The sequence below is a fragment of the Salmo salar genome, chromosome ssa01 (assembly GCF_905237065.1).
Source record: "Salmo salar chromosome ssa01, Ssal_v3.1, whole genome shotgun sequence".
Lineage (NCBI taxonomy): Eukaryota > Metazoa > Chordata > Actinopteri > Salmoniformes > Salmonidae > Salmo > Salmo salar.
The window spans coordinates 172,658,788-172,802,966 of record NC_059442.1 but is presented as its reverse complement, the minus strand read 5'-3'; the positions used below and the strand labels follow the sequence as shown (position 1 = coordinate 172,802,966).

The 144,179-nt window shown below is 44.3% G+C and overlaps 2 protein-coding genes across 4 annotated transcripts in view; one reads left to right on the top strand and one right to left on the bottom strand.

The window, feature by feature from the left end:
- LOC106572540 (muscle, skeletal, receptor tyrosine kinase) overlaps positions 1–9,597 on the top strand; it is a 71,644-nt gene extending 62,047 nt beyond the window's left edge. Inside the window, exons 16-19 of one of the 2 annotated variants that reach the window (XM_045694217.1) lie at positions 3,418–3,566; positions 4,342–4,601; positions 5,759–5,845; positions 6,637–9,597. In XM_045694217.1, the coding sequence (XP_045550173.1) occupies positions 3,418–3,566; positions 4,342–4,601; positions 5,759–5,845; positions 6,637–7,227 (1,087 nt within the window). In that variant the 3' untranslated portion in view covers positions 7,228–9,597. Of the gene's footprint in view, positions 1–3,417; positions 3,567–4,341; positions 4,602–5,758; positions 6,276–6,636 lie in introns of both variants that reach the window. The other variant, XM_045694218.1, reaches the window with a different exon arrangement.
- Positions 9,598–29,879: 20,282 nt separating this feature from the next.
- LOC106572527 (lysophosphatidic acid receptor 1) lies at positions 29,880–116,471 on the bottom strand. 2 transcript variants are annotated; one of them, XM_014146779.2, is made up of 3 exons: positions 116,054–116,471; positions 78,368–79,127; positions 29,880–30,288 (listed from the first exon to the last, which is right to left on the bottom strand). In XM_014146779.2, exons 2-3 carry the CDS (start codon positions 79,104–79,106, stop codon positions 29,981–29,983), a joined length of 1,047 nt encoding a protein of 348 aa, XP_014002254.1. In that variant the 5' UTR covers positions 79,107–79,127; positions 116,054–116,471; the 3' UTR covers positions 29,880–29,980. The 2 variants fall into 2 exon arrangements, with proteins under 2 accessions (XP_014002254.1, XP_014002246.1); XM_014146771.2 differs by having other exon boundaries at positions 29,881–30,288; positions 116,199–116,471.
- Positions 116,472–144,179: the final 27,708 nt, after the last annotated feature.

The window sequence follows — 144,179 nt, the reverse complement described above, 5'->3', positions numbered from 1 at the left end:
GGCTTCAGGGCAGCAGAATGTGGTCTTTGGGTGGTTTCAGGGCAGCAGAATGTGGCCTTTGGGTGGTTTCAGGGCAGCAGAATGTGGTCTTTGGGTGGTTTCAGGGCAGCAGAATGTGGTCTTTGGGTGGTTTCAGGGCAGCAGAATGTGGTCTTTGGGTGGTTTCAGGGCAGCAGAATGTGGTCTTTGGGTGGTTTCAGGGCAGCAGAATGTGGTCTTTGGTGGCTTCAGGGCAGCAGAATGTGGTCTTTGGGTGGTTTCAGACTGTGTGCCCTCAGGCCCCTAGTCCACCACTACCACATATATATGCTGTACAAAATCATAACCGCCATCAATAAAAGACAGTACAGTGCAGCCGTCTTCATCGACCTGGCCAAGGCTTTCAACTCTGTCAATCACCGTATTCTTATCGGTAGACTCATCAGCCTTGGTTTCTCAAATGACTGCCTCGCCTGGTTCACCAACTACTTCTCAGATAGAGTTCAGTGTGTCAAATCGGAGGGCCTGTTGTCCGGGCCTCTGTTAGTCTCTATGGGGGTGCCACAGGGTTCAATTCTCAGGCCGACTCTTTTCTCTGTATATATCAACGATGTCGCTCTTGCTGCGGGTGATTCCTTGATCCACCTCTACGCAGACGACACGATTCTGTATACATCTGGCCCTTCTTTGGACACTGTGTTAACAATCCTCCAAATGAGCTTCAATGCCATACAACACTCCTTCCGTGGCCTACAACTGCTCTTAAACGCTAGTAAAACTAAATGCATGCTCTTCAACCGATCGCTGCGCGCAATTGCCTGCCTGAATAGCATCTCTACTCTGGACGGTTCTGACTTAGAATATGTGGACAACTACAAATACCTAGGTGTCTGGCTAGACTGTAAACTCTCCTTCCAGACTCATATTAAACATCTCCAATCCAAAATTAAATCCAGAATCGGCTTCCTATTTTGCAACAGAGCCTCCTTCACTCACGCTGCCAAACATACCCTCGTAAAACTGACTATCCTACCGATCTTTGACTTCAGCGATGTCATTTACAAAATAGCCTCCAACACTCTACTCAGCAAACTGAATGCAGTCTATCACAGTGCCATCCGTTTTGTCACCAAAGCCCCATATACCGTCCACCACTGCAACCTGTATGCTCTCGTCAGCTGGCCCTCGCTACATATTTGTCGCCAGAACCACTGGCTCCAGGTCATCAGTAGAATGAGTTCTTTAGAGGTTCCAGGGTTCCAGAGCACCTTTAGCTTGAGAGGATCTACAGTCTTAGAAAAAAGGGTTCCAAAAGGGTTCTTTGACTGTCCCCATAGAATAACCGTTTTTGGTTCCAGATAGAATACCTATTTTGAGTTCCATGGAGAACCCTCTGTGGAAAGGGTTCTACATGGAACCCAAAATTGTTATACATGGAACCAAAAAGGGTTCTTCAAAGGGTTCTCCTATGGGGACACCAAATAACCCCTTTTGGTTCTAGATAGCTCCTTTTTTCCCAAGAGGGTAGCTACTTATCTCATGTAATCCCCTGGGCAGCATATAACATTCCTCCTGTACATGGAGACTCCTGGGAACAACAGCTAGCCAACAACTAGCCTAGTGTAGCGTGGGACAGAAGTATAAATAAATATATAAGCCCACATCACACCCTCATGATGACACCTCCTTCCAAAACCCCTTTACAATCCCCAGACCCTCCCTCTTCTCTCCTCTCCCCTCCTAACCCAGCCCAAAATAGAGCAGACAGGGACTGGATATCAGCTGCATCAGATCATGGGTCTGATGTGACACTTCCCTCCCTTTAGCCTCCTCAGTGGGTCAGCAGAGACTGTCAGCAGAGAGAGACTGGTAAAACAGATATTCGTAACCCCTTCAAAGAGATGCTGCTTCACAAATGACAACCTATTTCTATAGGGCACTACTTTTGACCAGAGTCCTATGGGTTCCATTTGGGACACAGACAGAGAGAGCGCTGTTGACTGTATCCAGGAACACTCAGGAGACAACAGAGGAAGTGGGGCTGAAATGAAATGGCACGAAAACTAACTATGGCCAAGCTGATTTCTTTGGTCTAGCTTCCTGAACGGCTGCCATTACGGGTCAACTGTACACATGCACACATACTATAAAGTCATTCCCATAACGGATCCATCATGGCAGGCTGATTAGGCCGACTCCCATGTTAAACCATGCTACTGAATCCCAGGTCAGCACCCCAGAGGATCCATCATGGCAGGCTGATTAGGCTGACTCCCATGTTAAACCATGCTACTGAATCCCAGGTCAGCACCCCAGAGGATCCATCATGGCAGGCTGATTAGGCCGACTCCCATGTTAAACCATGCTACTGAATCCCAGGTCAGCACCCCAGAGGATCCATCATGGCAGGCTGATTAGGCCGACTCCCATGTTAAACCATGCTACTGTATCCCAGGTCAGCACCCCAGACCCCCAGAGGATCCATCATGGCAGGCTGATTAGGCCGACTCCCATGTTAAACCATGCTACTGTATCCCAGGTCAGCACCCCAGAGGATCCATCATGGCAGGCTGATTAGGCTGACTCCCATGTTAAACCATGCTACTGAATCCCAGGTCAGCACCTGGGTGGTTCAGTATCCCAGACACCCAGAGCATCACGAGTCCTTCAGCACGTAGCAGTGATGGATTAGGAGTCCTTCAGCACGTAGCCGTGATGGATTAGGAGTCCTTCAGCATGTAGCCGTGATGGATTAGGTTCAGGAGTCCTCCAGCACGTAGCAGTGATGGATTAGGAGTCCTTCAGCACGTAGCAGTGATGGATTAGGAGTCCTTCAGCACGTAGCAGTGATGGATTAGGTTCAGGAGTCCTTCAGCACGTAGCCGTGATGGATTAGGTTCAGGAGTCCTTCAACATGTAGCAGTGATGGATTAGGCTCAGGAGTCCTTCAACATGTAGCCGTGATGGATTAGGTTCAGGAGTCCTTCAGCACGTAGCCGTGATGGATTAGGTTCAGGAGTCCTTCAGCACGTAGCCGTGATGGATTAGGTTCAGGAGTCCTTCAGCACGTAGCCGTGATGGATTAGGTTCAGGAGTCCTCCAGCACGTAGCCGTGATGGATTAGGTTCAGGAGTCCTTCAGCATGTAGCCATGATGGATTAGGTTCAGGAGTCCTTCAGCACGTAGCCGTGATGGATTAGGAGTCCTTCAGCACGTAGCCGTGATGGATTAGGAGTCCTTCAGCACGTAGCCGTGATGGATTAGGTTCAGGAGTCCTTCAACACGTAGCCATGATGGATTAGGTTCAGGAGTCCTTCAGCACGTAGCCGTGATGGATTAGGTTCAGGAGTCCTTCAGCACGTAGCCGTGATGGATTAGGATTAGTATCTATATGAGGTGATTACTTTGTATATCTGTTATTATTGTGTTGTTCCTCAGAGCCCCAGGTCTCCAGCCCATTAAGCCCTTCACCATGGTGGCAGTGAAGATGCTGAAGGAAGAAGCATCTGCTGACATGCAGAACGACTTCCAGAGAGAAGCCGCTCTGATGGCTGAGTTTGACCACCCCAACATAGTGAGGCTACTAGGTGAGTTAGTTTGACCACCCCAACATAGTCAGGCTGCTAGGTGAGTTAGTTAGTTAGTTAGTTAGTTTGACCACCCCAACATAGTCAGGTTACTAGGTGAGTTAGTTAGGTTCACCACCCCAACATAGTCAGGCTACTAGGTGAGTTAGTTAGTTAGTTAGACCACCCCAACATAGTCAGGTTACTAGGTGAGTTAGTTAGTTTGACCACCCCAACATAGTCAGGCTGCTAGGTGAGTTAGTTAGTTTGACCACCCCAACATAGTCAGGCTACTAGGTGAGTTAGTTAGTTTGACCACCCCAACATAGTCAGGCTACTAGGTGAGTTAGTTAGTTTGACCACCCCAACATAGTCAGGCTACTAGGTGAGTTAGTTAGTTTGACCACCCCAACATAGTCAGGCTACTAGGTGAGTTAGTTAGTTTGACCACCCCAACATAGTCAGGCTACTAGGTTAGTTAGTTTGGCCACCCCAACATAGTCAGGCTGCTAGGTGAGTTAGTTAGTTTGACCACCCCAACATAGTGAGGCTACTAGGTGAGTTAGTTAGTTTGGGGGTGACCCTTTATGTGCGCTGTAGGATAGGGACAAGTCATGCATGTCATCCCGGTCCCCAGAAACCAGTGTCACCAGATTAATTCCATAGTCGCAGTGACGCTGTAGTTATTCTGCTAACACACTATGTTTACATCAGAAAGGACAGAGGTCGCAAAGTATTTGGTTTGTATGCTATGAGGCAACACTAGCGTATGCGTGAGCATGTTCTCTCCTCCCAGGTGTGTGTGCGGTGGGGAAGCCCATGTGTCTGATGTTTGAGTACATGTCTTACGGAGACCTGAACGAGTACCTGCGTCGCCGTAGCCCCACCCAGCAACACAGCCTGAGCCAGGCCAGCCTATCAGGACGCAGCTTCTCCTCCGAACTGGAGTTGGGGCCACTGTGCTGCGAAGAACAGCTGTTCATATCCAAGCAGGTGCAACGAAATGTGGTACATACAGTACCAGTCAAAAGTTTGGACACACCTACTCATTCAAAGGTTTTTCACTATTTTTTATTTTCTACATTGTGGAATAGTAGTGAAGACATCACAACTATGAAATAACATATGAAATCATGTAGTAACCAAAAAAGTTTTAAACAAATCAAAATAGATTTTAGATTCTAAGTAGCCACCCTTTGCACAATCTTGGCATTCTCTCAACCAGCGAATTTGGGCTGTTACTTGAATTTGGGCTGCAATCTGAAGTGTACTTAAATCTAATGAACGCATCCTCTGCAGCAGAGGTAACTCTGGGTCTTCCTTTCCTGTGGCGATCCTCATGAGAGACAGATTCATCATAGCGCTTGATGGTTTTTGCGACTGCACTTGAAGAAACTTCATGTGATAATGATGGACTGTCGTTTCTCTTTGCTTATTTGAGCTGTTCTTGTCATAATATGGACTTGGTCTTTTACCAAATTGGGCTGTCTTCTGAATACCACCTCTACCTTGTCACAACACACCTGATTGGCTCAAACACATTAAGAAGGAAAGATATACCACAAATTAACAAGGCACACCTGTTAATTGAAATGCATTCCAGGTGACTACCTCATGAAGCTGGTTGAGAGAATGCCAAGCGTGTGCAAAGCTGTCATCAAGGCACAGGGTGGCTACTTTGAAGAATCTCAAGAATAAAATATATTTTGATTTGTTTAACACTTTTTCTGTTACTACATGTGTTATTTCATAGTTCTGATGTCTTCACTGAAATTCTACAATGTAGAAAATAGTAAAAATAAAGAAAAACCCTTGAATGAGTAGGTGTCCAAACTTTTTACTGGTACTGAAAATATTACATTTTTTCTTTTAATTCAACATTACAATACAGACAATAGAAATGTTAATATTGTTAGCATTTCCCATAGAAAAACATGACACACTTAGCTGCCATGCTAACAGACAGTGTTAGGCTAATAGTAGGGAACTGTTAGCATTTCCCATATAAAAACATGTCAAACTTAGCCGCGATGCTTATACTAGATTACCAACAAAAACAGTTATTACTAAGACAGGAAACTTTTAGGATTTCCCATAGGATAACAAGAGACATTTAGCCGTCAAGCTAACACTAGCTGGGCATGTACAGTTATATATTTTCATGATGGCTAACGCTACCAAGCTAACTCTTGGTTTCCCATCCTCTTCGCCAGGTGGCGGCGGGCATGGCGTACCTGTCAGAACGGAAGTTCGTCCACCGCGACCTGGCCACCCGGAACTGCCTCGTAGGAGAGGAGATGGTGGTTAAGATCGCCGACTTCGGTTTATCCAGAAACATTTACTCTGCTGACTACTACAAGGCCAATGAGAACGATGCTATCCCCATCCGTTGGATGCCCCCAGAGTCCATATTCTACAACCGTTACACCACAGAGTCGGACGTGTGGGCCTACGGGGTCCTTCTCTGGGAGATCTTCTCCCACGGCATGCAACCGTACTACGGCATGGCCCATGAAGAGGTTATCTACTACGTTAGAGACGGCCACATCTTGGCCTGCCCTGAGAACTGTCCTGTAGAGCTGTTCAATCTGATGAGACTGTGTTGGAGCGGGCACCCTACGGACAGACCAGGCTTCAGTAGTATCCACCGCATCCTGGAAAGGATTCATGAGCAGACGCTGAGACCGGCCATGCCGACGCCGGAGTTAAAACCATCTTCATCCACTCTACCAACCCCAGAGTTATCCACCCTGCCATACCTGGAGTTAAGACCCACTTTATCCATCCTGCCAACCTTGCCTGCCCTACCTAACCTATCTCCCTTTTCCCCCCACCCTGCCCTGTGCCCTGTGCCCGGGGCCGGAGCCGGAGCCAATTGATTGATACGACAAGCTGCCAGGCATTTACTCAAATGTACAGTCATTAGTGATTTTAATAGATCCTGTCCCTCCCCAGAGGTAAGATCTCTGGATCCTGTCTCGTCTCAGACTCACATAATGTTTGTCAGGACAGGGGGCATCATTGTTCATATCCACGGAAGTTCGTCCACCGCGACCTGGCCACCCGGAACTGCCTCGTAGGAGAGGAGATGGTGGTTAAGATCGCCGACTTCGGTTTATCCAGAAACATTTACTCTGCTGACTACTACAAGGCCAATGAGAACGATGCTATCCCCATCCGTTGGATGCCCCCAGAGTCCATATTCTACAACCGTTACACCACAGAGTCGGACGTGTGGGCCTACGGGGTCCTTCTCTGGGAGATCTTCTCCCACGGCATGCAACCGTACTACGGCATGGCCCATGAAGAGGTTATCTACTACGTTAGAGACGGCCACATCTTGGCCTGCCCTGAGAACTGTCCTGTAGAGCTGTTCAATCTGATGAGACTGTGTTGGAGCGGGCACCCTACGGACAGACCAGGCTTCAGTAGTATCCACCGCATCCTGGAAAGGATTCATGAGCAGACGCTGAGACCGGCCATGCCGACGCCGGAGTTAAAACCATCTTCATCCACTCTACCAACCCCAGAGTTAAGACCCACTCTATCCACCCTGCCATACCTGGAGTTAAGACCCACTTTATCCATCCTGCCAACCTTGCCTGCCCTACCTAACCTATCTCCCTTTTCCCCCCACCCTGCCCTGTGCCCTGTGCCCGGGGCCGGAGCCGGAGCCAATTGATTGATACGACAAGCTGCCAGGCATTTACTCAAATGTACAGTCATTAGTGATTTTAATAGATCCTGTCCCTCCCCAGAGGTAAGATCTCTGGATCCTGTCTCGTCTCAGACTCACATAATGTTTGTCAGGACAGGGGGCATCATTGTTCATATCCACTGATTCATGGTGAAGAAGATCAGCGATGGTAGACGGTAATGTTGTTGGTCAGGACAGGGGCAGCAGACTGATGAAATGACATGAACTAAGTGTACTGCCAAGACAACTGGATATTTAGGAGAGGCTGATATCGGAGTGGACGTCGTGATTACGAGCTGTTAATCCTCCACTGCTATCCCTCAAACTGACATCTGCTTCACTGCTTCAAACTGGTTCACTTCTGTTTCAAAACTAATTCACTGGTTCACCTCTCCCATGCCTGGAAACAATATTTTAGAAACAACCACCTGATAAAGTCCAAGAGACGGAGCTGCAGCTGAACCGAGAACGTGTAATTAATCCACATGGAACAAGAGACAGAGCTGCAGCTGAACCGAGAACGTGTTATTAATCCACATGGAACAAGAGACAGAGCTTCAGCTGAACAGAGAACGTGTTATTAATCCACATGGAACAAGAGACAGAGCTGCAGCTGAACCGAGAACGTGTTAATCCACATGTAACTCATTGCCCATACTCTATATAAACGTGAATGTTTCTAGTGTGAAGCAAGCCATGGGAATATTCACCCATTCATCTGCCACATCTGCGAGCTGAAAGATGACTAGAAGGGAATAATTAGAGGCAGATTACAGAGGTTAGAGAGCTAATGTACAGTCAATTCATTCAGTACTTAACTAGTTCAGTCAATTCATTAAGTACTTAACTAGTACAGTCAATTCATTCAGTACTTAACTAGTACAGTCAATTCATTCAGTACTTAACTAGTACAGTCAATTCATTCAGTACTTAACTAGTACAGTCAATTCATTCAGTACTTAACTAGTACATCATTGAAACATACTGACAATATGCCATCAAATAGGCTCAGCATATTCCAACACCAACACATATTTACTGTAGTTTTAGCTTGTTGTTTTTTGCTATTCCACTTTCGGGCATTCTCATTATGTTGTACTATTGGTCCTTTTTTTAATCTTGTATACTTTATCGACATAGCACCTTTAGATAGAATGATTCTTATAGACTTGAGCACAGCTTTCTGTGGGAGACTGTTGACTGGGTAGTGATCATTCTAGGTTAACAACGGTCCGTTTGAAATGCATTGCAACAAATGTCTTCTAATAAGCTGTTTGAATTCTAAATGTGAATTTCTGGAGATTTGTTGGGTGTTGTGGTGTTGAGTTGGATATTGATTTGTGAAGAGTGTCAATTATTATTTTAAGATAAATTAAACGTGTGTGATCATCAGCACAACATGGATTTATATGATCAATTAACTAAAATGTTTTAAACCACTTGTGAACTTTTTCAAAATGTGTGGTTTGATACTGATGGTTTAAATAGAAACGTTTTTTTTTTGCTCATCTCACATAAATAACGACCTGTAAGCTCATGTAGTGTAGACCCATCAACCCTTTACTAGCAGCATAAAGAACCCTTATTTCTGTGACTGTATGTCCCAAATGGTATGTTATTCCCTACATTAGTGCACTGAATAGGGAATGAGGTGTAATTTGATTCCCTACATTAGTGCACTGAATAGGGAATGAGGTGTAATTTGATTCCCTACATTAGTGCACTGAATAGGGAATGAGGTGTAATTTGATTCCCTACATTAGTGCACTGAATAGGGAATGAGGTGTAATTTGATTCCCTACATTAGTGCACTGAATAGGGAATGAGGTGTAATTTGATTCCCTACATTAGTGCACTGAATAGGGAATGAGGTGTAATTTGATTCCCTACATTAGTGCACTGAATATGGAATGAGGTGTAATTTCATTCCCTACATTAGTGCACTGAATAGGGAATGAGGTGTAATTTGATTCCCTACATTAGTGCACTGAATAGGGAATGAGGTGTAATTTGATTCCCTACATTAGTGCACTGAATAGGGAATGAGGTGTAATTTGATTCCCTACATTAGTGCACTGAATAGGGAATGAGGTGTAATTTGATTCCCTACATTAGTGCACTGAATAGGGAATGAGGTGTAATTTGATTCCCTACATTAGTGCACTGAATAGGGAATGAGGTGTAATTTGATTCCCTACATTAGTGCACTGAATAGGGAATGAGGTGTAATTTGATTCCCTAGTAAATCATAATTGTTGTATTGGTCAACATGTTTGTTACAGATCTTGTAAGATAGATGGCACTGTTTCACCACAATCACCCTCAGTTCAATAAACGTTTGGTCCATAAAGAAAAGTCGAGGGCACATAATTGTTCCAGCATGTGCTCTTTCTCTGAAGTGAACATAGACAACGTCGACACGATAGAGCACTTTACCAAACCGACACACAGGATTCACCACCTCCACCACACAAACCAACATAAATGTTTCTCTAATGATTTTGTCAGTTTGCATAAAAACTGGCTTCAGAAAGTGAAGAAAAAGGCAACATGCTCAACCATAAGGATTCACTAATTTACTGGTCCTCCCTTCCACTGTTCCCAGCCTTCCTCCACCCCTCCTACCCTCCCCTCTACCCAATTAGTACATTTCAATTCAAGGGGCTTTATTGACATGGGAAACATACGCTAACATTGCCAAAGCAAGTGAAGGAGAAAATAAACAAAAGTGAAATAAAACAATAAACATTACACTTCCAAAAGTTCCAAAAGAATAAAGACATTACAAATGTCATTATGTGCAAATAGTTAAAGTACTAGATAAAGTACACCCCCCCCCCAGCCCCCCCTCCAGCCCCCCCCTCCAGCCCCCCTTCTCAAATCAAATCAAATGTATTGGTCACATACACATGGTTAGCAGATGTTATTGGTCCATACATATGGTTAGCAGATGTTATTGGTCCATACACATGGTTAGCAGATGTTAATGCGAGTGTAGCGAAATGCTTGTGCTTCTAGTTCCGACCGTGCAGTAATATCTAACAAGTAATCTAACCATTTCACAACAACTACCTTGTACACACAAGTGTAAAGGAATGAATATGTACATAAAAATATATAAATGAGTGATGGCCGAACGGCGTAGGCAAGATGCAGTAGACCCCCCCATGTAGTAGATGTAGTAGACCCCCCATGTAGTAGACCCCCATGTAGTAATGTAGTAGACCCCCCCATGTAGTAGACCCCCATGTAGTAATGTAGTAGACCCCCATGTAGTAGATGTAGTAGACCCCCATGTAGTAGACCCCCCCATGTAGTAGACCCCCCATGTAGTAGACCCCCATGTAGTAGATGTAGTAGACCCCCCATGTAGTATACCCCCATGTAGTAATGTAGTAGACCCCCCCATGTAGTAGACCCCCATGTAGTAGATGTAGTAGACCTCCCCATGTAGTAGACCCCCATGTAGTAGATGTAGTAGACCCCCCATGTAGTAGACCCCCATGTAGTAATGTAGTAGACCCCCCATGTAGTAGACCCCCATGTAGTAATGTAGTAGACCCCCCATGTAGTAGACCCCCATGTAGTAATGTAGTAGACCCCCATGTAGTAGACCCCCATGTAGTAGATGTAGTAGACCCCCCATGTAGTAGACCCCCATGTAGTAGATGTAGTAGACCCCCCCATGTAGTAGACCCCCATGTAGTAATGTAGTAGACCCCCCCATGTAGTAGACCCCCATGTAGTAATGTAGTAGACCCCCCATGTAGTAGACCCCCATGTAGTAGATGTAGTAGACCCCCATGTAGTAGATGTAGTAGACCCCCCATGTAGTAGACCCCCATGTAGTAGATGTAGTAGACCCCCCATGTAGTAGACCCCCATGTAGTAGACCCCCATGTAGTAGATGTAGTAGACCCCCATGTAGTAGACCCCCCCATGTAGTAGACCCCCCCATGTAGTAGACCCCCATGTAGTAGACCCCCATGTAGTAGACCCCCACATGTAGTAGACCCCCCCATGTTCTCAGCCTTCCTCCACCCCAGTCTACCCCTCTTCCCTTTCCCACTTCCTTCCCTCCACTCTTCTGCTAACTTCAGATTCACTTTACAGAGTGAAGTTACCTCAGTTAGCTTATTAGCAGCGGTTTTTGTCGTCGGCTAGCTGCAGTACACTTGTTGCCTGGCCTACACACAATTGGCGTTGTTAGCTAGCTCCACTGCTTTAGCATCCCGCTAATAGCAGGTTCCCACACATTTTAGCTACTTCTACCCGGAGTTTCTAGCTCTCCGTCGGTTCCCACCGCTTGGAGTTAGCTAGCTGAACTTTCGAGTGTCTTGACTAGTTAGTGGACTAACAGTACCACTGGCGTTTTAGTTAGTAACCTCTTGGCTAAACCCCCATCCGGTTTGTTTGGCTAGCACGAGCAGTGCTGTTTCTTCAGCGTGTTACCCCACCATTGAAACACCTTTTACCTCGAGTTACTTGGTTTACACACCAAGTCTGCACTTGGTATCTCATGCTACGGCTCGACTAGCTGGCTATCATCACTCAGGCTAATTATCTAGCATCCCTGTTGGCTCTACTGTAATAATACCGCCGCCCTGGTAAATAAAGCTTTCTGTTTCTGCTTCCCTGGCTCCTGGGGTACACTCCATTCTGGATTTATGTCACCTCAACAAGCATCTGAGAGTCTACACATTTCAAATGCCAAAGCATTGCATGCTGTCAGATTGGAACACGTGGTTCACCACAGTAAAGCTTAAGAAGTTTATCCTGCAGGAGATATCTAACGTTTCCCTTCAGGGGCATAGCCTACGAATATCTCACCTTACCATTCGGTCTGCCCCTTGACCCACGGACATTCACCAAGTGTGCCAAAGCAACCCTAGCCCCTCTACAGGAGAGAGGCTTAAGAGTCCTGACGTACATCGACGACTGGTTGATCTGCGCGGACACTTGGGCTCAGGCAACGGAGCACACAGCCCAGCTGTTGTCGCACCTGCTTGCTCTAGGCTTCAGGATAAATTGTGCCAAAAGCTTGCTCTTACCGACCAAGCAGAAAATTATTAGGGGATCGTCTCTGGACTCCATAGCCTGTCGGGCAGCCCTCACCATGGAGAGAGCCACGGCTTTTCGCTACTTCCTCTGTGTTTTGCCTGGAAACATCAGTCACGTACTGGATGTGTCTTTTCAGGCAATCGGTGTGTTTTACAAGTGTCCCATAGTAAGATGTCGAACCGGGTGGACTGAAAGAGAACTTTGGGTTATGGTGTGTGACCCCTGGTTTTCTGAAGGAGTTGAGGGAGACATCTCTTGTAAGACTCATGTTCTTAGAATGAGGAAACCAGAGCAGGGTGTTATATAGACAAGAGGGGCCACACCCACAAAACTCTGATTGGCCTGTTAAAACATTCCCTTTCCTTGTTGATTAACTTTGAAAACACCAGTCAAGTTTGGACGCTACTGATTCAAGTTTTTCTTTTTCTTTGTACTATTTTCTACATTGTAGAATAATAGTGAAGACATCAAAACTATGAAATAACACATATGGAATCATGTAGTAACTTAAAAAAGTAACTAATTAAAATGTATGTTATATTCTTCAAAGTAGCCAGCCTTTGCCTTGATGACAGCTTTGCACACGCTTGGCATTCTCTAAACCAGCTTCATGAGGTCATCACCTGGAATGCATTTCAATTAACAGGTGTGCCTTGATAAAAGTTAATTTGTGGAATTGCTTTCCTTCTTAATGCGTTTGAGACAATCAGTTGTGTTGTGACAAGGTAGGGGTGGTATACAGACAATAGCCCTATTTCGTAAAAGACCAAGTCCATATTATGGCAAGAACAGCTCAAATAAGCAAATAAGCAAAGAGAAACGATAGTCCATCATTACTTTAAGACATGAAGGTCAGTCAATGCGGAACATTTCAAGAAAGTTTCTTAAAGTGCAGTCGTAAAACCCATCAAGCGCTATGATGAAACTGGCTCTCATGAGGACCACAACAGGAGTGGAAGACCCAGAGTTACCTCTGCTGGTGAGGATAAGTTCATTAGAGTTACCAGCCTCAAATTTCAGCCCAAATAAATGCTTCACAGAGTTCAAGTAACAGACCCATTTCCACATCAACTGTTCAGAGGTCAAATTGCTGCAAAGAAACCACTACTTAAGGACACCAATAAGAAGAGACTTGCTTGGGCAAAGAAACACAAGCGATGGACATCAAACTGGTGGAAATTTGTCCTTTGCTCTGATGAGTCCAAATTTGAGATGTATTTTGTTCCAAACTGTACATACAATGCATTCGGAAAGTATTCCGACCCCTTGACTTTTCCACATTTTGTTACGTTACAGACAAATCCTAAAATTGTTTTTCCCCCTCATCAATCGACGTATAATACCCCATAATGACAGAGCAAAAAAAAACGCTTTTAAACATTTTAGCAAATGAAATATAATATTTACATAAATATTCAGACCCTTTACTCAGTACTTTGTTGAAGCACCTTTGGCGTTGATTATAGCCTCAAGTCTTCTTGGGTACAAAGCTACAAGCTTGGCACACCTGTATTTGGAGAGTTTCTCCCATTCTTCTCTTCAGATCCTGTCAAGCTCTGTCAGGTTGGATGGGGAGCGTCGCTGCACAGCTATTTTCAGGTCTCTCCAGAGATGTTCGATCGGGTTCAAGTCCAGGCTCTGGCTGGGCCACTCAAGGACATTCAGAGACTTGTCCCGAAGCCACTCCTGCGTTGTCTTGGCTGTGTGCTTAGGGTCGTTGTCCTGTTGAAAGGTGATTCTTCGACCCAGTCTGAAATCCTGTGTGCTCCGGAGATTTCCTCAAGGATCTCTCTGTACTTTGCTCCATTCATCTTTCCCTCAATCCTGACTAGTTTCACAATCCCTGCAGCTGAAAAACATCCCCACATTATGATGCTTCCACCACCATGCTTCACTGTATTTGTATGTATTATGGATCCCCATTAGTTCCTGCCAAAGCAGCAGCTACTCTTTCTGGGGTCCAGCAAAATTAAGGCAGTTTATACTTTTTAAAAACATTACAATACATTCACGTTTCACAAAACACTGTGTGCCCTCAGGCCTCTACTCCACCACTACCACATATCTACAGTACTAAATCCATGTGTACAGTGAGGGAAAAAAGTATTTAATCCCCTGCTGATTTTGTACGTTTGCCCACTGACAAAGAAATGATCAGTCTATAATTTTAATGGTAGGTTTATTTGAACAGTGAGAGACAGAATAACAACAAAAAAATCCAGAAAAACGCATGTAAAAAATGTTATAAATTGATTTGCATTTTAATGAGGGAAATTTTTGTTGTTGTTATTCTGTCTCTCACTGTTCAAATAAACCTACTATTACAATTATAGACTGATCATTTCTTTGTCAGTGGGCAAATGTACAAAATCAGCAGGGGATCAAATACTTTTTTCCCTCACTGTATGTACAGTGCATATGTTATCGTGTGTGTGTGTGTATGTGTCAATGTTTGTGCTGCTTCACAGTCCCCGCTGTTCCATAAGGTGTTTTTTAATCTGTTTTTTTAATCAAATTTTAATGCTTGCGTCAGTTACTTGATGTGGAATAGAGTTCCATGTAGTCATGACTCTATGTAGTACTGTGTGCCTCCCATAGTCTGCTCTGGACTTGGGGACTGTGAAGAGACCTCTTGTGGAAAGTCTTGTGGGGTATGCATGGGTGTCCTATCTGTGTGCCAGTCTTTTAGACAGACAGCTCGGTGCATTCAACACATTAATACCTCTCATAAATAAAAGTAGTGATGAAGTCAATCTCCTCCACTTTCAGCCAGGAGAGATTGACATGCATATTATTAATATTAGCTCTCCATGTACGTCCAAGGGCCAGCCGTGCTGCCCTGTTCTGAGCCAATTGCAATTTTCCTAAGTCCTTTTTTGTGGCACCTGACCACATGACTGAACAGTAGTCCAGGTGTGACAAAACTAGGGCCTGTAGGACCTGCCTTGTTGATAGTGTTGATTAGAAGGCAGAGCATAGCTTTATTATAGACAGACAGACTTATGCCCATCTTAGCTACTACTGCATCAATATGTTTTCACCATGACAGTTTATAATCCAGGGTTACTCCAAGCAGTTTAGTCATATCAACTTGCTCAATTTCCACATGATTTATTACAAGATTTAGTTGAGGTTTAGTGAGTGTTTTGTTCCAAATACAATGCTTTTAGTTATAGAAATATTTAGGACTAACTTATTCCTTGCCACCCACTCTGAAACTAACTGCATCTCTTTGTTGAGTGTTGCAGTCATTTCAGTCGCTGTAGTAGCTGACATGTATAGTGTTGAGTCATCCTCATACATAGACACTCTGGCTTTACTCAAAGTCAGTGGCATGTTGTTAGTAGAAATTGAAAAAAGCAAGGGGCCTAAACAGCTGCCCTGCAGAATTCCTGATTCTAACTGGATTATATTTGAAAGGCTTCCATTAAAAAACACCCTCTGTGTTCTGTTAGACAAGTAACTCTTTATCCACAACACCTACGTTTTTCCAGCAGCAGACTATGATCGATAATGTCAAAAGCTGCACTGAAGTCTAACAAAACAGCCCCCACAATCATTTTAGCATCAATTTCTCTCAGCCAGTCAGTCAGTCATTTGTGTAAGTGCTGTGCTTGTTGAATGTCCTTTCCTATAAGCATGCTGAAAGTCTGTTGTCAATTTGTTTACTGTAAAATAGCATTGTATCTGGTCAAACACATTTTTTTCCAGAAGTTTACTAAGGGTTGGGTACAGGCTGATTGGTCGGCTATTTGAGCCAGTAAAGGGGGCTTTACTATTCTTGGGTAGCGGAATGACTTTAGCTTCCCTCCAGGCCTGAGGGCACACGCTGTCTAGTAGGTTTAAATTGAAGATGTGGCAGATAGGAGTGGCAATATCGTCCACTATTATCCTCAGTAATTTTCCATCCGTATTGTCAGACCCCGGTGGCTTGTCATTGTTGATAGACAACAATAATTTTTTTCCCTCTTCCACACTGACTTTACGGAATTCAAAAGTACAATTCTTGTCTTTCATAATTTGGTCTGATATACTTGGATGTGTAGTGTCAGCGTTTGTTGCTGGCATGTCATCCCAAAGTTTGCTTGTCTTGCCAATAAAAAAGTAATTAAAGTAGTTTACAATATCAGTGGGTTTTGTGATGAATGAGCATCTGATTCAATGAATGAAGGAGCCAAGTTGGCTTTTATTTCCCAAAATATCATTTAAGCTTTTTATTATCATTCTTAATATACTTTATCTTTGGTTCATAGTGTAGTTTCTTTTTCTTTTAATTTAGTCACATGATTTCTTAATTTGCAGTACGTTTGCCAATCAGTTGGGCTGCCATACCTTTTGCCTCGTCCCTCTCAACCATACAATTTTTAAATTCCTCATCAATCCACAGAGATTTAACAGTTTTTACAGTCATGTTCTTAATGGGTGCTTATTAGTAACTGGAATAAGTAGTTTCATAAATGTGTCAAGCACTGCGTCTGGTTGCTCCTCATTACACACCACAGACCAGCAAATATTCTTCACATCATCAAAATATGAATCACTACAAAACTTCTTGTATGACCTCTTATACACTATATTAGGCCCAGCATTTGGAACGTTGGTTTTCCTAGATATGGCTGCTATATTGTGATCACTACATCCGATGGATTTGTATACCGTTTTAGAGCAGATTTCTGCAGCATTAGTAAAGATGTGACCAACACATGTTGATGATTTAATTCCTGTGCTGTTTGTAACTACCCTGGTAGGTTGACTGATAACCTGAACCAGGTTGCAGGCACTGGTTACAGTTTGAAGCTTTCTCTTGAGTGGGCAGCTTGATGAAAGCCAGTCAATATTTAAATCACTTAGAAAATATTCCTCTCTGTTGATATCACATACATTATCAAGCATTTCACACATTAACCAGATACTGACTGTTAGCACTTGGTGGTCTATAGCAGCTTCCCACAAAAAATGGGCTTTAGGTGAGGCAGATGTTTCTCACCATAGAGCTGCCTATGATGACAGCTGGTGATGTTGAACGGGCCGGTCTCTCAGGCAGCCTCACGGAGCTCCGAGGATCTGAACCCGAGGTAGAAGCCACCGGAGAGGGAGACAGAGCCGAGGACGAACACACAGGTACCTCCGGATCCGATCTTGATTGGGAAGCCACCAAGGATGAAGGCACTGGAACCTCTGGATCCAGGGAGGCAAAACAGTTTCTGGTCTGTGCCAGTTCCGGGCTCAACATCTCCATGGAGACCCCCGTTGCCAGAGGACGCCTTCTTCGACTTCCGCTGCGAGTGACGTATCTCCATGGCTGGTTGGTTGGGTCGAGATCAGCTCCGTTCTCCAGGGAAGGGGGAGACCCCTTCGGGGATGGAACCCTGCCAAGCACCGGCCAGTCGGCTGTGGAGAGCCAACACGGACGCCTAAACTTCCTCCAGACCAGAGCGGCGTACGGCTACTGGAGTGGAAGAAAAATTTAAAGTAGGTGGGTGTGGGTTCTCCAGTAGCTTGTGAAGGTTTTCTACCTGCTTGCTAAGAGTAGCCACTTCGCTCCTGTAGTCCTCCGCAAGCAAGCAGTTGCTACATTGAAAATCAGCGTGGCCCACATTGTCCCGGAACAAAGCAAACACAGCTCCTGCAGTGCTGGAAAAGTTGAATAGCGGCCTCATTTTGAGACCGCCGAGCCAGCTAGTCTAGCTGGGCTTTCGCGTCTTTCCCCCTATACAGAATCTGTCAGGATCCAGGGACAGATAGCAGCACTCACAGCAATATGACCTGGTCAAAGGACAAAACAGTTGAGTTTTGTCCCAATTCACCTTCATAACATAGCCTGGTGGAACCAGCCTGATGGCTGCGTTTACCATTCTATTTCACAACACATGTCATGATATCTGAACGAAAGTGAAAGCAGCGATCAGGTTGGTTCCATCATGCTAATCATAACCACCATTCATCAGGTCATCAGTGCTGTGTGTGTGTGTGACCGACCAGTATATTTGATGAGGGTCCAACTGATCTGTGCTGCTGTGCCCATCAATAACCTTACCTCCAGTCTCACCTCTTGCCTGCTCACCAACGGTCTTCAATGGGGAGACCAGATTCTGACCTGTTCAAACTTCAACATAGTACCCATTTCTGCGTCAGATATTACCTATCCTAACTGCCATTGGTAATAGAACAGTGACTATGTGTGTCTATGTGTTAACAGAAGCATGTATGGAGCCAGGACATGGAGACTAGCAAGATGATGTGATGAAGTCCAGACCAGCAGATGGGCTTGATACGTATGTCTCTGAACGGACAGAGACCTCGCACTCTGCAATAACATTTTACTAGACACAACTTTTACTTGTATTGTCTTTTTTTTATGATTGAATTGAATGTTATCAGTCAATATGGGGAGGGAGAAACCCTGTGTATTCTGGACCAGGATCAGGTATCAGTCAATATGGGGAGAGAGAAACCCTGTGTATTCTGGACCAGGATCAGTCAATATGAGGAGGGAGAAACCCTGTGTATTCTGGACCAGGATCAGTCAATATGGGGAGAGAGAAACCCTGTGTATTCTGGACCAGGATCAGGTATCAGTCAATATGGGGAGAGAGAAACCCTGTGTATTCTGGACCAGGATCAGTCAATATGGGGAGGGGGAAACCCTGTGTATTCTGGACCAGGATCAGGTATCAGTCAATATGGGGAGGGGGAAACCCTGTGTATTCTGGACCAGGATCAGTCAATATGGGGAGAGAGAAACCCTGTGTATTCTGGACCAGGATCAGTCAATATGAGGAGAGAGAAACCCTGTGTATTCTGGACCAGGATCAGTCAATATGAGGAGAGAGAAACCCTGTGTATTCTGGACCAGGATCAGGTATCAGTCAATATGAGGGAGAAACCCTGTGTATTCTGGACCAGGATCAGTCAATATGGGGAGGGGGAAACCCTGTGTATTCTGGACCAGGATCAGTCAATATGGGGAGGGAGAAACCCTGTGTATTCTGGACCAGGATCAGTCAATATGAGGAGGGAGAAACCCTGTGTATTCTGGACCAGGATCAGTCAATATGGGGAGGGGGAAACCCTGTGTATTCTGGACCAGGATCAGTCAATATGAGGAGGGAGAAACCCTGTGTATTCTGGACCAGGATCAGTCAATATGGGGAGGGAGAAACCCTGTGTATTCTGGACCAGGATCAGTCAATATGGGGAGGGAGAAACCCTGTGTATTCTGGACCAGGATCAGTCAATATGAGGAGAGAGAAACCCTGTGTATTCTGGACCAGGATCAGTCAATATGAGGAGGGAGAAACCCTGTGTATTCTGGACCAGGATCAGGTATCAGTCAATATCGGGAGAGAGAAACCCTGTGTATTCTGGACCAGGATCAGGTATCAGTCAATATGGGGAGAGAGAAACCCTGTGTATTCTGGACCAGGATCAGTCAATATGGGGAGGGAGAAACCCTGTGTATTCTGGACCAGGATCAGGTATCAGTCAATATGGGGAGAGAGAAACCCTGTGTATTCTGGACCAGGATCAGGTCATCAATATGGGGAGAGAGAAACCCTGTGTATTCTGGACCAGGATCAGTCAATATGAGGAGGGGGAAACCCTGTGTATTCTGGACCAGGATCAGTCAATATGGGGAGGGAGAAACCCTGTGTATTCTGGACCAGGATCAGTCAATATGAGGAGGGAGAAACCCTGTGTATTCTGGACCAGGATCAGTCAATATGGGGAGGGGGGAAACCCTGTGTATTCTGGACCAGGATCAGTCAATATGAGGAGGGAGAAACCCTGTGTATTCTGGACCAGGATCAGTCAATATGGGGAGGGAGAAACCCTGTGTATTCTGGACCAGGATCAGTCAATATGGGGAGGGAGAAACCCTGTGTATTCTGGACCAGGATCAGTCAATATGAGGAGAGAGAAACCCTGTGTATTCTGGACCAGGATCAGTCAATATGAGGAGGGAGAAACCCTGTGTATTCTGGACCAGGATCAGTCAATATGAGGAGGGAGAAACCCTGTGTATTCTGGACCAGGATCAGTCATCAATATGGGGAGAGAGAAACCCTGTGTATTCTGGACCAGGATCAGGTATCAGTCAATATGGGGAGAGAGAAACCCTGTGTATTCTGGACCAGGATCAGTCAATATGGGGAGGGAGAAACCCTGTGTATTCTGGACCAGGATCAGTCAATATGAGGAGGGAGAAACCCTGTGTATTCTGGACCAGGATCAGTCAATATGGGGAGAGAGAAACCCTGTGTATTCTGGACCAGGATCAGTCAATATGAGGAGAGAGAAACCCTGTGTATTCTGGACCAGGATCAGTCAATATGGGGAGAGAGAAACCCTGTGTATTCTGGACCAGGATCAGTCAATATGGGGAGGGAGAAACCCTGTGTATTCTGGACCAGGATCAGTCAATATGGGGAGGGAGAAACCCTGTGTATTCTGAACCAGGATCAGTCAATATGGGGAGAGAGAAACCCTGTGTATTCTGGACCAGGATCAGTCAATATGAGGAGGGAGAAACCCTGTGTATTCTGGACCAGGATCAGTCAATAAGGGGAGAGAGAAACCCTGTGTATTCTGGACCAGGATCAGTCAATATGGGGAGGGAGGGCTGAACACTCTGACTTGTTACCATGGTAACCCCATTACCAGCAGACAGGAAGGTCTGAACACTGACATGTTACCATGGTAACCCCATTACCAGCAGACAGGAAGCAGTATCTGTATCGATTGGGAATGACAATGAAAAGGTACACATTGTTATATTAGCAGAACACTTATTCTATGGTATTATGTAAAGGGTTGTTTATTCTACATGGACCTGTTACTACATTTGAAAGTTATCAAAAACACTGAGTTTAGAATATCTACATATATTCTACAATTGCATTCTTCTCATATTACTCTGTAGACTACTGACCTTAGTCAAAGCTCTCTCTGGCATCTCACCATACATCTGCCTGTAGTTATTGCACTGAACCTGCAGGAGGTTTGTTTGTTGTGAATGAGTGGGAGGAAACAGCTGCAGGCAAGGTTCTGACAGATGGGTGTGTCTTGGTGTTGGCAAGGACATCAAACCACACATTACATTACAGACGTTTTAGTCATTTAGCAGACGCTCTTATCCAGAGCGACTTACAGTAGTGAATGCACACAGACCTTATTTGAAGTGTTTCTAAAATACCCAATGGGAAGAATGAATGGTGGAAAATGAACTGTAACCATTTCCCTGTTTCACCACTAGGTTGTATAGGTACACGCCTCCACTGTGGGGCTCTATACACAGCATATACAGTTGAAGTCAGAAGTTTGCATACACTTAAGTTGGAGTCAATAAAAATTGTTTTTTCAACCACTCCACAAATTTCATGTTAACAAACTATAGTTTTGGTAAGTCGGTTAGGACATCTACTTTGTGCATGACACAAGTAATTTTTCCAACAATTGTTTACAGGCAGATTATTTCACTTATAATTCACTGTATCACAATTCCAGTGGGTCAAAAGTTTACATGCACTAAGTTGACTGTGCCTTTAAACAACTTGGAAAATTCCAGAAAATTATGTCATGGCTTTAGAAGCTTCTGATAGGCTAATTGACATAATTTGAGTCAATTGGAGGTGTACCTGTGGATGTATTTCAAGGCCTACCTTCAAACTCAGTGCCTCTTTGCTTGACATCATGGGAAAATCAAAAGAAATCAGCATAGACCTCAGAAAAAAATTGTACACCTCAACAAGTCTGGTTCATCCTTGGGAGCAATTTCCAAATGCCTGAAGGTACCACGTTCATCTGTACAAACAATAGTACGCAAGTATAAACACCATAGGACCACGGAGCCGTCATACCGCTCAGGAAGGAGACGCATTCTGTCTCCTAGAGATGAACGTACGTTGGTGCGAAAAGTGCAAATCTATCCCAGAACAACAGCAAAGGACCTTGTGAAGATGCTGGAGGATACAGGTACAACAGTATTTATATCCACAGTAAAACGAGTCCAATATCGACATAACCTGAAAGGTCGCTCAGCAAGGAAGAAGCCACTGCTCCAAAACCGCCCAAAAAAAGCCAGACTTCGTTTTGCAACTGCAGATGGGGACAAAGATAACTCTTTTTGGAGAAATGTCCTCTGGTCTGATGAAACAAAAATAGAACTGTTTGGCCATAATGACCATCGTTATGTTTGGAGGAAAAAGGGGGAGGATTGCAAGCTGAAGAACACCATCCAACCGTGAAGCACGGGGGTGGCAGCATCATGTGGTGGGGGAGCTTTGCTGCAGGAAGGACTGGTGCACTTCACAAAATAGATGGCATCATGAGGATGGAAAATTATGTGGATATATTGAAGCAACATCTCAAGACATCAGTCAGGAAGTTAAAGCTTGGTTGCAAATGGGTCTTCCAAATGGACAATGACCCCAAGCATACTTCCAAAGTTATGGCAAAATGGCCTAAGGGCAACACTGTCAAGGTATTGGAGTGTCCATCACAAAGCCTTGACCTCAATCCTATAGAACATTTGTGGGCAGAACTGAAAAAGCGTGTGCGAGCAAGGAGGCCTACAAACCTGACTCAGTTACACCAGCTCTGTCAGGAGGAATGGGTCAAAATTCTCCCAACTTATTGTGGGAAGCTTGTGGAAGGCTACCCGAAACATTTGACCCAAGTTAAACATTTTAAAGGCAATGCTATCAAATACTAATTGAGTGTATGTAAACTTCTGACCCACTGGGAATGTGATGAAATAAATAAAAGCTGAAATAAATCATTCTCTCTACTATCATTCTGACAGTGGTGATTCTAACTGACCTAAGACAGGGATTTTTTACTAGGATTAAATGTCATTAAATGTCAGGTATTGTGAAAAACTGAGTTTAAGTGTGTAGTCATGGCCAAAAGTTTTGAGAATGACACAAATATTAATTTTCACAAAGTCTGCTGCCTCAGTTTGTATGATGGAAATTTGCATATACTCCAGAATGTTATGAAGAGTGATCAGATGAATTGCAATTAATTGCAAAGTGTGTTGACGAGGACAAGGCTGGAGATCATTCTGTCATGCTGATTGAGTTCGAATAACAGACTGGAATCTTCAAAAGGAGGGTGGTGCTTGGAATCATTGTTCTTCCTCTGTCAACCATGGTTACCTGGTTACCGTCATCATTGCTTTGCACAAAAAGGGCTTCACAGGAAAGGATATTGCTGCCAGTAAGATTGCACCTAAATCAACCATTTATCAGATCATCAAGAATTTCAAGGAGAGCAGTTCAATTGGTGTGAAGAAGGCTTCAGGGCGCCCAAGAAAGTCCAGCAAGCGCCAGGACCGTCTCCTAAAGTTGATTCAGCTGCGGAATCGGGGCACCACCAGTACAGAGCTTGCTCAGGAATTGCAGCAGGCAGGTGTGAGTGCATCTGCACGCACAGTGAGGCGAAGACTTCTGGAGGATGGCCTGGTGTCAAGAAGGGCAGCAAAGAAGCCACTTCTCTCCAGGAAAAACATCAGGGACAGACTGATATTCTGCAAAAGGTACAGGGATTGAAACTGCTGAGGACTGGGGTAAAGACATTTTCTCTGATGAATCCCCTTTCCGATTGTTTGGGGCATCTGGAAAAAAGCTTGTCCGGAGAAGACAAGGTGAGCGCTACCATCAGTCCTGTGTCATGCCAACAGTAAAGCATCCTGAGATCATTCATGTGTGGGGTTGCTTCTCAGCCAAGGGAGTGGGCTCACTCACAATTTTGCCTAAGAACACAGCCATGAATAAAGAATGGTACCAACACATCCTCTGAGACCAACTTCTCCCAACCATCCAGGAACAGTTTGGTGACAAACAATGCCTTTTCCAGCATGATGGAGCACCTTGCCATAAGGCAAAAGTGATAACTAAGTGGCTCGGGGAACAAAACATCAATATTTTGGGTCCATGGCCAGGAAACTCCCCAGACCTTAATCCCATTGAGAACTTGTGGTCAATCCTCAAGAGGCGGGTGAACAAATCAAAACCCACAAATTCTGACAAACTCCAAGCATTGATTATGCCAGAATGGGCTGCCATCAGTCAGGATGTGGCCCAGAAGTTAATTGACAGCATGCCCGGGCGGATTGCAGAGGTCTTGAAAAAGAAGGGTCAACACTGCAAATTTTGACTCTTTGCATCAACTTCAATGTCATTGTCAATAAAAGCCTTTGACACTTATGAAATGCTTGTAATTATACTGCAGTATCCATAGTAACATCTGACAAAAATATCTAAAGACACTGAAGCAGCAAACTTTGTGGAAATTAATATTTGTCATTCTCAAAACTTTTTGGCCACGTCTGTATTTGGCTAAGGTGTATGTAAACTTCGTTTTAGTAACGTGCTGAGCTGATGGAGGCATTTAGTAACATACTGAGCTGATGGAGGAATTTAGTAACGTACTGAGCTGATGGAGGAATTTAGTAATGTGCTGAGCTGATGGAGGAATTTAGTAACGTGCTGAGCTGATGGAGGAATTTAGTAACGTGCTGAGCTGATGGAGGAATTTAGTAACGTGCTGAGCTGATGGAGGAATTTAGTAACGTGCTGAGCTGATGGAGGAATTTAGTAACGTGCTGAGCTGATGGAGGAATTTAGTAACGTACTGGAGGATGGAGGAATTTAGTAACGTACTGGAGGATGAAAGATAACACCTGGGCTCTTCTATGCGACAGATTTAAATGATGCACATAAAAGAGGAGAGGGACACAAATCAGATGAAGGCTGCTGGAAAAACTTCAAAGCGAAAAGCCAAAAAGAATTCAGCAGACGAGAGGCGGAAGCTATTTCAGACCAGATTCTCTCTCACAGAACACATGTGTTGATACCCGAACAGTTAACCCTATGATGACGACGGACAACTCATCCCACAAATAACTGGTTAACATCAATGACTACAATGCACGTTAAAAAATAAACAGTGGTGTAAAGTACTAAAGTTAAAATACATTAAAGTACCACAAGTCGTTTTTTGGGGGGGGGTATCTTGTACTTTACTATTTATATATTGGACAACTTTTATTTTTACTTCACTACATTCCTAAAGAAAATGCATTTAAAAAAAAAAAAATACGTTTTACTCCACACATTTTCCCTGACACGCAAAAGTACTCGTTACTTTTTGAATGCTTAGCAGGACAGGAAACTGGTCCAAATCCAGGCACTTATCGAGATAATCCCCACTGCATCTGATCTGGCGGACTCACTAAAACACAAATGTTTCATTTGTAAATGTCGTCTGTGTGTTGGAGTTTGACCCTGGCTAACTGTCAATGTAAAAAAAACAAGAAAATGGTGCCACCTGGGCTTAATACAAGGAATATAAAATGATTTATACTTTTACTTTTGATACTTAAGAATATTTAAAACCAAATACTTTTACTCAAGTAGTATCTTACTGGCTGACTTTTACTTGAGTTATTTTCTATTAAGATATCTTTACTTTTACTACAGTGTGACAATTACTTTTTCCACCACTGAAAACGAACACTAATGCTATTTCACTAGAATGTTACCGTTCTCAGTCCAGTTACAGCATGTTGTATAACGTCATCATTCTACCAAGGTGTATCCTAAGCTCTAATTAAATTACAAAAAAATGGGAAGTTCTAATATTGAGTTGATTCTCTTTCCTTTAGTTGAGCTGACACCCTGTTGCCGTGGAGAAACAGCAACGCCTGGCCAAGCAAACGCCCCAGAACCCGAGACAAACCAGTTCATATTGATGTTTTGGAGCTGGAGAAGAGAGAAAAATATTCCTCAGACTGAGATCCTGAGTTTACAAAAAAGAGCTACTGCAAATTCAGAAACAGAAACTCCTTCAGGGAAACAAATGTGGAGAGAATAATCCTCTTGTTATTTATTAAAACAATTCCCAAGTAATGTGGTGTCCCTACTCATGTTCTGGTGCTTCCAGTTCCGCTATTGAGAATAACAAGGATTTAATAATACATTTTAATACAGATAATCTAATTAAGAATTGCACTTGTCTATCAAAATATAATATTGCTTTTTACATGTTACAAAATACACACACGTTAGGCTGCCCACAATTGTTCTCAATCAAGGTTCTCCTCAACGCATCCACATCTACAGCATGTTGCACCTGGCCATCTTCTCCAATCTCATCAGGTAGGTCCTCCTCAGGTAGATCGTCTCCTTGTCTCTTGCTAAAGTTATACAGAACTGCCACTGCAATAGTGATTGTCAGTGTAGCGTCCATCTTCATGCAGAGCACCACCTGGATTCTAGGGGAGGGAATCTTTTCCTCCACACTACAAAAACTCTCTCTATGAGATCTCTTGTCAGGATATGAGAGGTGGTGTATTGTTTCTCTTCAGGTGTCTGGGGGTTTAAAAGGGGAGTCATAAGGTACCCACGACAGGCATATCCACTGTCACCTAGTAGGGGGCCTTCATATGCCCTCCTTTCCAGCATTGCACACAGACGACTATTGTCAAAGATTCTGCTGTCATGGCTGGATCCTGGCCGTCTAGCTAGGATGTTGGTGAGTTGACCTTTGACATCACAGACAGCCTACACGTTGATGAAGCAGTAACCTTTCCGATTACGGAATAGTTCTCCATTCTCACCACCAGGGTTGGGAATAGGAATTTGTGAACAGTCTATTGCCCTTAGTACACCTGGGAATCTCGCTTTCCTGTAAAAATCCATCTGCTGTTTCCTCTGTAGGACTGAACCTGATGTACTGATTCTTCAGACCGGGCAATAGCACTGGACACTCTGACTTACAATCCTGCAGACGGGTTGACTTGTGGAGTCCAGAAAGGTCCACATCCATCCACCATCTGGAAACATCCAGTTACGTAGACCCGTAGAAACCACCGGGAGCTGAAGAAGTGGGGGTACAGCCGCGAACCTTTCTTTCCAGTTTCATTACAGAGAGTCCTTGGAGAAGCGACATCTCCTTGAAAACTCATCATTATCATCATAAAACACATCCTGTCTCTTCATGTTCTCTGAGGATGTTGTTCTGGTCTCTCCACAGTAGATATTCTGTCATTTTAGCAGTTCAACCACCTCAAGTGGCAGTTCAGAATTCATCTCCAATCTAAGTTTAAATACAAGCTTAAAATTACTCTAAGTTTTAAAGTGAAAACTAAACTTAGATTAGAGGAAGGATTCATTTTAACTAGGATTTGTTTAAAAATAGGTTTAAAGTTTGGTGCAACAAGATGAATAGATAAACTGGGTTAAATTAAAGTTTAAGAGTTCCTCCATGTTGGTCCAACCCACCCTGTATGCTGGGTTTTTCTAGATTTTGGCAGATCCCTGTATTTGGCATGACAATGAGTGAAAGGTAGTTGCATGACAGCACCAACAAACTGGCACTCAGGTTCGCTGTATTAGAGGTGATATCACTCAGGTTAGCTGTATTAGAGGTGATATCACTCAGGTTAGCTGTATTAGAGGTGATATCACTCAGGATAGCTGTATTAGAGGTGATATCACTCAGGTTAGCTGTATTAGAGGTGATATCACTCAGGTTAGCTGTATTAGAGGTGATATCACTCAGGTTAGCTGTATTAGAGGTGATATCACTCAGGATAGCTGTATTAGAGGTGATATCACTCAGGTTAGCTGTATTAGAGGTGATATCACTCAGGATAGCTGTATTAGAGGTGATATCACTCAGGTTAGCTGTATTAGAGGTGATATCACTCAGGTTAGCTGTATTAGAGGTGATATCACTCAGGTTAGCTGTATTAGAGGTGATATCACTCAGGTTAGCTGTATTAGAGGTGATATCACTCAGGATAGCTGTATTAGAGGCACCCATTCAGATCAATTGCATTAATGCCATCAATACACCTCCTGTAAGCACTGCAGGCCATCTATAGACCCTAAATGTAGATAGATCTAGAGAGAATTTAACAGAGAGACACATCCTTGCCTCTGGTCATTGTCCAGGACAGAGTGTGTTTACCTGAATGTCTGACATTAAAACATCTGGAATGTGCACGCTTTATGATCAGTCGTGTTTGATAACGACAGACTTTGGGATGGAATCTGGCCAGAGCCATAGGTAGACGAGAGTTGGGGTAAAACAGGTCACCAAGCTTTCAGTCAATGGATCAACATACTTGGCAACAGAAAGTTAAAATGCTGAATAGGTCTATGTCCCCAATGGAACTCTATTCCCTTTGTAGTGCACTACTTTAGACCAGGGCCAATTTGGGACACATCCCAGGTCTTGGCAGACTAACTACTTGGTCTTGACAGACTTACTTGGTTGGCCCAACAACAGAATACAGACAGTAACAACTATCTAAATTGTGTGGTCACAATGAAGGCCCAAAAGACCTGGGTAAAAGCTGTTCAGACCCTTATTCCTATTGTGATGGTAATATGTTTATAATGATAGTTATGAAGTTTAGTCAGACCCTTCTTCGTATTGTGATGGTAATATGTTTATAATGATAGTTATGAAGTTTAGTCAGACCCTTCTTCGTATTGTGATGGTAATATGTTTATAATGATAGTTATGAAGTTTAGTCAGACCCTTCTTCGTATTGTGATGGTAATATGTTTATAATGATAGTTAGGAGGTTTAGTAAGAGAGATGGGGGATATAGAGAGCTTCTACAGGTAAATACTTCACATCATCATAGATTAAAGTCTTTAAATAGTTCATGTGGCGTCAACAACACTTTAAAAAAATAGAAAACAAATAACTGACGACCAATAAGAGTCTTGCAATGAATCTACCCTCTGCTCCGACCCGTCTCCATGGCAACACCCTGGTCAATTATAGTAGGTCCAACTGTCCATCTCCTGGCCACCCACCTCCCTGGCCCCAGCATGCCCTCGTCCCCCCCACCCATCTCCTGGCCACCGCTGGGCTGCGCTCCACACTGCAGCCCCCTTTCCTCTCCTCTGGTCTCTAGCCCCAGTCCCTCCCGTCTCCAGCCCCAGTCCTTCTCCTCTTCTCTCAGCTCCAATCCCTCTCCTCTCCTCCTGTCTCCAGCCCCTCTCCTCTCCTCTCAGCTCCAGTCCCTCTCCTCTCAGCTCCAGTCCCTCTCCTCTCAGCTCCAGTCCCTCTCCTCTCAGCTCCAGTCCCTCTCCTCTCAGCTCCAGTCCCTCTCCTCTCAGCTCCAGTCCCTCTCCTCTCAGCTCCAGTCCCTCTCCTCCCGTCTCTAGCCCCAGTCCCTCTCCTTAGTCCCTCTCCTCTCCTCCCATCTCTAGCTCCAGTCCCTCTCCTCCTGTCTCCAGCCCCTCTCCTCTCCTCAGCCCCAGTCCCTCTCCTCCTGTCTCCAGTCCCTCTCCTCAGCCCCAGTCCCTCTCCTCTCAGCTCCAGTCCCTCTCCTCTCCTCCCGTCTCTAGCCCCAGTCCCTCTCCTCCTGTCTCCAGTCCCTCTCCTCCTGTCTCCAGCTCCAGTCTCTCTCCTCTCAGCTCCAGTCCCTCTCCTCTCAGCTCCAGTCCCTCTCCTCAGTCCCTCTCCTCTCCTCCCGTCTCTAACCCCAGTCCCTCTCCTCCTGTCTCCAGCCCCAGTCCCTCTCCTCCTGTCTCCAGCCCCAGTCCCTCTCCTCCTGTCTCCAGCCCCTCTCCTCTCCTCAGCCCCAGTCCCTCTCCTCCTTTCTCCAGCCCCAGTCCCTCTCCTCTCCTCCCATCTCCAGTCCCTCTCCTCAGACCACTGAGTGATCATTGTTTTGTTTCCCTCCACTCAGCACGGTGTGATTGATAGAGGAGGCTGAGCGGTCAGAGCCCTCGGCTGCCGTCCCGTTAACGTTCTCCTGGCGCTGGCAGCACAGGATCTGCTTGAAGGTGGCGCTCATCTCCTTGTCCCGGTAGCTGTATATGATTGGGTTCATAGCAGAGTTAAACTCAGCCAGAAGCAGGAAGAACTTCTCAAAGTCCAGGACGTTACAGTTGGCACAGAACACATCGAGGAGGATGAGAACCAGGCCTGGAGTCCAGCAGACGATGAACGCACCTGGAGGAGGAAAAAGTAAGACTGTTCAGTAAAATCTGATTTCAAAAAAGGAATCAGGAACTGCATTTACAAAGAACACTTTGAATATACATTTTATTGATTCATCTGACCAATAGGAGATGATTGGTTAGAGAACAGGACTGTTCCGTTAATCTGACCACCGGGGGATGACTGGTTAGAGAACGGGACTGTTCCGTTAATCTGACTACCAGAGGATGATTGGTTAGAGAACGGGACTGTTCCGTTAATCTGACCACTTGAAGATGATTGGTTAGAGAACGGGACTGTTCCGTTAATCTGACCTCTGGGAGATGATTGGTTAGAGAAAGGGACTGTTCCGTTAATCTGACCAATAGGAGATGACTGGTTAGAGAACGGGACTGTTCCGTTAATCTGACCAATAGGAGATGACTGGTTAGAGAACGGGACTGTTCCGTTAATCTGACCAATAGGAGATGACTGGTTAGAGAACGGGACTGTTCCGTTAATCTGACCTCTGGGATATGATTGGTTAGAGAACGGGACTGCTCAGTGTGGCCAGAAGTTAGTCTGAATCAACCGAAAATTATTGATTTCTATATAGAAAAGACATTTGAAACGTAGCCACATATTCTTGCTCTTGTATATTTTCACAGCACACCTTTCGATTTGAATGAAACCTACCATACATGTTTTTCCATTGTAGAAGTGGTCAGGAAGTGATTTTTTGGGACCTGAATGGCAAAACATTCAGGAGATGTTCTCAAAGTTAACCTATTCTACATACCTCACCATACCACGAGACGTCTTCATTACTGGAAAAGATGGATATCTTTTAAAAAGCTTACAAGCAGGGATTGTCAAACTGTTTTATAATTTCTTGAGAAACACTTAATTTCTTCATTTCTTAACCTTAAAAGTTAAAACTTAAAGTATCTAAATGTTGGACCTTATTTCACATTAGAGGTTTGTTGAGACACAACATGCACTTGACTACAGGGGGGGGACATATCTTGGCTGATACATTTAGTAAAATTCACTTACAAACGGTACCACAAAAAAAAAAATGATAGTGTCAATACTCTATAGGAAACCTACTGAAACATTGTTACAGTCTATTCGGTGTCCCCTCTAAACTGCGCCAAGCGATCCGCCCCATTAGTTTGTGGTATATAAATCCACGTTGTTTCTATGATCGAATCAACAACATATCAGCCCCATTTGAATGCAACAAACCAAAACAAATGTAACTTTGCTAGATTGAGTGTGATTTTGTTGTAGGCAGAGCCAGAGCACAACGGTCTGTCAATCATCCGCATAGTGAACGAGCTTTTCAGATCAGTTAAGATGCAGAGGCGCGCGTGGGAACATTTATAGATATTCTTTGTTAGTTAGCAAGTTATTAGCCCAATTATAGATGGGGGGGTTACTGCTTCCTACAAGAGCACAAAAACCAGTCAGGTAAAAAGCGTATGTCTTAATTAAAGGGGCAGTGTTGTATTTTGAGACAAAATTAATATGTAAATTAGCCAATAGGCAGAAGGGTAGTTTACATTGTCTAATTCCCTGTATGGTAATAATAAACAATTGTATTTTGTAAAGTGGCTTCCTGCATTCAACACAATACAATTTACAGTCACGTATTTGGCCCGTGGTGCTACAGACCAAGTAAAATGTAAAAACGAATTTTAAAAAGTCTCATGCATTGTAGGTCTGCATTAAACAACACATATAGACTACTGTAGACCTGAAAACCTCATATAGACTACTGTAGGACTGTATTTAACACCTCATATAGACTACTGTAGGCCTGAACACCTGAACACCTCATATAGACTACTGTAGACCTGAACACCTCATATAGACTACTGTAGGCCTGAACACCTCATATAGACTACTGTAGGCCTGAACACCTCATATAGACTACTGTAGGCCTGAACACCTCATATAGACTACTGTAGACCTGAACACCTCATATAGACTACTGTAGACCTGAACACCTCATATAGACTACTGTAGACCTGAACACCTCATATAGACTACTGTAGACCTGAATACCTCATATAGACTACTGTAGGCCTGAACACCTCATATAGACTACTGTAGGCCTGAACACCTCATATAGACTACTGTAGGTCTGTATTTAACACCTCATATAGACTACATTAGGTCTGTATTTAACACCTCATATAGACTAATGTAGACCTGAACACCTCATATAGACTACTGTAGGCCTGAACACCTCATATAGACTACTGTAGGCCTGAACACCTCATATAGACTACTGTAGGCCTGAACACCTCATATACACTACTGTAGGCCTGAACACCACATATAGACTACTGTAGGCCTGAACACATCATATAGACTACTATAGGCCTGAAAACCTCATATAGACTACTGTAGGCCTGAACACCTCATATAGACTACTGTAGACCTGAACACCTCATATAGACTACTGTAGGCCTGAACACCTCATATAGACTACTGTAGGCCTGAACACCTCATATAGACTACTGTAGACCTGAACACCTCATAGACTGCTGTAGACCTGAACACCTCATATAGACTACTGTAGGCCTGAACACCTCATATAGACTACTGTAGACCTGAACACCTCATATAGACTACTATAGACCTGAACACCTCATATAGACTACTGTAAACCTGAACACCTCATATAGACTACTGTAGACCTGAACACCTCATATAGACTACTGTAGACCTGAACACCTCATATAGACTACTGTAGGTCTGTATTTAACACCTCATATAGACTACTGTAGGCCTGAACACCTCATATAGACTACTGTAGGCCTGAACACCTCATATAGACTACTGTAGGCCTGAACACCTCATATTGACTACTGTAGACCTGAACACCTCATATAGACTACTGTAGGTCTGTATTTAACACCTCATATAGACTACTGTAGGCCTGAACACCTCATATAGACTACTGTGGGCCTGAACACCTCATATAGACTACTGTAGATCAGAACACCTCATATAGACTACTGTAGGTCTGTATTTAACACCACATATAGACTACTGTAGACCTGAACACCTCATATAGACTACTGTAGGTCTGAACACCACATAGACTACTGTAGGCCTGAACACCTCATATAGACTACTGTAGGCCTGAACACCTCATATAGACTACTGTAGGCCTGAACACCTCATATAGACTACTGTAGACCTGAACACCTCATATAGACTACTGTAGACCTGAACACCTCATATAGACTACTGTAGACCTGAACACCTCATATAGACTACTGTAGGCCTGAACACCTCATATAGACTACTGTAGACCTGAACACCTCATATAGACTACTGTAGACCTGCACACCACCTCATATAGACTACTGTAGGCCTGAAGACCTCATATAGACTACTGTAGACCTGAACACCTCATATAGACTACTGTAGACCTGAACACCTCATATAGACTACTGTAGGCCTGAACACCTCATATTGACTATTGTAGACCTGAACACCTCATATAGACTACTGTAGGTCTGTATTTAACACCTCATATAGACTACTGTAGGTCTGTATTTAACACCTCATATAGACTACTGTAGACCTGAACACCTCATATAGACTACTGTAGGCCTGAACACCTCATATAGACTACTGTAGGCCTGAACACCTCATATAGACTACTGTAGACCTGAACACCTCATATAGACTACTGTAGAACTGAACACCTCATATAGACTACTGTAGGCCTGAACACCTCACATAGACTACTGTAGGTCTGTATTTAACACCTCATATAGACTACTGTAGACCTGAACACCTCATATAGTCTACTGTAGGCCTGAACACCTCATATAAACTACTGTAGGTCTGTATTTAACACCTCATATAGACTACTGTAGGCCTGAACACCTCATATAGACTACTGTAGACCTGAACACCTCATATAGACTACTGTTGGCCTGAACACCTCATATAGACTACTGTAGGCCTGAACACCTCATATAGACTACTGTAGACCTGAACACCTCATATAGACTACTGTAGACCTGAACACCTCATATAGACTACTGTAGACCTGAACACCTCATATAGACTACTGTAGACCTGAACACCTCATATAGACTACTGTAGACCAGAACACCTCATATAGACTACTGTAGACCTGTAAACACCTCATATAGACTACTGTAGGTCTGTAACACCTCATATAGACTACTGTAGACCTGAACACCTCATATAGACTACTGTAGGTCTGAACACCACATATAGACTACTGTAGGCCTGAACACCTCATATAGACTACTGTAGGCCTGAACACCTCATATAGACTACTGTCGGCATGAACACCTCATATAGACTACTGTAGACCTGAACACCTCATATAGACTACTGTAGACCTGAACACCTCATATAGACTACTGTAGACCTGAACAACTCATATAGACTACTGTAGACCTGAACACCTCATATAGACTACTGTAGGCCTGAACACCTCATTTAGACTACTGTAGACCTGCACACCACCTCATATAGACTACTGTAGGCCTGAAGACCTCATATAGACTACTGTAGACCTGCACACCGCCTCATATAGACTACTGTAGGCCTGAACACCTCATATAGACTACTGTAGGCCTGAACACCTCATATAGACTACTGTAGGCCTGAACACCTCATATAGACTGCTGTAGACCTGAACACCTCATATAGACTACTGTAGGCCTGAACACCTCATATAGACTACTGTAGGCCTGAACACCTCATATAGACTACTGTAGACCTGAACACCTCATATAGACTACTGTAGAACTGAACACCTCATATAGACTACTGTAGACCTGAACACCTCATATAGACTACTGTAGGCCTGAACACCTCATATAGACTGCTGTAGACCTGAACACCTCATATAGACTACTGTAGACCTGCACACCACCTCATATAGACTACTGTAGGCCTGAAGACCTCATATAGACTACTGTAGACCTGCACACCGCCTCATATAGACTACTGTAGGCCTGAACACCTCATATAGACTACTGTAGGCCTGAACACCTCATATAGACTGCTGTAGACCTGAACACCTCATATAGACTACTGTAGGCCTGAACACCTCATATAGACTACTGTAGGCCTGAACACCTCATATAGACTACTGTAGACCTGAACACCTCATATAGACTACTGTAGAACTGAACACCTCATATAGACTACTGTAGGCCTGAACACCTCATATAGACTACTGTAGGTCTGTATTTAACACCTCATATAGACTACTGTAGACCTGAACACCTCATATAGTCTACTGTAGGCCTGAACACCTCATATAAACTACTGTAGGTCTGTATTTAACACCTCATATAGACTACTGTAGGCCTGAACACCTCATATAGACTACTGTAGACCTGAACACCTCATATAGACTACTGTTGGCCTGAACACCTCATATAGACTACTGTAGGCCTGAACACCTCATATAGACTACTGTAGGCCTGAACACCTAATTTAGACTACTGTAGACCTGAACACCTCATATAGACTACTGTAGACCTGAACACCTCATATAGACTACTGTAGACCTGAACACCTCATATAGACTACTGTAGGCCTGAACACCTCATATAGACTACTGTAGACCAGAACACCTCATATAGACTACTGTAGGTCTGTATTTAACACCACATATAGACTACTGTAGACCTGAACACCTCATATAGACTACTGTAGACCTGAACACCTCATATAGACTACTGTAGACCTGAACACCTCATATAGACTACTGTAGACCTGCACACCACCTCATATAGACTACTGTAGGCCTGAAGACCTCATATAGACTACTGTAGACCTGCACACCGCCTCATATAGACTACTGTAGGCCTGAACACCTCATATAGACTACTGTAGGCCTGAACACCACATATAGACTACTGTAGGCCTGAACACCTCATATAGACTACTGTAGGCCTGAACACCTCATATAGACTACTGTAGGCCTGAACACCTCATATAGACTACTGTAGACCTGAACACCTCATATAGACTACTGTAGGCCTGAACACCTCATATAGACTACTGTAGACCTGTACACCTCATATAGACTACTGTAGGCCTGAACACCTCATATAGACTACTGTAGGCCTGAACACCTCATATAGACTACTGTAGGCCTGAACACCTCATATAGACTACTGTAGACCTGAACACCTCATATAGACTACTGTAGGCCTGAACACCTCATATAGACTACTGTAGACCTGAACACCTCATATAGACTACTGTAGGCCTGAACACCTGAACACCTCATATAGACTACTGTAGGCCTGAACACCTCATATAGACTACTGTAGGCCTGAACACCTCATATAGACTACTGTAGGTCTGTATTTAACACCACATATAGACTACTGTAGACCTGAACACCTCATATAGACTACTGTAGGCCTGAACACCTCATATAGACTACTGTAGGCCTGAACACCTCATATAGACTACTGTAGGCCTGAACACCTCATATAGACTACTGTAGACCTGAACACCTCATATAGACTACTGTAGGCCTGAACACCTCATATAGACTACTGTAGACCTGAACACCTCATATAGACTACTGTAGGCCTGAACACCTGAACACCTCATATAGACTACTGTAGGCCTGAACACCTCATTTAGACTACTGTAGACCTGCACACCACCTCATATAGACTACTGTAGGCCTGAAGACCTCATATAGACTACTGTAGACCTGAACACCTCATATAGACTACTGTAGGCCTGAACACCTCATATAGACTACTGTAGACCTGAACACCTCATATAGACTACTGTAGGCCTGAACACCTCATATAGACTACTGTAGACCTGAACACCTCATATAGACTACTGTAGGCCTGAACACCTCATATAGACTACTGTAGACCTGAACACCTCATATAGACTACTGTAGACCTGCACACCACCTCATAGACTACTGTAGACCTGCACACCGCCTCATATAGACTACTGTAGGCCTGAACACCTCATATAGACTACTGTAGGCCTGAACACCTCATATAGACTGCTGTAGACCTGAACACCTCATATAGACTACTGTAGGCCTGAACACCTCATATAGACTACTGTAGGCCTGAACACCTCATATAGACTACTGTAGACCTGAACACCTCATATAGACTACTGCAGAACTGAACACCTCATATAGACTACTGTAGGCCTGAACACCTCATATAGACTACTGTAGGTCTGTATTTAACACCTCATATAGACTACTGTAGACCTGAACACCTCATATAGTCTACTGTAGGCCTGAACACCTCATATAAACTACTGTAGGTCTGTATTTAACACCTCATATAGACTACTGTAGGCCTGAACACCTCATATAGACTACTGTAGACCTGAACACCTCATATAGACTACTGTTGGCCTGAACACCTCATATAGACTACTGTAGGCCTGAACACCTCATATAGACTACTGTAGGCCTGAACACCTAATTTAGACTACTGTAGACCTGAACACCTCATATAGACTACTGTAGACCTGAACACCTCATATAGACTACTGTAGACCTGAACACCTCATATAGACTACTGTAGGCCTGAACACCTCATATAGACTACTGTAGACCAGAACACCTCATATAGACTACTGTAGGTCTGTATTTAACACCACATATAGACTACTGTAGACCTGAACACCTCATATAGACTACTGTAGACCTGAACACCTCATATAGACTACTGTAGACCTGAACACCTCATATAGACTACTGTAGACCTGCACACCACCTCATATAGACTACTGTAGGCCTGAAGACCTCATATAGACTACTGTAGACCTGCACACCGCCTCATATAGACTACTGTAGGCCTGAACACCTCATATAGACTACTGTAGGCCTGAACACCACATATAGACTACTGTAGGCCTGAACACCTCATATAGACTACTGTAGGCCTGAACACCTCATATAGACTACTGTAGGCCTGAACACCTCATATAGACTACTGTAGACCTGAACACCTCATATAGACTACTGTAGGCCTGAACACCTCATATAGACTACTGTAGACCTGTACACCTCATATAGACTACTGTAGGCCTGAACACCTCATATAGACTACTGTAGGCCTGAACACCTCATATAGACTACTGTAGGCCTGAACACCTCATATAGACTACTGTAGACCTGAACACCTCATATAGACTACTGTAGGCCTGAACACCTCATATAGACTACTGTAGACCTGAACACCTCATATAGACTACTGTAGGCCTGAACACCTGAACACCTCATATAGACTACTGTAGGCCTGAACACCTCATATAGACTACTGTAGGCCTGAACACCTCATATAGACTACTGTAGGTCTGTATTTAACACCACATATAGACTACTGTAGACCTGAACACCTCATATAGACTACTGTAGGCCTGAACACCTCATATAGACTACTGTAGGCCTGAACACCTCATATAGACTACTGTAGGCCTGAACACCTCATATAGACTACTGTAGACCTGAACACCTCATATAGACTACTGTAGGCCTGAACACCTCATATAGACTACTGTAGACCTGAACACCTCATATAGACTACTGTAGGCCTGAACACCTGAACACCTCATATAGACTACTGTAGGCCTGAACACCTCATATAGACTACTGTAGGCCTGAACACCTCATATAGACTACTGTAGGTCTGTATTTAACACCACATATAGACTACTGTAGACCTGAACACCTCATATAGACTACTGTAGGCCTGAACACCTCATATAGACTACTGTAGACCTGAACACCTCATATAGACTACTGTAGGCCTGAACACCTCATATAGACTACTGTAGGCCTGAACACCTCATATAGACTACTGTAGACCTGAACACCTCATATAGACTACTGTAGTCCTGCACACCACCTCATAGACTACTGTAGGCCTGAACACCTCATATAGACTACTGTAGACCTGCACACCACCTCATATAGACTACTGTAGGCCTGAACACCTCATATAGACTACTGTAGACCTGAACACCTCATATAGACTACTGTAGACCTGAACACCTCATATAGACTACTGTAGGCCTGAACACCTCATATAGACTACTGTAGGCCTGAACACCTCATATAGACTACTGTAGGCCTGAACACCTCATATAGACTACTGTAGGCCTGAACACCTCATATAGACTACTGTAGACCTGAACACCTCATATAGACTACTGTAGACCTGAACACCTCATATAGACGACTGTAGGTCTGTATTTAACACCTTATATAGACTACTGTAGACCTGAACACCTCATATAGACTACTGTAGGCCTGAACACCTCATATAGACTACTGTAGGCCTGAACACCTCATATAGACTACTGTAGGCCTGAACACCTCATATAGACTACTGTAGACCTGAACACCTCATATAGACTACTTTAGACCTGCACACCACCTCATATAGACTACTGTAGACCTGCACACCACCTCATATAGACTACTGTAGGCCTGAACACCTCATATAGACTACTGTAGACCTGAACACCTCATATAGACTACTGTAGGTCTGTATTTAACACCTCATATAGACTACTGTAGACCTGAACACCTCCTATAGACTACTGTAGGCCTGAACACCTCATATAGACTACTGTATCTCAAAGTGCTGTACAGAAACCCAGCCTAAACACCCCAAACAGCAAGCAAAGCATGTAGAGCTACTGTGGCTAGGAACACCTCCCTAGAAAACTACTGTAAGGCCAAAAACCTAGGAAGAAACCTAGAGAGGAACCAGGTTATGAGGCCTGGCCATCCTCTTCTAGACTACTGCAGGCCTGGACACCTATAACAGACTACTGGTCAAGATGTTAAAACCTCATAAATGACCAGCATGGTCTACTAATAATCATAGTACTTGTCAGGTGCAACAAGCACGTCCGGTGAACACCTCATCATAGACTACTGTAGACCTGAACACCTCATATAGACTACTGTAGGCCTGAACACCTCATATAGACTACTGTAGGCCTGTATTTAACACCTCATATAGACTACTGTAGGCCTGAACACCTCATATAGACTACTGTAGGCCTGAACACCTCATATAGACTACTGTAGGCCTGAACACCTCATATAGACTACTGTAGACCTGAACACCTCATATAGACTACTGTAGAGCCTGAACACCTCATATAGACTACTGTAGGCCTGAACACCTCATATAGACTACTGTAGGCCTGATTAACACCTCATATAGACTACTGTAGACCTGAACACCTCATATAGACTACTGTAGGCCTGAACACCTCATATAGACTACTGTAGGCCTGTTTTAACACCTCATATAGACTACTGTAGGCCTGAACACCTCATATAGACTACTGTAGGCCTGAACACCTCATATAGACTACTGTAGGCCTGAACACCTCATATAGACTACTGTAGACCTGAACACCTCATATAGACTACTTTAGACCTGCACACCACCTCATATAGACTACTGTAGACCTGCACACCACCTCATATAGACTACTGTAGGCCTGAACACCTCATATAGACTACTGTAGACCTGAACACCTCATATAGACTACTGTAGGTCTGTATTTAACACCTCATATAGACTACTGTAGACCTGAACACCTCCTATCGACTACTGTAGGCCTGAACACCTCATATAGACTATATATCTCAAAGTGCTGTACAGAAACCCAGCCTAAAACCCCAAACAGCAAGCAAAGCATGTGAAAGAAGCACGGTGGCTAGGAAAAACTCCCTAGGAAAAACTCCCTAGAAAGGCCAAAAACCTAGGAAGAAACCTAGAGAGGAACCAGGTTATGAGGGGTGGCCAGTCCTCTTCTGGCTGTGCAGGGTGGATATTATAACAGAACATGGTCAAGATGTTAAAATGTTCATAAATGACCAGCATGGTCAAATAATAATAATCATAGTAGTTGTCGAGGGTGCAACAAGCACGTCCGGTGAACAGGTCAGGGTTCCATAGACTACTGTAGACCTGAACACCTCATATAGACTACTGTAGGCCTGAACACCTCATATAGACTACTGTAGGTCTGTATTTAACACCTCATATAGACTACTGTAGACCTGAACACCTCATATAGACTACTGTAGGCCTGAACACCTCATATAGACTACTGTAGGCCTGAACACCTCAAATAGACTACTGTAGACCTGAACACCTCATATAGACTACTGTAGAACTGAACACCTCATATAGACTACTGTAGGCCTGAACACCTCATATAGACTACTGTAGGTCTGTATTTAACACCTCATATAGACTACTGTAGACCTGAACACCTCATATAGACTACTGTAGGCCTGAACACCTCATATAGACTACTGTAGGTCTGTATTTAACACCTCATATAGACTACTGTAGGCCTGAACACCTCATATAGACTACTGTAGGCCTGAACACCTCTTATATAGACTACTGTAGGCCTGAACACCTCATATAGACTACTGTAGGCCTGAACACCTCATATAGACTACTGTAGGCCTGAACACCTCATATAGTCTAATGTAGGCCTGAACACCTCATATAGACTACTGTAGGCCTGAACACCTCATATAGACTACTGTAGACCTGAACACCTCATATAGACTACTGTAGGTCTGTATTTAACACCTCATGTAGACTACTGTAGGCCTGAACACCTCATATAGACTACTGTAGGCCTGAACACCTCATATAGACTACTGTAGGCCTGAACACCACATATAGACTACTGTAGGCCTGAACACCTCATATAGACTACTGTAGGCCTGAACACCTCATATAGACTACTGTAGGCCTGAACACCTCATATAGACTACTGTAGACCTGAACACCTCATATAGACTACTGTAGGCCTGAACACCTCATATAGACTACTGTAGACCTGAACACCTCATATAGACTACTGTAGGCCTGAACACCTGAACACCTCATATAGACTACTGCAGGCCTGAACACCTCATATAGACTACTGTAGGCCTGAACACCTCATATAGACTACTGTAGGTCTGTATTTAACACCACATATAGACTACTGTAGACCTGAACACCTCATATAGACTACTGTAGGTCTGAACACAACATATAGACTACTGTAGGCCTGAACACCTCATATAGACTACTGTAGGCCTGAACACCTCATATAGACTACTGTAGGCCTGAACACCTCATATAGACTACTGTAGACCTGAACACCTCATATAGACTACTGTAGTCCTGCACACCACCTCATAGATTACTGTAGGCCTGAACACCTCATATAGACTACTGTAGAGCTGCACACCACCTCATATAGACTACTGTAGGCCTGAACACCTCATATAGACTACTGTAGACCTGAACACCTCATATAGACTACTGTAGGCCTGAACACCTCATATAGACTACTGTAGGCCTGAACACCTCATATAGACTACTGTAAGCCTGAACGCCTCATATAGACTACTGTAGGCCTGAACACCTCATATAGACTACTGTAGACCTGAACACCTCATATAGACTACTGTAGGTCTGTATTTAACACCTCATATAGACTACTGTAGACCTGAACACCTCATATAGACTACTGTAGGCCTGAACACCTCATATAGACTACTGTAGGCCTGAACACCTCATATAGACTACTGTAGGCCTGAACACCTCATATAGACTACTGTAGACCTGAACACCTCATATAGACTACTGTAGACCTGCACACCACCTCATATAGACTACTGTAGACCTGAACACCTCATATAGACTACTGTAGGCCTGAACACCTCATATAGACTACTGTAGACCTGCACACCACCTCATATAGACTACTGTAGGCCTGAACACCTCATATAGACTACTGTAGACCTGAACACCTCATATAGACTACTGTAGGCCTGAACACCTCATATAGACTACTGTAGACCTGAACACCTCATATAGGCTACTGTAGGCCTGAACACCTCATATAGACTACTGTAGACCTGAACACCTTATATAGACTACTGTAAGCCTGAACACCTTATATAGACTACTGTAGACCTGAACACCTCATATAGACTACTGTAGAACTGAACACCTCATATAGACTACTGTAAACCTGAACACCTCATATAGACTACTGTAGACCTGAACACCTCATATAGACTACTGTAGACCTGAACACCTCATATAGGCTACTGTAGGCCTGAACACCTCATATAGACTACTGTAGGTCTGTATTTAACACCTCATATAGACTACTGTAGACCTGAACACCTCATATAGACTACTGTAGGCCTGAACACCTCATATAGACTACTGTAGGTCTGTATTTAACACCTCATATAGACTACTGTAGGCCTGAACACCTCATATAGACTATATATCTCAAAGTGCTGTACAGAAACCCAGCCTAAAACCCCAAACAGCAAGCAAAGCATGTGAAAGAAGCACGGTGGCTAGGAAAAACTCCCTAGGAAAAACTCCCTAGAAAGGCCAAAAACCTAGGAAGAAACCTAGAGAGGAACCAGGCTATGAGGGGTGGCCAGTCCTCTTCTGGCTGTGCAGGGTGGATATTATAACAGAACATGGTCAAGATGTTAAAATGTTAAAATGTTCATAAATGACCAGCATGGTCAAATAATAATAATCATAGTAGTTGTCGAGGGTGCAACAAGCACGTCCGGTGAACAGGTCAGGGTTCCATAGACTACTGTAGACCTGAACACCTCATATAGACTACTGTAGGCCTGAACACCTCATATAGACTACTGTAGGCCTGAACACCTTTATAGACTACTGTAGGCCTGAACACCTCATATAGACTACTGTAGGCCTGAACACCTCATATAGACTACTGTAGGTCTGTATTTAACACCCCATATAGACTACTGTAGGCCTGAACACCTCATATAGACTACTGTAGGCCTGAACACCTCATATAGACTACTGTAGGCATGAACACCTCATATAGACTACTGTAGACCTGAACACCTCATATAGACTACTGTAGACCTGAACACCTCATATAGACTACTGTAGGCCTGAACACCTGAACACCTCATATAGACTACTGTAGGCCTGAACACCTCTTATATAGACTACTGTAGGCCTGAACACCTCATATAGACTACTGTAGACCTGCACAGCACCTCATATAAACTACTGTAGGCCTGAACACCTCATATAGACTACTGTAGACCTGAACACCTCAAAAAGACTACTGTAGACCTGAACACCTCATATAGACTACTGTAGGCCTGAACACCTCATATAGACTACTGTAGGCCTGAACACCTTTATAGACTACTGTAGGCCTGAACACCTCATATAGACTACTGTAGGCCTGAACACCTCATATAGACTACTGTAGGTCTGTATTTAACACCCCATATAGACTACTGTAGGCCTGAACACCTCATATAGACTACTGTAGGCCTGAACACCTTATATAGACTACTGTAGGCCTGAACACCTCATATAGACTACTGTAGACTATATCATAGAAATAAAAAGCTATTTCCATGTGAAAATGTTAAGTGATTTGCTCCATTGGTTTTGTTGGTAGACCGACATTATGCTCCAATATCCACAATAACCTATTGGCTACTGTCTAAAACTGTCAGGGTTCAGCCTATTGGCTACTGTCTAAAACTGTCAGGGTTCAGCCTATTGGCTACTGTCTAAAACTGTCAGGGTTCAGCCTATTGGCTACTGAAACTGTCAGGGTTCAGCCTATTGGCTACTGTCTAAAACTGTCAGGGTTCAGCCTATTGGCTACTGAAACTGTAAGGGTTCAGCCTATTGGCTACTGTCTAAAACTGTCAGGGTTCAGCCTATTGGCTACTGTCTAAAACTGTCAAGGTTCAGCCTATTGGCTACTGAAACTGTAAGGGTTCATCCTATTGGCTACTGTCTAAAACTGTCAGGGTTCAGCCTATTGGCTACTGAAACTGTCAGGGTTAAGCCTATTGGCTACTGTCTAACACTGTAAGGGTTCAGCCTATTGGCTACTGTCTAAAACTGTCAGGGTTCAGCCTATTGGCTACTGAAACTGTCAGGGTTCAGCCTATTGGCTACTGAAACTGTCAGGGTTCAGCCTATTGGCTACTGAAACTGTCAGGGTTCAGCCTATTGGCTACTGAAACTGTCAGGGTTCAGCCTATTGGCTACTGAAACTGTCAGGGTTCAGCCTATTGGCTACTGTCTAAACTGTAAGGGTTACAGCCTATTGGCTACTGAAACTGTCAGGGTTCAGCCTATTGGCTACTGTCTATAACTAAGGGTTCAGCCTATTGGCTACTGAAACTGTCAGGGTTCAGCCTATTGGCTACTGTCTAAAACTGGTCAGGGTTCAGCCTATTGGCTACTGTCTAAACTGTAAGGGTTCAGCCTATTGGCTACTGAAACTGTCAGGGTTCAGCCTATTGGCTACTGTCTATAACTAAGGGTTCAGCCTATTGGCTACTGAAACTGTCAGGGTTCAGCCTATTGGCTACTGAAACTGTCAGGGTTCAGCCTATTGGCTACTGTCTATAACTGTAAGGGTTCAGCCTATTGTCTACTGTCTAACATTCGCAGAGTACGACCCTGCCTCACACAGGAAGCGGCGCAGGTCCTAATCCAGGCACTTGTCATCTCCCGTCTGGATTACTGCAACTCGCTGTTGGCTGGGCTCCCTGCCTGTGCCATTAAACCCCTACAACTCATCCAGAACGCCGCAGCCCGTCTGGTGTTCAACCTTCCCAAGTTCTCTCACGTCACCCCGCTCCTCCGCTTTCTCCACTGGCTTCCAGTTGAAGCTCACATCCGCTACAAGACCATGGTGATTGCCTACGGAGCTGTGAAGGCAACGGCACCTCCATACCTTCAGGCTCTGATCAGGCCCTACACCCAAACAAGGGCACTGCGTTCATCCACCACTGGCCTGCTGGCCCCCCTACCTCTGAGGAAGCACAGTTCCCGCTCAGCCCAGTCAAAACTGTTCGCTGCTCTGGCACCCCAATGGTGGAACAAGCTCCCTCACGACGCCAGGACAGCGGAGTCAGTCACCACCTTCCGGAGACACCTGAAACCCCACCTCTTTAAGGAATACCTAGGATAGGATAAAGTAATCCTTCTAACCCCCCCCCTTAAAAGATTTGATGCACTATTGTAAAGTGGTTGTTCCACTACATATCATAAGGTGAATGCACCAATTTGTAAGTCGCTCTGGATAAGAGCGTCTGCTAAATGACTTAAATGTAATGTAAATGTATAACTGTCAGGGTTCAGCCTATTGGCTACTGAAACTGTCAGGGTTCAGCCTATTGGCTACTTAAACTGTCAGGGTTCAGCCTATTGGCTACTGTCTAAACTGTAAGGGTTCAGCCTATTGGCTACTGAAACTGTCAGGGTTCAGCCTATTGGCTACTGTCTAACACTAAGGGTTCAGCCTATTGGCTACTGTCTAACACTAAGGGTTACAGCATATTGGCTACTGTCTATAACTGTCAGGGTTCATCCTATTGGCTACTGTCTAACACTAAGGGTTACAGCCTATTGGCTGCTGTCTAAAACTGGTCAGGGTTCAGCCTATTGGCTACTGTCTAAAACTGGTCAGGGTTCAGCCTATTGGCTACTGAAACTGTCAGGGTTCATCCTATTGGCTACTGTCTAAAACTGGTCAGGGTTCAGCCTATTGGCTACTGAAACTGTCAGGGTTCATCCTATTGGCTACTGTCTAAAACTGGTCAGGGTTCAGCCTATTGGCTACTGAAACTGTCAGGGTTCAGCCTATTGGCTACTGTCTAAAACTGTCAGGGTTCAGCCTATTGGCTACTGTCTAAAACTGGTCAGGGTTCAGCCTATTGGCTACTGAAACTGTCAGGGTTCATCCTATTGGCTACTGTCTAAAACTGGTCAGGGTTCAGCCTATTGGCTACTGAAACTGTCAGGGTTCATCCTATTGGCTACTGTCTAACACTAAGGGTTACAGCCTCAGTGTTCACTGTAAACGCACACCGAAGTTGCACAAAATTCTCACAACATTCAAGTTTCCTCTCACAAAACCTACAATTTGCTTAGTGCCCCAAAAAACGTTAGACATGACCATTTATGTTCACAGTCGATGGTGGGTGGACAGGCGGCCATCTTTGTGGTAGTAATTACGAAGTTCAAATTCTATTTAATTTCAATGGTGTACCAGCTAAATTACAGTGTTCTGAAGGGATAGGTCCATTCTATGAATTCTGTTTCTATGATTGAAGTGACACCCACCCTGTATTCAGGAGCATGCTGTGTCTCAACCGATGGCGGGCACGACACAAAAAAAACTCAAATTATGTAAAGTAGGGTCTAAGCTACAACAGAAAAAAATCTGAGTATACACGTTTTTAGATAATTGCCGTTAAAGGTAAAAACAAAAAGTCTGTTTATTTGTATTTTTTGGGACAACCCTGTTTGTAAGCTTTTAAATGATATAAACAGTTGAGTTTTATCTTTTTCAGTGACAAAAACATGTCTCATGATATGGTGGGGTTTGCAAAATGAGTCCACTTTAGGCACCTCCATCTCCTGAATGTGTTGGTATTCAGGTCCTAAAATCACTTCCTGACTACTTTTTCCATCTGCAAACATGTACGGAAAGTTTTATTTAAATCAGAAGGGATGCTGTCAAAAAGTGATTGAATTCAAATGAATTCACCTAATACAAGTATATGAGACAAGAATATATGGCTGCGTTTCAAGTGTATTTTCCATATATTATTGTGAGACATGATTATAGAAACAGGAAACATAGGTCTCTACTACTGATACTGATTCACGACGTCTCCTTTGAACATGGGCGGCAGGTAGCCTAGTGTTTAGAGTGTTGGGCCAGTAACCGAAAGGTTGCTGGATCGAATCCCTGAGCTGACAAGGTAAAAATCTGTCGTTCTGCCCCTGAACAAGGCAGTTGAGGCACTGTTCCCCGATAGGCTGTCATTGAAAATAAGAATCTGTTCTTAACTGACTTGCCTAGTTAAATAAAGGTTACATTTAAATAAAAAAAAGTTGATGTTGAGATGTGTCTGTTACTTGAACTCTGTGAAGCATTTATTTATTTAGGCTGCAATCTGAGGCTGGTAACTCTAATGAATTTATCCTCTGCAGCAGAGGTAACTCTGGGTCTTCCTTTCCTGTGGCGGTCCTCATGAGAGCCAGTTTCATCATAGCACTTGATGGTGTTTGAGACTGCACTTGAAACTTTCAAAGTTCTTGAAATTCTCCGTATTGACTGACCTTCGGGTCATAAAGTAATGATGGACTGTCATTTCTCTTTGCTTATTTCAGCTGTTCTTACCAAATCACGTCACACCGCTCCTCCGCTCTCTCCACTGGCTTCCAGTCGAAGCTCGCATCCGCTACAAGACCATGGTGCTTGCCTATGGAGCTGTGAGGGGAACGGCACCTCCGTACCTTCAGGCTCTGATCAGGCCCTACACCCAAACAAGGGCACTGCGTTCATCCACCTCTGGCCTGCTCGCCTCCCTACCTCTGAGGAAGCACAGTTCCCGCTCAGCCCAGTCAAAACTGTTCGCTGCTCTGGCACCCCAATGGTGGAACAAGCTCCCTCACGACGCCAGGACAGCGGAGTCAATCACCACCTTCCGGAGTCACCTGAAACCCCACCTCTTCAAGGAATACCTGGGATAGGATAAAGTAATCCTTCTAACCCCCCCCTTAAAAGATTTAGATGCACTATTGTAAAGTGGTTGTTCCACTGGATATTATAAGGTGAATGCACCAATTTGTAAGTCGCTCTGGATAAGAGCGTCTGCTAAATGACTTAAATGTAAATGTAAATAATATGGACTTGGTCTTTTACCAAATAGGGCTATCTTCTGAAAACAGGGCTCTACAGCGCGAGTATTTCACTCACATTTGCCCCTAAAAATAGATATGTGCGAAGAGATTTTTTTTTATTTACGAGCACAGTGTGCTATTAAAGATTACAACCTACCGTAATGTATTTTCCCCCCCGCTGCTAATTGTTTAAAAACTACAAGTCCCACATTCCACAAGCAGCATGCACCAACCACAGTAGCTTTCTGTGATGAAACAGTCCAGTCAGAGAGAGAAAGGTGACCACTGGATAATAGTATCGGTATAGGCTATAAATTAACGTGCACACATCGCTAAAAGATGAAGCCCATTCAATTTTATTTTAAGCGTAAAAGAGACGAGGAGAAAGAGGAATCAGCAAAGGTTCAACTAATGAAGCCTCTTCACGGGGTTTACCTGAGGTGGCCTATGTTAGGGATGTTGAGAACAACGTTAGCGAAGCGACCCCGGCTGTAGCCCGTAGAGGGCGAACATATAAATTCAATACGAATTGGCTGAAAAATGTTCCCATGGCTAGAAAGTTAGAAAACAATGTTATGTTCTGCAAATATTGTAGAGGGCAGAAAAGTCGTCCATCGTGTCAGGAAACCCGCATCTGAAAAGAGAGAGCGTAGCGAAACATAACATCTCGCGGCGGCAGCATATCCAGTGCAGAGATCTGTACCTGTTGAGACAGGAGAAACCATCAGGCACGGTGTCAGCAGCCGTGAGGAGGAGAGGAGGCAGATGGAAATAAAAGATGCACTTCATTGCGAAAGAATAAGAACCTTTCGTCAAATTTGGGCAGTTTATCAGACTCCACCACAAAAACGGAGTTGACATTAATCCCACATACGACAATGATGTAAGATGTGCGGAGATGATCGGTCATATTGCTGACATAATGAGAGAGAGCCTGTCAGTGAAGCATCTTGCTGTTCTAATAGATGGAGACACTGATATGTCCAACACCGAATGAGAGATTGTCTACATGCGCTTGTTGGAGGATGGGAAGCCAGTCAATCTCCTAGTCGGACAACAGACCTTTGAGCATTCCCATGCCATTGGTAAATTGTTCCTCTTTATAGGTTTTAGTCTTGTGTAAAGTTGAATCATTCTTCATAATGGAGATCATTTAGTTTGTCAGAAATACTTTTGTATAATTTTTGTTGTTGTTGTGTGTTGTCATTCGAGGTGTTTTGGATGCCACCAAGGCCACATTTCGTGCTGTTTGCCCAGAGGAGGATGGAGGGTCATGGAGGAAGAGGTGCATCTCCTTCGTGGTAGATGGTGCCTCCATGAACATGGGCCACCGTGGGGGAGTGATTGCACCACCTGCAGAGAGAGGCAGGGGGGGGGCATATAATCCCAAATCCACTGTATGCCACATAGGTTTGTAACTAATAAATCCTCTATGATTTAGTTTTATTTGCTAGCAGAGAATGTTAAACAATACTGTGTGTGTGTGTCTGTGTGCGTGTGTGCACTAAGTGCTGGAATGGTAAATACCACAGAATTATTGTTTTCTGTTGGCACAAGAGACAGGGGGGAAAGGAGGGTGTCCAGACCCCAGTGGAGTCTTTCAGAGCACTAATTCCCGACACATGGCCAGAAGACCAGGCCAGCCTTCTCACCTTCGGCGATGATGGTGTGGCAGACCCGATGAGGCATTTCAAGGAGCCTCTAGAGAGCTAAGGATTTATTTGACACTGCATTGCCATATGAGACAATGTTATGTTTGCATATTTTGCAAACTCACTTGCTCTGTTCAATCCTGCAGATCGGGGTGCAACATGGCTGCAATCCAGGATGAGTGGCAAGGGGCTGAAAATCCTGGTCAGTCACAATTTCAAGGACAAGTCCTACAGTGGCCTCTGGGAGACCATGTTGACAAAGGACCCCTACGGGCACGATTACAAGGTAGACTAACAGTCCTGAGTGGTTATGTATGGTATCCTATGGTTGGGTTTGATAAGTTAATGGAGTTTAAATTAATCTTTTCCCTAGAACATACTGGAGTCGGTACAGCTTATGCTGGTGCTGCCCATTTCAGCCGCCCAGTGTGAGCGAGGCTTCTCTGCTCAGAACCGGATTAAGAATTCGACAAGAAGCTGCCCTAGGCACGGGGTCAATGGGTGATTTTGGTGGTATGTGCTGTTCCACAGATGTGTGTCTCTTAGCACACACACAGTATAAATATGTATGTAATAAATTGTTAATAAACTCTGTATTACATTTTTCACTGTGCTCCTACATTTTTTCATTTAGGAGCACATGTACTCCTTGGGGAGAAAGTTAGCGTAGAGCCCTGGTATACCACCCCTACTTTGTCACAACACAACTGATTGGCTCAAACGCATTAAGGAGGAAATAAATTCCACAAATTAACTTTTAACAAGTCACACCTGTTAATTAAAATGCATTCCAGGTGATGACCTCATGACTCTGGTTGAGAGAATGCAAAGCTGTCATCAAGGCAAAGGCTAGCTACTTAGAATCTCAAATATAAAATCTATTTTGATTTGTTTAACACTTTTTTGCTTACTACATAATCCCATATGTGGTGTTTCATAGTTTTGATGTCTTCACTATTATTCTACAATGTAGAATATAAAAGAATGGGATGAGTAGGTGTGTCCAAACTATTGACTGGTACTGTAGGCGTGTCCCAAATAGGACGCATACATAGTTAATAGTTCTCTGTTAAGGACAAGGCCTCTCCTTGGTTCCTCTGAGTAGTTCTCTGTTAAGGACAAGGCCTCTCCTTGCTTCCTCTGACACAATATTATTCTCCTCTTATCTCCAACTAAAGACAACACGTTCTTGACCAACACAGCAACATCATTTATACATATAGCTACAATTCTGCTTTTATCAACATAACATTCTGATTATATCCAAAGACAAAAGATGCATGAAGATTGACGCTCTACGATGTCATTCTGCTGAAAATCTCTGTGTTAAAAAAAATAATAACGATATTCAGACTCAGATGTTATTTTTGTAAGAGAGCAGATCTTCTGTGAAAGCTATTTTCTCTGCTTTATGTTCTGCTCAGCGGGTCTGGCTCTACACCTCACGTCTCAGATATGCCGAGAGAGAGTTAAACAAGCTGTAAGAGAACATGTCCTACACCCTTTCCTCTCCGTGGAAAGGGTTCTACCTGGAACCCAAAATAACCTTTAGGTTCTCCCAACCAACTGGAGAGAGGAGAGGACAGGGAGAGGAGAGAGAGGAGATGGATGGAGAGACAGCTGTGGCCTGTGAATGATGAGAGAGAGAGAAGATGAGAGCTGTGGGCTGTGAATGATGAGAAAGAGAGGAGAGGAGAGAAGATGAGAGATCTGGGCCGTGAATGAGAAGAGAGGATAGAGGGAGTGAGGAGAGAGGAGACAGATGTGGGTTGTGAATGATGAGAGAGAGTGAGAGGAGAGAATATGAGAGCTGTGGGCTGTGAATGAGGAGAGAGGATAGAGGGAGTGAGGAGAGAGAGGAGACAGCTGTGGGTTGTGAATGGAGAGAGAGAGAGGAGAGAGAAGATGAGAGCTGTGGGCTGTGAATGAGGAGAGAGAATAGAGGGAGTGAGGAGAGAGAGGAGACAGCTGTAGGTTGTGAATGGAGAGAGAGAGAGAGAGGAGAGAAGATGACAGCTGTGGGTTGTGAATGAGGAGAGAGGATAGAGGGAGTGAGGAGAGAGAGGAGACAGCTGTGGGTTGTGAATGGAGAGAGAGAGAGGAGAGAGAAGATGAGAGCTGTGGGCTGTGAATGAGGAGAGAGAATAGAGGGAGTGAGGAGAGAGAGGAGACAGCTGTAGGTTGTGAATGGAGAGAGAGAGAGAGGAGAGAAGATGAGAGCTGTGGGCTGTGAATGAGGAGAGAGGATAGAGGGAGTGAGGAGAGAGAGGAGACAGCTGTGGGTTGTGAATGGAGAGAGAGAGAGAGAGAGAGACAGGAGAGAAGATGACAGCTGTGGGTTGTGAATGGAAAGAGAGAGAGAGAGAGAGAGAGAGAGAGAGAGAGAGAGAGAGAGAGGAGAGAAAGTAACAATGACATCTGAAATATTTATTTTTCTTTGGAACTTTGAGTGTAATGTTTACTGTTCATTTTATATTGTTTATTATCTATTTCACTTGCTTTGGCAATGTAAGCATACAGTATATTTCCCATGCCAATAAAACCCATTGAATTGACAGCTGTGAATTGTGAATGAGGAGAGAGCGAGAGAGACATCTGTCAAATCAAATCAAATGTTATTTGTAATGCGCTGAATACAACAGGTAAGTACCATGCCATTAACCAACAATGCAGTTCAGGAATTATAGTTAAGAAAATATTAGGTTATTTGAGTTAATTTGTACATATAGGTAGGGGTAAAGTGACTATGTATAGATAATAAGCAGCAAGTAGCAGCAGTGTAAAAGCAAATGGGGGGGGTGTCAAGGTAAATAGTCTGGTGGCCATTTGATGAACTGTTCAGCAGTCTTATGGCTTTGGGGGGTAGAAGCTGTTAAGGAGCCTTTTGGACCTAGACTTGTCGCTCCGGTACCACTTGCCATGCGGTAGCAGAGAGAACAGTCTATGACTGGGGTGACTGACAACTTTTTGGGCCTCTGGGTCCTGGATGGCAGCAAGCTTGGCCCCAGTGATGTACTTGGCCATACCCACTACCCTTCGTATCGCCTTACAGTAGGATGACGAGCAGTTGCCGTACCAGGTTGTGATGCAACCAGTCAGGATGCTCTCGATGGTGCAGCTGTAGAACCTTTTGACGATCTCAGGACCCATGCCAAATATTTTCAGTGTCCTGAGGGGGAATAGGCTTTGTTGTGCCCTCTTCACAACTGTCTTGGTGTGTTTGGACCATGATAGTTTGTTGGTGATGTGGACACCAAGGACCTTGAAACTCACAACTCGCTCCACTACAGCCCCGTCGATGTGAATGGAGGCCTGTTCCTGTAATCCACGATCAGCTCATTTGTATTGCTCACGTTGAGGGAGAGGTTGTTGTCCTGGCACCAAACTGCCAGGTCTCTGACCTCCTCCTTATAGCCTCTCATTGTTGTCGGTGATCAGGCCTACCACCGTTGTGTCATCAGCAAACTTAATGATGGTGATGGAGTCGTGCTTGGCCATGCAGTCGTGGGTGAACACGGAGTACAGGAGGGGACTGAGCACGCACCCCTGAGGGGCCCCAGTGTTGAGGAGCAGCGTGGCAGACGTGTTGTATCCTACCTTTACCACCTGGGGGCGGCCCGTCAGGAAGTCCAGGATCCAGTTGCAGAGGGAGGTGTTTAGTCCCAGGGTCCTTAGCTTAGTGATGAGCTTTGAGGGCACTATGGTGTTGAACGCTGAGCTGTAGTCAATGAACAGCATTCTCACATAGGGGTTCCTTTTGTCCAGGTGGGAAAGGGCAGTGGAGTATGGTTGAGATTGTGTCATCTGTGGATCTGTATGGGCGGTATGCAAATTGGAGAGGGTCTAGGGTTTCTGGGATAATGGTGTTGATGTGAGCCATGACCAGCCTTTCAAAGCACTTCATGGCTACTGACATGAGTGCTACGGGACGTTAGTCATTTAGGCAGGTTACCTTCGCTTTCTTGGGCACAGGGACTATGGTGGTCTGCTTGAAACATGTAGGTATTACAGACTCGGTCAGGGAGAGGTTGAAAATGTCAGTGAAGAAACTTGCCAGTTGGTTCGTGCATGCTCTGAATACACGTCCTGGTAATCCATCTGGCCCTGCGGCTTTGTGAATGTTGACCTGTTTAAAGGTCTTGCTCACATCGGCTATGTAGAGCGTGATCACACAGTTGTCCGGAACAGCTGGGGCTCTCATGCATGCTTCAGTGTTGCTTGCCTTGAAGCGAGCATAAAAGGCATTTAGCCCGGCTGGTAGGTTTGCATCACTGGGCAACTCGCGGCAGCGTTTCTCTTTTTATATAAGTTTCGTAATAGTTTGTAAGCCCTGCCACATCTGACGAGCATCAGAGCTGGTGTAGTATACAGCTGTGGGTTGTGAATGGGGAGAGAGGAAAGATGCTTTATGAGAGAGGCTGTATGAGAGGGGCTGTATGAGAGTGAAGAGAGAGGCTGTATGAGGGGAGAGAGGGGCTGTATGAGAGGGGAGAGAAGCTGTATGAGAGGGGAGAGAAGCTGTATGAGAGGGGAGAGAAGCTGTATGAGAGGGGAGAGAGGCTGTATGAGAGGGGAGAGAGGCTGTATGAGAGGGGAGAGAGAGGCTGTATGAGGGGAGAGAGAGGCTGTATGAGAGGGGCTGTATGAGGGGAGAGAGGCTGTATGAAAGGGGAGAGAGGCTGTATGAGAGGGGAGAGAGGCTGTATGAGAGGAGAGAGAGGCTGTATGAGGGGAGAGAGGCTGTATGAAAGGGGAGAGGGGCTGTATGAGAGTGAAGAGAGGCTGTATGAGAGGGGAGAGAGGCTGTATGAAAGGGGAGAGAGGCTGTATGAGAGGAGAGAGAGGCTTTATGAGGGGAGAGAGGCTGTATGAAAGGGGAGAGAGGCTGTATGAGAGGAGGGAGAGGCTGTATGAGGGGAGAGAGGCTGTATGAAAGGGGAGAGAGGCTGTATGAAAGGGGAGAGAGGCTGTATGAGAGATGTTGTATGAGAGGAGAGAGTCTGTATGAGAGGCTGTATGAGAGGAGAGAGGCTGTATGAAAGGGGAGAGAGGCTGTATGAAAGGGGAGAGAGGCTGTATGAAAGGGGAGAGAGGCTGTATGAAAGGGGAGAGAGGCTGTATGAGAGAGGAGAGAGGCTGTATGAGAGGAGAGAGCGACTGTATGAGAGGGGAGAGAGGCTGTATGAAAGATGCTGTATGAGAGGGGAGAGAGGCTGTATGAAAGATGCTGTATGAGAGAGGAGAGAGGCTGTATGAGAGATGCTGTATGAGAGGAGAGAGCGACTGTATATGAGGAGAGAGAGGCTGTATGAGAGGGGAGAGATGCTGTGTGAAAACCCTTCTCCCTCCTAGTTTCTGAGACCTGGGAAGTTGTGGGAACATGACGATGACTAATTTATACCAGATGACAGGGATGAACAGAGACTATTTAAAACACAACACAGCCCATCCCTAACACACCCCAGAGAAAAGAAAACACACCAGAGAAACACACAGCAAATTAACATTCACATTGTCTGTCTATTCAGCTAGGAACATTCACATTGTCTGTCTATTCTGTTAGGAACATTCATATTGTTTCAAACATATCATATCCCAGTCCAACTCTCTTCAGATGTCAGACTGGGAGAGTTAAAATAACACATCTGTTCCTCTCATGTACTCTGAAAGCTGTTCTAGTATGCTGCTATAGTCCTCTGAAAGCTGTTCTAGTATGCTGCTATAGTCCTCTGAAAGCTGTTCTAGTTTTCCCCTATAGTCCTCTGAAAGCTGTTTTAGTATGCCGCTATAGTCCTCTGAAAGCTGTTCTAGTTTGCTCCTTATAGTCCTCTGAAAGCTGCTCTAGTATGCCGCTATAGTCCTCTGAAAGCTGTTCTAGTATGCTGCTATAGTCCTCTGAAAGCTGTTTTAATTTTCCCCTTATAGTCCTCTGAAAGCTGTTTTAGTATGCCGCTATAGTCCTCTGAAAGCTGTTCTAGTATGCTGCTATAGTCCTCTGAAAGCTGCTCTAGTATGCTGCTATAGTCCTCTGAAAGCTGTTCTAGTATGCTGCTATAGTCCTCTGAAAGCTGCTCTAGTATGCTGCTATAGTCCTCTGAAAGCTGTTCTAGTATGCTGCTATAGTCCTCTCGCTATTGGCCTGTCACTCATCTGTTGTCCTGCTTGGGTATATCATCACAAAAGGCTCTGCATAACAAACAAATAATACAATGTGCTGAAAGGAACTATCTCTACCTCATCATCATTCTCACCAACAGCGTCATTACCAATCACTTCCTCATAGATCTCCTATAGAAATGGTTCTGAGTGACTAAATACATCACCATGGGAACTCTTTCCTGAACTCATTTGGTCTAAAAAGGCACTTTCAATAATTCTGTTGCAGGAATTGGTGTCCTATTTCTCCATTACAGGAAGCCATTATGATGTTTTTTTAATATTGTTTATAATATTTATGTTGACGTCCCAAGTGGCACCCTATTCTCTACATACTGGACTAAAAGCAGTGATCTATGTAGGGAATAGGGTGCCATTTGGGATATATGCAATGTCTCTGAGGAGGTTTTAGCTTCAGTCATGGAGTAGTCTCGCTGAGATAAAACTCTAAAACGGCCAACACAAATTATCACCCAAGACTGAGCTGAGCTACAGGAGGCCGTGCTACAGGAGGCCGTGCTACAGGAGGCCGTGCTACAGTACAGGAGGCCGTGCTACAGTACAGGAGGCCGTGCTACAGTACAGAAGGCCGTGCTACAGGAGGCCGTGCTACAGGGAGGCCGTGCTACAGTACAGAGGCCGTGCTACAGTACAGAAGGCCGTGCTACAGGAGGCCGTGCTACAGTACAGGAGGCCGTGCTACAGTACAGGAGGCCGTGCTACAGTACAGGAGGCCGTGCTACAGTACAGGAGGCCGTGCTACAGGAGGCCGTGCTACAGTACAGGAGGCCGTGCTACAGGAGGCCGTGCTACAGGACAGAAGGCCGTGCTACAGGAGGCCGTGCTACAGTACAGAAGGCCGTGCTACAGGAGGCCGTTCTACAGTACAGGAGGCCGTGCTACAGGAGGCCGTGCTACAGGACAGAAGGCCGTGCTACAGGAGGCCGTGCTACAGTACAGAAGGCCGTGCTACAGGAGGCCGTGCTACAGTACAGGAGGCCGTGCTACAGAAGGCCGTGCTACAGGAGGCCGTGCTACAGAAGGCCGTGCTACAGGAGGCCGTGCTACAGTACAGGAGGCCGTGCTACAGTACAGGAGGCCGTGCTACAGTACAGGAGGCCGTGCTACAGTACAGGAGGCCGTGCTACAGAAGGCCGTGCTACAGGAGGCCGTGCTACAGTACAGGAGGCCGTGCTACAGAAGGCCGTGCTACAGTACAGGAGGCCGTGCTACAGTACAGGAGGCCGTGTTACAGTACAGAAGGCCGTGCTACAGGAGGCCGTGCTACAGGAGGCCGTGCTACAGTACAGGAGGCCGTGCTACAGAAGGCCGTGCTACAGTACAGAAGGCCGTGCTACAGTACAGGAGGCCATGCTACAGAGAAGGCCGTGCTACAGGAGGCCGTGCTACAGGAGGCCGTGCTACAGGAGGCCGTGCTACAGTACAGAAGGCCGTGCTACAGGAGGCCGTGCTACAGGAGGCCGTGCTACAGGAGGCCGTGCTACAGAAGGCCGTGCTACAGGAGGCCGTGCTACAGGAGGCCGTGCTACAGAAGGCCGTGCTACAGGAGGCCGTGCTACAGGGCGTTACAGGAGGCCGTGCTACAGGAGGCCGTGCTACAGGAGGCCGTGCTACAGAAGGCCGTGCTACAGGAGGCCGTGCTACAGGAGGCCGTGCTACAGGAGGCCGTGCTACAGAAGGCCGTGCTACAGTACAGGAGGCCGTGCTACAGTACAGGAGGCCGTGCTACAGTACAGGAGGCCGTGCTACAGGAGGCCGTGCTAGTACAGGAGGCCGTGCTACAGTACAGGAGGCCGTGCTACAGAAGGCCGTGCTACAGTACAGGAGGCCGTGCTACAGTACAGGAGGCCGTGTTACAGTACAGAAGGCCGTGCTACAGGAGGCCGTGCTACAGGAGGCCGTGCTACAGTACAGGAGGCCTTGCTACAGTACAGGAGGCCGTGCTACAGTACAGGAGGCCGTGCTACAGTACAGGAGGCCGTGCTACAGTACAGAAGGCCGTGCTACAGGAGGCCGTGCTACAGGAGGCCGTGCTACAGGAGGCCGTGCTACAGGAGGCCGTGCTACAGTGCAGGAGGCCGTGCTACAGTACAGGAGGCCGTGCTACAGTACAGGAGGCCGTGCTACAGTACAGGAGGCCGTGCTACAGTACAGGAGGCCGTGCTACAGAAGGCCGTGCTACAGTACAGGAGGCCGTGTTACAGTACAGGAGGCCGTGTTACAGTACAGAAGGCCGTGCTACAGTACAGGAGGCCTTGCTACAGTACAGGAGGCCGTGCTACAGAAGGCCGTGCTACAGTACAGGAGGCCGTGCTACAGTACAGGAGGCCGTGTTACAGTACAGAAGGCCGTGCTACAGGAGGCCGTGCTACAGGAGGCCGTGCTACAGGAGGCCGTGCTACAGTACAGAAGGCCGTGCTACAGGAGGCCGTGCTACAGGAGGCCGTGCTACAGGAGGCCGTGCTACAGGAGGCCGTGCTACAGGAGGCCGTGCTACAGGAGGCCGTGCTACAGGAGGCCGTGCTACAGTACAGAAGGCCGTGCTACAGGAGGCCGTGCTACAGGAGGCCGTGCTACAGGAGGCCGTGCTACAGCAGGCCATGCTACAGGAGGCCGTGCTACAGGAGGCCGTGCTACAGAAGGCCGTGCTACAGGAGGCCGTGCTACAGAAGGCCGTGCTACAGGAGGCCGTGCTACAGGAGGCCGTGCTACAGGAGGCCGTGCTACAGGAGGCCGTGCTACAGGAGGCCGTGCTACAGAAGGCCGTGCTACAGGAGGCCGTGCTACAGGAGGCCGTGCTACAGGAGGCCGTGCTACAGGAGGCCGTGCTACAGGAGGCCGTGCTACAGGAGGCCGTGCTACAGAAGGCCGTGCTACAGGAGGCCGTGCTACAGGAGGCCGTGCTACAGGAGGCCGTGCTACAGGAGGCCGTGCTACAGGAGGCCGTGCTACAGGAGGCCGTGCTACAGGAGGCCGTGCTACAGAAGGCCGTGCTACAGGAGGCCGTGCTACAGGAGGCCGTGCTAAAACACTTCTTCGAGCAGGCCTTTCTAATCGACCTGGCCGGGGTATCCTGGAATGACATTGATCTCATCCCGTCAGTAGAGGATGCACGGTTATTCTTTAAAAAGTGCTTTCCTCACCATTTTAAATTAGCATGCTCCATTCCAAAAATATAGAACCAGGAACAGATATAGCCCTTGGTTCACTCCAGACCTGACTGCCCTCAACCAGCACAAAAACATCCTGTGGCGTTCTGCATTAGCATCGAATAGCCCCCGTGATATGCAACTTTTCAGGGAAGTTAGGAACAAATATACACAGTCGGTTAGAAAAGCAAAGGCTAGCTTTTTCAAACAGAAATTTGCATCCTGTAGCACTAACTCCAAAAAGTTCTGGGACACTGTAAAGTCCATGGAGAATAAGAGCACCTCCTCCCAGCTGCCCACTGCACTGAGGCTGGGAAACACTCTCACCACCGATAAACCCACTATAATTGGAACTCCTTCTTAGGCTACATTAATGTGGGCTATTTTTAGCAATTTTCTGTGATGCTTGATTGATTGATTGATTGATGTCATTGCTTTTCCAACAGTCTTGGAGTTCCTGTTTCAGATTATCAGTCAACCTGTCAGGGTAGAGCTCCCGAGTGGCACAGCGGTCTAAGGCACTGCATCGCAGTGCTAGAGGCATCACTAAAGACCCTGGTTCGATTGCAGGCTGTATCACAACCGGCCGTGATTGGGAGTCCAAAAGGGCGGCGCACAATTGGCCCAGAATCATACGGGTTAGGGTTTGGCCGGGGTAGGCCATCATTGTAAATGAAAATTTGTTCATAACTGACTTGCCTAGTTAAATAAAGGTTACATAAATACAAATAATAATAATAATTTAACAGCGCAGGATTGAAATAAATCAACATGTATTGATTACATCTTTACTAATGCTGCAGATATTTGCTTTAAAGCAGTATCCAGATCCGTCAGATGTAGTGATCACAATATAGTAGCCATATCTAGGAAAACCAAAGTTCCAAAAGGCTGGGCCTAATATAGTGCATAAGAGGTCATACAATAAGTTGTGTAGTGATTCATATGTTGATGATGTAAATCATATTTGTGTATCTGTGGTGTGTAATGAGGAGCAACCAGAAGCTGCACTTGTCACATTTATGAAATTGCTTATTCCAGTTATAAATAAGCATGCAGCTATTAAGAGCACGACTGTAAAAACTGTTAAATCCCCTTGATATTGATGAGGAATTGAGAAATGGTATGTTTGAGAGGGACGAGGCAAAAGGTATGGCAAATAAGTCTGATTGGCAAACGTACTGCAAATTGAGAAATCATGGGCTATTTTTAGCACTTTTCTGGGCTGCTTGATTGTTTCTTAATGCTTTACTGGGAAGGTTATCAGAGGTAGACTTACTCACGTTATTTACATTGGAGCTGATAGTGCAGGGCGAGCTGCATAAAGTCGTCTTCCTCCTATTGCACAGCGCCTCGGTGCTAACAGTGTAACTCTGGTTTATAGGCTCATGATTAATGCTGACAATAGCTGTAGGATAAACAGATGTATTCGCTGCAATTAGGGGGACATAAATTAAATGACTTACATTGTGTTTGCCAATGCCCCTAAGATCATGTACATTTGATGCAGCATTATGACGACTCATTGAAACAATGGTAGGGATTAACTGAGCTGGTCCTGGATCATTTACCAGTCATGGCTTCAACTCAGCCTTGAAATGTGTGGACAGAGTCCAGGAGCCGAGATGATTTGGATGGACTCCTTCCTGTAGTGGTCAGGTGACACAAAGAGGGCTGGCCACATTAATAATATGCATGGCTCAAAGTGGAGGAGAGGTTGACTTCATTTCTACTTGTTTTTGTAATAAGTGTTGACATGCTGAATGCACCAAGGTGTCTGTTTAACTTCTACAGGATCACTTTCTCAAAATCGGGACAGTTTTTTGCTCAATATGTGACTAGAATGGCATTGTAAACAACAGCCAACTTTCCGGGACATAGACATGCCTTATATCATCAGAAACCTTAAAAAGGTGTGTTAATCTAACTGCAGGGTCCAATTTACAGTAGTTAATACAGCAAAACAAATAGCATGCTATTGCTTGAGGATAGTGCACAACAACAAAACACTTAAAGGCAACTGGTTTGATACATTCACCTCTGACGGTAAACAATGTACTTACATTGATGGTAAACAATGTACTTACATTGAGTAATCTTGCTCTGATTTATCATCCTGAGAGTCTCAGAGATAAAATGTAGCATATTTTTGTTTGATAAAATCCGTTTTTATATCCAACACAACGGTTTTAATGAACTCTGACTCTTTCATCAAAACAATGAAATCTAAAAATCTGGAAAACGTTGCTTAATCCGGTCAAATTCAGTTTCTGTGCAGTCCTCATACACTCGAGAAGGCAACCAAACTTGTTTCATTATTACATATTACGTATTGGCTACACAACACTTTAATCAGCCCATGAAGGTCAGCCATCATTACGAACCACCAAGCTGTCATATCGGCTTAGCCCACTAGCGAATCTTCCCTATCATTGTTAGTAACCAATATCTACTGTTTGTTTTTGCATTTCTCTGATTAGTTAGTTAGTAAATAAATGATTAAGCCAATTGGTGTATTGATGATTCATAGTGAAGACAGGGTTCGTGCAGATAATCAAGAATTCTACGACGTTTGAAATGAGACTGACGTGAGGTAAAGAATAATACATTAATCAGAAGACTAATTGATCAGATATTAAAACATCTGAAGAGTTATATTAGGAAAATTATAACTTTGTAATCTGAATATTTTCCTTGGTGCCCCGACTTCCTAGTTAATTAAATTTACATGATTAGAATAATCACGTAATAATTACAGAGATTTGATTTGATAAAATAACAGTCTTCACCTTTAATGATGCCAAAGACACGACAACACACACACACACACACACACACACACACACACACACACACACACACACACACACACACACACACACACACACACACACACACACACACACACACTTGGGGTCACTTAGAAATGTCCTTGTTTTTGAAAGAAAAGCACATTTTTGTCCATTATAATATCAAATTGATCAGAAATACAGTGTAGACATTTTAATGTTGTAAATTACTATTGTAGCTTGAAACAGCTGATTTTTAATGGAATATCTACATAGGCGTACAGAGGCCCATTATCAGCAACCATCACTCCTGTGTTCCAATGGCATGTTGTGTTAGCTAATCCAAGTTTATCATTTTAAAAAGGCTAATTGATCATCAGAAAATCCCTTTGAAATGATGTATATAGGCTCCTATCTAGAAGAGGTGTTTAAACCTACGAGCACACAGCTTGGACACCCATGCATAACCCACAGGCAGGGACAAACGATATATTGGTGAGCCTATCGGAATCGGACGATATAGGCTATAAATGCCAACATTGTCTAGTTTAATGCCAATGTACAAAACCGATGTCAAAGCTGATGTGCATACCTATATAAAGTACAAGTAGATGACGTAATGACGCCATGAAAAACACAGAACAAAAGCAGAAAAACACTAAGCGCACACTTCCAACAACTAAACAAGTTCAAGTCCAGCAGTCATTTGAAAGAGTAAGAACATTTCAGCGAGACAATTAACACGATATATAAGATAATGGATTTCATTGGCCTTGACAATCAACCGTCCTCTGTCGTGGATGATGTTGGCTTTTCGCCGACTGGTCGGGCCCCGGTACACACTATTTTTTGGGATGTTGCCCTGCCGGAGTTACACAGTATTGTTGAAATGTACATCCCTGATGTACATTTAGCACTGCTATTAGCATCACTGTTATTAGCGTCACGACTGACATTTGGACCAGCGATGTCAGCCCCATGAACATGCTGAGTCTGACAGCACAGCGGGTCGGCGAGGATTTCGTACTGAGGAAAGCCGTATTGCATGCTCAAGAATGTGCTGGTTCTCATACCACTGCTGCCATTTCAATGGCATTTGATAACATGTTTGAAACATGAACACACTCCTAGCGCCATTCGACCAACTGACTGGAGAAATAAGCCCATCAACTGTGTCTGCAGTAGACGTGATACCTATCTGTCATGGCATTGAAACTCAACAAAACTGCCGACAGACCGTGGGGTTAAAACTTACAGAAGTACTCGAGGCTGTGAACAAGTGATTCAGTGGTATTCTCTCTGAGCCTCTTTACTGTGTCGCCACCATGCTCGACGCTAGGTACAAGGACCGCTACTTCGGTGCAGACAAGAAACAGTGTTCACGTGAAATGTTACAGACACAGCTGGACAAGATGGAAACGGACACAGTGACAGTGCGCACTGAGGAAGAGAGACCATGGACAGACAGAGCTGAAACTTCACTGCTTGACATGTATGATGAAATTCTGGTTGAGACTGAACAAATGAACAATAAAACCGCAAGTAAGTGAAAGAAATAGGTTTTCGTTATGTTTTACTGGTAATGGGGACATACGTAAATGCCACCACATTTTTTGCGGGGGGACAGTGTGGTGTCTATGTAACCTTTATTTAACTAGGCAAGTCAGTCAAGAACAAATTCCTATTTACAATGACGTCCTACCCCCGGCCACGACGCTGGGCCAATTGTGCGCCGCCCTATGGGACTCCCAATCACAGCCGGATGTGATACAGCCTGGATTCGAACCAGGGACTGTAGTGACACCTCTTGCACTGTGATGCAGTGCCTATGACCGCTGCGTCAATGTGTGTTAACTATTTAACTGTACTAGAATGCTTAAAAGGCCGCAAAAATGTTCAATATCGGTTATCGGTATCGTTTTTTGGGGGGGCATGGAAAATATTGGATATCGGTATCGGCTAAAAATGTCATATCGGTGCATCCCTATACCCCACAAGACATGCCACCAAAGGTCTCTTTACAATCCCCAAGTCAAGAACAGACTCTGGGAGGCGCACAGTACCACATGGAGTCATGACTACATGGAACTCTATTCCACATCAGGTAACTGATACAAGCAATAGAATCAGATTTTTTTTTTTTACTTTAAAAAAAACTTTAAAATACACCATATGGAACAGTGGGGACTGTGAAGAAACACAGGAACAGACACCCGCATACTCTAGCACACCGGCATACATTTTAATATTGGTGGTATTATACATGTTGTAGTGGTGTAATAATGTTATATTATGTACTGTTTTATTAATTTTTTTGTGTGTGATGTACGTGCCTTAATTGTTTAGACCCCAGGAAGAGTAGCTGCTGCCTTGGCAGGAACTAATGAGGATCCATAATAAACCCCAGGAAGAGTAGCTGCTGCCTTGGCAGGAACTAATGGGGATCCATAATAAACCCCAGGAAGAGTAGCTGCTGCCTTGGCAGGAACTAATGAGGATCCATAATAAACCCCAGGAAGAGTAGCTGCTGCCTTGGCAGGAACTAATGGGGCTCCATAATAAACCCCAGGAAGAGTAGCTGCTGCCTTGGCAGGAACTAATGAGGATCCATAATAAACCCCAGGAAGAGTAGCTGCTGCCTTCGCAGGAACTAATGTGGATCCATAATAATTGCAAATACTCTATCTTTAGCGTGTTGTGTTCGTCAAGGCAGCTGCCTAGGACAACTCCTCTATTCACTTTACCCTGTGGTGTTCCTCAAGGCAGCTGCCTAGGACCACTCCTCTATTCACTTTACCCTGTGGTGTTCCTCAAGGCAGCTGCCTGGGACCACTCCTCTACTCCATCTTTACTAATGGTTTACCCTCAGTAACAAACGAAGCAAGAGTGGTTAAGTATGCTGATGACTCTACAATGTATAGTGCTGCATCAACATTTAATGAGCTAACAGATGTACTGAGCAGAGAACTAAGAACGGTGTCTGAATGGGTTAATTTGAACACATTGGTGATGGAATATTTTTGTAAAACAAAATGTATTGTATTTGGTCCAACATATATGCTTACTGGTGACCCTCAATTAAACTTTTTGAAGGATGGGTTGGCTGTTTAACTTGAGGATACCCTAGGATAGGGGGCGCCACAGCGCATTTTGAAAAAAAATCGTTCCCATTTTCAACGGCCTACTAATCAAACTCAGAAGATAGGGCATGCATATACTTATTATATATGGATAGAAAACACTCTAAAGTTTCTAAAACTGTTTGAATGGTGTCTGTGAGTATAACAGAACTCATTTGGCAGGCAAAACCCTGAGACATTTTCTGACAGGAAGTGGATACCTGATGTGTTGTATTGAGTTTAAACCTATCCCATTGAAAAACACAGGGGTTTAGGAATATTTTGGCACTTCCTATTGCTTCCACTAGATGTCGCCAGTCCTTTCACAGTGGTTTGAGCCTTATAGAGTCAAAACTCAGTGAATGACAGGAGTTTGAAATTGGTCACAGGGGATGGGCCATCACCATTATGACGCCGGCAGCCATGTCTGCCCCCACCTTTGGAAACGGTTTTAAAGGCAATGAAATCATCCCCCTCGAATCTTATTGGCTCTCTTGGTGTTAGAGGCCCTGAACATTTATTTTATACAACGTTTGACATGTTTGAACGAACCTACATGCGCGAGGATTGCTTTCAGTATGAAGTGCAGAGCTGCGTTTGGAGAGAGCCATAGGACGCGCTACCAACATCAGGCTAATGGAACGTGAAGTATGGACTTTTTGACCGAAAATACATCTGTTGTGGACCTGGGATGCTTTCTGATGAAGACAACTAAAGGTAGGCGATTATTGACAATATTATTGAAGATGAGATGGTTCATACTGTTGCGTCCAAGATGGCGCCGAGCACTGTATATTAGCTGATTTTCTGAGTATCGCATCTCCTTTTATCGCAAAGTGTGATTACCCAGTAAAGTTAATTTAAAATCTGGTATGACGGGTGTTCTCAAGAGATATTCATCTATAAATGTTAGATTGACAATATACATTTAAAAAATCGTTATAGTATAGCAATTTATTGAAACGTAGCATTGTTTACCGGGACGCTTTTGAGGGGAAATTAGGTAGTCAACGTCAGACAGAGATGTAAAATGCTGTTTTTATATATAAATATGACCTTTATTGAACAAAAGAATGCATGCATTGTATAACATGATGTCCTAGGGGTGCCATCTGATGAAGTTTGTAAAAGGTTAGTGCTACATTTAGCTGTTTATTGATAATATGTGATGGAAGTGGTTGGTCGGAAAATGGCTATGAAGCTGCTTTTTACGATGGACTCATCTAATATAATCTAATGATTTGCTTTTCCTGTAAAACCTTTTTGAAATCGGACGACGTGGGTCGATTCAGGAGAGGTGTATCTATAAAAAAAAAAAAAAAATATTTTTTATTTTTGTAAAAAATTATGCTAATTTTTTAATGCTAATTGGCGATATGATTTTTCGCTGGATTTTGATCCCGCTAACGGGATCAGATGCTCAAGAGGATAACAAGTTAAAAAGACCAAACTACTGAATGTCACATCCAACGCAGCTCTATTCTGGTCTGAACATATAGATAACATTGAAATTAAAATTGGTAAGGACATTGCCATAACAAGAAAATGTTCTGACTATGTAACATCCAGCACTCTGAATCAGGTGATTAAAACTCTGGTTCTGTCACACCTAGAGAAGTGTCCAGTCATATGGTCATCTGCAGCAAAACAAATACCTAAAAAAGCTCCAACTCTCAAAACATGGCTGCCAGACTAGCTCTTCCTAGCTCTATATGATTGAATGTCAACCCAATGAATCTTAATCGCTCATGGTTTCCCCTAGAAGGTCAACCACATGCATTTTAATCTCTCATGGTTTCCCCTAGAAGGTCAACCACATGCATTTTAATCTCTCATGGTTTCCCCTAGAAGGTCAACCACATGCATTTTAATCTCTCATGGTTTCCCCTAGAAGGTCAACCACATGCATTTAATCTCTCATGGCTTTCCATAGAAGGTCAACCACATGCATTTAATCTCTCATGGCTTCCCCTAGAAGGTCAATCACATGCATTTTAATCTCTCATGGCTTCCCCTAGAAGGTCAACCACATGCATTTTAATCTCTCATGGTTTACCCTAGAAGGTCAACCACATGCATTTAATCTCTCATGGCTTTCCATAGAAGGTCAACCACATGCATTTAATCTCTCATGGCTTCCCCTAGAAGGTCAATCACATGCATTTTAATCTCTCATGACTTCCCCTAGAAGGTCAACCACATGCATTTTAATCTCTCATGGCTTCCCCTAGAACTTCATATCAATGCACCTGAACTGCTCATGGTTCCCTGATGAAAGCAAATTAGTGTCCAGTCTTGATTTTTTTTAAAGAATGTAGTAATACTTTTTTTTTTAAGGAAAAAAAGGAAGGTATCTTTCAGACCAATTAGTGTATACTAGCAATGAACATAACCACCAAACCAGACAGGTAAATTCAGGTAATCTGATACGCCTCAGACCAAGGACAAATCTCCAATAATATACAGAGTCATCACTAAATTGACTGCTTTACAAAATCAGGTAAAAAGTTAATCCACCTTCAAGAAAACAACAAAATAACATCTAACGCTATCGATCATATGACTGGACAGATACTAAATCACATAAAACGTTAAGTGTATTACATGCAAGGTATTTTCTCTGTAACGTCAATGTAAAACGTAATTGTTTGTAAATGTATATTTTGTTCTGTGTTGGACACCAGGAAGAATAGCTGACGTTATGGAATCAGCTATTGGGATAAAAAAAAAAAATAACTGACCAAGGTTGTTGGACCCACAGCTTTGCAGACCTAGACAGACCTAGGCAGACCTAGACAGACCCAGGCAGACCTAGACAGACCCAGGCAGACCTAGACAGACCCAGGCAGACCCAGACAGACCTAGACAGACCCAGGCAGACCTAGACAGACCTCTGGCAGACCTAGACAGACCCAGGCAGACCCAGGCAGACCTAGACAGACCTAGACAGACCCAGACAGACCTAGACAGACCCAGGCAGACCCAGGCAGACCCAGGCAGACCCAGGCAGACCTAGACAGACCTCTGGCAGACCTAGGTAGACCTAGGCAGACCCAGGCAGACCCAGACAGACCTAGACAGACCCCTGGCAGACCTAGACAGACCTCTGGCAGACCTCTGGCAGACCTCTGGCAGACCTCTGGCAGACCTCTGGCAGACCTCTGGCAGACCTAGACAGACCTAGACAGACCCAGACAGACCCAGGCAGACCTAGACAGACCCAGGCAGACCCAGGCAGACCCTGGCAGACCTCTGGCAGACCTCTGGCAGACCTCTGGCAGACCTCTGGCAGACCTCTGGCAGACCTCTGGCAGACCCAGGCAGACCCAGACAGACCTAGACAGACCTAGACAGACCTAGACAGACCTCTGGCAGACTTAGACAGACCTCTGGCAGACCTAGACAGACCTCTGGCAGACCTAGGCAGACAACCTAGGCAGACAGACCTAGGCAAACAGACCTAGGCAGACAGACCTAGGCAGAGCCCAGGCAGAGCCCAGGCAGAGTCTAGGCAGACCTAGGCAGACCTAGGCAGACCTAGGCAGGCAGACCCAGACAGACCTAGACAGACAGACCTAGGCAGACAGACCTAGACAGACAGACCTAGGCAGACAGACCTAGGCAGACAGACCTAGGCAGACCTAGGCAGACAGACCTAGGCAGACCCTAGGCAGACCTAGACAAACCCAGGCAGAGCCTAGGCAGACCTAGACAAACCCAGGCAGAGCCTAGGCAGACCCAGGCAGAGCCTAGGCAGACCTAGGCAGACCCAGGCAGAGCCTAGGCAGACCCAGACAGAGCCTAGGCAGACCCAGGCAGAGCCTAGGCAGACCCAGGCAGACCCAGGCAGAGCCTAGGCAGACCCAGACAGACCTAGGCAGACCCAGACAGACCTAGGCAGACCCAGACAGACCTAGGCAGACCCAGGCAGACCTAGGCAGACTGCAGAAGTGTAGACATGGAAAGACAGAATGAAGCAGATGAGTTGTGCTCAGGAGAATGTTTACAGCTGTCAAACCAACCATGGGAGGACTTGGTCCATGGTTCAAGATGGGAGGGCTTGGTCCATGGTTCAAGATGGGAGGACTTGGTCCATGGTTCAAGATGGGAGGACTTGGTCCATGGTTCAAGATGGGAGGGCTTGGTCCATGGTTCAAGATGGGAGGACTTGGTCCATGGTTCAAGATGGGAGGGCTTGGCCCATGGTTCAAGATGGGAGGACTTGGTCCATGGTTCAAGATGGGAGGACTTGGCCCATGGTTCAAGATGGGAGGACTTGGTCCATGGTTCAAGATGGGAGGGCTTGGTCCATGGTTCAAGATGGGAGGGCTTGGTCCATGGTTCAAGATGGGAGGGCTTGGTCCATGGTTCAAGATGGGAGGACTTGGTCCATGGTTCAAGATGGGAGGGCTTGGTCCATGGTTCAAGATGGGAGGGCTTGGTCCATGGTTCAAGATGGGAGGGCTTGGTCCATGGTTCAAGATGGGAGGGCTTGGCCCATGGTTCAAGATGGGAGGGCTTGGCCCATGGTTCAAGATGGGAGGGCTTGGCCCATGGTTCAAGATGGGAGGACTTGGCCCATGGTTCAAGATGGGAGGGCTTGGCCCATGGTTCAAGATGGGAGGACTTGGCCCATGGTTCAAGATGGGAGGACTTGGTCCATGGTTCAAGATGGGAGGGCTTGGCCCATGGTTCAAGATGGGAGGACTTGGCCCATGGTTCAAGATGGGAGGGCTTGGCCCATGGTTCAAGATGGGAGGACTTGGCCCATGGTTCAAGATGGGAGGGCTTGGCCCATGGTTCAAGATGGGAGGACTTGGTCCATGGTTCAAGATGGGAGGGCTTGGTCCATGGTTCAAGATGGGAGGACTTGGTCCATGGTTCAAGATGGAAGGACTTGGTCCATGGTTCAAGATGGGAGGGCTTGGTCCATGGTTCAAGATGGGAGGGCTTGGTCCATGGTTCAAGATGGGAGGACTTGGTCCATGGTTCAAGATGGGAGGGCTTGGTCCATGGTTCAAGATGGGAGGGCTTGGTCCATGGTTCAAGATGGGAGGGCTTGGTCCATGGTTCAAGATGGGAGGGCTTGGCCCATGGTTCAAGATGGGAGGACTTGGTCCATGGTTCAAGATGGGAGGACTTGGTCCATGGTTCAAGATGGGAGGGCTTGGCCCATGGTTTAAGATGGGAGGACTTGGCCCATGGTTCAAGATGGGAGGGCTTGGTCCATGGTTCAAGATGGGAGGGCTTGGCCCATGGTTTAAGTTGGGAGGGCTTGGCCCATGGTTCAAGTTGGGAGGGCTTGGCCCATGGTTTAAGGCAGGCAGGCCAGAGATGGGAGGGCTTGGCCCATGGTTTAAGGCAGGCAGGCCAGAGATGGGAGGGCTTGGCCCATGGTTTAAGGCAGGCAGGCCAGAGATGGGAGGGCTTGGCCCATGGTTTAAGGCAGGCAGGCCAGAGATGGGAGGGCTTGGCCCATGGTTTAAGGCAGGCAGGCCAGAGACAGGAGGGCTTGGCCCATGGTTTAAGGCAGGCAGGCCAGAGATGGGAGGGCTTGGCCCATGGTTTAAGGCAGGCAGGCCAGAGATGGGAGGGCTTGGCCCATGGTTTAAGGCAGGCAGGCCAGAGATGGGAGGGCTTGGCTAGTGGACAGTGTCTGTGCCACAAATGGCACCCTATTCCTACATAGAGCACTACCTTCGACCAGAGCCCTACGGCCATTATGTAGGGAGCCCTATGGGCCCTGGTGCCACTTGTGACGCAGCCAGTCATTTGTTCTGAATTCACAGGGCAGAAACACACAACTCATTGTTTCAAAGGCAGTGTGTCTGAATCTAGAACAGTATTATTGTCTTTCTCTCTCCTTCCTCTCCCTCTGTGTGCACGCGCGTGTGAAAGAGTGATATAATAGTGAATTAGACAGGGTTATGCAGTAATCTGAAACTTTACATTTGGTGTTATTACAGACACATTAACACGGACAATCAATCAGATTCAGGTTACAGTCCTGAATGAGTGAGTGTTAGTGTGAGTGTCCGTGCCAGCCAGCCCAGGTCCCATAGCTCCATCTCGGTCATCTTTAGGAGCTGCTGGGAAACACACCTGGTACTAATAAAGTTTGGTTTGTTTCACACGCACACCTGAGTGGATCTTCATCACAGTGACCTCTGGTCTTCCATTAGCCAGTAAGAAGTGACAGGTGAATGTGGATGTGCCTGGGTATTACATCTTCGTCCCAAATGCCAACCTTTTCCCTTTGTATTACACTTTAGAGCCCCTGGTCAAAATGTAGTGCACTATTCCCAGAACAGGTTATCATGTGGGATGGACACAACATGTTTATTAAGCTATGGGCAGATGGGTTGGTGCTAGTTAGGGATCCTGCTCTTTTCTCTGATAGATGTTCCCAGGAGAAATCAGGAATAACATATTTTACAGCAGTACCAGAAAGCTGGAATCTGCCGCACCTCATCTGCTTTCCAGATGTGTTACTTGGAAATATGTTAAGTTTTTCCCTCCAACTATTAAACTAAACTCACTTCAGCTGAAGAGAGAAAACTTCAAATCCACCCACCGTGCTTCCTCTGAAATATACACACACACACCATTAGTAATGGCAGGAGGCTGAAGCAAACAATAGATTTGAGAAGTGATATATTGTGATGATATGAGAATCTCATAACTCATTCTACAAAATAGATATCACTAGTGTACCTGGTGGTCAATTTATCTAACTTAGAGCTCTATGTCATTTTAGAAAACAAATTGTAGTGTTGGTTGATTGCGATAAATCTGACAGAAAAAAATATATATAAATTGGATGTGCTTGACTTTAAATGATCTTCAGTACGGTGAGAAAGGGACTGAGATAATGCTGAAACTGCAATGGTAAGTCTAACAAACCACTGGCCTCCGCCCGGGGCTGGCCTCCGCCGCCCGGGGGCTGGCCTCCGCCGCCCGGGGGCTGGCCTCCGCCGCCCGGGGGCTGGCCTCCGCCGCCCGGGGGCTGGCCTCCTCCGCCCGGGGCTCATGGCTTGGCCGATGTCCTGTACTACTGTAAAGACTGAAAGTTCTGGTGCTTCAACAATGTGACGTTATGCCGTGCTATGCAGACACTGGGACTTTTCTGGCAGCAGGGCTGCTATGGTGTCAGACACTGCAGTAGGCTCAGACAATCAGCTGTATTGTTCAACTCCCCAACCCTGACACATTAACCACTGTGCAGGAAGCTTAAGAGTCCATCTCTCTTCGCTAGGACCTAACTAAAACGCTATGTAAACACAACAATTTCAACAGTTTTACTGAGTTACAGCTCATTTAAGGAAATCAGTCAATTGAAATAAATGAATTAGGACCTAATCTATGGATTTCACATGACTGGGAATACAGATATGCATCTGTTGGTCACAGATACCTTAAAGAAAAGGTAGGGGTGTGGATTAGAAAACCAGTCAGTATCTGGTGTGACCCCCATTTGTCTCATGCAGCGTGACACATCTCCTTCACATAGAGTTGATCAGGCTGTTGATTGTGGCCTGTGGAATGTTGTCCCACAGTGTGAAATTACTGGATATTGGCGGGAACTGGAACAAGCTGTCATTCACGTCGATCCAAAGCAACCCAAACGTGCTCAATGTGTGTCATGTCTGGTGAGTATGCAGGCCATGGAAGAACTGGGACATTTTCAGCTTCCAGGAATTGTGTACAGATCCTTGCGACATGGGGCTGTGCATTATCATGCTGAAACATGAGGTGAGCTACCCAGTACTCTGTATGCCATGGACTCTCCTACCCTGTTCCTGCTGCTACCCAGTACTCTGTATGCCATGGGCTCTCCTACCCTGTTCCTGTAGCTACCCAGTACTCTGTATGCCATGGGCTCTCCTACCCTGTTCCTGTATCTACCCAGTACTCTGTATGCCATGGACTCTCCTACCCTGTTCCTGCATCTACCCAGTACTCTGTGTGCCATGGACTCTCCTACCCTGTTCCTGTAGCTACCCAGTACTCTGTATGCCATGGACTCTCCTACCCTGTTCCTGCATCTACCCAGTACTCTGTATGCCATGGTCTTGCCTACCCTGTTCCTGTAGCTACCCAGTACTCTGTATGCCATGGTCTTTCCTACCCTGTTCCTGTAGCTACCCAGTACTCTGTATGCCATGGTCTTTCCTACCCTGTTCCTGTAGCTACCCAGTACTCTGGATGCCATGGGCTCCCTAACCCTGTTCGTGCAGCTACCCAGTGAATAATGTGGGAAAACAAAGTGAAATCTGTTCGGGAACATCAATAGTAACATGTTTTCACAAGGACACATATTTCATTAAACTGTTGACAGCCCCTCTCTGTGTTCTGGAGAAAGGAATGAAGGAGAGGGGAGGAGGAGATGGAAACGCATGGTGGAGAGATATTCTGGAAAAAGGAATGAAGGAGAGGGGAGGAGATTAGAGGTCGACCGATTATGATTTTTTTTCAACGCCGATACCGATTATTGGAGGCCCAAAAACCCTGCTGCCGATTAATCGGCCGATTTTAATATATATATTTGTAATAATGACAATTACAACAATACTGAATGAACAATGAACACTTTTATTTTAACTTAATATAAATACATCAATAAAAACAATTTAGTCTCAAATAAATAATGAAACGTGTTCAATTTGGTTTAAATATTTCAAAAACAAAAAGTGTTGGAGAAGAAAGTAAAAGTGCAATATGTGCCATGTAAAAAAATCTAACGTTTAAGTTCCTTGCTCAGAACATGAGAACATATGAAAGCTGGTGGTTCCTTTTAACATGAGTCTTCAATATTCCCAGGTAAGAAGTTTTAGGTTGTAGTTATTATAGGAATATTTCTCTCTATACCATTTGTATTTCATATACCTTTGACTATTGGATGTTCTAATAGGTACTTTATTATTGCCAGCCTAATCTCAGGAGTTGATAGGCTTGAAGTCATAAACAGCGCAATAGCTGCTGGCAAACACAGTAAAGTGCTGTTTGAATGAATGCTTATGAGCCTGCTGCTGCCTACCACCGCTCAGTCAGACTGCTCTATCAAATCATAGACTTAATTATAATATAATAACACACAGAAATACAAACCTTTGGTCATTAATATGGTCAAATCCGGAAACTATCATTTCGAAAATAAAACGTTTATTCTTTCAGTGAAATACGGAACCGCTCTGTATTTTATCTAATGGGTGGCATCCCTAAGTCTAAATATTGCTGTTACATTGCACAACCTTCAATGTTATGTCATAATTATGTACAATTCTGGCAAATTAGTTCGCAACGAGCCAGGCGGCCCAAATTGTTGCATATACCCTGACTCTGCGTGCAATGAACACAAGAGAAGTGACACAATTTCTCTAGCTTAATATTGCCTGCAAACATGAATTTTAAAACTAAATATGCAGGTTTAAAAATATATACTTCTGTGTATTGATTTTAAGAAAGGCATTGATGTTTATGGTTAGGTACACATTGGTGCAACGACAGTGCTTTTTTCGCGAATGCGATTGTTAAATCACCTGTTTGGCGAAGTAGGCTGTGATTTGATGATAAATTAACAGGCACCGCATCGATTATATGCAACACAGGACAAGCTAGATAAACTAGTAATATCATCAACCATGTGTAGTTAACTAGTGATTATGTTAAGATTGATTGTTTTTTATAAGATACGTTTAATGCTAGCTAGCACCTTACCTTGGCTCCTTGCTGCACTCGCATAACAGGTAGTCAGCCTGCCACGCAGTCTCCTCGTGGAGTGCAACGTAATCGGCCATGATCGGTGTCCAAAAATGTCGATTACCGATTGTTATGAAAACTTGAAATCGGCCCTAATTAATCGGCCATTCCGTTTAATCAGTCGACCTCTAGAGGAGATGGAAACGCATGGTGGAGAGATGTTCTGGAGAAACGAATGAAGAAGAGGGGAGGAGATGGAAACGCATAGTGGAGAGATGTTCTGGAGAAAGGAATGAAGAAGAGGGGAGGAGATGGAAACGCATGGTGGAGAGATTCTGGAGCTACAGGTTAATGTGTCACCCAATTAATTATGAAAATATAAAACAACGCCCTCTCACTAGGTTATACAAAATTAAATACAAATGCACTATCAGGCCATTAGGACCCGATCGTAGCAATAGAGCCCTGAGTACTAGGCCATTAGGACCTGATGGTAGCAATAGAGCCCTGAGTACTAGGCCATTAGGAACTGATGGTAGTAATAGAGCCCTGAGTACCAGGCCATTAGGTCCTGATGGAGGGACAACAGAGCCCTGAGTACCAGGCCATTAGGACCTGATGTAGGGACAACAGAGCCCTGAGTACCAGGTCATTAGGAACTGATGGTAGTAATAGAGCCCTGAGTACCAGGCCATTAGGAACTGATGGTAGTAATAGAGCCCTGAGTACCAGGCCATTAGGACCTGATGGTAGCAATAGAGCCCTGAGTACCAGGTCATTAGGAACTGATGGTAGTAATAGAGCCCTGAGTACCAGGCCATTAGGAACTGATGGTAGTAATAGAGCCCTGAGTACCAGGCCATTAGGAACTGATGGTAGTAATAGAGCCCTGAGTACCAGGTCATTAGGACCTGATGTAGGAACAAAAGAGCCCTGAGTACCAGGCCATTAGGTCCTGATGGAGGGATAGTAGAGCCCTGAGTACCAGGTCATTAGGACCTGATGGAGGGACAACAGAGCCCTGAGTACCAGGCCATTAGGACCTGATGGTAGCAATAGAGCCCTGAGTACCAGGCCATTAGGTCCTGATGTAGGGACAAAAGAGCCCTGAGTACCAGGCCATTAGGAACTGATGGTAGTAATAGAGCCCTGAGTACCAGGCCATTAGGACCTGATGTAGGAACAAAAGAGCCCTGAGTACCAGGCCATTAGGACCTGATGTAGGGACAACAGAGCCCTGAGTACCAGGTCATTAGGACCTGATGTAGGAACAAAAGAGCCCTGAGTACCAGGCCATTAGGACCTGATGGAGGGACAACAGAGCCCTGAGTACCAGGTCATTAGGACCTGATGTAGGAACAAAAGAGCCCTGAGTACCAGGCCATTAGGACCTGATGGAGGGACAATAGAGCCCTGAGTACCAGACCATTAGGACCTGATGGAGGGACAACAGAGCCCTGAGTACCAGGCCATTAGGACCTGATGGAGGGACAACAGAGCCCTGAGTACCAGGCCATTAGGACCTGATGGAGGGACAACAGGTCCCTCCATCAGGCCGATTAATTAGGGCCGATTTCAAGTTTTCATAACAATCGGTAATCGACATTTTTGGACACCGATCATGGCCGATTACGTTGCACTCCACGAGGAGACTGCGTGGGGACAACAGAGCCCTGTAGGGACAACAGAGCCCTGAGTACCAGACCATTAGGTCCTGATGTAGGGACAACAGAGCCCTGAGTACCAGACCATTAGGTCCTGATGGAGGGACAACAGAGCCCTGAGTACCAGACCATTAGGTCCTGATGTAGGGACAACAGAGCCCTGAGTACCAGGCCATTAGGACCTGATGGAGGGACAACAGAGGGGATTACCTGGCCATTAGGTCCTGATGGAGGGACAACAGAGGGGATTACCTGGCCATTAGGTCCTGATGGAGGGACAACAGAGGGGATTACCTGGCCATTAGGACCTGATGGAGGGACAACAGAGGGGATTACCTGGCCATTAGGACCTGATGGAGGGACAACAGAGGGGATTACCAGGCCATTAGGTCCTGATGGAGGGACAACAGAGGGGATTACCTGGCCATTAGGTCCTGATGGAGGGACAATAGAGGGGATTACCTGGGCTCAACGGTCACGTGGAATTTTACTGCGGTCGTGACTGACGACTTACAGTGTGGCGGTAATACGGTCATGACAACATCCCTAGTCCTTACTCAAGGTTCTTTAACCTCAGTCTCACAGGGATACTGTGTTATGTTATTATGGGATGTCAAGGGTAAGGTCTTACCCAGTACAATCATGACAGTCTTCAGCAGGCTCATCATGATGACTCTGTTCCTATGTGGTCCTACCCAGTACTAGTATCTAACACATAGTGTCTATTCCTATGTGGTCCTAACTCTAACCTACCCAGTACTAGTATCTAACATAGTGTCTGGTCCTGACTCTAACCTACCCAGTACTAGTATCTAACACATAGTGTCTATTCCTATGTGGTCCTAACTCTAACCTACCCAGTACTAGTATCTAACATAGTGTCTGGTCCTGACTCTAACCTACCCAGTACTAGTATCTAACATAGTGTCTGTTCATAACTCTAACCTACGCAGTACTAGTATCTAACACAGTGTCTATTCCTACGTGGTCCTAACTCTAACCTACCCAGTACCAGAATCTAACACATAGTGTCTGTTGTGAAGGTAGTCGAGGTTCTTACCCAGTACGATGACGACAGTCTTCAGCAGGCTCATCATGGTGTCTCTGTTCCTGCGTGGTCCAGAGCTGTGTCTGCTCATCCTCATGGTCCTCTGTCTCACGTACATAAAGATGTGAGCGTACAGCACCACCATGACCAAGAAGGTGACCAGGTTGAATATGGCCCAGAACACCAGGTAGGAGTTACAGTACAGCGGCGCCATGCTAGAACACGTGCTGACGTCACAGATACAGTTCCACCCCACCGACGGGATGGCTCCCATGACGATAGACAAGGTCCAGATGACTACAATCACCACCACCACACGCCGGTTGGACATGCGCGTGTGCAGCTGCATGCGGAAAACGGTGATGTGGCGTTCGATGGCGATGGCGAGGAGGTTACACACGGACGCCGTGAGGGACGTGTCGATGAGACCCTGTCGGAGAAGCCACGTGGAGACCGTGAGGCGCCGCGTGTTCGGGCCCGTGTTGAACATCAGGTAGAAGTACGCCAGGCCGGCAAAGAAGTCCGCGGCGGCCAGGTTGGCCATCAGGTAGTAAATAGGGAAGTGGAAGCGGCGGTTGACGTATATAGCCACCATGACCAGCAAGTTAGCCAGCATGATGAAGATACATACTGTGATACCCAGCCCCATCACCAGCTTACTGACGGTATTCCACTCTGTAGCCAGGTACTTTCCACTGCGGTTGTAGAAGAAGGCAATGGACTCATTGTAGAAGCACTGTTCCTCCTCCATCTTGAAGGCTGGATAGGGGGTCTGGAGGAGAGGAGACAGGGGTTAGAGAGAGTCACAGTAGGTTGTTAGGGGGTCTGGAGGAGAGGAGACAGGGGTTAGAGAGAGTCACAGTAAGTTGGAGAGTCACAGTAGGTTGGAGAGTCACAGTAGGTTGGAGAGTCACAGTAGGTTAGGGGGTCTGGAGGAGAGGAGACAGGGGATAGAGAGAGTCACAGTAGGCTGTTAGGGGATAGAGAGAGTCACAGTAGGTTGCTAGGGGGACAGGGGTTAGAGAGAGTCACAGAAGGTTGCTAAGGAGACAGGGGTTAGAGAGAGTCACAGTAGGTTGGAGAGTCACAGTAGGTTGTTAGGGGGTCTGGAGGAGAGGAGACAGGGGTTAGAGAGAGTCAGTAGGCTGTTAGGGGTTAGAGAGAGTCACAGTAGGTTGCTAGGGAGACAGGGGTTAGAGAGAGTCACAGTAGGTTGCTAGGGAGACAGGGGTTAGAGAGAGTCACAGTAGGTTGCTAGGGAGACAGGGGTTAGAGAGAGTCACAGTAGGCTGTTAGGGAGACAGGGGTTAGAGAGAGTCACAGTAGGTTGCTAGGGAGACAGGGGTTAGAGAGAGTCACAGTAGGCTGTTAGGGAGACAGGGGTTAGAGAGAGTCACAGTAGGCTGTTAGGGAGACAGGGGTTAGAGGGAGTCACAGTAGGTTGCTAGGGAGACAGGGGTTAGAGAGAGTCACAGTAGGTTGCTAGGGAGACAGGGGTTAGAGGGAGTCACAGTAGGTTGCTAGGGAGACAGGGGTTAGAGAGAGTCACAGTAGGTTGCTAGGGATACAGGGGTTAGAGAGAGTCACAGTAGGTTGCTAGGGAGACAGGGGATAGAGAGAGTCACAGTAGGTTGTTAGGGAGACAGGGGTTAGTAGTAATCATGGACCAACTGCAGGGGCCCTGACCTCTCACTCAGACATCATATTAGCATGGTATTAGTCATAGCAACGGGTCTGAATACTTATGTAAATAAGGTATTCATGTTTTACATTTAATATATTTGCAAAAAATTACAGAAAAAATGTTTTCACATTGTCATTATGGGGTATTGTGTGTAGATTGGTGAGGATTTTTTATTTATTTAATCCATTTTAGAATAAGGATGTAACGTAACAAAACGGGGTAAAAGGGAAGGGGTCTAAATACTGTCTGAATGCACTGTATATAAAACAAAGGAAATCACATTTTTGCCTTTAAAACGACGGCAACATTTTCTTTACGCCGCAATTAATTTTTTTGCAGAATTGTAATTGTAATTTTTCTCCACCGTGAAGGGGGGGGGGATAAAATATTTTGCTGCAAGGTGGGTAAGCAACTCTAGTGTAGACTTGGCCTTGTGTTTTAGGTTATTGTCCTGCTGAAAGGTGAATTCATCCCCCAGTGTCTGGTGGAAAGCAGACTGAACCAGGGTTTTCCTCTAGGATTGTTCCTGTGCTTAGCTCCATTCTGTTTATTTTGTATCCTGAAAACCTCCCCAGTTCTTAACGATTACAAGCATACCCATAACATGATGCAGCCACCACTATGCTTGAAAATATGGAGAGTGGTATTCAGTCATGTGTTGTATTAGAATTTCCCTAAACGTAACACTTTCTATGCACAACAAAAGTGAATTGCTTTGCCACATTTTTTTGCAGTATTACTTTAGTGCAGGATGTATGTTTTGGAATATTTTTTTAATCCTGTACAGGCTTCCTTCCTTTCACTCTGTCAATTAGGTTAGTATTGTGGCGTAATTACAATGTTGTTGATCCATCCTCAGTTCTCTTATCACAGCCTTTTAAACTCTGTAACTGTTTTAAAGTCACCATTGGCCTCATGGTGAAATCCCTGAATGGTTTCCTTCCTCTCTGGCAACCGAGTTAGGAAGGACGCATGTATCTTTGTAGTGACTGGGTGTATTGATACACCATCCAAAGTGTAATTAATAACTTCACCATGCTCAAAGGGATATTCAATGTATTTTTTTGCCATCTACCAATAGGTGACCTTCATTGCAAGGCATTGGGAAACCGCGCTGATCTATGTGGTTGAATCTGTGTTTGAAATTCACTGCTTGACAGATAATTGTATGTGTTGGGTACAGAGATGAGGTAGTCATTCAAAATTCATGTTAACCTCTTGACGCACGCCCAGGATAGGGGGCGCTACAGCGATTTTTGAAAAAATATGTGCCCATTTTAAACGGCCTCCTACTCAAACTCAGAAGCTAGGATATGCATATAATTAATAGATGTGGATAGAAAACACCCTAAAGTTTCTAAAACTGTTTGAATGGTGTCTGTGAGTATAACAGAACTCATATGGCAGTCAAAACCCCGAGACAGTTTCTAACAGGATGTGGAAATCTGATTTGCGGACTCAACTTCAGCACTTTGGCTATAAATCACACCGTGAGTTAGGATTCATTGAGCACTTCCTATGGCTTCCACTAGATGTCCCCAGTCTTTACAAAGTGGTTTGAGTCTTCTACTGTGAAAACTGACCGAATGAGAGGCTGTTGATCTTGGTCACATGGGGAGGGCCGTTACCATTATGATGCGGGCGCCCCTGGCTACCCTCCCCTTTCGAAACGTTTTGAAAGACAATGCAATCGTCCCCATGGAATATTATTAAAGCTCTGGTTGAAAAAGGCCCTAAAGATTTATGTTATACAACATTTGACATGTTTGAACGAACTTAAATCTTTTTGGGGGGGGCTTTCGTGAGGAGAAGTCCCGTGCATGACGAAACATTTTGAGGTGCCTTTGGAACGCACTAACAAGAAGAAGCTATTGGGATATAAATTATGAACTTTTTCGAACAAAACTACATTTGTTGGGGACCTGGGATTCCTGGAAGTGCCTTCTGATGAAGATAATCAAAGGTAAGGGAATATTTACAATAGTATACAAGAGTAGATTTGATATTCGATTGTTCCAAGATGGCGCTGACCTGTATTGCTTGCCTATTTTTCTGAGTATAGCATCCCCTTTTATTGCAAAGTGTGATTTCCCAGTAAAGTTATTTTAAAATCTGGCAATGCAGGTGCTTTCACGGGATGTTCATCTATAATTCTTTGAATGACAATATTACATTTTAAAAATGTTTTCGAATAGTAATTTAGTAAATTGTAGCACTGATCACCGGATGCATTTGAAGGAAAATAGTTTCTCAACGTCACGCGCCGATGTAAAATGCTGTTTTTATATATAAATATGAACTTTATCGAACAAAAGAATGCATGTATTGTGTAACATGATGTCCTAGGAGTGTCATCTGATGAAGATTGTCAAAGGTTAGTGCTGCATTTAGCTGTTTTTTGGTTATTTGTGATGCATGTGGTTGGTCGGAAAATGGCTATGTGAATACTTTGACGATATACTCCTCTAACATTATCTAATGTTTTGCTTTTGCTGTAAAGCCTTTTTGAAATCGGACAACGTGGTTCAATTCAGGAGAGGTGTATCTATAAAACGATATAAAATTGTCCTATATTTGAAAAAAAATTATTACAAAAAAAAATCTATTGTTTGGTTATGAATATGGCAAAATGATTTTACGCTGGATGTTGATCCCGCATACGGGACGAGCTATTGCACACAGAGTGAGTCCATGCAACTTATTATGTGACTTGTTAAGCACATTTTTACCCTTGAACTTATTTAGGCTTGTCATAAAGGGGTGGAATAGTTTTTGACTCAAGACATTTCAGCTTTTCATTATTAATCCATTTGTAAAACTTTGACAAACATAATTCCACTTTGACATTATGGAGTACTGTGTGTAGGCCAGTGACCAAAAAACTCAATTTAATCAATTTTAAAATCAGACTAACACAACAATGTGGAAAAAGTCAAGGGGTGTGAATACTTTCTGAAAGGCACATTGGTCAGTCCAAAATTGCTTTTTAATTCCGTCATGGAAATATATGCATTTCCTTTTAAAAAGTAATTTACGGTTTCTATGCCTTTAGTATTCCATGTGGGTCAATGTATCAGTGAATTGTGAAAATCTATCCAAGGATCGTTCCATAGGGTTGTGTATATTCTGGGGATGTGCATTTTCAATATGAACCCATTGTTCCTCTTTAGTGATTTAACTATATGTTGGGTGGTTAGTTGATACAATTCCAAATCTGGAAGGTTAAAACCACCCACAGACTCAGGAAGACTTAAAACTTAATTTGCCCATATAAAAAGTCTGTTATGACCGAGTATACTTTTTAAAAGAATGTCCTCGGTATTATCAAGAATAAAAATTAAAACTTTGGGAGCATTCTAAAGAGTTTTATTCTAACTTTAAGATGTATGGGAAGAATTGTGTTAACCTAACTGCAGTGTCCACCTTACAGTAGCTATCACAGCAAAAAAAATAACATGCTATTGTTTGAGGATATTGCAAAAATAAAACACTTGTCAAGGCAATTCTTGCTCTGATTTGTCATCCTGAAGGTCCCAGAGGTAAAATGCAGCATAGTTTTGTTTGATAAAATCAATTTTTACATTCAAATGTAGGAACTATCTACAGTTCTACAGTTTGAACCCCTGCTGTGTCTGGCTCCACACCCACCCGGCCATCTAGATGTGTGAAGGTTAGTGTCTTTTCTGTAGGGAAGCTAATGATCCATCGTGTAAACAAAAAAAAAACATGTATTACGATAGCATGTTTGTATGTTCTCTGTAGTTAGTCTCTATGTAGTTGAGAATGTATAAATTGACCAATTCAGCACATTTGTGCAAAATTGATGGAAAATATTGTGTAGTGATTTAATTCTTCACTGGATCAGTCTGAAACTTTTCACACACACTGCTGCCATCTTGTGGACAACATCTAAATTACACCTAAAATCCAAATCTCAATGTATGGTCCTTTCTCTTGCATTTCAAAGATGAAACAAAAAAAACAAATAGAAAACATGTTTTTATATTATCATTTACCAGATCTAAGGTGTTATATTCTCCTACATTAATTTCCCATTTCCACAAACGTGAAAGTGTTTCCTTTCAAATGGTATCAATAATATGCATATCCTTGCTTCAGGTCCTGTGCTACAGGCAGTTAGATTTGGATATGTCATTTTAGGCGAAAATTGAAAAAAAAAAGTGTTTGATCCTTAAGCATTCTAAGTATTAGATATTTTTTGTGGTCCACTTAAAGCATTGCTGTAGATGGTGAGTTATTCTTAAAATTTTTCCTATTGCCATTATTTCTGTTTGTTTCCACATTAACTTTATAATTGAGAGATTTTAGAGTATTCTGAAAATATTTATAGCAAGGGGGACATCGAGTTTTCAGTATTGGTCAGGTATATCAGGAGATCATGTGCAAATACGTTTATTTTAATGTTTACCTGTTACGTTTGGGTCCTGTCTAATTCTTTCTGCAAGCGGTTCAATTGCCAGTGCAAACAGGAGAGGGGAGAGAGGACATCCCTGTCTTGTGCCCCTTTCTAAAGCAATTTCATCAGATAATGTATTATTTGTGTATATTTTTGCCTCAGGACATTTATATAAATATTGTTATTACCTTTATTATTTAGGTTGTAAAAGTTGAACGCTTCCAAAGTTTTGAATGGAAAAGGCCATTCAAGATGGTCGAAAGGCTTTTTGGATGGTAAATTACTGAGATTGGTAGAGAAATACATTGTGACTTGTATTGCACATCTTCATTTTAAGCATAGAAAACGGTGTGTGCCCTCAGACATGGAGGTAGTCAAAGGTCATTCAGCTACCCAAGAATAGCAGAGCACCCTTTAATAGTTCAAACAGCCAATCAAATCAGCCTGTTACCAGTGCTTAGTAAACTTTTGGGAAAAAATATATTTGATCAAATACAAAGTTAATTTACAAAAGAAAATGCTTATAGGAAAGGGCACTCATGCTCAGCACTGACACAAATGACTGAGGATTGGCTGAAAGAAACTGATAGTAAATAAATATAATATATATACACTTGTAAAGGTTTTGAGCTTTGGCAAAAATGTAAAACATCACAGCGCAATTGAAAAATATATATGGCACATGGAAACCAAACAGGTGGGATGGTCTGAGAGTGGCTGAACATAAATATATGTTAAATAAAGATAAAGACTTTAAAATAAAGAGATAAAGATAAAGAGGATAAAGAGCTTATGTTCAGCAACGTATTATTGTTATGTGATCGCTGTATAGAAAAGTACAAATGTATGTAAAATGTATATTTAAATGTACAGTACCAGTCAAAAGTTTGGACACCTACTCATTCAAGGGCTTTTCTTTATTTTTGCTATTTTCTACATTGTAGAATAATAGTGAAGACATCAAAACTATGAAATAACACATATGGAATCATGTAGCCAACTCCCTGACCAAGGATCTTCTCCCCTGATTGCTCATTTTGGCAGGGCAGCCAGCTCTAGGAAGAGACTTGGTGGTTCTGAACTTCTTCCATTTAAGAATGATGGAGGCCACTGTGTTCTTAGGGACCTTCAATGCTGCAGAAATGTTTTGGTACCCTTCACCAGATGTGTGCCTCGACACAATACTGTCTTGGAGCTCTACGGACAATTAATTCGACCTCATGACTTGTTTTTTTTGCTGACATGCATTGTCAACTTCAGCACTTTATCTCGACAGGTGTGTGTCTTCCCAAATCATGTCCAACCAATTGAATTTACCACATGTTGACTCCAATCAAGTTGTAGAAACATCAAGGATGATCAATGGACACAAGATGCACCGGAGCTCAATTTCGAGTCTGATATCAAAGGGTCTGAATACTTTTGTAAATAAGGTATCGGTTTGTAATTTTGTGTCTAATGTCTAAAACCTGTATTCACTTTGTCATTATGGGATATTGTGTAGATTGATGAGGATTTTTATTTATTTAATCCATTTTAGAAAAGCTGTAAAGTAACAAAATGCTGAAAAAGTCAAGGGGTCTGAATACTTTCCGAATGCACTGTTTGTTTGATATAGTACCAGTCAACAGTTTGGACAAACCTATTCATTCAAGGGTTGTCGTCACGACTTCCTCCGAAGTCGGTCCCTCCCCTTGTTCGGGCGGCATTCAGTGGTCGACGTCACAGGCCTTCTAGCCATGGCTGATCCATTTTTCATTTGTTTTGTCCTTGTCTTACACACCTGGTTTCATTCCCCCAATTACTTGCTCATTATTTAACCCTCTGTTCCCCCACGTTTGTATGTGAGTGATTGTATGTAATACGGTCCGTTATTGTGTGCTAGATTATTGCGTTGTATTATTGATTCCTTGAGTAATTACGTTTATTACTTATATCTGCTGTCCTGCGCCTGACTCCTCTACACCAGCTACACACAGGCATATTACAGTTTTTTCTTTATTTTTACTATTTTAAATGAACAGGTTTGCCTTGTTAAAAGTTAATTTGTGGAATGTATTTCCTTCTTAATGTGTTTGAGTTAATCAGTTGTGTTAGGACAAAGTAGGGGTGGTATACAGTAGATAACCCTATTTGGTAAAAAAAACAAGTCCATATTATGGTAAGAACAGCACAAAAATGCAAAGAGCAACAAAAGTCCATCATTACTTTAAGACATGAAGGTCAGTCAATCCTGAAAATGTTCAACAACTTAACGTTTCTTTAAGTGCAGCCGCAAAAACCATCAAGTGCTGTGATGAAACTGGCTCTCATGACGACCGCCACAGGAAAGGAAGACCCAGAGTTATCTCTGCTGCAGAGGATAAGTTCATTAGAGTTAACAGCCTCAGAAATTGCAGCCCAAATAAATGAGTCACAGAATTAAAAAGTAACAGACATCTCAAGCCCGCAGCGTCTCCCTTCTCAAGAAAGCACATATACATGTCCATCTGAAGTTTGCCAATGAACATCTGAATGATTCAGAGGACAACTGGGTGAAAGTGTTGTGGTCAGATGAGACCAAAATGGAGCTCATTGGCATCAACTCAACTCGCCGTGTTTGGAAGAGGTTGCCTATGATCCCAAGAATACCTTCCCCACCATCAAACATGGAGGTGGAAACATTATGCTTTGGGGGTGTTTTTCTGCTAAGGGGACAGGACAACTTCACCGCATCAAAGGAACGATGGACGGGGCCATGTACTGTCAAATCTTGGGTGAGAACCTCCTTCCCTCAGCCAGGGCATTGAAAATGTTTATTCCAGCATGACAATGACCCAAAACACACGGCCAAGGCAACAAAGGAGTGGCTCAAGAAGAAGCACATTAAGGTCCTGGAGTGGCCTAGCCAGTCTCCAGACCTTAATCCCATAGAAAATCTGTGGAGGGAGCTGAAGGTTCGAGTTGCCAAACGTCAGCCTCAAAACCTTAATGACTTGGAGAAGATCTGCAAAGAAGAGTGGGACAAAATCCCTCCTAAGAGGTGTGCAAACCTGGTGGCCAACTACAAGAAACGTCTGACCTCTGTGATTGCCAACAAGGGTTTTGCCACCAAGTACTAAGTCATGTTTTGCAGAGGGGTCAAATACTTATTTCCCTCATTAAAATGCAAATCAATTTATAACTTTTTTGACATTAGTTTTTTCTGGATTTTTTTGTTGTTATTCTGTCTCTCACTGTTCAAACGTACAAAATCAGCAGGGGATCAAATACTTTTTTCCACTCACTGTATGTATTACAGCCATACCTCTTCTCCTCCTCCAGTCATATATATTACAGCCATACCTCTGCCCCTAGTCATATATATTACAGCCATACCTCTGCTCCTAGTCATATATATTACAGCCATACCTTTGCCCCTAGTCATATATATTACAGCCATACCTCTCCTCCAGTCATATGTTTTACAGACATACCTCCTCTCCTCCTCCAGTCATATGTATTATCCATGTATTACCTTCTGCTGGGCGGATGGAGGTACTGTGTCCCAAATGGCACTCTATTCCCTGTGACATAGTCTAAAGTAGTGCACTAAATACGGAATAGAGAGCCATTTGGGACGCATCCATTGATTCTCATGGAATGGCTGTGTTTAATTGTAAATCCGACCAGATAAGAGTTCCTTTGTTCTGTCTCTTTTGACCATAGGGAGCGACAGGATAATAGGCAGGCTGTGACCTCATCAGTGCTAGACACAGGGTGCTCCAGGGTGGTCCTGTCTACAAGAGAAGACGAATGGACGTGTCCCAAATGGCCCATGTGCATCTGGTGAGAAGTAGTGCACTATATAGGGAATGGAATGCCATTTGGGATACACCTAGCCTGGTCTTTTTATCCCATTGACGGAGAGAGAGAGAGAGAGAGAGAGAGAGAGAGAGAGAGAGAGAGAGAGAGAGAGAGAGAGAGAGAGAGAGGACTGTCTGCACACAGTTAAGCATAGAAAGCTTTTGTCCTCCCTTCACTTCAACACAGTCTCATCAAACAGCTCACACACAGGACCGGCCCTAGCATTTTGGAGGCCCTACGCAAGATTTGGTTGGGCCCCAACCCCATCTCACGGCAAAATATTTTAGTCGCCCCCCTCTTCACGGTGGAAAGATAAGTTGTAATGTTAATTTCCTGCAAATCTACACATTTTGCCATGGACCATAAAGAACGTTGCAGTTTTTAAAGGAAGTTTTCTGCAATTCCACGCATTTCCGCATAGGGCGGAAATAACTTTGCAATTTTATAACGAATACCACGCATATCTACTAATTTTGCCTGAGATAAAAAATAAATCAATTATAATGTCCTGCAATTCTATTCATTTTGACATGAAAAAAATACAAGAGTTTGTTTTTTATACTTTGGTATAAATACTGAAATCTTAGTAAATATATACCCTACCATACCCGTCTGTACATTATGTCCTGAATCTTTTCTACCACGCCCAGAAATCTGCTCCTTTTATTCTCTGTCCCCAACGCACTAGACCCTCATCCTACTCCCCCTCTGTTCCTCGGGTAATGTGGAGGTTAACCCTGTGTGTCCCTAGGCACTCTCATTTGTTGACTTCTGTAATTGAAAAAGCCTTGGTTTCATGCATGTTAACATCAGAAGCCTCCTCCCTAAGTTCGTTTTTCTCACTGCTTTAGCACACTCCGCCAACCCGGATGTCCTTGCCGTGTCTGAATCCTGGCTTACGAAGGCCACCAAAAGTTCGGAGATTTCCATACCCAACTACAACATTTTTTGTCAAGATAGAACTGCTAAAGGGGGAGGAGTTGCAATCTACTGCAGAGATAGCTTGCCTGCCGAGTTCTGTCACACTATCCAGGTCTATGCCCAAACAGTTCGAGCTTCTAATTTAAAAAAATGAATCTCTCCAGAAATAAATCTTTCACTGTTGCCGACCTCTTTTCGACCTCCCTCAGTCCCCATCTGCACCCTGGACCCCATATGTGAATTGATTGCCCCCAATCTATCTTCAAAGGTCTTCCCTGTGGCTCAGTTGGTAGAGCATGGTGTTTGCAACGCCAGCATGGTGTGTACAACGCCAGGGTTGTGGGTTTGATTCCCACGGGGGGCCAGTACAAAAAAATAAAATGCATGAAATGAAATGTATGCTAAATGACTTAAATGTAAATGTTCTGTTAGGTGACCTAAACTGGGATATGCTTAACACCCGGCAGTCCTACAATCTAAGCTAGATGCCCTCAATCTCACAAATTATAAAGGAACCTACCAGGTACAACCCTAAATCTGTAAACATGAGCACCCTCATAGATATTATCCTGACCAACTTGCCCTGTAAATACACCTCTGCTGTTTTGAAATCAGGATCTCAGCGATCACTGCCTCAATGCCTGTATCCACTATGGGTCCGCGGTCAAACGACCACCCCTCATCACTGACAAATGTGTTTGAGGGAGCTTCTGCGAGCAGGCCTTTCTAATTGACCTGGCCCGGGTATCCTGGAAGGATATTGACCTCAACCCGTCAGTAGAGGATGCCTGGTCGTTCCTTAAAAGTGCCTTCCTCACCATCTTAAATAAGCATGCCCCTTTGAAAAAATGTAGAACTAAGAACAGCTATAGCCCTTGGTTCACTCCAGACCTGACTGGCCTCGACCAGCACAAAAACATCCTGTGGCGGACTGAACTAGCATCGAATAGTCCCTGCAATATACAATTTTTCAGGGAAGTCAGGAACCAATACACACGGACAGTTAGGAAAGCAAAGCCTAGCTTTTTCAAACAGATATTTGCATCCTGTAGCTCTAACTCCAAAAAGTTCTGGGACACTAAAGTCCATGGAGAATAAGAGCACCTCCTCCCAGCTGCCCACTGCACTGAGGCTATAAAACACTGTCACCACCGATTAAGCCACGATAATCAAGAATTTCAATATGCATCACTACAGCTGGCCATGCTTTCCTCCTGGCTACCCCAACCCCGGCCAACAGCTCTGCACCCCCCGCAGCTACATGCCCAAGCCTCCCCAGCTTCTCCTTCACCCAAATCCAGATAGCAGATGTTCTGAAAGAGCTGCAAAACCTGGACCTGTACAAATCAGCTGGGCTAGACAATTTGGACCCTTTCTTTCTAAAATGATCCGCCGCCATTGTTGCAACCCCTATTACTAGTCTGTTCAATCTCTCTTTCGTATCATCCGAGATTCCTAAAGATTGAAGAGGGGGATGACCATGGCAGCTTTCCAAAAGCGGTGACACTCTAGACCCAAACTGTTACAGACCTATATCCATCCTGCCCTGCCTTTCTAAAGTCTTCAAAAGCCAAGTTAACAAACAGATCACGGACCAATTCGAATCCCACCGCACCTTCTTCGCTTTGCAATCCAGTTTCCGAGCTGGTCACGGGTGCACCTCAGCCACGCTCAAGGTACTAAACGATATCATAACCGCCATCGATAAAAGACAGTACTGTGCAGCCGTCTTCATCGACCTGGCCAAGGCTTTCGGCTCTGTCAATCACCGTATTCTTATCGGCAGACTCAACAGCCTTGGTTTCTCAAATTACTGCCTTGCCTGGTTCCCAAACTACTTCTCAGATAGAGTTCAAATAGGAGGGCCTGTTGTCCGGACCTCTGGCAGTCTCTATGGGGTACCACAGGGTTCAATTCTCGGGCCAACTCTTCTCTCTGTATATATCAATGATGTCGCTCTTGCTGCTGGTGAGTCTCTGATCCACCATGGCCCTTCTTTGGACACTGTGTTAACAAACCTCAAAAGGAGCTTCAATGCCATACAACACTCCTTCCGTGGCCTCCAACTGCTCTTAAAACGCTAGTAAAACTAAATGCATGCTCTTCAACCTATCACTGCCCGCACCCCCGACTAGCATCACTACTCTGGACGGTTCTGACTTAGAATATGTGGACAACTACAAATACCTAGGTGTCTGGTTAGACTGTAAACTCTCCTTCCAGCCTCATATTAAGCATCTTCAATCCAAAATTAAATCTAGAAATCGGCTTCCTATTTCGCAACAAAGCCTCCTTCACTAATGCTGCCAAACATACCCTCGTAAAACTGACTATCCTACTGATCCTCGACTTCGGCGATGTCATTTACAAAATAGCCTCCAACACACGCAAACTGGATACAGTCTATCGCAGTGTCATCCATTTTGTCACCAAAGCCCCATATACCACCCACCACTGCGACCTGTATGCTCTAGTTGGCTGGCCCTCGCAACATATTCGTCGCCAGACTCACTGGCTCCAGGTCATCTATAAGTCTTTGCTAGGAAAAGCTCCGCCTTATCTCAGCTCACTGGTCACCATAACACCCACCCGTAGCACGCGCTCCAGCAGGTATATCTCACTGGTCACCCCCAAAGCCAACACCTACTTTGGCCGCCTTTCCTTCCAGTTCTCTGCTGCCAATGATTGGAACAAACTGCATAATTTCTATATATATATATATATATATATAGGATGCAGGAGGATGGTGTGGTCTATATATATATATATATATATATTTTTTTTTTTTTTTTTTCTGAGGTTGGAGAGTTATATCTCCCTCACTAACTTTAAGCATCAGCTATCTGAGCAGCTTACCGATCAGTGCAGCTGTACATTGCTCATCCAACTACCTACCTCATCCCCATACTGTTTTCATTTACTTTTTTTTGCTCACCAGTACCTCTACTTGCACATCATCATCTGCACATCTATCACTCCAGTGTTAATTTGCTAAATTGTAATTACCTCGCTACTACTGGCCTATTTATTGCTTTACCTCCTTACTCCATTTGCACACACTGTATATAGATTGCTATTGACTGTACTTTTGTTTATCCCATGTGAAACGGTGTTGTTTTTTGTTCCACTGCTTTGCTTCGTCTTGGCCAGGTCGCAGTTGTAAATGAGAACTGGTTAAATAAAAGGTGAAATAAAAAAATACTGAACAAAAATATAAAAACACAACATGTAAAGTGTTGGTCCCATGTCTGGACCCCAGTTAGAGTAGCAGCTGCTTTTGCAATCCACATGCTGACTGCAGGAATGTCCACCAGAGCTGTTGCCAGAGAATTAAATGTAGATTTTTCTACCATAAGCCGCCTCCAATGTCATTTTGGTGAATTTGGCAGTACGTCCAACCGGCCTCACAACCGCAGACCATGTGTAACCACGGGAACAAATCCTACTTCTTCACCTGCAAGATCACGCGAGCAGTTTGGATGAAATGATTGAATAACATGCTTATGTAAATGAATTTTGCAACGCTCGCACACATAACGCTCCTCCAAGACAGAGTCCCACATTGCAACCTATTGTATCCTTATGGGCTCTGGTCAAAAGTAGTGCACTATGTAGGGAATAGGGTGCCATAGACCCTGGTCTAAAGTTGTGCACTAAGTAGGGAATATGGTGCCTTTTGGGATGTATCCTGATTAATGACAGACAGATGAAAGAAACACTTAGAGGGAACATTAAAAATGGGGACTTCTTTTAAGTGTTCCAGCTAATTTATTGAGTATTCAGTAAGACAAGCAGTGGAGCAGGGAGTGTGAGGTGGCTCATTGGTAGAAATGAGGTGGCTGTAGGTGGGACTCAATCCATTCAAGGCTTTCAACACCTGGAGGCTTTTAAAAGTTAATCCCACAGTGGACTGGTATTCACTGGAGTACAGAAAGGATGGTGTTAATGTGGGCTGACTTCTTGGTCAGGACTCTGGAGAAGTTGTAGCCTCTGAAGTGATTTGTCTGGTAGGCCCCTCGAACAGATCATTGCCGTAGTCAACCCGGGAGAAGATGAAGGCGTAGATGAGTTTCACAGATGGAAACATTATCTTTAGCAGATATGTTCAATATGAGCATTAAAAGGACAGCGAAGGATCAAACTTGACTCCCAGGTTGGATATGACAGGGAACAGATAGATGTCTTGACCAACAATTGTAGGTCAGATGTTTCCAGCACTGCTGACCTGCTTGGGTGTCTCAAATAAGCATCGCCTCAGTCTTGCAGCTGGAGGAAGTCATTTCATCCATACCATGATGTCATCTAGGCAGCTGCCAATTTACGATAGTGCCGAGATGGTAATATATACCTGGGTATCGTCAGTGTAGCTTAACAGCCGTGGACGTTGATATTATGGTCTCTAAGGATTTGGCCGAGAGGGAGCATGTAAATGAGGGACAGAAACATACCCGGTGGGACATTGCATGTGACTGCAGACTCCTCCGATCTGGACTCTCCAATCGTGATGTATTGCTTCCCATTGGAGAGATAGGAAAACCAGTTGTTCCAGAGACAGCCGTGTGCTCTCTGAGACGCCGCAGGAGAATGTGCTCTCTGAGACACCGCAGGAGGATGGTGTGGTCTAGACAGCAGCAGTGTGCTCTCTGAGACGCCGCAGGAGGATGCTATGGTCTAGACAGCAGTGTGCTCTCTGAGACGCCGCAGGAGGATGGTGTGGTCTAGACAGCAGCAGTGTGCTCTCTGAGACAACGCAGGAGGATGTGCTCTCTGAGACTCCGCAGGAGGATGGTGTGGTCTAGACAGCACCAGTGTTCTCTCTGAGACACCGCAGGAGGATGTGCTCTCTGAGACAACGCAGGAGGATGTGCTCTCTGAGACAACGCAGGAGGATGTGCTCTCTGAGACGCCGCAGGAGGATGGTGTGGTCTAGACAGCAGCAGTGTGCTCTCTGAGACGCCGCAGGAGGATGCTATGGTCTAGACAGCAGTGTGCTCTCTGAGACAACGCAGGAGGATGTGCTCTCTGAGATGCCGCAGGAGGATGGTGTGGTCTAGAGACAGCAGCAGTGTGCTCTCTGAGACACCGCAGGAGGATGTGCTCTCTGAGACTCCGCAGGAGGATGGTGTGGTCTAGACAGCAGCAGTGTTCTCTCTGAGACACCGCAGGAGGATGTGCTCTCTGAGACAACGCAGGAGGATGTGCTCTCTGAGACAACGCAGGAGGATGTGCTCTCTGAGACGCCGCAGGAGGATGGTGTGGTCTAGACAGCAGCAGTGTGCTCTCTGAGACGCCGCAGGAGGATGGTGTGGTCTAGACAGCAGCAGTGTTCTCTCTGAGACACCGCAGGAGGATGTGCTCTCTGAGACAACGCAGGAGGTGTGCTCTCTGAGACAACGCAGCAGGATGTTGCTCTCTGAGACGCCGCAGGAGGATGGTGTGGTCTAGACTGCAGCAGTGTGCTCTCTGAGACACCGCAAGACGATGGTGTGGTCTACGGCAGGGTTCCCAACTGGTGGCACGCGGGCCGTTTTATTTATCCCCCCCAAGATTTGAGCAAATGTTTTTTTTTTTTTTTGGATGGTCAATAGACTGTAAAAACACCAGTAAATCAGATCTAAGTGATTTTAATTAAGAAATATTTTCCCAAGTATTCCAATGCGTAAGGTTTACTTTGCAGTCTACAAATTATTTGTAATTATGTTCCAGCCCCCAGACCAACCGCTCAAGAAAAAAAATAAAAAAAGAAAAGAGGAGAATGCTGGGAGATCCAGAATCTGCAGTCAACTGTAGATTGTTAGTTCCTTTCACCAGAGCTGTTTTCGGTGTTGTGCAAGAGCCATGCAGAAGGTTGGAAGATTTTACATCATTATTTTACAAACAGCTGTTAAGAACGGGGATCTGAAATTGCGTCAGGCCGTACTCATAAAAGCAGAACAGATGGAAACGTTTCAGATACTGACAGATATAACACTAGGTTGTGCTAACACACCCAACCCCCAAAGTCTTCCATTTCAGACACAGCCCATGAATTCCACAGTTTATAGTATTTAGTCAGACCCCCCCCCACCCCAACCCCTATCCCATAACTTATACAGACCCCTGAACTGCCTGACATAGCTTAGGACTTATACTGAACAAAATGAGCTTCCCTGAGCCAGTTTGTGTAGAAATGATTAGGTTGTGCAAACAGTTTCATCAGCTGTCCGGGTGGATGGTCTCAGTTGATCCCGCAGGTGAAGGAGGAAGGATGTGGAGGTCCTTGGCTGCCGTGGTTACTTGTGGTCTGCAGTTGTGTGGCCAGTTGGACATACTACCAAATTCTCTAAAACGATGTTGGAGGTGGCTTAATGGTAGAGAAATTAACATTCAATTCTCTGGCAACTGCTCTGGTGGACATTCCTGCAATTGCACGCTCTCTCAAAACTTCAGACATCTGTGGCATTGTGTTGTGTGACAAAACTGCACATTTTAGAGAGGACTTTTATTGTCCCCAGCACAAGGTGCATCTGTGTAATAATCATGCTGTTTAATCAGCTTCTTGATAAGGCCACACCTGTCAAGTAGATGGATTTTCTTCGCAAAGGAGAAATTCTCACTAACAAGGATGTAAACAGATTTATGCACCACATTTGAGAGAAATATGTTTTTTTGTGCATATGGAAAATTTCTGGGATCTTTTATTTCAGCTCTTGAAACATGGGACCAACACTTTACATGTTGCTTTCATACTTTTGTTTATATAGTATTTAGTATTAATTAGGATCCCCAGTAGCTGCTGCCAAAGCAGCTACTCTTCCTGGGGTCCAAACAGGGTTGGAACAGTTACACCTGAACAAGGCAGCAGCTACTCTTCCTGGGGTCCAAACAGGGTTAGTTTATATCTTTTTTTCAGTATAGTTTACGAATTGCTGTGTCACGCTGCCATAGAGACACTGTAAGGAATGTGAACATATAAGATGACCACACACATCCACATTGCTGTGCGTAAATAATAAGGATTCGATTACAAGACCCACGCTGAGGCTCCAGGCTTTTTCACAAACATGTGCACGTGCTCCAGGCACAGCCCAGAGGCCCATTACTTCCTGCCAGGGTGTTGGGGGAGAAGAGAATCGGCCAATTCAACTCTAGAGCTCTGGCCTGAATACACTGGACATACACTATGTGTGTGTGTGTGTGAGAGAGAGCCTGCGTTTAACTCAACCAGTGCGTTGCTCTGCTGACTGAGTTCCTCTGTTGAGTTTTAAAGCAGGAAAACTCAGAAAAACACAGCCCAGACGGAAAAGTCCTGTTTTCAATACTGCTGCGTGGTAATACAACCTAGTGCGATATCTGTTAGTCACACTGTGTCACAATGTCTGGTTTCAATACTGCTGCGTGGTAATACAACCTAGTGAGATATCTGTTAGTCACACTGTGTAACAATGTCTGTTTTGTCACAAACACCTCATGATGAAAATCTCCTTTTGACTTACCTACAGTGCCTAAAGAAAGTACAGTTGAAGTCGGAAGTTCACATACGCCTTAGTTTTTCACAATTCCTGACATTTAATCCTAGTAAAACTTGCCTGTCTTAGGTCAGTTAGGATCACCACTTTATTTAAGAATGTGAAATGTCAAAATAATAGTAGAGAGAATGATTTATTTCAGCTTTTATTTCTTTCATCACATTCCCAGTGGGTCAGAAGTTTACATACTAATTGTGTATTTGGTAGCATTGCCTTTAAATTGCTTAACTTGGGTCAAATGTTTTGGGTAGCCTTCCACAAGCTTCCCACAATAAGTTGGGTGAATTTTAGCCCATTCCTCCTGACAGAGCTGGTGTAAATGAGTCAGGTTTGTAGGCCTCCTCGCTCGCACAGGCTTTTTCAGTTCTGACAACAAATTTTCTATAGGATTGAGGTCAGAGCTTTGTGATGGCCACTCCAATACCTTGACTTTGTTGTCCTGAAGCCATTTTGCCACAACTTTGGAAGTATGCTTGGGGTCATTGTCCATTTGGAAGACCCATTTGCGACCAAGCTTTAACTTCCTGACTGATGTCTTGAAATGTTGCTTCAATATATCCACATAATTTTCCATCCTCATGATGCCATCTATTTTGTGAAGTGCACCAGTCCCTCCTGCAGCAAAGCACCCCCACAACATGATGCTGCCACCCCCGTGCTTCATGGTTGGGATGGTGTTCTTCGGCTTGCAAGCCTCCCCCTTTTTCCTCCAAACATAACAATGGTCATTATGGCCACGGAAATTGCTCCCAAGGATGAAAGACTTGTGGAGGTCCACAACTTTTTTTCTGAGGTCTTGGCTGATTTCTTTAGATTTTCCCATGATGTCAAGCAAAGAGGTACTGAGTGTGAAGGTAGGCTTTGAAATACATCCACAGGTACACCTCCAATTGACTCAAATGATGCCAATTAGCCTATCAGAAGCTTCTAAAGCCATGACATCATTTTCTGGAATTTTCCAAGCTGTTTACATACACTAAGTTGACTGTGCCTTTAAACTTCTGACCCACTGACCCATTGTGATACAGTGAATTATAAGTGAAATAATCTTTCTGTAAACTATTGTTGGAAAAAAATAATTGTGTCATGCACAAAGTAGATGTCCTAACCGACTTGCCAAAACTATAGTTTGTTAACCTCTTTGGGCTAGGGGGCAGTATTCGGAAGTTCGGATGACTGATGTGCCCAAAGTAAACTGCCTGTTACTCAGGGCCAGAAGCTAGGATATGCATATATATATTGGTACCATTGGATAGAAAACACTCTGAAGTTTCTAAGACCGTTAAAATAATGTATGTGACTGCAACAGAACTGATATGGCAGGTGAAAACCCAAGGAGAATGCATTTGGGAAAAAATATTTGAGGTGGCAGGCCATTTCAATGCTAGTCTATGGGATATTTAAAATAATTCCTCACAGATTGCAGTTCCTATGGCTTCCACTAGATGTCAACAGTCTTTAGAAAGGGTTTCAGGTTTGTTTTTTGAAAAATGAGCAAGTAGTTGTAGTTTTTCAAGGTGTCCCTCATTAGGACTCTGAATGAGGGCACGCACTTCGTTATTTATATCCGGAATCGAACATACAATTTAAGACGGAATGTAGTATCATTTATTTACATATTAGGGTACCTGAGGATTGATTAGAAATGTTGTTTGACTTGTTTGGAAGAAGTTTACCGGTAACTTTTGGGATTCCTTTGTCTGCATGTTGAACGAGTGGATTACTGAATCAAACGCATCAACTAAACAGAATTTTTTGGGATATAAAGGACTTTATTGAACAAAACAGCCATTTGTTGTGTAGCTGGGACCCTTGGGATTGCAAACAGAGGAAGATCTTCATAGATAAGTGATTTATTTTATCGCCATTTCTGATTTTTTTGACGCCTCTGCTGGTTTGAAAAATGTTTTTAATGCTGGTGTATGCGGGGCGCTGTCCTCAGATAATCGCATGGTATGCTTTCGCCGTAAAGCCTTTTTGAAATCTGACAATGCACTTGGATTAACAAGAAGTTAAGCTTTTAAACAATGTAAGACGCTTCTATTTTCATGAATGTTTAATATTATGATTTTTGTATTTTGCGCTGTGCAATATCACCGGATGTTGTCATGGTGGGACGCTAGTGGTGGAATTGTGGACCCACTATTCACCCGTCTTGGAATACCTGATGGACAAATGCAGATCTTTCTACCTCCCGAGGGAGTTTTTCATCTGTTATCGTGACTGCTGTACACATTCCACCTCAGGACAATAAAAATAATAAGCTGGCACTTAAAAAAATAGAACTACATGGAATGCAAGTAATTGAACAGATATCAATTCGTTTTTTAATAAACAAAAAATAAATAAACAAAAATGTGGTTCATCACTACTTTTAGAAGAGCGCAAACAGTACATGTCACCACAGTTATTGTCCCAGTTCGATTGTTTTCAATACAATATCGATGTGAGCGATTCATTTGCACACACTATTGATTACAGTAGAAAAAGCTAATCAATTCCGGTTTAGAGTGTCCGCTTGGTAAATGTTGTTGTGTAGTTTCTAAAAAGGTAGTAATTTAGCTAAACACAGTGTAAGTCATCTGAACACAAGTGTGACACGTGTGTAGGGAGTAATATGTATGTCTTGGTCTTCAACATATCACATCTTACTGATTATGAATTTGGACATTGAAAACCAGTGTTTTGACACCCAGCTATACTAAACAGGAAGCATCAACAGTATCATTTCCAACTGATGTTTTAGCAATATATAACGATAGCATTTATTTTTCAACAGAAATCAGGTAAAAACTGCTGAATGAGCTCAAACCTCCTTCTCAACTTGAGATTTCTTTCATAGAAATGTATTTGTTAGCCTGCTCTAGAGCTTAAACAATTTACGATATTAAAACACCAAACCAACTTCCAAATGTTCAGATTGTCCGGGTTGCTGTAGAAAATGATTTTGATAGCATTTATACTTTTTGAATTATAACAATATTTAAAATGAGTTCCCAATGCATTTCAAATGACAAAAAAAAGGTCCATAGACTTCAATGCTAAAAAATAAATATAAATTCTAGACCTATGTCCTCCTACACCGTTTAAGCCATCAACACCAAACCAACGTTGAGATATTCAGAATGGCCAAACTGACATGGCTTGTCAAAGGTGAGCTGATACTATGTATACTTTCGGAACTATAACCATTGTAAATGTGTATAAATTAACATGGGTTTAAATGAGAACCATAGGAATACAGTGGTTGCTATTCAAAATGGTCCTGCTCCTTGGTCAATTCATCTACAAGACCATCTTTAAAAATGTTCAGGCAATCCTAACTTAAAATTCTCTCAAACCTTGATAAAATAAAATAAATTAAAATATGATTTGCATCAATTAACAAATAACTCATGAATATTTCCAGCCAGAGACGCCAAATCAACATGTTCAGGCTAACTTCCTAACTTCAAATTCTTTAAACATCTTTATCAAATATAACTACACACATTTGCAGAAATAAACTCACCAACAGTAAAACTCTTGAACCGTTCAAGCTAGAGACACCAAACCGACATGTTCAGGAAACAAACTGAAAATGGTCCAACCACACAGACAGCATGGTGAAGGCGACACAACAACCCCTCTTCAACCTCAGGAGGCTGAAGAAATTTGGCTTGGCACCTAAAACCCTCAAACTTTTACAGATGCACAGTTGAGAGCATCCTGTCGGGCTGTATCATTGCTTGGTAAAGCAACAGCACCGCCCTCAACCGCAGGGCTCTCCAGAGGGTGGTGAGGTCTGCCCACTGTATCACCGGGGGCAAACTACCTGCCCTCCAGGACACCTACAGCACCCGATGTCACAGGGAGGCCAAAAAGATCATCAAGGACAACAACCACCCGAGCCACTGCCTGTTCACCCCGCTATCATCCAGAAGGTGAGGTCAGTACATGTGCATCAAAGCTGGGACCGAGAGACTGAAAAACAGCTTCTATCTCAAGGCCATCAGACTGTTAAACAGCCATCACTAACATTGAGTGGCTTCTGCCAACATACTGACTCATCTCTAGCCACTTTAATAATGGAAAAAAATGATGTAATAAATGTATCACTAGCCACTTTAAACAATGCCACTTTATATAATGATTACATACCCTACATTACTCATCTCATATGTATATACTGTAATCTATACCATCTACTGCATCTTGCCTATGCCGTTCGGCCATCGTTCATCCATATATGTACATATTCTTAATCATTCCTTTACACTTGTGTGTATAAGGTAATTGTTGTGAAATTGTTAGATTACTTGTTAGATATTACTGCACGGTCGGAACTAGATGCACAAGCACAGAGAGGCTGCTGCCCACATACATAGACATGAAATCACTGGAAACATTAATAAATGGAACAATAGTCACTTTAAAAATGTTCACGTATTTTGCATTACTCATCTCATATGAATATACTGCATCTTAGTCTATGCCGCTCTGACATTGCTCGTCCATTTATTTATATATTCTTAAATCCATTCCTTTACTTAGATGTGTTTGTATTGGGTATATGTTGTGAAATTGTTAGATATTACTGGTTAGACATTACTGCACTTTTGTCGCTACAAGTTCAAATTATAAAAAACATTTATCAACTATAACCATATATAAATCTAGAGACAACAAACAAACTCTCGTGTTCAGGCAATCCTAACTTCCAATTCTTAAATCTTTATCAACTTTAACTACATACATTTGCATAAAATAACTCACTAACAGTAACTCATTTACAGTTCAAGCTATTGACACCAAACCAACTTTCATATATGTTTAGGCTATCCTATCTATCTACAATAACTACTGTAGTCACTACCACTACTATAACCAGTCACTACCATTACCATAGACAATACCACTACTAAACTCAGCAAAAAAAAGAAACGTCCCTTTTTCAGGACCCTGTCTTTCAAAGATAATTCTTAAAAATCCAAGTAACTTCACAGATCTTCATTGTAAAGGGTTTAAACACTGTTTCCCATGCTTGTTCAATGAACCATAAACAATTAATGAACATGCACCTGTGGAATGGTCGTTAAGACACTAACAGCTTACAGACGGTAGGCAATTAAGGTCACAGTTATGAAAACTTAGGACACTAAAGAGGCCTTTCTACTGACTCTGAAAAACACCAAAAGAAAGATGCCCAGGGTCCCTGCTCATCTGCGTGAACTTTCCTTGGGCATGCTGCAAGGAGACATGAGGACTGCAGATGTGGCCAGGGCAATAAATTGCAATGTCCGTACTGTGAGACGCCTAAGACAGCACTACATGGAGACAGGACGGACAGCTGATCGTCCTCGCAGTGGCAGACCACGTGTAACAACACCTGCACAGGACCGGTACATTCGAACAGCACACCAGCGGGACAGGTACAGGATGGCAACAACAACTGCTCGAGTTACACCAGGAACGCACAATCCCTCCATCAGTGCTCAGACTGTCCACAATAGGCTGAGAGAGGCTGGACTGAGGGCTTGTAGGCCTGTTGTAAGGCAGGTCCTCAACAGACATGACCGGCAACAACGTCGCCTATGGGCACAAACCCACTGTCTCTGGACCAGACAGGACTGGCAAAATGTGCTCTTCACTGACGAGTCGCGATTTTGTCTCACCAGGGGTGATGGTTGGATTTGCATTTATCGTCGAAGAAATGAGCGTTACACCGAGGCCTGTACTCTGGAGCGGGATCGATTTGGAGGTGGAGGGTCCGTCATGGTCTGGGGCGGTGTGTCACAGCATCACCGGACTGAGCTTGTTGTCATTGCAGGCAATCTCAACGCTGTGCGTTACAGGGAAGACATCCTCCTCTCTCATGTGGTACCCTTCCTGCAGGCTCATCCTGACATGACCCTCCAACATGACAATGCCACCAGCCATACTGCTCGTTCTGTGCGGGATTTCCTGCTAGACAGGAATGTCAGTGTTCTGCCATGGCCAGCGGATCTCAATCCCATTGAGCACGTCTGGGACCTGTTGGATCGGAGGGTGAGGGCTAGGGCCATTCCCTCCAGAAATGTCCAGGAACTTGCAGGTGCCTTGGTGGAAGAGTGGGGTAACATCTCACAGCAAGAACTGGCAAATCTGGTGCAGTCCGTGAGGAGGAGATGCACTGCAGTACTTAATGCAGCTGGTGGCCACACCAGATACTGACTGTTACTTTTGATTTTGACCCCCCCTTTGTTCAGGGACACATTATTCAATTTGTTAGTCACATGTCTGGAACTTGTTCAGTTTATGTCTCAGTTGTTGAATCTTATGTTCATACAAATATTTACACATGTTCAGTTTGCTGAAAATATACACAGTTGACAGAGGACATTTATTTTTTTGCCGAGTTTATAACCACTACAATTACTACCGTAGACACTATATACACCATTACTACTGTAGACACTACCACAACTATATATACCATTACTACCGTAGACACTACCACTACTATATCTACCAATACTACTGCAGACACTACCACTACTATAACCAGTCACTACAATTACTACCGTAGACACTACATATACCACTACTACCGTAGACACTACCACTACTATATCTACCATTACTACCGTAGACACTACCACTACTATATATACCATTACTACCGTAGACACTACCACAACTATATATACCATTACTACCGCAGACACTACCACTACTATATCTACCATTACTACCGTAGACACTACCACTACTATATCTACCATTACTACCGCAGACACTACCACTACTATATCTACCATTACTACTGCAGACACTACCACTACTATATATACCATTACTACTGCAGACACTACCACTACTATATCTACCATTACTACTGTAGTCACTACCACTACTATAACCAGTCACTACCACTACTATAACCAGACACTACCACTACTATAACCAGACACTACCACTACTATAACCAGACACTACCACTACTATAACCAGACACTACCACTACTATAACCAGTCACTACCACTACCATTACTATAACCAGTCACTACCACTACCATTACTATAACCAGTCACTACCACTACTATAACCAGTCACTACCACTACTATAACCAGTCACTACCACTACTATAACCAGACACTACCACTACTATAACCAGACACTACCACTACTATAACCAGACACTACCACTACTATAACCAGTCACTACCACTAATATAACCAGTCACTACCACTACTATAACCAGTCACTACCACTACTATAACCAGTCACTACCACTACTATAACCAGTCACTACCACTACTATAACCAGTCACTACCACTACTATATCCAGTCACTACCACTACTATATCCAGTCACTACCACTACTATAACCAGTCACTACTACTACTATAACCAGTCACTACCACTACTATAACCAGACACTACCACTACTATAACCAGTCACTACCACTACTATAACCAGACACTACCACTACCATTACTATAACCAGTCACTACCACTACTATAACCAGACACTACCACTACTATATCTACCATTACTACTGTAGTCACTACCACTACTATAACCAGTCACTACCACTACTATAGCCAGTCACTACCACTACTATAACCAGTCACTACCACTACTATAACCAGTCACTACCACTACTATAACCAGTCACTACCACTACTATAACCAGTCACTACCACTACTATAACCAGACACTACCACTACTATAACCAGTCACTACCACTACTATAACCAGTCACTACCACTACTATAACCAGTCACTACCACTACTATAACCAGACACTACCACTACTATAACCAGTCACTACCACTACTATAACCAGTCACTACCACTACTATAACCAGTCACTACCACTACCACTACTATAACCAGTCACTACCACTACTATAACCAGTCACTACCACTACTATAACCAGACACTACCACTACTATAACCAGACACTACCACTAATATAACCAGTCACTACCATTACTACTGTAGACACTACCACTACTATAACCAGTCACTACCACTACTATAACCAGTCACTACCACTACTATAACCAGTCACTACCACTACTATAACCAGACACTACCACTAATATAACCAGACACTACCATTACTACTGTAGACACTACCACTAATATAACCAGACACTACCACTAACATAACCAGACACTACCACTACTATATCTACCATTACTACTGCAGACACTACCACTACTATATCTACCATTACTACTGCAAACACTACCACTACCACTGTAGACACTACCACAAATATAATGTACCAGTCAAAAGTTTGGACACACCTACTCATTCCAGGGTATTTCTATATTTTTACTATTTTCTAAATTGTAGAATAATAGTGAAGACATCAAAACTATGAAATAACACATATGGAATCATGTAGTAACCAAAAAAGGTGTTATACAAATACACTTCAAAGTAGCCACCCTTTGCCTTGATGACAGCTTTGCATTATCTCAACCAGCTTCACCTGGAATGCATTTCCAACAAGGAGTTCCCACATATGCTGAGCACTTGTTGGCTGTTTTTCATTCACTCTGCGGTCCAACTCATGCAAAACCATCTCAATTGGGTTTAGGTCAGGTGATTGTGGAGGCCAGGTCATCTGATGCAGCACTCCATCACTCTCCTTCTTGGTCAAATAGCCCTTACACAGCCTGGAGGTGTGTTGGATCATTGTCCTGTGGAAAAACGAATCAGCGTCCCACGAAGTGCAAACCAGATGGGATGGTGTATCGTTGCAGAATGCTGTGGTAGCAATGCTGTTTAAGTATGCATTGAATTCTAAATAAATCACTGACAGTGTCTCCAGCAAAGCAGCCCCACACCATAACACCTCCTCCTCCATGCTTCACGGTGGAACCACACATGCAGAGATCATCCTTTCACCTACTCTGCGTCTCACAAAGACAATGCGGGTGGAACCAAAAATCTCAAATTTGGACTCATCAGACCAAAGGACAAATTCCCACCGGTCTAATGTCCATTGCTCGTATTTCTTGGCCCAAGCAAGTCTCTTCTTATTGGTGTCCTTCAGTAGTGGTTTCTTTGCAGCAATTCAACCATGAAGGTCTGATTCACGCAATCTCTGAACAGCTGATGTTGAAATGTCTGTTACTTGAACTCTGAAGCATTTATTTGGGCTACAATTTCTAAGGCTGGTAAATCTAATGAACGTATCCTCTGCATCAGAGGGAACTCTGGGTCTTCCATTCCAGTGGTGGTCCTCATGAGAGGCAGTTTCATCATAGCGCTTGATGTTTTTTGCAACTGCCCTTGAAGAAACTTTCAAGATTGACTGACCTTCATGTCTTAAAGTAATGATGGACTGTCGTTTCTCTCTGCTTATTTGAGCTGTTCTTACCATAATATGGACTTGGTATTTTACCAAATAGGGCTACCTTCTGTATACCATCTCTACCTTGTCACAACACAACTTGATTGACTCAAGCGCATTACTTATTTGCACTGAGTCTTAAGAGTAACCACGTGTTGTTCTCCCTCCAAGTTGGGCGTGTGGCCGACGGGGGTATATAATACACCAGACAGTGTGAGGGTTATTACATGTTTACTAGCAAAATGAACATGAAGCCATCCCTTAGGAGAGCTTAGGAAGGGGGTTGAGGCTGGGACAGGACTCAGGTCTCTCCTGTGACTGACCTGGTTTGACAGCACTAACAAATCACTATCACCACTCATCATTTGTCACATTCACAAAAACACAGTCAGAGTCCCAAATGGCACCCTATTCCTTATATAGTGCACTACTTTAGACCAGAGCCCTATTCCCTATATAGTGCACTACTTTAGACCAGAGCCCTATATAGTACACTACTTTAGACCAGAGCCCAATACAGTACACTACTTTAGACCACAGCCCTATATAGTGAACTACTTTAGACCACAGCCCTATATAGTGAACTACTTTAGACCACAGCCCTATTCCCTATATAGTGTACTACTTTAGACCACAGGACTATATAGTGAACTACTTTAGACCACAGCCCTATTCCCTATATAGTGCACTACTTTAGACCACAGGACTATATAGTGAACTACTTTAGACCACAGCCCTATTCCCTATATAGTGCACTACTTTAGACCACAGGACTATATAGTGAACTACTTTAGACCACAGCCCTATTCCCTATATAGTGCACTACTTTAGACCACAGGACTATATAGTGAACTACTTTAGACCACAGCCCTATAAAAGGGAATAGCATGCCATTTAGAAAACCACCGAGGTGACATTAATCTACCTCACGTCCCTGTGATACTGATGCCCATTGTGTTAACATGGTGAAACCCATGCCAGGGCCTTCTTACTATGATGCCCATCGTGTTAACATGGTGAAACCCATGCCAGGGCCTTCTTACTATGATGCCCATCGTGTTAACATGGTGAAACCCATGCCAGGGCCTTCTTACTATGATGCCCATCGTGTTAACATGGTGAAACCCATGCCAGGGCCTTCTTACTATGATGCCCATCGTGTTAACATGGTGAAACCCATGCCAGGGCCTTCTTACTATGATGCCCATCGTGTTAACATGGTGAAACCCATGCCAGGGCCTTCTTACTATGATGCCCATCGTGTTAACATGGTGAAACCCATGCCAGGGCCTTCTTACTATGATGCCCATCGTGTTAACATGGTGAAACCCATGCCAGGGCCTTCTTACTATGATGCCCATCGTGTTAACATGGTGAAACCCATGCCAGGGCCTTCTTACTATGATGCCCATCGTGTTAACATGGTGAAACCCATGCCAGGGCCTTCTTACTATGATGCCCATCGTGTTAACATGGTGAAACCCATGCCAGGGCCTTCTTACTATGATGCCCATCGTGTTAACATGGTGAAACCCATGCCAGGGCCTTCTTACTATGATGCCCATCGTGTTAACATGGTGAAACCCATGCCAGGGCCTTCTTACTATGATGCCCATCGTGTTAACATGGTGAAACCCATGCAGTGTTTTTGACTAGCGGCTATAAAGCCGATTACAGATACATTTTCAGAGGGCAAATTTTTACACTTAACCTTAAGGTCTATTTCTACGCCCCCCGCGGAAATCTAATTAGCATAATACAACAACAAAAAAACATAACAATCTGTCTGTTTTGCATTGGATGCGTCTCAATTTACCACATCCGCCTATGTCGCAATTTCGCATCTGCTGTGAAAGATGACAGAGCGGTGTTTGCACAGACCATGAGACATCACGAAAAAACGGTCTTCTCACAAAATCATCTGGAACGGTTTGTCCTAGAAAACTATTCTGCCAGGCACGCGTCGGCTGGAGAGGCGTGAAGCTCACCGCCATTGGAATCTGGAGCAGTGGAAACACGTTCTCTGGAGTGATGGATCACGCTTCAATCATCTGGTAGTTTGACGGACAAATCTGGGTTTGGTGGACGGCAGGAGAAGGCTACGCGTTGTGCCAACTGTAAAGTTTGGTGGAGGAGGAATAATGGTCTGGGGCTGTTTTTTCATGGTTCAGGCTAGGCCTCTTAGTTCCAGTGAAGGGAAATCGTAATACTACAGCATACAATGACATTCTAGATGATTCTGTGCTTCCAAATTTGTGGCAACAATTCCCCCGTGCACAAAAACGAGGTCCATACAGAAATCGTTTGTCAAGATCGATGTGGAAGAACTTGACTGCACAGAGCCCTAACCTCAACCCCATCTAACACCTTTGGAATGATTTGGAACGCCGCCTGCGAGCCAGGTGTAATCACTCAACATCAGTACCCGACCTCACTAATGCTCTTGTGGCTGAATGGAAGCAAGTCCCCGCAGCAATGTTCCAACATCTAGTGGAAAGCCTTCCCAGAAGAGTGGAGGCTGTTATAGCAGCAAAGGGGGGACCAACTCCATATTAATACCCATGATTTTGGAATGAGATGTTTGACGAGCAGGTGTCCACATACTTTCGGTGATGTAGTGCATGTTTTAGAAGACAGTATCTGACTAATCCTATTTTCTATATTCTGTTAATTGTAAGGCATGGTCAGCACCTTATCAAATCCATGGTATATGTTAATGCATTGGCAAATATAGGTTCTGATTTAAAGCAAAACAAAGTGTAAAAACCTGAGTAATTTTGTCAAATGTCCAAAACGTAGTTATTGAGACCTCAGACCGGCACCCAGCATTGAACACAGCCTTCTCAGAGCCTGAGATAGACTACACCAAGGCGTAGACTTTGGGGACACGCCAAAAAACTGCAGGAATGTTTGATGACTATCAATCTGTCCTAGCCAATGTTTAAGCAAAGTACTGAAATAATCTGTAAGAGCTACGGCACAGCAGAGACCCTGCAAGGAATACAGGACAGCATAGAGCCTGGAGGAATACAGAACTACAGCAAAGACCCTGGAGGAATACAGAACTACAGAACAGCATAGACCCTGGAGGAATACTGAACAGCATAGAGCCTGGAGGAATACAGAACGACAGGACAGCATAGAGCCTGGAGGAATACAGAACTACAGGACAGCATAGAGCCTGGAGGAATACAGAACTACAGGACAGCATAGAGCCTGGAGGAATACAGAACGACAGGACAGCATAGAGCCTGGAGGAATACAGAACGACAGGACAGCATAGAGCCTGGAGGAATACAGAACTACAGGACAGCATAGAGCCTGGAGGAATACAGAACTACAGGACAGCATAGAGCCTGGAGGAATACAGAACGACAGGACAGCATAGAGCCTGGAGGAATACAGAACGACAGGACAGCATAGAGCCTGGAGGAATACAGAACGACAGGACAGCATAGAGCCAGGAGGAAAACAGAACTACAGGACAGCATAGAGCCTGGAGGAATACAGAACTACAGGACAGCATAGAGCCTGGAGGAATACAGAACTACAGGACAGCATAGAGCCTGGAGGAATACAGAACTACAGGACAGCATAGAGCCTGGAGGAATACAGAACTACAGGACAGCATAGAGCCTGGAGGAATATAGAACTACAGGACAGCATAGAGCCTGGAGGAATACAGAACGACAGGACAGCATAGAGCCTGGAGGATTACAGGACAGCATAGAGCCTGGAGGAATACAGAACTACAGGACAGCATAGACCCTGGAGGAATACAGGACAGCATAGAGCCTGGAGGAATACAGAACTACAGAACAGCATAGAGCCTGGAGGAATACAGAACTACAGGACAGCATAGAGCCTGGAGGAATACAGAACTACAGGACAGCATAGACCCTGGAGGAATACTGAACAGCATAGAGCCTGGAGGAATAGAGAATGACAGGACAGCATAGAGCCTGGAGGAATACAGAACTACAGGACAGCATAGAGCCTGGAGGATTACAGGACAGCATAGAGCCTGGAGGAATACAGAACTACAGGACAGCATAGACCCTGGAGGAATACAGGACAGCATAGAGCCTGGAGGAATACAGAACTACAGGACAGCATAGACCCTGGAGGAATACTGAACAGCATAGAGCCTGGAGGAATAGAGAATGACAGGACAGCATAGAGCCTGGAGGAATACAGAACTACAGGACAGCATAGAGCCTGGAGGAATACAGAACTACAGGACAGCATAGAGCCTGGAGGAATACAGGACTACAGGACAGCATAGAGCCTGGAGGAATACAGAACTACAGGACAGCATAGAGCCTGGAGGAATACAGAACGACAGGACAGCATAGAGCCTGGAGGAATAGAGAATGACAGGACAGCATAGAGCCTGGAGGAATACAGAACTACAGGACAGCATAGAGCCTGGAGGAATACAGAACTACAGGACAGCATAGAGCCTGGAGGAATACAGAACTACAGGACAGCATAGAGCCTGGAGGAATACAGGACGACAGGACAGCATAGAGCCTGGAGGAATACAGAACTACAGGACAGCATAGAGCCTGGAGGAATACAGAACTACAGGACAGCATAGAGCCTGGAGGAATACAGAACTACAGGACAGCATAGAGCCTGGAGGAATACAGAACTACAGGACAGCGTAGAGCCTGGAGGAATACAGAACTACAGGACAGCATAGAGCCTGGAGGAATATATGACCCAGAACTACAGGACAGCATAGAGCCTGGAAGAATACAGAACTACAGGACAGCATAGAGCCTGGAGGAATATATGACCCAGAACTACAGGGCAGCATAGAGCCTGGAGGAATACAGAACTACAGGACAGCATAAAGCCTGGAGGAATACAGAACTACAGGGCAGCATAGAGCCTGGAGGAATACAGAACTACAGGACAGCATAGAGCCTGGAGGAATACAAAACTACAGGACAGCATAGAGCCTGGAGGAATACAGAACTACAGGACAGCATAGAGCCAGGAGGAATACAGAACTACAGGACAGCATAGAGCCTGGAGGAATATAGAACTACAGGACAGCATAGAGCCTGGAGGAATACAGAACTACAGGACAGCATAGAGCCTGGAGGAATACAGAACGACAGGACAGCATAGAGCCTGGAGGAACACATGACCCAGAACTACAGGACAGCATAGAGCCTGGAAGAATACAGAACTACAGGACAGCATAGAGCCTGGAGGAATACAGAACGACAGGACAGCATAGAGCCTGGAGGAATACAGAACTACAGGACAGCATAGAGCCTGGAGGAATACAGAACTGCAGGACAGCATAGAGCCTGGAGGAATACAGAACGACAGGACAGCATAGAGCCTGGAGGAATACAGAACTACAGGACAGCATAGAGCCTGGAGGAATACAGAACGACAGGACAGCATAGAGCCTGGAGGAATACAGAACTACAGGACAGCATAGAGCCTGGAGGAATATATGACCCAGAACTACAGGGCTGCATAAAGCCTGGAGGAATACAGAACAACAGGACAGCATAGAGCCTGGAGGAAAACAGAACTACAGGACAGCATAGAGCCTGGAGGAATACAGAACTACATGACAGCATAGAGCCTGGAGGAATACAGAACTACAGGACAGCATAGAGCCTGGAGGAATACAGGACAGCATAGAGCCTGGAGGAATACAGAACTACAGGACAGCATAGAGCCTGGAGGAATACAGAACGACAGGACAGCATAGAGCCTGGAGGAACACATGACCCAGAACTACAGGACAGCATAGAGCCTGGAAGAATACAGAACTACAGGACAGCATAGAGCCTGGAGGAATACAGAACGACAGGACAGCATAGAGCCTGGAGGAATACAGAACTACAGGACAGCATAGAGCCTGGAGGAATACAGAACTGCAGGACAGCATAGAGCCTGGAGGAATACAGAACGACAGGACAGCATAGAGCCTGGAGGAATACAGAACTACAGGACAGCATAGAGCCTGGAGGAATACAGAACGACAGGACAGCATAGAGCCTGGAGGAATACAGAACTACAGGACAGCATAGAGCCTGGAGGAATATATGACCCAGAACTACAGGGCTGCATAAAGCCTGGAGGAATACAGAACAACAGGACAGCATAGAGCCTGGAGGAAAACAGAACTACAGGACAGCATAGAGCCTGGAGGAATACAGAACTACATGACAGCATAGAGCCTGGAGGAATACAGAACTACAGGACAGCATAGAGCCTGGAGGAATACAGGACAGCATAGAGCCTGGAGGAATACAGAACTACAGGACAGCATAGAGCCTGGAGGAATACAGAACTACAGGACAGCATAGAGCCTGGAGGAATACAGGACAGCATAGAGCCTGGAGGAATACAGAACGACAGGACAGCATAGAGCCAGGAGGAAAACAGAACTACAGGACAGCATAGAGCCTGGAGGAATACAGAACTACAGGACAGCATAGAGCCTGGAGGAATACAGAACTACAGGACAGCATAGAGCCTGGAGGAATACAGAACTACAGGACAGCATAGAGCCTGGAGGAATACAGAACTACAGGACAGCATAGAGCCTGGAGGAATATAGAACTACAGGACAGCATAGAGCCTGGAGGAATACAGAACGACAGGACAGCATAGAGCCTGGAGGATTACAGGACAGCATAGAGCCTGGAGGAATACAGAACTACAGGACAGCATAGACCCTGGAGGAATACAGGACAGCATAGAGCCTGGAGGAATACAGAACTACAGAACAGCATAGAGCCTGGAGGAATACAGAACTACAGGACAGCATAGAGCCTGGAGGAATACAGAACTACAGGACAGCATAGACCCTGGAGGAATACTGAACAGCATAGAGCCTGGAGGAATAGAGAATGACAGGACAGCATAGAGCCTGGAGGAATACAGAACTACAGGACAGCATAGAGCCTGGAGGATTACAGGACAGCATAGAGCCTGGAGGAATACAGAACTACAGGACAGCATAGACCCTGGAGGAATACAGGACAGCATAGAGCCTGGAGGAATACAGAACTACAGGACAGCATAGACCCTGGAGGAATACTGAACAGCATAGAGCCTGGAGGAATAGAGAATGACAGGACAGCATAGAGCCTGGAGGAATACAGAACTACAGGACAGCATAGAGCCTGGAGGAATACAGAACTACAGGACAGCATAGAGCCTGGAGGAATACAGGACTACAGGACAGCATAGAGCCTGGAGGAATACAGAACTACAGGACAGCATAGAGCCTGGAGGAATACAGAACGACAGGACAGCATAGAGCCTGGAGGAATAGAGAATGACAGGACAGCATAGAGCCTGGAGGAATACAGAACTACAGGACAGCATAGAGCCTGGAGGAATACAGAACTACAGGACAGCATAGAGCCTGGAGGAATACAGAACTACAGGACAGCATAGAGCCTGGAGGAATACAGGACGACAGGACAGCATAGAGCCTGGAGGAATACAGAACTACAGGACAGCATAGAGCCTGGAGGAATACAGAACTACAGGACAGCATAGAGCCTGGAGGAATACAGAACTACAGGACAGCATAGAGCCTGGAGGAATACAGAACTACAGGACAGCGTAGAGCCTGGAGGAATACAGAACTACAGGACAGCATAGAGCCTGGAGGAATATATGACCCAGAACTACAGGACAGCATAGAGCCTGGAAGAATACAGAACTACAGGACAGCATAGAGCCTGGAGGAATATATGACCCAGAACTACAGGGCAGCATAGAGCCTGGAGGAATACAGAACTACAGGACAGCATAAAGCCTGGAGGAATACAGAACTACAGGGCAGCATAGAGCCTGGAGGAATACAGAACTACAGGACAGCATAGAGCCTGGAGGAATACAAAACTACAGGACAGCATAGAGCCTGGAGGAATACAGAACTACAGGACAGCATAGAGCCAGGAGGAATACAGAACTACAGGACAGCATAGAGCCTGGAGGAATATAGAACTACAGGACAGCATAGAGCCTGGAGGAATACAGAACTACAGGACAGCATAGAGCCTGGAGGAATACAGAACGACAGGACAGCATAGAGCCTGGAGGAACACATGACCCAGAACTACAGGACAGCATAGAGCCTGGAAGAATACAGAACTACAGGACAGCATAGAGCCTGGAGGAATACAGAACGACAGGACAGCATAGAGCCTGGAAGAATACAGAACTACAGGACAGCATAGAGCCTGGAGGAATACAGAACTGCAGGACAGCATAGAGCCTGGAGGAATACAGAACGACAGGACAGCATAGAGCCTGGAGGAATACAGAACTACAGGACAGCATAGAGCCTGGAGGAATACAGAACGACAGGACAGCATAGAGCCTGGAGGAATACAGAACTACAGGACAGCATAGAGCCTGGAGGAATATATGACCCAGAACTACAGGGCTGCATAAAGCCTGGAGGAATACAGAACAACAGGACAGCATAGAGCCTGGAGGAAAACAGAACTACAGGACAGCATAGAGCCTGGAGGAATACAGAACTACATGACAGCATAGAGCCTGGAGGAATACAGAACTACAGGACAGCATAGAGCCTGGAGGAATACAGGACAGCATAGAGCCTGGAGGAATACAGAACTACAGGACAGCATAGAGCCTGGAGGAATACAGAACGACAGGACAGCATAGAGCCTGGAGGAACACATGACCCAGAACTACAGGACAGCATAGAGCCTGGAAGAATACAGAACTACAGGACAGCATAGAGCCTGGAGGAATACAGAACGACAGGACAGCATAGAGCCTGGAGGAATACAGAACTACAGGACAGCATAGAGCCTGGAGGAATACAGAACTGCAGGACAGCATAGAGCCTGGAGGAATACAGAACGACAGGACAGCATAGAGCCTGGAGGAATACAGAACTACAGGACAGCATAGAGCCTGGAGGAATACAGAACGACAGGACAGCATAGAGCCTGGAGGAATACAGAACTACAGGACAGCATAGAGCCTGGAGGAATATATGACCCAGAACTACAGGGCTGCATAAAGCCTGGAGGAATACAGAACAACAGGACAGCATAGAGCCTGGAGGAAAACAGAACTACAGGACAGCATAGAGCCTGGAGGAATACAGAACTACATGACAGCATAGAGCCTGGAGGAATACAGAACTACAGGACAGCATAGAGCCTGGAGGAATACAGGACAGCATAGAGCCTGGAGGAATACAGAACTACAGGACAGCATAGAGCCTGGAGGAATACAGAACTACAGGACAGCATAGAGCCTGGAGGAATACAGGACAGCATAGAGCCTGGAGGAATACAGAACTACAGGACAGCATAGAGCCTGGAGGAATACAGAACTACAGGACAGCATAGAGCCAGGAGGAATACAGAACTACAGGACAGCATAGAGCCTGGAGGAATACAGAACTACAGGACAGCATAGAGCCTGGAGGAATACAGAACTACAGGACAGCATAGAGCCTGGAGGAATACAGAACTACAGGACAGCATAGAGCCTGGAGGAATACAGAACTACAGGGCAGCATAGAGCCTGGAGGAATACAGAACTACGGGACAGCATAGAGCCTGGAGGAATACAGAACTACAGGTGTTTTATTATGAATAATAAGTCTACCAAGGATTCATCGAAGTGAAAAAAGCTGCCCAAATCTATCAACCCAGGTAACATTTATTCCCATTTTCCAAAGCCCACGTTTCATCTGTTATTTTTTTTTTTTTTGTCCATGGAAAAACGAAGCATCATAAATTGAACAAATGAAAATATTCAATAGTTTTACCAGGCACTGCACAGGCGCAACAAGTTATGATTCAGCTGCACGGTTTCCTGCCGTGAGATTCGGACATATTAAATAGACGTTGACCAGGAACACTACATCGGCGGTAACTACCATTTAAACAGTTGTCAATTGATTGTGAATGATAATACGTGGCCGGTAACATACTAGTCCGACTTTTGTAAACAACCTACCTACGGTTTCATAGACACCTGAAGATGCAGCTCACGGTGCGCAAGGGAGAAGGAAAAACGGACACATCTCGTGTATAATAGGCTACGTGTTGGAGATTAAATGTTTTATGTTCGAGATAAAAAAAATAAATGAATTCCTACTTACAGTCGTTCTGTCTCAGCGATATTTACAAACTGTTGCTTGAAACGCCAAAAAAATATATATATATATTTCGGAGTCAACTCTCAAACTCCAAAAAGTGAATTCCGTTATTGTGTTGGTCATCAGAGTCGCATGTGTTGTTTCTTCCAATCCAAGTCGAGGATGTGTGATCTTTTCATTTTACAGTCCATGGAGACGAGTGTGCTTTTGTGATTGCATAGTTATGGTGGCTCTCTCCTCTCCAGCGTCTCAGAGCCCTGCTGCCACTCGACCGGGACCGCTGTACGCGTATGACGTCACACGGTTCTCTTGAGTGTATAATTGAAAACACTCTTTTTTTTTTTTTTTGTAGAGAGAGAGAGAGGGGGGGAGAGACACGCGATTGTATTCTTTACCAATTAGCTTTCTATATGTTCTAGTTTGGGTAGTTGTGTTTTTCTTTCTGTGATATTATAGGCTAAGGTTAAATATAGATTGTTTTTTTAATAGCGTCGTATTGGCACGCAAACGTTAGGTCTACAGTGATGCTTATGAAAATCAAATCAAATGTATTTATATAGCCCTAACAGATTATCTATAGAGGACTGTGTACCAGTACCTTGATGTAACAGATTATCTATAGATCTGGAGGGCTGTGTACCAGTACCTTGATGTAACAGATTATCTATAGAGGACTGTGTACCAGTACCTTGATGTAACAGATTAACTATAGAGGACTGTGTACCAGTACCTTGATGTAACAGATTATCTATAGATCTGGAGGGCTGTGTACCAGTACCTTGATGTAACAGATTATCTATAGAGGACTGTGTACCAGTACCTTGATGTAACAGATTATCTATAGATCTGCAGCTGATATCTCAAAGTGCTGTACAGAAACCCAGCCTAAAACCCCAAACAGCAAGCAATGCAGAAGCATTATATTTACATTTCAGTAATTTAGCAGACACTCTTATCCAGAGCGACTTACAGTAGTGAATACATACATTTCATGCATTTTTTTTGCACTGGCCCGCCGTGGGAATCGAACCCACAACCCTGTCGTTGCACACACCTGGCGTTGCAAACACCATGCTCTACCAACTGAGTCACAGGGAAGCCATCACATGAAACGCATCACAGCCAGTCAAATTGAAAATGAATTTAAGGCAGAACTGCTGCTCATGCAGGCCTACTTTGTTTAAAATGCACATCTTCCTTTAAATTAAGCAGGTGACAACAGATATCTGCATAATTTCCTGATAAAGTTTGCTTTGAACAACATGGCTAGGTTTATATTATGCAACAGTTAGTGACATGTTTTCAGGGAGGATGGGGGCTGTCAGAAACGTGGAAGTATTCTGAACATGAGATATGTTTACATAAACACGCATTACCTAGCTAAAACTCTATAGTTGTGTTCTGTTTGTGTTTCAGTATAACCTCATTATCAGATTAACTATAGACCTGGAGGGCTGTGCATCAGTACCTTGATGTAACAGATTATCTATAGAGGACTGTGCATCAGTACCTTGAGTTATTAACAGATTATCTATAGACCTGGAGGCGTGTGTGTGTGTGTGTGTGTGTGTGTGTGTGTGTGTGTGTGTGTGTGTGTGTGTGTGTGTGTGTATCAGAGGAGGCTGCTGAGGGGAGGACGGCTCATAATAATGGCTGGAATGGAGTAAATGGAACGGCATCAAAACCATGGAAACCATGTGTTTGATGTATTTCATACCGTTCCACCTATTCTGTTCCAGCCATTACCACGAGCCTGTCCTCCCCTATTAAGATACCACCAACCTCCTACTTTCGACCACAGCCCTATTCCCTATATAGATATAATGAGGGAAATAAGTATTTGACCCCTCTGCAAAACATGACTTAGTACTTGGTGGCAAAACCCTTGTTGGCAATCACAGAGGTCAGACGTTTCTTGTAGTTGGCCACCAGGTTTGCACACATCTCAGGAGGGATTTTGTCCCACTCCTCTTTGCAGATCTTCTCCAAGTCATTAAGGTTTCGAGGCTGACGTTTGGCAACTCAAACCTTCAGCTCCCTCCACAGATTTTCTATGGGATTAAGGTCTGGAGACTGGCTAGGCCACTCCAGGACCTTAATGTGCTTCTTCTTGAGCCATTCCTTTGTTGCCTTGGCCGTGTGTTTTGGGTCATTGTCATGCTTGAATACCTATCCACGACCCATTTTCAATGCCCTGGCTGAGGGAAGGAGGTTCTCACCCAAGATTTGACAGTACATGGCCCCGTCCATTGTCCCTTTGATGCGGTGAAGTTGTCCTGTCCCCTTAACAGAAAAACACCCCCAAAGCATAATGTTTCCACCTCCATGTTTGACGGTGGGGATGGTGTTCTTGGGGTCATAGGCAGCATTCCTCCTCCTCCAAACACGGCGAGTTGAGTTGATGTCAAAGAGCTCCATTTTGGTCTCACCTGACTACAACACTTTCACCAGTTGTCCTCTGAGTCATTCAGATGTTCATTGGCAAACTTCAGACGGGCATGTATATGTATTCTTGAGCAGGGGGACCTTGCGGGCGCTGCAGGATTTCAGTCCTTCATGGCGTAGTGTGTTACCAATTGTTTTCTTGGTGGCTATGGTCCCAGCTGCCTTGAAATCATTGACAAGATCCTCCCGTGTAGTTCTGGGCTGATTCCTCACCGTTATCATGATCATTGCAACTCCACGAGGTGAGATCTTGCATGGAGCCCCAGGCCGAGGGATATTGATAGTTATTTTGTGTTTCTTCCATTTGCGAATAATCGCACCAAATGTTGTCACCTTCTCACCAAGCTGCTTGGCGATGGTCTTGTAGCCCATTCCAGCCTTGTGTAGGTCTACAATCTTGTCCCTGACATCCTTGGAGAGCTCTTTGGTCTTGGCCATGGTGGAGAGTTTGGAATCTGATAGATTGATTGCTTCTGTGGACAGGTGTCTTTTTTACAGGTAACAAGCTGCGGTTAGGAGCACTCCCTTTAAGAGTGTGCTCCTAATCTCAGCTCGTTACCTGTATAAAAGACACCTGGGAGCCAGAAATCTTTCTGATTGAGTGGGGTTAAATACTTATTTCCCTCATTAAAATGCAAATCAATTTATAACATTTCTGACATGTGTTTTTCTGGATATTTTTGTTAGTCTGTCTCTCACTGTTCAAATAAACCTACCATTAAAATTATAGACATCCTTTCTTTGTCAGTGGGCAAACATACAATATTAGCAGGGGATCAAATACTTTTTTTCTCCCACTGTATGTCCCATATGGCACCCTATTCCCTGGGGAACTAAGCGTATGTCCCATATGGCACCCTATTCCCTGGGGAACTAAGGGTATGTCCCATATGGCACCCTATTCCCTGGGGAACTAAGGGTATGTCCCATATGGCACCCTATTCCCTGGGGAACTAAGGGTATGTCCCATATGGCACCCTATTCCCTGGGGAACTAAGGGTATGTCCCATATGGCACCCTTATTCCCTGGGGAACTAAGGGTAGGTCCCATATGGCACCCTATTCCCTGGGGAACTCAGTCTCTCGGTATCCTGGGTTTTTTTCTTCTTCCTTTTGTCTTTTCCTGATTGGTTTTTCCACGTTTCCTACTACCTGAGATGATCCCCAGTGGCCGTCAGTCAGGAATCGTCAACAAGTTGAATGTCAGTGTTGTTTCCTTCAGTTTGCTCTGAGTTTCTTGTGGCTTTAGAGAGTTTTATGTAATTAATGTCTGTCAGTCTAAATGGCACAGCCCAGATGCTGAGGAGTCAGTGACTGAATGTGTTTCACTTCTTCCCCGCCGGTCTGGTCTGACCACTCTCCAGCCAGGAGACGTAGTCATGTAGTGATAGCAGTTTGAGGACAGAGTGTGACATAGTGAAATGGTAACATAATGGAGATGAGAGTTTACAACCTCCCTGTCCATTAGACAGCCATTATGACTCAACTCAGAGTAGAGTTTACAACCTCCCTGTCCGTTAGACAGCCATTATGACTCAACTCAGAGTAGAGCGATGTTACATTGGACCAGACCCAACCCTCACAACAATATAACCTCATGGAGCCAGTAACCTAGCGGTGGCAGTAGCCTAGCAGTAGCCTAGCAGTAGCAGTAGTGTGATAGGCTAGCCTTGTTAGCAGTAACCTAGCAGTAGCAGTACTGTGATAGGCTAGCCTTGTTAGCAGTAACCTAGCGGTAGCAGTAGTGTGATAGGCTAGCCTTGTTAGCAGTAACCTAGCAGTAGCAGTACTGTGATAGGCTTGCCTTGTTAGCAGTAACCTAGCAGTAGCAGTAGTGTGATAGGCTAGCCTTGTTAGCAGTAACCTAGCAGTAGCAGTACTGTGATAGGCTAGCCTTGTTAGCAGTAACCTAGCAGTAGCAGTAGTGTGATAGGCTAGCCTTGTTAACAGTAACCTAGCAGTAGCAGTACTGTGATAGGCTAGCCTTGTTAGCACTAACCTAGCAGTAGCAGTACTGTGATAGGCTAGCCTTGTTAGCACTAACCTAGCAGTAGCAGTACTGTGATAGGCTAGCCTTGTTAGCAGTAACCTAGCAGTAGCAGTAGTGTGATAGGCTAGCCTTGTTAGCAGTAACCTAGCGGTAGCAGTAGTGTGATAGGCTAGACTTGTTAGCAGTAACCTAGCAGTAGCAGTAGTGTGATAGGCTAGCCTTGTTAGCAGTAACCTAGTGGTAGCAGTAGTGTGATAGGCTAGCCTTGTTAGCAGTAACCTAGCGGTAGCAGTAGTGTGATAGGCTAGCCTTGTTAGCAGTAACCTAGCGGTAGCAGTAGTGTGATAGGCTAGCCTTGTTAGCAGTAACCTAGCAGTAGCAGTAGTGTGATAGGCTAGCCTTGTTAGCAGTAACCTAGCAGTAGCAGTAGTGTGATAGGCTAGCCTTGTTAGCAGTAACCTAGTGGTAGCAGTAGTGTGATAGGCTAGCCTTGTGTTAGAAAAAACCTAGTAGTAACTACATTCTCCAGAGTTGAGTCATTCAGAGGGCTGTCTGACTGGGAGACTGAGTGGAGATGGGGTAGAGCAGCAGCTGAAACATGAGTCTGATTAGCATCTTTAGCGCCACGCTAAACTGCTACACACACATACTTCTAGAAGGTATTCCAGCCACCCTCAGATCGGAGGATTGGAAAAGGGCCTATTATTTAGAGAAGCAAAGAGCAGAGACTTGACATCAGGAAACAATTACCCTGCTTTCCACACACTGGCTCTAAACCCCCACTCTACCTCTCTCTACCTCTACACACCTCTCTGCCTCTACCTCTCTCTACCCCCTCCTCTCTAACTCTACACATCTCTCTACCTCTACACACCTCTCTGCCTCTCTACCTCTCTCTACCTCTACACACCTCTCTGCCTCTCTCTACCTCTACCTCTCTCTATCTCTACACATCTCTCTACCTCTACACACCTCTCTGCCTCTCTACCTCTACCTCTCTCTATCTCTACACATCTCTCTACCTCTACACACCTCTCTCTTCTACCTCTCTCTACCTCTACACATCTCTCTTCCTCTACCTCTCTCTACCTCTACACATCTCTCTGCCTCTACCTCTCTCTACCCCCTCCTCTCTAACTCTACCTCTCTACCTCTCTTTTTACCCCATCCTCTCTAACTACCTCTCTACCCCACCTCTCTAACTCTACTCTTTTTACCCCATCCTCTCTAACTACCTCTCTCTACCCCACCTCTCCACATCTCTCTACCCACCTCTATACCCATCCCTACCTCTTTCTGCCCCACCTTTCTACCTCTATCTTCCCCACCTCTCTACCTCTCTCTACCCCACCTTTCTACCTCTCTCTGCCCCATCTCTCTACCTCTCTCTGCCCCATCTCTCTACCTCTCTCTGCCCCATCTCTCTACCTCTCTCTGCCCCATCTCTCTCTCCCTCCCTGGCCCCTCCCTCCCTGGCCCCTGTTTCCCCCTCCCTCCCTCCCCCTCCCTCTCTGGCCCCTGCCCCTCCCTCCCTGGCCCCTGCCCCTCCCTCCCTGCCTGCCCCTCCCTCCTTGGGAGGGGGAAACCCTTGAATGAGTAGGTGTGTCCAAACTTTTGACTGGTACTGTACATATAATAACGCTGATAAGAAATCATGCTATGCCCTCAGGCGAACCATCAAACAGGCAACTCATAAAAACAGGACTAAGACTGAATCGTATTACACTGGCTCTGATGCTCGTCGGATGGGCTTGAAAACCATTCCAGACTACAAAGGGAAGCACAGCCGAGAGCTTCCCAGTGACACGAGCCTACCAGACAAGCTAAATACCTTTTATGGTCGCTTCGAGGTAAATGGCACTGAAACATGCATGAGAGCACCAGCTGTTCTGGACGACTGTGTGATCACGCTCTCCGTAGCCAATGTGAGTAAGACCTTTAAACAGGTAATTTACAAGGCCACAGGGCCAGACGGATTACCAGGACGTGTACTCCGAGCATGCGCTGACCAACTGGCAAGTGTCTTCACTAACATTTTCAACCTCTTCCTGACTGAGTCTGTAATACCTACATGTTTCAGGCAGACCACCATAGTCCCTGTGCCCAAGAACACTAAGGTAACCTGCCTAAATGACTACCGCCCCGTTGCACTCACGTCTGTAGCCATGACTTGCTTTGAAAGGCTGGTCATGGCTCACATCAACACCATTATCCAAGGAACCCTAAACCCACTCCAATTCATGTACCGCCTCAACATGTCCACAGTTAACGCAATCTCTATTGTACTCCACACTGCCCTTTCCCACCTGGACAAAAGGAACACCTATGTGAGAATGCTGTTCCTTGACTACAGCTCAGCGTTCAACACCATAGTGCCCTCAAAGCTCATCACTTAGCTAAGGACTCTGGGACTAAACACTTCCCTCTGCAACTGGATCCTGGACTTCCTGAGGTGGTGAGGGTAGGTAACAACACATCTGCCATGCTGATCCTCAACACGGGGGCCCCTTAGAGGTGTGTGATCAGTCCCCTCCTGTACTCCGTGTTCACTGATTACTGCATGGCCAGTCACGACTCCAACACCATCATTAAGTTTGCTGACGACACAACGGTGGTAGGCCTGATCACCGACAATGATGAGACAGCCTATAGGGAGTAGGTCAGAGACCTGGCAGTTTGGTGCCAGGACAACAACCTCTCCCTCAATGTCAGCAAGACAAAGGATCTGATCGTGGACTACAGGAAAAGGAGGGCCGAACAGGCCCCCATTTTAACATCAACGGGGCTGTAGTGGAGCGGGTCGAGAGTTTCAAGGTCCTTAGTGTCCACATCACCAACAAACTATCACGGTCCAAACACACCAAGACAGCTGTGAAGAGGGCAGGACAAAGCCTTTTCCCTATTCCCCCTCAGGAGCCTGAAAAGATTTCACATGGGTCCCCAGATTCTCAAAAAGTTGTAAAGCTGCACCATCGAGAGCATCCTGACCGGTTGCATCACCGCCTGGTATGGCAACTGTTTGGCATCTGACCGTAAGGTGCTACAGAGGGTAGTGCGAACGGCCCAGTACATCACTGAGGCCAAGCTTCCTGACATCCAGGACCTCTATACCAGGCGGTGTCAGAGGAAGGCCCCAAAAAATTGTCAAAGACTCCCGTCACCCAAGTCATAGACTGTCCTCTCTACTGCACGGCGGTAGCAGAGAGAACAGTCTAGGTCCAAAAGGCTTCTGAACAGTTTCTACCCCCAAGCCATAAGACTGCTGAACAATTAATCAAATGGCCACACGGACTATTTGCATTGACACACCCTACATGCCCTTTGTCTTTACACTGCTGATACTCGCTGTTTATTATCTATGCATAGTCAGTTTATCCCTACCTACATTAACAAATTACCTCGACTAACCTCCCCGACTCGTTACCGGTATCCCCGGTATATTGCCTCGACATTGTTATTTTATTGTGTAACTTTTTTATTTATTTTTTACTTTAGTTTATTTAGTAAATATTTTCTTAACTCTTCTTGAACTGCATTGTTGGTTAAGGGCTTGTAAGTAAGCATTTCATTGTTGTATTCGGCACATGTGACAAATGCAATTTGGATTATTTATTTATTTGTCAAGTAAAGTCTTACCATGCAAGCTGACAATAATGAAATGTCCATGTTAGGTTTGCTAAGATAGCCAGTCTATGTGTTAAATTGTGTATTATTGTGTGTTTTGTTGTTGGTGGTACAGAATCTGCACAAGGTGAGATTTTAAATATTTACAAGCTGACGGCTCAATTCACAGTAAGCATTGGACAATACATACACGACAATACATACACGACAATACATACACGACAACAATACATATATACCACAATACACACACACAACAATACACACACACAACACTGCACCTCTCTCTCTATCGATCTATCTATCGATCTATGGCTTTATTGGTATGGGAAACATATGCTAACATTGCTCTGTATTGGTATGGGAAACATATGCTAACATTGCTCTGTATTGGCATGGGAAACATATGCTAACATTGCTCTGTATTGGTATGGGAAACATATGTTAACATTGCTCTGTATTGGCATGGGAAACATGTTAACATTGCTCTGTATTGGCATGGGAAACATGTTAACATTGCCAAAGCAAGTGAAGTAGATAATAAACTAAAGTGAAATAAACAATTAAAATGAACAGTAAACATTACACTCACAGAAGTTCCAAAACAATAAAGACATTTCAAATGTCATATTATGTCTATACACAGTGTTGCAATGATGTACAAATGGTTAAAGTACAAAAGGGAAAATAAATAAGCATAAATATGGGCTGTATTTACAATGGTGTTCGTTCTTCACTGGTTGACCTTTTCTTGTGGCAACAGGTCACAAATCTTGCTTCTGTGATTGAACACTGGTTTTTCACCCAGTAGATATGGGAGTTTATCAAGATTGGGTTTGTTTTCAAATTTTATATGGGTCTGTATAATCTGAGGGAAATATGTGTCTCTAATATGGTCATACATTTGGCAGGAGGTTAGGAAGTGCAGCTCAGTTTCCACCTCATTTTTGTGGGCACTGTGCACATATCCTGTATTCTCTTGAGAGCCAGGTCTGCTTACGGCGGCCTTTCTCAATAGCAAGACTATGCTCACTGAGTCTGTACATAGTCAAAGCTTTCCTTAAGTTTGGGTCAGTCAAAAGTGTAAAATGTGTAAAATGTATGCTGATAACACAGAAAACTTTTAGAAAAAGGGAACAATCCCTTACCTTTTACTTCTTCTGTACAGTAACAAATATAAATAGTAATTTTTCTAATTTATTGCTCGGGATCGACTAAGGCAACCTGATGTGATTTCAGCTGGTTATAATGATGAGTTGTAGCAGGTGACGTACAGCATTTGATGGTAGTTTGAAAATTAGTTGGCTGTGAAAAGTAGGTTTGAGGGTGTTTTGGCCATATGGCAAGGAAGTGGTCATGTGAACACACACCCAGAGGGGGTGGTGTGTGTGTGTGTGTGTGTGTGTGTGTGTGTGTGTGTGTGTGTGTGTGTGTGTGTGTGTGTGTGTGTGTGTGTGTGTGTGTGTGTGTGTGTGTGTGTGTGTGTGAAACAGAGGTGTTGTATGTGTGAGACATCAAAGCAGCCAGTTGCTCAAGAGAAAAACTATGTATATTTGAATATAGTACCAGTATTTGTAAAGTATACTCCAAATTCAAATGATATACTTCAAATACAAGCTGTACTTTTCAATGTGTTATCTTAAGTATACTATGAATATACTATCATTACATTCAACACAAACTCTTAAAAGTGTTCTTCAGTTTCATACGGTTTCATTGTAACCGAGTATATTCATTCAAAATACACTTGGAGTTGTAAATTAAATTCTGCTTGTGAGTGATCAAGTATACTAGAAGTACTTGAAAATAATGTGTTTTGAAGTAGTTTCTGAATTCCTGAAGAGTTCAGAGGAAGTTGAAAATTATAATAATAGTTTATTCTACGTACGGTTGAAGAAATGGAGAGCAGCTAGGCAGCGTCCCTTAAGGGGGGGGTACTGTCACACCATGATCTGTTTCACCTGTCTTGTGCTTGTCGCCCATCTTCCCCATTATCCCACTGTGTATTTATACCTGTCTGTTTGTCTGTTGCCAGTTCGTCTTGTCACGTCAAGCTTATCAGCGGTTTTTACTCCTGTTTCATGTTACTTCATGTTTTCTAGTTCTGGCATTTTTTTTCGTACTTTTAATTTAATTTGCGCTTCATTTTACCAACATATTTTTTTACCACAAGGACAAGTTATAAGATAAATAACTGCCTTAGTGGAGTAATAACACCTTTTATTGGGATCGATTTCCCTGTTTGGGGGTGTTTGAAGGATCTACATTTATAAAGAGCCATTGCATTGAGCACAGCCGTTACACTTGTAGTTTCCATCCAGTAGGGGCGCAAATAGACATTGTTCAGGGATATCTTGGGGTGGTAAATCAGAGTTTACCAATTGGTCTCTGAGTTGCCTTACCAGGCGGTGATGCAACCAGTCAGGATGCTCTTGATGGTGCAGCTGTAGAACTTTTTTGAGGATCTGAGGACCCATGCCAAATCTTTTCAGTCTCCTGAGGGGGAAAAGGCTATGTTGTGCCCTCTTCATGAGTGTCTTGGTGTGTTTGGACCATGTTAGTTTGTCAGTGATGTGGACACCAAGGACTTTGAAGCTCTCAACGTGCTCCACCATCAAGAGCATCCTGACTGGTTGCATCACTGCCTGGTATGGCAACTGCCCAGCCTCCGACCGCAAGGCACTACAGAGGGTAATGTGTACGGCCCAGTACATCACTGGGTCCAAGCTTCCTGCCAACCAGGACCTCTATACCAGGCGGTGTCAGAGGAAGGCCCTAAAAATTGTCAAAGACTCCAGCCACCCTAGTCATAGACTGCTTTCTCTGCTACCGCACCGCAAGCGGTACCGGAAAGCCAAGTCTAGGTCCAAGAGGCTTCTTAACAGCTTCTACCTCAAAGCCTTAAGACTCCTGAACAGCTAATCACAGGGCTACCCAGACCCCTCTTTTACGCTGCTGCTACTCTCTGTTTATTATCTATGCATAGTCACTTTAACTCTACCTACATGTACATATTACCTCAATTACCTCGACTAACCAGTGCCCCCACACATTGACTCTGTACCGGTACCCCCTGTATATAGCCTCCACATTGACTCTGTACCGGTAGCCCCTGTATATAGCCTCCACATTGACCCCGTACCGGTACACCCTGTATATAACCTCCACATTGACTCTGTACCGGTACCCCCTGTATATAGCTTCCACATTGACTCTGTACCGGTACCCCCTGTATATAGCCTCCACATTGACTCTGTACCGGTACCCCCTGTATATAGTCTCCACATTGACTCTGTACCGGTACCCCCTGTATATAGTCTCCACATTGACTCTGTACCGGTACATCCTGTATATAGCCTCCACATTGACTCTGTACCGGTACATCCTGTATATAGCCTCCAAAAGTTAACACTTTCTTTCCCTAACCAACAATGCTTTAAGAAGTTTTAAGGGCTTTTACGTAAGCAATTCACGGTAAGGTCTACACCTGTTGTATTCGGCACATGTGACAAATACAAATTGATTTGATTTGGATGATGCGCCTCATTACTGGTAAATTCCTCCCTGATATTTCCAACGCTTGGATTGTTGATCAAACTTACCCTTGCAGTTGTCATTCCCCATTTTTTTTCTTTGAAATAGTTTCCTCAGTTGTTTGAGACTGTAAATATCTGATCTCGTTTCAGTAGGAATGTGAATTCCAGTGGGTTGTCCCCTTCCAGGTAGTGGCAGTGCTGGCAGCAGTAACCCATGGGGAAGGGGGTAACACTCTGACAATCAGAGAGGGGGCAAATGATTGTGGCCCCGGTGGAAAATGGTCACAACGGGGGACCAGTGTGTGTGTTCTAGGGTAGGGGGGGTGTGTCTGAGCTCCATCAGCTAGGACATATCATTGGTTAATCAAATCTCCACATTCTTGCTCCATGTTGCATGCCTTCTCAAACAGCTACAGCTGTATATGCATTCACACATCAAGTCATCTGTTGAGTTGGGCTCAGGATGGAACAACTGTTGAACATCTGAGCTTGTGGTTGTTTGTGGGGGGAATGGTGGTGTGTGTGTGTGTGTGTGTGTGTGTGTGTGTGTGTGTGTGTGTGTGTGTGTGTGTGTGTGTGTGTGTGTGTGTGTGTGTGTGCGTTTTTGTGGTGGGTGTGCATGTATCCCACATCTGTTGCTATGGGAATGTATTGGATGAATCACAGTAATTGTTTGCCAACAAATTTTATTTTTGTAATACCAAATCCCGGTTATAGGTAAAAATCCTTCGTATGAACTGCCAACATTATTTGTCGTTAATTGTGGAAATAAATTAAGATATGCAAGTAAAACATTTTTACATTCCTCCCCAATTGCGATCCAATTATGATATTGTCTCATCGCTGCAACTCCCTAATGGAAAAACATGACTGATCGCTCTTCTCTTCTCTGATCGCCATGTTGGAGGAAACACTGTTCAACTGACAACCGTAGTCAGCCTGCAGGCACCCGACCCGCCACAAGGAGTCGCTAGAGCGCGATGTGCCAAGTAAAGCCCCCCCCCCCTCGGCCAAACCCTCCCCTAACCAAGCCGACACCGGGCCAATTGTGCGCTGCCCTGTGGGACACCCGGTCACAGCCAGTTGTGACACAGCCTAGGATCGAACCCGGGTCTGTAGTGACACCTTAAGCACTCCGATCGCTGTGCCACTCAGGAGGTGGAATGCAAGATTTTTTATATATATATAAAGTACCAGTCAAAAGTTTGGACACACCTACTCATTCAAGGGTTTTTCTTTATTTTTACTATTTTCTACATTGTAGAATAATAGTGAAGACATCACAAATATGAAATAACACATTTTCAGCAAACTTAACATGTGTAAATATTTGTAAGAACATAACAAGATTCAACAACTGAGACATAAACTGAACAAGTTCCACAGACATGTGACTAACAGAAATGGAATAATGTGTCCCTGAACAAAGTGGGGGTCAAAATCTAAAGTAACAGTCAGTATCTGGTGTGGCCACCAGCTGCATTAAGTACTGCAGTGCATCTCCTCCTCGTGGACTGCACCAGATTTGCCAGTTCCTGCTGTGAGATGTTACCCCACTCTTCCACCAAGGCACCTGCAAGTTCCTGGACATTTCTGGGGGGAATGGCCCTAGCCCTCACCATCCGATCCAACAGGTCCCAGACGTGCCGGGCTCTCGCTGGCCATGGCAGAACACTAACATTCCTGTCTTGCAGGAAATCACGCACAGAACGAGCAGTATGGCTGGTGGCATTGTAATGCTGGAGGGTCATGTCAGGATGAGCCTGCAGGAAGGGTACCACATGAGGGAGGAGGATGTCTTCCCTGTAACGCACAGCGTTGAGATTGCCTGCAATGACAACAAGCTCAGTCCGATAATGCTGTGACACACCGCCCCAGACCATGACTGACCTTCCACCTCCAAATCGATCCCGCTCCAGAGTACAGGCCTCGTTTTAACGCTCATTCCTTCGACGATAAACCTGAATCCGACCATCACCCCTGGTGAGACAAAACCGTGACTCGTCAGTTTAGAGCTCTTTTTGCCAGTCCTGTCTGGTCCAGCGACGGTGGGTTTGTGCCTATAGGCAACGTTGTTGCCGGTGATGTCTGGTGAGGACCTGCCTTACAACAGGCCTACAAGCCCTCAGTCTAGCCTCTCTCAGCCCATTGCGGACAGTCTGAGCACTGATGGAGGGATTGTGAGTTCCTGGTGTAACTCGGGCAGTTGTTGCCATCCTGTACCTGTCCCGCAGGTGTGATGTTAGTATGTACAGATCCTGTGCAGGTGTTGTTACACGTGGTCTGCCACTGCGAGGATGATCAGCTGTCCGTCCTGTCTCCCTGTAGTGCTGTCTTAGGCGTCTCACAGTACAGACATTGCAATTTATTGCCCTGGCCACATCTGCATTCCTCATGCCTCTTTGCAGCATGCCTAAGGCACGTTCACGCAGATGAGCAGGGACCCCGGGCATCTTTCTTTTGGTGTTTTTCAGAGTCAGTAGAAAGGCCTCTTTAGTGTCCTAAGTTTTCATAACTGTGACCTTAATTGCCTACCGTCTGTAAGCTGTTAGTGTCTTAACGACCGTTCCACAGGTGCATGTTCATTAATTGTTTATGGTTCATTGAACAAGCATGAGAAAGTGTTTAAACCCTTTACAATGAAGATCTGTGAGTTATTTGGATTTTTACGAATTATCTTTAAAAGACCAGGGTCCTGAAAAAGGGCCGTTTCTTTTTTTGCTGAGTTTAGATGTTTTCATGTAGTAATCAAAAAAGTGTTAAACAAACCAAAATATTTTATATTTGAGATTCTTCAAAGTAGCTACCCTTTGCTTTGATGACAGCTTTGCACTCTTGGAATTCTCTCAACCAGCTTCACCTGGAACGCTTTTCCAACAGTCTTGAAGGAGTTCCCACATATGCTGAGCACTTGTTTGCTGCTTTTCCTTCACTCTCCGGTCCAACTTATCCTAAACCATGGCAATTTGGTTGAGGTCGGGGGAATGTGGAGACCATATCATCTGATGCAGCACTCCATCACTCTCCTTCTTGGTCAAATAGCCCGTACACAGCCTGGAGGTGTGTTGGGTCATTGTCCTATTGAAAAACTATTTCTGTCCCACTAAGCGCAAACCAGATGGTACAGCATATCACTGCAGAATGCTGTGGTAGCCATGCTGGTTAAGTGTGCCTTGAATTCGAAATAAATCACAAACCGTGTCACCAGCAAAGATACCATTACACCTCCTCCTCTATGCTTATTGGATGACAACTTGTTTTTAACCACGACAGAAGAATTTATGACTGACTTTTTCCGACGTAACATAGGTACAGCAGATCCCCTTATTGTATGGGACACTTTCAAATGCGCCTTTTAGAGGCCATGCAATTCAATACAAATGTTTAAAACAAAAATCAATTTAGGTCAAAAGAGTTCATATTAAATAACAAAGGAAATAGATGGACTAGTGGTGCCGATAGATAGTAATAGATTGTGTACCATAGAGGTGCAGAATTCAATAGAGGACAAACTTAAATAAATGGAGGAACTTATTCAAGAAAAATCAAGTGTAATACAGTGCATTCTGAAAGTATTCAGACCCCCTGATTTTTTTTCACATTTTGTTCCATTACAGCCTTATTCTAAAATGGATTAAATATTTTTTTCCTCTCATCAATCTACACATAATACCCCAGAATGACAGTGAAAACGAGTTTTTCTCAATTTTAGCAAATGTATTACAAATAAAAAAATAGAAAGACCGTATTTACATATTTAGACCCTTTGCTATGAGACTTGAAATTGAGTTCAGGTGCTTCCTGTTTCCAGTGATCATCCTTGAGATGTTTCTACCTGTGGTAAATTCAATTAATTGAAAGGGTACCAAAAAAATGTCTGCAGCATTGAAGGTCCCCAAGAATACAATCATCATTCTTAAATATAAGAAGTTTGGAACCACCAAGACTCTTCCTAGAGCTGGCCACCCGGTCAAACTGAGCAATCGGGGGAGAAGGACCTTTGTCAGGGAGGTGACCCAGAACCTGACGGTCACTCTGACAGAGCTCCAGAGTTCCTCTGTGGAGATGGGAGAACCTTCCAGAAGGACAACCAACTCTGCAGTACTCAGGCCTTTACGGTAGTGGCAAGACTGAATTCCCATCGTGCAGAGACGGTACAATCAGGAACATGAGGGTGATGATGTCAGACAATCAGAAACATGTGGGTGATGATGTCAGACAATCAGGAACATGTGGGTGATGATTTCATCAATACTTTGTTTTGTTAATCATATCAACTACTATATAGTACGTAGAGAGTTAATTGGTTGAGCATTATGTCAGCCCCATGTTCATTACAGGAAGAAAACACCCTGAATTGTAATGTATTTTGACCTAAAATGACTTATCCCATGGATACAGCAGGATACCATTCTCCCTAGGTAGGGAGGAAGGTGGTTACTGTCTGTAGCCAAGCCCAGTCAAAAGGGGTCGGACCCCTGGACAGAATAGAGCGGTGTAACACCCTCTCCTATCCCCATACCGGCTGCACTGTAGAAAGGTTGGGAGGAAGTTAAAGAGGGAAAGAGTAAGATGTGATATCTGTCCTGCTGTTACATCCTCCCTTGGTACTAGGAGTTCCCCCTGCTTACAGCACAGTTAGACATGTTTCCACCCAGCCTCTGCTCCGCTTTTCAAGTAGTGTTTGTTTTCTTTCAAATGCTCAGATAGCCTGCCTGGAGCGTCAGATGGGTAGGTTTTTGGAACTATTCCATCGATTCCATTTCAACAGGAAAGCTCGATAAGAACGGCGGCTAAGGTATTGACAGCAGCAGCTAGGAGAGGGGGGAGGGAAAGGAGCCTGTCCAGGTTTAGTGGGTTGAAGTGGGTCTCTTCCCCCCCCCCTTGTAATCATACAATTAAGCTACATGTAGAATCCCTATTCATTTAATACAATCTCTATGGGCCTAATAGCCCTGATATGTTGTTTAACTTTAAAAAAAAAATGTATTAGCCTACCTTTTTAACGTGGCATAAACACAACCAGTCATGATGTTTTCATCTGACTGTAAAACAATTACTTCAAAACGCTCATGTAGGCTAGCCCTTGATCATAACCATCTGGTCCTTTACATTACGCGTAAAAGTCATTGGACGAAGGCGTCTTCTGTACGGTTGTTAAGAGCAACGCTCGTTCTGAACAATGACACGCATCGCATCGCGATACAGTTTTGGAAAGGAGCTTATCTTTCATATCAGCGAGAAATAATTTCCAGAAAACAAAACATTAAATTGATACACACCTTTATGGGGTTAGGGTTAGTGTTCCCACACGCCGATATCTCGATGTTACAGCGAGTGTTTACCGAAGACGGACAGAAGACAGAGGGACCGCCTGTGCTAATTAGCTATCAAGCATGCTCCTAACACCTGTGGTAATTAGCTATCAAGCATGCTACAAACACCTGTGGAAATTAGCTATCTAGCATGCTACAAACACCTGTGGTAATTAGCTATCTAGCATGCTCCTAACACCTGTGGTAATTAGCTATCTAACATGCTACAAACACCTGTGGAAATTAGCTATCTAGCATGCTACAAACACCTGTGGTAATTAGCTATCTAGCATGCTCCTAACACCTGTGGTAATTAGCTATCTAACATGCTACAAACACCTGTGGTAATTACCTATCTTGCATGCTACAAACACCTGTGGTGAACTACCTAAGTTAACTACTCACCACATTTTATGCACTGCAGTGCTAGCTAGCTGTAGCTTATTATTTCAGTACTAGATCATTTTCTGGTCCTTTGATTGGGTGGACAGCATGTCAGTTCATGCTGCAAGAGCTCTGATAGGTTGGAGGTCATCCTCCGGATGTTGTCATAATCAATGTGTAAGTCTATGGAAGGGTTGAGAACCATGAGCCTCCTAGGTTTTGTATTGAAGTCAATGTACCCAGAGGAGGACAGAAGCTAGCTGTCCTCCGGCTACATCCAGGCTGCATTACAACCAGCTGTGGTTGGGAGTCCCGTTGTGCAGCGCACAATTAGGCCCAACGTCGTCCGGGTTTGTCCGGAGTAGGCCGTCATTGTAAATAACAATTTGTTCTAAACTGACTTGCCTCGTTAAATAAAAATGTAAAATTACAAAAAATACACCATGTTGCCACAGAGTGCTGTTGAGCCTACTGTAGACCTTGCAAAACAATGTATTTTAATCAATTATGTGGTGACATGAATATATTTAGTATAGTTTTACCTAAAAACTTTTTAATTTTTTCAGTATTTTTTAAATGAAATTCACAGAGTAGGAATGTCCTCCACTTCCTCCTCTGAGAAGCCTCCAGTGGTCTGTAAAGTCCCTCAATCAAGTAGTGAATTTCAAGCACAGATTCAACCACAAAGACCAGGGAGGTTCTTCAGTGCCTTGTGAAAAAGGGAACCAATTTGTAGATGTGTAAACATAAAAAAAAACAGACAATGAATATCCATTTGAACAAGTTTATCCATCGTCAAGGACCAGGGAGTTGGTTTTGAATAAAAATAAATGGAATACAGCTACGCACAGGGAAAATCCTAGAGGAAAACCTAGTTCAGTCTGCTTTCCACCAGACACTGGGAGACACATTCACCTTTCAGAAGGACAATTACCTAAAACACAAGGCCAAATCTACACTGGATTTGCTTACCAAGACAACATTGAATGTTCCTGAGTGGCCGAGGTACAGTTTGGACTTAAATCAACTTTGAAAATCTATGGCAAGACATGAAAATAGCTTTCTAGCAATGATCAACAACCAACTTGACACAGCTTGAAGAATTGTAAAATATAATAATGGGCTAATGTTGTACAATCCAGGTGTGGAAAGCTCTTAGAGATTTACCCAGAAACACTCACAGGTGAATACTTATCTCATTAAGATATATGAATGTTTTTATTTGTAAAGATTTGTTTATAAAAGGTTAGAACATTTCTTCCACTGTGAAATAATATTTTGTGTAGATCGTTGACACACACACAAAAAAAAAGACAATTCAATCGATTTTTAATCCCACTTTGTAACATCAAGATGGAGAAGAAGCGGAAGGGGTGTGAACACTTTCGGGAAGGTCGTGTACGTTAACAGCAGTACTCGCTGGACCACACAGGAGATAAACATTCATTTATTTGGTCTAATGCTTGACTAAAAATATATCTCACCATAAACGTAGAGAGGAAACTGAGTAATGGTGTCTCCATCTGTCCTTCACCTTCAGCTGAAGCTCGTTCTCTCTTACAGAGCCCACAGTGGAAGCACTATAGAGGGGAATGTCTAGCATAACGTTGGGTACAAAGTGGGATTGTTCTGGTGCTGGGTGTTAGTTTACTGCACAGGAAGTGCACGTTAGGGTCGTTGGGGAGCAGCGGAGCCGGGCGGGCGTGGGGGGGGGGGGGCTGAGCCTGGCCACATCTGTTCAAATAAGAGAGACCTTTGAGTTGGACAGGAAGCATAAAAAAAGGAATGGAGTCTATTCACAGAACTAGCTGTGTGAACACCCCTCCACTATCATAATATGGAGGTTCGGAAAAGGTAAAGGATAGGATTGAGTGTGTAATACATCTATTACAATAAAGAGAGGAATGGAGTCATTTCAGAGAACTAGGTGTGTGAACATAGACAGTATTACTCTCTACTGCCATAATATTCACAGAACTAGCTGAATTTTATGGCACCCTATTCCCTGTTCCCTATATAGTGTGCTACTTTTGACCAGGGCACATAGGGAATAGGGTGCTATTTGGAATGCAGATTCTGTTCCCAAAAGGCTGTAAATGTAACTACAGCAGCTGACATCATGACTAAACCCAAAACATAATCTCTACATCATGACTAAAACCCAAGACATAATCTCTACATCATGACTAAAACCCAAGACATAATCTCTACATCATGACTAAACCCAAGACATAATCTCTACAACATAACTAATCCCAAGACATAATCTCTACAACATGACTAACCCAAGACATAATCTCTACATCATGACTAACCCAAGACATAATCTCTACAACATAACTAATCCCAAGACATAATCTCTACAACATGACTAACCCAAGACATAATCTCTACATCATGACTAACCCAAGACATAATCTCTACAACATAACTAATCCCAAGACATAATCTCTACAACATGACTAACCCAAGACATAATCTCTACATCATGACTAACCCCATGACATAATCTCTACAACATGACTAAACCCAAGGCATAAACTTAACATCATGACTGACCACTATTGTGTTTACTCTTGTATTGTACTGTACTACTCTATTGTATTGTACTATATCATACTGCATTGTACTGTACTTCTGCATTGTGCTGTACTACTGTATTGAATTGTACTGCTGTATTATATTGTACTACTGTATTGTATTGTATTATTGTATTGTACTACTGTATTGTACTGCTGTATTATATTGCCCTGCTGTATTGTAGTAATGTACTGTACTATTGTATTGCATTGTACTGTACTGCTGTATTGTACTGTCTACTGTATTGTATTGTACTACTGTGTTATATTGTACTACTGTATTGTATTGTACTGCTGTATTATATTGCACTGCTGTATTGTAGTATTGTACTGTACTATTGTATTGCATTGTACTGTACTACTGGATTGTATTGTACCGTCAATTTGAATGCACAGAGATACCGTAACAAGATCCTGAAGCCCATTGTTGTGCCATTCATCTGCCACCATCACTTCATGTTTCAGCATGATAATGCACGGCCCCATGTCGCAAGAATCTGTACACAATTCCTGGAAGCTGAAAATGTCCCAGTTCTTCCATGGCCTGCATACTCACCAGACATGTCACCCATTGAGCATGTTTGGGATGCTCTGGATCAACTTGAATGACAGCTTGTTCCAATTCCCGCCAATATCCAACAACTTCGCACAGTAGTTGAAAAGGAGTGGAACAACATTCCACAGGCCACAATCAACAGCCTGATCAACTCTATGTGAAGGAGATGTGTCGCGCTGCATGAGGCAAATGGTGGTCACACCAGATACTGACTGGTTTTCTGATCCACGCCCCTACCTTTTTTTAAAGGTATATGTGACCAACAGTATTCCCAGTCATGTGAGAGAGAAGGAAGGATTGTCCAGACTCAGACTGCTATAACACTCTTGGTTTGACCACCAGACAACTTAAAGACAAAGAATATAGTTGTGTGCTGAACATAACAGGATGCCAGTGGAAGGGAGGTACGGAGCGATTTCAGTGCCAACAGAATTTGTATTTGAGTTTTATAATTTTGAATCTATGTTAGGGTATTGCATTTCAATTCAATATTTTTGAATTCATAATGCACAAATTGAATCATTCAATTCCTAAATCCGTTACCAAATTGGATTACTGCAGCTGAATTGGCTACAATGGGACATTATTATAATCTGGATTACTGCAGCTGAATTGGGACAATGGGACATTATTATAATCTGGATTACTGCAGCTGAATTGGGACAATGGGACATTATTATAATCTGGATTACTGCAGCTGAATTGGCTACAATGGGACATTATTATAATCTGGATTACTGCAGCTGAATTGGCTACAATGGGACATTATTATAATCTGGATTACTGCAGCTGAATTGGAACAATGGGACATTATTATAATCTGGATTACTGAGCTGAATTGGAACAATGGGACATTATTATAATCTGGATTACTGCAGCTGAATTGGAACAATGGGACATTATTATAATCTGGATTACTGAGCTGAATTGGAACAATGGGACATTATTATAATCTGGATTACTGCAGCTGAATTGGCTACAATGGGACATTATTATAATCTGGATTACTGCAGCTGAATTGGCTACAATGGGACATTATTATAATCTGGATTACTGCAGCTGAATTGGAACAATGGGACATTATTATATTCTGGATTACTGCAGCTGAATTGGGACAATTGGATATTATTATATTCTGGATTACTGCATCTGAATTGGGACAATGGGACATTATTATAATCTGGATTACTGCAGCTGAATTGGGACAATGGGACATTATTATAATCTGGATTACTGCAGCTGATTTGGAACAATGGGACATTATTATAATCTGGATTACTGCAGCTGAATTGGGACAATGGGACATTATTATAATCTGGATTACTGCAGCTGAATTGGGACAATGGGACATTATTATAATCTGGATTACTGCAGCTGAATTGGGACAATGGGACATTATTATAATCTGGATTACTGCAGCTGAATTGGCTACAATGGGACATTATTATAATCTGGATTACTGCAGCTGAATTGGGACAATGGGACATTATTATAATCTGGATTACTGCAGCTGAATTGGCTACAATGGGACATTATTATAATCTGAATTACTGCAGCTGAATTGGAACAATGGGACATTATTATATTCTGGATTACTGCAGCTGAATTGGGACAATGGGACATTATTATATTCTGGATTACTGCAGCTGAATTGGGACAATGGGACATTATTATAATCTGGATTACTGCAGCTGAATTGGGACAATGGGACATTATTATAATCTGGATTACTGCAGCTGAATTGGAACAATGGGACATTATTATAATCTGGATTACTGCAGCTGAATTGGGACAATGGGACATTATTATAATCTGGATTACTGCAGCTGAATTGGGACAATGGGACATTATTATAATCTGGATTACTGCAGCTGAATTGGCTACAATGGGACATTATTATAATCTGGATTACTGCAGCTGAATTGGGACAATGGGACATTATTATAATCTGGATTACTGCAGCTGAATTGGGACAATGGGACATTATTATAATCTGGATTACTGAGCTGAATTGGAACAATGGGACATTATTATAATCTGGATTACTGCAGCTGAATTGGGACAATGGGACATTATTATAATCTGGATTACTGAGCTGAATTGGAACAATGGGACATTATTATAATCTGGATTACTGCAGCTGAATTGGGACAATGGGACATTATTATAATCTGGATTACTGCAGCTGAATTGGGACAATGGGACATTATTATAATCTGGATTACTGCAGCTGAATTGGGACAATGGGACATTATTATAATCTGGATTACTGCAGCTGAATTGGCTACAATGGGACATTATTATAATCTGGTTTACTGAGCTGAATTGGGACAATGGGACATTATTATAATCTGGATTACTGAGCTGAATTGGGACAATGGGACATTATTATAATCTGGATTACTGAGCTGAATTGGGACAATGGGACATTATTATAATCTGGATTACTGCAGCTGAATTGGGACAATGGGACATTATTATAATCTGGATTACTGCAGCTGAATTGGCTACAATGGGACATTATTATAATCTGGATTACTGAGCTGAATTGGGACAATGGGACATTATTATAATCTGGATTACTGAGCTGAATTGGGACAATGGGACATTATTATAATCTGGATTACTGCAGCTGAATTGGGACAATGGGACATTATTATAATCTGGATTACTGCAGCTGAATTGGGACAATGGGACATTATTATAATCTGTATTACTGCAGCTGAATTGGGACAATGGGACATTATTATAATCTGGATTACTGCAGCTGAATTGGGACAATGGGACATTATTATAATCTGGATTACTGCAGCTGAATTGGGACAATGGGACATTATTATAATCTGGATTACTGCAGCTGAATTGGAACAATGGGACATTATTATAATCTGGATTACTGCAGCTGAATTGGGACAATGGGACATTATTATAATCTGGATTACTGAGCTGAATTGGGACAATGGGACATTATTATAATCTGGATTACTGAGCTGAATTGGAACAATGGGACATTATTATAATCTGGATTACTGCAGCTGAATTGGGACAATGGGACATTATTATAATCTGGATTACTGCAGCTGAATTGGGACAATGGGACATTATTATAATCTGGATTACTGCAGCTGAATTGGGACAATGGGACATTATTATAATCTGGATTACTGCAGCTGAATTGGAACAATGGGACATTATTATAATCTGGATTACTGCAGCTGAATTGGAACAATGGGACATTATTATAATCTGGATTACTGAGCTGAATTGGGACAATGGGACATTATTATAATCTGGATTACTGCAGCTGAATTGGGACAATGGGACATTATTATAATCTGGATTACTGAGCTGAATTGGGACAATGGGACATTATTATAATCTGGATTACGGAGCTGAATTGGGACAATGGGACATTATTATAATCTGGATTACTGCAGCTGAATTGGGACAATGGGACATTATTATAATCTGGATTACTGCAGCTGAATTGGGACATTATTATAATCTGGATTACTGCAGCTGAATTGGGACAATGGGACATTATTATAGTCACAAACCACAGTTTGGTCACCTGCTACTGTCCTCCCTGTTGAGCGTTTTCAGGACCAACAGAAATTGTATTTGAATTTTATAATTTGGAATTTATGTTAAGATGTTGAATTTGAATTCATAAAGCACAAATTGAATCTTTAAAGTTAAATAACCTCATTAACGACTGTTACATTGACTGTCTTTGCTGGCAGAAGAAGCAAGAGACAATAGTGATCACTGATCGGTCATATTGACTAACTCCTCTCTGTCATCATTTCATAGTTAATCAATATTATTACAAAATAAAACACAATGAAAATCTGGCGTGTCTATGTAAAATCACTATGACTCATTTATAAGTCTACCTCCACATGTATCTTCTGTGAACTTTAATTATCCTCCCTCCCTCATGAGGGAGAGGAATTAGAAAATATATTACAGATATGTGGGTTTGTGGTAACAGAATGACAATGCGCAAGGCGATATTTCTTAAACATACAGACTGTAAACAACTTCTCCCGAACTACAGGTCAGTGTAAATGTCAGTTGGCAGCGGTATTTAATTCAACATTCATGTGTTTTCATGTATTTCTAATACTGTTTAAGACTTTTTCTGGCAGATATTTTCTAAGACCCCTTTTTCCATTTGTTTGACCAGAAATCAAAGTCTTGACTGAAAATGGTTGAGAAATGCATCTGTGCCTGTATTTCCCAAAAAATATCAACTCTTAGATTTTAATGTAATATGCTCCTATAAACTTCAAATGTTGGTACACACACACACACACACACACACACACACACACACACACACACACACACACACACTTACAGTTTTCTGTACTAAATCACTCTGCAAAAAGTTATCTTCGCCTACAGAACAGCTTCTCTAGCCTGTCTGTGTGGTTCTTGCCTCAGTCTAAGCGCTTGGGTTGCAATTTGGCAGAGATCCAGGGTGTGAACATTAGAGCTGTTAACTGCTGCTGTTGTCTTTCTCCTCCTTTCTCTCCTCTCCTTCTATCCTAGGGGAAGGAAGGACTGAGGGAAGGACTGAGGGAAGGACTGAGGGAAGGACTGAGGGAAGGACTGAGGGAAGGACTGAGGGAAGGACTGAGGGAAGGAGGGGAGTGATGAAGGAAGACCTGAGGGAGGGACTGAGGGAAGGACTGAGGGAGGGACTGAGGGAAGGACTGAGGGAAGGACTGAGGGAGGGACTGAGGGAAGGACTGAGGGAGGGACTGAGGGAGGGACTGAAGGAAGGACTGAGGGAAGGACTGAGGGAGGGACTGAGGGAAGGACTGAGGGAAGGACTGAGGGAAGGACTGAGGGAGGGACTGAGGGAGGGACTGAGGGAGGGACTGAGGAAGGACTGAGGGAAGGACTGAGGGAAGGACTGAGGGAAGGACTGAGGGAAGGACTGAGGGAAGGACTGAGGGAGGGACTGAGGGAAGGACTGAGGGAAGGACTGAGGGAAGGACTGAGGGAGGGACTGAGGGAGGGACTGAGGGAGGGAGGGGAGTGATGAAGGAAGACCTGAGGGAGGGACTGAGGGAAGGACTGAGGGAAGGACTGAGGGAAGGAGGGGAGTGATGAAGGAAGACCTGAGGGAGGGACTGAGGGAAGGACTGAGGGAGGGACTGAAGGAAGGCTGAGGGAAGGACTGAGGAAGGACTGAGGGAAGGACTGAGGGAAGGACTGAGGGAAGGACTGAGGGAAGGACTGAGGGAGGGACTGAGGGAGACTGAAGGACTGAGGGAAGGACTGAGGGAAGGACTGAGGGAGGGACTGAGGGAAGGACTGAGGAGAGGGACTGAGGGAGGGACTGAGGGAGGGAGGGGAGTGATGAAGGAAGACCTGAGGGAGGGACTGAGGGAAGGACTGAGGGAAGGACTGAGGGAAGGAGGGGAGTGATGAAGGAAGACCTGAGGGAGGGACTGAGGGAAGGACTGAGGGAAGGACTGAGGGAGGGACTGAGGGAGGGACTGAGGGAAGGACTGAGGGAAGGACTGAGGGAGGGACTGAGGGAGGGACTGAGGGAGTGATGAAGGAAGGACTGAGGGAAGGAAGGGAGTGATGAAGGAAGACCTGAGGGAGGGACTGATGGAAGGACTGAGGGAAGGACCGAGGGAAGGACTGAGGGAGGGACTGAGGGAGGGACTGAGGGAAGGACTGAGGGAAGGACTGAGGGAGGGACTGAGGGAGGGACTGAGGGAGGGAAGGGAGTGATGAAGGAAGACCTGAGGGAGGGACTGAGGGAAGGACTGAGGGAAGGACTGAGGGAAGGACTGAGGGAGGGACTGAGGGAGGGACTGAGGGAGGGAGGGGAGTGATGAAGGAAGACCTGAGGGAGGGACTGAGGGAAGTACTGAGGGAGGGACTGAGGGAGGGACTGAGGAAGGAGGGGAGTGATGAAGGAAGGAAGGAAGGATGGAAGGAGGCAGCGAGGGAGAGGGTGTGACCATTTGGTATTTAAATGTACCATGAATAAACATTTAATTTGTCAGCAGCCTTCAAAATAATCACCGTTTTTAAACAAAGACAGTGAGCTCCACAAAAAAAATAAAAAAATAAACCCATCAGCAGTTTGGTCTCGTGGCAGTGTCCTCACCGCTGCTGCCACGTTTACCGTAGCCAACTGTAATCACGCCTCTCTCGGTTCTGGCTGGGTTGACTGGAGAAAGAAAAGCACTGTTGAAAGGGTCCCCTCTGGTGGTTTAACATGATTTAACCTTCAGCCTTCTGTCTGTAATCTATACTTCATTCACAGTAAAGTAGTATCCATTGCGAAACGTATTTTTTTAATTTATTATATATATATATATACAAATGTATATGTACTGTAAAATGTAAAATATGGTTACATACAACAAACTGAGTCTAATTGGCAGGCTCCTGAGACTAGAGGACGGTAAACTGACTGACTGGTTATGTGTCTACTCATGTTGTACTGACGTAGACCATGTCAATCCAGTAGTGAACAGATCCAACTCAAAATATTCATCACTAAAGTAGAAGCCTACGCTGGTCCATCACTTTCACAGTTGTGACAATGTCTATGTTTTTTTTTAAACTATAAGGGGAATCTGTCTAATCTGTATCTCTAATCCAGATTATATTTTCTTTCCTGTGGAAAACAACGGGATTTGGGCATGTTATTATATTGATGGACCATGACAGGTTAGACCAGAATAGATGTGTGTTGTGGATAGTGCAATCTAGTGGATATAATCAGTATTGCAGTATTTTTTGTTAGTGTTGTCTTACCAACCAGAATTACATGTTCATCCATGTTTATCACACAACAGATTTGGAAGCAATAATTACGGTTAGAGTTAAATTCAGCAAACTGAAACCTACTTGAAGGTAACAGCTCTCGCTGTTTCCCCTAGTGGCAGGTTTCCACATCATCTCCTGCCGTCCTCATGGATGGATGTGGAATACGAACTGTTAAAACAAGTGACCTGGCTGGTCTCCGTTCAGAACAAAGGCTTGGTTGTATCCCAATTCTGCACCCTTCTCCAGAAGTGTGCACTAGCACACTTTATCACATGGATTTGACAATGGTGGAAACTCCCTCTAGCTAGTGCTTACAACAACAACCAACCAGCTATAGTATCAACCAACCAGCTATAGTATCAACCAACCAGCTATAATGTCAACCAACCAGCTATAGTATCAACCAACCAGCTATAGTATCAACCAACCAGCTATAGCATCAACCAACCAGCTATAGTATCAACCAACCAGCTATAGTATCAACCAGCCAGCTATAGTATCAACCAACCAGCTATAGTATCAACCAACCAGCTATAGTATCAACCAACCAGCTATAGTATCAACCAACCAGCTATAGTATCAACCAACCAGCTATAGTATCAACCAACCAGCTATAGCATCAACCAACCAGCTATAGTATCAACCAACCAGCTATAGTATCAACCAACCAGCTATAGCATCAACCAACCAGCTATAGTATCAACCAACCAGCTATAGCATCAACCAACCAGCTATAGTATCAACCAAC

Bases quoted from the DNA above. Each gene is read 5' to 3' on its own strand.
- LOC106572527 (XM_014146779.2), bottom strand. From the start codon at position 79,106: ATGGAGGAGGAACAGTGCTTCTACAATGAGTCCATTGCCTTCTTCTAC. The intron at 30,289-78,367 runs GTAAGAACCTCG...TTCCTCCTCCAG, and splicing joins GACTGTCGTCATCGTACTGG to GTGCGTTCATCGTCTGCTGG.